Source organism: Leucoraja erinacea, chromosome 4, assembly GCF_028641065.1.
Source record: "Leucoraja erinacea ecotype New England chromosome 4, Leri_hhj_1, whole genome shotgun sequence".
Taxonomy (NCBI): Eukaryota; Metazoa; Chordata; class Chondrichthyes; order Rajiformes; family Rajidae; genus Leucoraja; species Leucoraja erinaceus.
The window spans coordinates 79,383,756-79,505,651 of NC_073380.1; the positions used below are offsets into that span (position 1 = coordinate 79,383,756).

The following is a 121,896-nucleotide window of genomic DNA, read 5'->3' on the forward strand; positions in this document are numbered from 1 at the left end:
AACCTCTACCTCGCCTGGAAGGAGGGAAGGGTGGAAGTTAGTGGTGAAGTTAATAAAGTTGATGAGTTCTACACGGGTGCAGGAGGTAGCCCTGATGCAGTCGTCGATGTAGTAAAGAAAGAGTTGGGGGATAGGGCCGGTGTACACCTGGAACAATGATGTAACCAACAAAAAGGCAGGCATAGCTAGGACCCACGCATTGCAACACCTTTAACCCAGAGAAAGTGAGAGGAGTCCAAGAATGCAAATATAGCATTATAGTAGAACTATGTGTAGAAGATTTTCTTATTGAAAGCAATTACAAAGAATGATCTAAACTGAAAGCCTTTTATCTTTGAAACCTAGCACATGAAGGTAATATCTGCATGTACGATGGTGTCATCTATCGGAATGGAGAAACCTTCCAACCAAGCTGCAAGTATCAGTGTTCCTGCAGAGATGGTTTAATTGGTTGTGTACCCCGCTGTAATTTGGATATCCTCCTCCCTGGCCCTGACTGTCCATTTCCCAAACAAGTACAGATGCCAGGAGAGTGCTGTGAACAGTGGGTGTGTGACCATAAACAGGACAGTCCTCTTGAAGAACTTGCTCTGGAAGGTAAGAGTCAATGTTCGGTATTGAATCAGATCATCACAATAGATTGACTGATTGCTTGAAAGAAGCAGCATGGAAATGGGCTGATCATCAATTATCCGTTCACACTACTTCCATGTTATCCCATTTTCGCATCCAAATTCAACGCAGGCCAATTAACGAACAATCCGCATTACTTTGGGATGTGGGATGAAACCGGAATAGCCGGAGGAAACCCACACAGTCACAGGGAGAACGTGCAAACTCCACACAGCCAGCAACTGAAGTCAGGATGCAACCTGGGTGTCTATCTCTGTGAGGCAGCAGCTCTACCAGCTGCGCCCATGTGCCACCCATGCCAATAGTGATTGCCCATTCGCTGCACCAATCATTGTGGCTCCAACATCTTGGACCTCAGTCAGTTCCACCACTGTCCCACACGTGAAGTAGGTTAGCAATGGCAAACATCCTGAGACTTCACCTCCCTGAAGGCCAATGGCACTAAATTTGGAGATATTAACAAACAGATGGATATGTTTTTAATCTACCTATATTAAAAGCAAGCCCCACCAATGTGAGAGTTGGGGAAATATATTCAAGCACAAAATGTGTTAAAATCTTGTTAGATACAGTTAAGGCATTACCAAAGTACAAATTACACAGGGCGGTACAGTGGTGCAGCTTGAGGAAATGCTGCCTCGGAGCACCAGAGTCGAGGGTTCAATCCTGACTTCAGGTGCTGTCTTTGTGAAGTTTGCTCATTCTCCTGGTGACCGTGTGGGTTTCCTCTGGGTATAACGGTTTCCTCCCACATCCTGAAAACTGCAGGGCCGTAGGTTGATCGCACAAAAAGCTGGAGTAACTCAGCGGGTCAGGTAGCACATCGGAAGAAAAGGAATTGGTGACGTTTCAGGTCGAGACCCTTCTTCAGACTGGAGGTTAATTGGTCTCTGTAAATTGGCCCTAGCGTAGGGAGTGGGTGAGAAAGTGGGATAATATAAAACTAGTGGCGGCACGGTGGTGTAGTGGTAGAGTTTCTGCCTTACAGCGCCAGAGTCTCGGGTTCAATCCTGACTATAGGTGCTGTCTGTACGGAGTTTGTGCATTCTCCCCGTGACCTGTGTGGGTTTTCTCCGGGATCGCTGGTTTCCTCCCACACTCCAAAGACATACAGGTTTGTAGGTTAATTAACTTGGTATCATTATAAATAGGCCCTAGTGTGTGTAGAACTAGAACTAGTGTGCGGGGATCGCTGGTCGGCATGGACTCGGTGGGCAGAAGGGCCTGGTTTCCGCGCTGTATCTCTAAACTAAACTAGTGTGAACGGGTGATCGATGGTCAATGTGGACTCGGTGGGTTGAAGGGCCGGTTTCCATGCTGCATCTCTAACCCATGCCTAATGGAGGACACTTAATGAAATCATTTAGAATTATTAGTACAGTAAAGGGTGTAAGAGATGTATAGCTAGCGTACCATCCTCTGCCTGTGCAACACAAAATGGAAGTCAAGCCTGGTGTATATGATCACCTGTTCCATCATTGGACGCACCAATAAGCCCAAGGATGGAACAGGTGATATGTCGGAAACTGTTGCAGTCCTATTTATTTTGCACACTCACCCATTTATGTACAGTGGTGCTGATGTTGCATTTTTCTCTCTTCACACTTCTCTTTACACGAGTCTCCTGTAAATCTCTCTGTATCATGCTTATCTATCCAGACCTAGTGGAATCACCGAGGTGATTCCCTCAATGGCTTATTTGATGTGAGCAGCCCATAATCTCTGTTTTCCCCAAAGATATAGTATTCTTCCCCCCATTCTTAGGTGTCGCCGTCAGTCACCTAAAAATAGCCTGTGGGACAGGCCCTTAAAACTACAAACTCTACCTATATTTCATCCTCTACGATGCTCCTTATAATTTACATTTTTTACAAGATTTTTTATCACATTGCCTTATGGAGATTAGTATCAATATCCTAACACCATGTTCAGAATAATGCCTCGGGTGGATGATAAATTTCATAGAACCTGGCATAAGGAGAGGACCACGTAAAGGGACTAGTGGAATGAACATATAATAACAATAATAAAAAAATGTTACGTCTACACCTCTTGAAACATAAACATTCAACTAGAACACACTTATTGAAATGACTTGTCAGAGGTCCGGAAAATCTGGAACTGCCCCTTGATGCAAAATACTTTTAATATTGTAAATCGTGATCATTTCTGAAGTGTGATGATCTAACTCTAATGCCTCTTCAGTTCTTTGTCTTGTAGAGCGAAACAAAAAAAGTTCCAAGCTGAATTGCTAAGCAAGTAGGAATGTTTAATCTTAAAGGCACACCCGTACACAAATACCTCTTCTGATGACGATTAAAAAAAGATACGAGAAGAAAAGCTGTATATTTTCCAATGCACCTAAAAATGCAAATTTCTTGAATTAGTTAAATAGTAGATTAACTTGGGTTTTTTTTGTATTGTATTGTATTGTATTCAAATTTATTGTCATTGTCTCAATTTGAGACAACAAAATGAATTTCCCTTACAGTAACATAAAAAAAAAACAAAAAATAATAAAAATAATAATAAAAAAATAATAAAACATATTAAAAATAAAATTGAAATTGAATTTAAAAAATTGAAATGACAAACATCAGAAAGCCCCTTGACACAAAATAACATAAAATGGCACCAAGTGTGATGATGGCACCATAGTCCTCCAGTTCTTTGTCTTGTAGAGCCCAAAAAAAAGTCCGCTGTTGCATCCAAGTGGTGTTTAATCGGGGGCCTTCCGAGCACCCGCAGTGATGCCGATTTTAAAAAGGGTGGAAAAGCCGTATGTTTTCCAGGCCCTAAAAATGCAAATTTCTTGAATTAGTTAAATAGTAGATTAACTTGGGTTTTTAAAAACTAGGAGAGATTTATACAAATAACTGCCCTTCGAAGAGGAAATTCCTGCTACCACCGCCATGCTTCTGTATACTGCTTTGTCTAAGAGATTAGTGTTCTTCCTTCCAGTTTACAGACAGGATGTGGCCCATGAATTGGATCTGCATAATCCTGGTGTGAACTGCATACAACAGACAACACAGTGGAGTGCCTGCTCCAAAACCTGTGGCATGGGTATTTCCACCCGCGTTACCAATAAAAACCACCGTTGTGATATGGTTAAGGAGCTGCGGCTTTGTGAGGTTCGACCATGCGGTGATTATAAAGTCACAGCTAAAGTGAGTATAAATGACCAATGCTGGTGAGTTGTCATTCAATTTTGTTCTGTTTTGACCATCAGTGCAATGTTGGCGTAAAGAGGAAACTGTAATTTCCTCATGGATTTGGTAGCGAGAAATGGTGCAAAGTACTTTTAGTTTTAGTTTAGAGATACAGCGCGGAAACAGGCCCTTCGGCCCACCGGGTCCGCGCCGACCAGCCATCCCTCGCACATTAACACTATCCTCCCACTATGGATAATTTTTACATTTACCAAGCCAATTAACCTACAAACCTGTACGTCTATGGAGTGTGGGAGGAAACTGAAGATGTCGGAGAAAACCCACGCAGGTCACGGGACTCTGTACTGACAGCACCCGTAGTCGGGATCAAACCCGGGTGTCCGGTGCTGCATTCGTTGCAAGGCAGTAACTCTACCGCTGCGCCACCGTGACCGCCCTTCACTTCACAAAATCCAACTGGACCAAAATGGATGCTGAGTCAAAAGCACGGTGAAATATCTCAACGTCAAAGCAATATAAAGGCAGCTCTTAAAGGAACTGGTGTAGTGGATTTGGGGTGGAGACTCAAGGGAAAGCATGGGTGAGGAAAAGGTCAGGAGGAAAGCCCAAGAATTAAGGTTTACCAAGATGGATGGAAGGTAGGTTATAAAGGAGACTTCACTTTTTATTTATTGCAGATTTAACCTCTGCGATAAACTTTTAATATTTGAGAATCAACATTCTGCACTTGCTGGAAATTTGAAACAAAACAGAAAATGCTGGAAAAGTTGGCAGCATCTGTGTTAGTCTGACAAAGTGTGTAGGTTTCCCTTTCCCCTGACTCTCAGTCTGAAGAAAAGTCTCGACCCGAAACATCACCTGTTCCTTTTCTCCAGAGATGCTGTCTGACCCGCTGAGTTACTCCAGCTTTTTGTGTCTATCTTCAGTCAGGCAATCTGGATTAGCAATAATGAACATGTATGAGTGAGACTTGGTATAGGATAGCAAAATGAAGGCTAAGTTCAGTGAATGGAGTCTGGGAGAGTATTGCATTGGTTTGATCTTTGGCAATGTTGTAAAATGGACAACATTGATGCAGCTTTCATCCACATCACCCAAACCCCCTTCTTCACTTATGTGTGGAGAGACCAAAAGTTATAGATGAGTGTTTCATCCATAAATTAGGACTTGAACATATGCTGTAAAGGTTCTAGACCTTATTTAATAGAGAGGATGCAAGATGGAAGCACAGTATAGGATTAAATTGAGTGTATTTACCTACCGAATAACGAAGGCCCAGATACAAAGGATGTGGAGCGCATATATTTCCAGTAGTGGGAGAGTCGAGGACCAGAGGGCACAGCCTCGGAATAAAAGTATTTCATTTCATAATGGAGGCAAAAAGGAATTTCTTTAGCCAGAGGGTTGTGAATCTGTGGAATTCATTGCCATAGGTGGCAGGGTTGAGACGGAAAGATAGATCAGCCATGATTGAATGGCAGAGCAGATTGGTGACCTTAAATCATGCCTCATTCTGTTTTGTGTATGCGGATAGTGGAAGGCTTGGATGGAGTGGATGTGGAGAGAATGTTTCCACTAGTGGAAGAGTCTAGGACTAGAGGTCATAGCCTCAGAATTAAAGGACGTTCCTCTAGGAAGGAGATGAGGGGGAATTTCTTTAGTTAGAGGGTCGTGTGGAATTTGTTGCCATAGAAGGCTGTGGAGGCCAACTCAATGGATATTTTTAAGACAGAGGTAGATAGATTCTTGATTAGTATGGGTGTCAAGGGTAATGGGGAGAAGGCAGGGGAATGGGGTTAGGGGGGAGAGATAGATCAGCCATGATTGAATGGTGGAGTAGACTTGATTGGCCGAATGACCTAATTCGGCTCCTATCACTTATGAACGTGTGCATAAATGGATCTGCTAGTTTGAGGGAGAATGTGGAGAAGGTGAAATTCAGATTCAGCAGACATGTAAAATAGATGGTCATAATATACACCACACGATAAGAAGAAAAAAATCTATTAATAGTTGCAGTTCCAACATTGTTCCTCCTTATTTCCAGCTGTATATCTTGTTTTACTCTTTTTGTATTCTTAGAAAGGAAAGAAGTGCATCCGCACATCAAAAGCAACAAAACCAACTCGTTTTGTATACAATGACTGCTCTAGCATCCAGTACTTTAAACCTAAATATTGCGGAGTCTGCACTGACAGAAGATGCTGCACACCTCACAACACCAGAACGTCTCAGCTGGACTTCAAATGTGCAAGCGGACTAATTATTAAACAACAGATGATGATCATTAACACCTGTGTCTGCCATTATAACTGCGCCCAAGACGACACTGCTCTTCAAATGGAACAATTATCAAGGCCTTGAATATTTGCCTTGTACTTTCATAGCTGGTTATTGCAGCATTGGGGTTTTTTTTAACATATGTCTAAATAATCTTTAAACACATTGAGTTGGAGTTTGTTTGTGAAATACTTTTCGTTTCACATACTGTAAATAGTAAAACTGATCTAGCATTATTACATTGAGAATTATGTCTGTACAGTTCCTATTAATGCTATTAAAATATATTTTTATATAAACATTGCAAATGTCTTCATTTCCCGTGTTAGTAGATATTGATATTTTGCTAAGCAGTCTAAGTTGAGATGAAGCTACCATCTTTTACATATTTCGCTTGGGCAGCTTACAACCCAGCGGAATATTGACTTCTCTAACCAAGTAACCCTTGCTTTCCCTCTCCCTCCATCTAGTTCTCCGACTAGTTTAACTGTCCTCCTGATTCAATTTTACTGCCTGCAAGGCTATTTGTCACCTTCCCCATAGCTAACAATGATCTATTCTACATTTTCCTTGATTTTCATCACCTTAATCTCTCCTTTTCATACCTTACCCTTCCATGTCCCCCTTCTCCCCTGACTCTCAGGCTAAAGAAGGGTCTTGACCTGAAACGTCACCCAGCCCTTCTCTCCAGAGATGCTGCCTGTCCCTCTGAGTTACTCCAGCACTTTGTGTCTATCTTTTACCTATCCTGGCATGTTTCCTCCTGTGGACTCACAGTTCAGGGAGTTCTGAGATGACAAGTGTTATATTATACAAATTGAATATAACACAATTAATAAATTAGGGAACACAATTTGTAATACATGTACATGTGCCATATTGGTTATAACACATATTTATCAGGAGCAAAGAAACACTTAAAAGTTGCATTGAAAATTGATAAGCAGAAAAAAATGCTGTCTTAGAAAAGAACAAGTCTAGAGAAAAACAACTGTTTCCAGTCTGAAGAACGGCCTTGACCCGAAACTTCACAAATTCCTTTTCTCCAAGAGACAAACCCGCTGAGTTACTCCAACTTTCGTGTCTATCTTCGGTTTAAACCAGCATTTGTAGTTCCTTCCTTCACATCCATGAAACCTCCACATGGTGATCAGGCACTGTTGTTCATGAAGAACACAGTATGTCAGTTTCACTGCAAGTGGCCATTCAAATTGACAAGCATTGCATTGATATCTGTACAATACACTATTATACAATATAACTTGCAGCCTTTGCTATAGTTAGCCTGCAGTACCAAAATTAAATGCAGCTATTAAAACGACATTTATTTGAAATCCTGTGGGGTCAAAATGTTATTGCGGGTGAGGAACTATCGAGCCCCCACCACCTTCTCTTATTGACACAACTGTTTTTATAATGTAATTTTCTATAACGGAAAGTTCCGTAAAAAACTAAACTATCATGTTATAGCACAAACTATCTACCTGTATGAACATCCAGCCATTGCTTGCACTCGCTGATAAAGTAACAACTTCGCAATATGGAAACAGTAAAAAACAGGATCAGTGGCCAGGTACATGTTCCCGTCGCCACCTCCGATGGGATCCCACCATCAGCCACATCTTCCCATCTCTTCCGCTTTCTGCAGAGACCGTTCCCTCCACAACTCCCTTGGTCAACTCGTCCCTTCCCACCCAAACCACCCCTTCCCCTGGCACTTTCCCCTGCAACCGCAGGAAATGCAACACCTGCCCTTTTACCTCCTCCCCCTTGACTCCGTCCAAAGACCCTGACAGTCCTTTCAGGTGAGGCAGAGGTTCACTTGCACCTCCTCCAACCTCATCTACTGTATCCACTGCTCCAGGTGTAGACTATATATCAGCGAGACCAAGCGCAGGCTCGGCGATCGGTCATTGAACACCTCTTCTAAGTGTGCCTAAACTTACCTGATCTCCCAGTTGCTAAACACTTTAACTCCCCCTCCTATTCCCACACTGTCCTGGGCCTCCTCCATTGTCAGAGTGAGGCCTACCGCAAATTGGAGGAACAGCACCTCATATTTCGCTAGGGCAGCTTACACCTCAGTGTTATGAACATTGACTTCTCTAACTTCAAGTAACCCTTGCTTTCCCTCTCCCTCCATTCCTCCCCCTTCCCAGTTCTCTGACCAGTCTGTCTCTGACTACATTTTATCTGTTTGCTTTGTTGTCGCAGCTAACAAAGATCTATTCTACATTTTCCTTGATCTCAATTCCCTTTGTCCTGTTTTCACACCTTACACCTCCTTATCTCTGTCTCCCTCTCCCTTGACTCAGTCTGAAGAAAGGTCTCGACCCGAAACATCACCCATTCCTTCTCTCCAGAGAGGCTGCCTGACCCGCTGAGTTACTCCAGCATTTTGTGCCTACCACGTTATCATATCTCTCATAGAGTTAGGTTTCTCAATGTTTGGGAAGCAGATTGTGACTGGCATTTCAATGCCAAATGGGATGAAATGGGTTGGAGAGTTGTTATTTACAGGTAAATTTAAAGGTTGGTACCAGCACCAGTTATATTGTAGGCAGAATTATTGTTCAATTGTTGCAGATATAGTGACTCCGCATGGATATTAAAATACTTCCATTGACTGATAAAAATGCATATTTAATCAATAGTCAATAGTCAATAGTCAATTTAATTGTCATTTGGACCCCTGGAGGTCCAGACGAAATGCCGTTTCTGCAGCCATACATTACACAAAAATAGACCCCAGACACAACATAATTTACATTTTACATAAACATCCATCACATTGCTGTGATGGAAGGCCAAAAAAAACATCTCTCCACTGCACTCTTCCCCCCCCCCCCCCCCCAACCCCCCCCCCCCAACCCCCGATGTCAGAGTCAAAGTCAAAGCCCCAGGCTGGCGATGGCGATTGTCCCGCGGCCATTAAAGCCACGCCGGGTGGTGCGAGGTCACACACCGGGTCTTGGTGTTAGAGCCCCCGGCGTGCGCTCGCAGAGTCCCGCGGCCATTCCAAGCCGCGCGGGGCAGTGATGTAGGCCCCGCTCCAGGAGCTCTTCGACCCCGCAACTCGGGCGGGAGAAGTCGCCGTTGCGAGAGCCCTGACAAGCGGTCTCCCTCCAGGGACCCGCGGGCTCCCGGTGCCGCCGTCCGCAGACCCGCAGTAGCAGCCTCCGCATCAGCAGCAGCAGCGCTCCACCACCGCTCCACCCGCTCTGGGCTCGGCCAGCTCCGCGACGGTGAGGTGAGTCGGCACCAGAGTCCCCGGTCTTCTCCTGTTGGAGGCCGCTCCTCGTTGCGGCCCCAACGACAACTGAGACCCGACAAGAAAAGGTCGGGTCTCCAGTGCAGGGAGAGATTTAAAAGTTTCCCCCCCCCTCCCACCCCACCCCCACACACACACACACCGCAACAAAAAATAACAAAAACTACATATAAACATAGACAAAAAATAATAAAAACGCGGACAAGCTGCAGAGGCCGCTGCTGACCAGAGTCGCGCCGCCTACCGGATACGATTTACTATTTAAATACAAAGATATACACAGAGCTGTTCTTTTCATGACAAACGTCAGCCCCAAATATTATATGATGTGACGGAAAGAAGTGAGAACATAGAAATGTTTGAAGGATAATGATTCAAATTTTACAATATTAAAAGCAAAAAATACAGATGTTGAATATCTAAAATCTAAAATTGCTGGTAAAAGTACAGAAATATCATTAATCTGAAACAATAACTCTCTTTCTATTGATGCTACCTGATCTTTTAAGTATTCCTAGAATGTTCTGTATTGCAAGAATGGTGCAAATCAGAACCAGTGGCCCAGTGGCCACAGTCTAAGAATAAAGGGGAGGCCATTTAAAACTGAGACGAGAAAAATCCTTTTCATCCAGAGAGTCTTGAATATATTGCAGTGACGAATTTGTGGCAGAAGGCAGTGGAGGCCAATTTATTGGATGAATTTAAAAGAGAGTTAAATAGAGGTCTTGGGGCTAGGGGAATCAAGGGGTATGGGGAGAAGGCAGGCACGGGTTACTGACTGTGGATTATCAGCCATGATCACAAAGAATGGCGGGGCTGGCTCGAAGGGCCAAATGGCCTCCTCCTGCACCTATTTTCTATGTTCCTATGTTCCATTGAGCTATTTCAACATTGGGTACGCCTCAGATTTGTATCAATTGGATGTTCACACATGACCATGGGCACAAAATCTCTTCTTGTATGTCTAAGCAACCCATTACTTAGGTACCATAACCACAAACCATACTAAAGAAAGGCTTGGGTGAACATCCTCATCCAAACACTATCAACCTCCCTTACCCTATCAATGTCTGATCAGAGATCCTTTCAACACTGGGACTTGAGGGAGTCCAGAACCAGGGGCCACAGTTTATGAATAAGGGTAAGCCATTTATAACGGAGATGAGGAAACACTTTTTCACACAGAGAGTTGTGAGTGTGTGGAATTCTCTGCCTCAGAGGGCGTGGAGGCCGGTTCTCTGGATACTTTCAAGAGAGAGCTAGATAAGGCTCTTAAAGATAGCGGAGTCAGGCGATATGGGGAGAAGGCAGGAACGGGGTACTGATTGGGGATGATCAGCCATGATCACAGTGAATGGTGGTGCTGGCTTGAAGCGCCGAATGGCCTACTCCTGCACCTATTGTCTATTGTCTATTGAATTAACTGCAATCTCAGATCACCAGTCCACTGTGAAAAGCAAAATAAAAACCTGCAAATACCAGGAATCTGAAATGAGAGCAAAAAATGCTAGAAAGATCGCGCAGGTTAGCCCAGTAACTGTGAATAGGGAAACAGGGTCACTTTAGAAAATGGTGAATGGTGAGGCCTAAGTTCCCAGTACTGTTCAACAGAAACAAGGCTAAATTTGGTGCTTGCATAGTCCATGATAAGTCAACATCCCTATCCCTTGCAACCTTGACCTGCTGTGCTGTGCAGTCTCGTGAGAGTAAATAGAGTCCATGAGAGTAATCGCAGTAAAGCACCAAAATCGCACATTTTTCACTGCATTGTTCAGTTTAGTTTAGAGATACAGCACAGATACAGGCCCTTCGGCCCACCGAGTCCGCACCGACCAGCAATCCCCACACAATAACACTATCCTACACACACAAGGGACAATTTACATTTTTACCAAGCTAATTATCCTACAAACCTGTACGTCTTTACTGCGTCTTCGTCTGCGCAGAGTGCCCGGAGAAGACCGCAGCAGGAGAATGTTGCCTGGGTTTCAACAACTAAGTTACAGAGAAAGGTTGAATAAGTTAGGTCTTTATTCTCTGGAGCGCAGAAGGTTAAGGGGGGACTTGATAGAGGTCTTTAAAATGATGAGAGGGATAGACAGAGTTGATGTGGACAAGCTTTTCCCTTTGAGAATAGGGAAGATTCAAACAAGAGGACATGACTTCAGAATTAAGGGACAGAAGTTTAGGGGTAACATGAGGGGGAACTTCTTTACTCAGAGAGTGGTAGCGGTGTGGAATGAGCTTCCAGTGGAAGTGGGGGCGGCATATTCGTTGGTATCATTTAAAAATAAATTGGATAGGCATATGGATGAGAAATGCATATGGATGGCCTGTTTCCGTGCTGTAATTGTTATATGGTTATAAGGAAAGTGTGATGTTTTGGGTCGAGACCCTTCTTCAGACTGATGAGTCCTTCAGCAGGCACTATAAACCCTCAATACCAAATGCGAGGAGCTCCATGGCTGTGTTAGCTATCTATGCGGAATATCTAACAAATGGGCTCCATTATTTAATGAGAAGGATCTTGACCCGAAACGTCACCTATTCCTTTCCTCCAGAAATGTTGTCTGACCCACTCAGTTACTCCAGCTTTCTGTGTCTATCTTCGGTTTAAACCAGCATCTGCAGTTCCTCCGTTCCTCTGCGAAATCTTGTCCGCTCCACTGCAAAATCTCCTCAAGGTAAGAGTACTTTGAAGATGTAGTCCTCCTCTCTCCAACGAGAGTTTTGCAACATCTTCTCTTGCAAGGGAGCACCCCCTCTCTGATTCCTCCTGCTCTCCGATGATCCGAATAAGGGTCTCAACCCAAAACGTCAGCTGTTCAATTTCGCCAGAGACGATGTCTGACCCACTGAGTTACTCCAGCTTTTTGTGTCCATTCTCTGTTATTTAAATAATAATAATAATAATACATTTTATTTATGGGCGCCTTTCAAAAGTCTCAAGGACACCTTGCAGAATTTAACAAGAGTAAAAAACATATAATCGGAGTAAAATAAATAATAAAGACATCACCAATACACAAATTAAAGCCAGAATTCGATCCAAAGACAAAAAAATCAAAAACACAATGTGAAGAGAGAGCAGCGGCAGCTAAACCGCGCCAGCGTCCACTCTCCCTTCCGACAACCATCTTGGACACAAACTACAATAATCACTTACACACAAAAATCATCCCCCCACAATGGTTACCACTGTGGGGGAAGGCACAATGTCCAGTCGCCATCCCCAGTTCTCCCAAAGTCAGGCCTATTGAGGCCTCCGCTATTGCCTCTACGGAGACCGATGTTCCTGGCCGTTCTCGTCGGGTGCTGTTGTCCCGGCGTCGGGAGAGTCCTCTCAGCGGCTGGGCCACCTGGAACGGCCATTTCCTTACCGGAGACCGCGGCTTCCGAAGCCAACAAGGCCGCGCCGGTTTGGAGCTCCCTAGCTCCCGATGTTGAAGTCGGCGCCGCCCGCTCCGCTCCGCAGGCCCGTAGCCCAGAGGTGTTGATCTCGGCGGTCACAGCTCACCGGGGCTCCAGCGCGTCGATCCAGCGCGGTGACCCAGGGAAGGCATCGCCCGCACCACTCCGCGATAGCGCTCCAGCGCTGTGCCGCCACCGAAGCCGAGGTGCTGGGCAGTCCCCGCCAGGAAACGGCTCTCCACGCCACGAGGACTGGTCGACGGGGCAGCCCGGAGAAAAAGCTGCCTCACCCACCAGGTAGGGACCTAGAAATATAGTTACCCCCTACCCCCCACATTAGAAAGTCTATTTCTCCCACAAACAAAACACAGGACTCACTAGAACTACAAAAAAAAGTGAATTAAACGGACGGCTGCTGGTTAGCAGCCATTCCCCAAGATGGCTCCTCCTCCTATATTTTAGCAATGTGATTGGCGTTTGTACAGACAGGGATGCCATTGTCCCTCTTGCAGCTTGCACCTGCTGGCTACTCATAGAACAAATAACCTTCAGCCAGTTTTATCCTTAAACGTTTTCACAAGGAGGTACATCTTGCTATTACTGTACGAGGGGTGCAAATGGTGCTCAGAGTTTGGAGACACAAGAGACTGAAGATGCTGGAATCTTGAGTAAAAGAACAAACTACTGGAGGAACTCAATGGACAAGGAGGTAAATGTGGAAGAAAATGGATAGGCGACTGTCCATCTCCCCCCACAGATGTTGCCTGACCTACTTGGGGCAGCACAGTGGCATTGCGGTAAAGCCACTGTCAAACAGCGCCAGAAACCCCGGTTCAATCCTGACCACGGGTGCTTGTCAGTACGGTGTACGTTCGCCCCTTGACCTGCTTGGGTTTTCACCGAGATCTTCGGTTTCCTCCCACACTCCAAAGACGTACAGGTTTGTAGGCTGGAGAAACTCAGCGGGTGCAGCAGCATCTATGGAGCGAAGGAAATAGGCAACGTTTCGGGCCGAAACCCTTCTTCAGACGTTTCGGCCCGAAACGTTGCCTATTTCCTTCGCTCCATAGATGCTGCTGCACCCGCTGAGTTTCTCCAGCTTTTTTGTGTACCTTCGATTCTCCAGCATCTGCAGTTCCTTCTTAAACACAGGTTTGTAGGCTAATTGGCTTGGGTATAAATGTCAATTGTCCCTAAGGTAGTGTTAATGTGCGGGGGTCGCTGGTCGGTGCGGACTCAGTGGGCCGAAGGGCCTGTTTCCACGCTGTATCTCTAAACTAAACTAAACTAAACTAAAATCTGAAATGTTTATATAACATTGAACAGCAGCGCCCCAAAGTGGCGAAGTTTAGAATTGCTTCCAGCGCCATTATCTACTGGACACGTGCAAGACCTCTTCCCTCTCTCCTTTATGGTGTGAAATTAAAAATCAGGGGTTTGAAGAAGGGTCCCAACCAAAACATCACTTCTCCATCTTCTCCAGAGATGCCGCTTGGCCCGCTGAGTTACTCCAGCACTTTGTGTCTTTTATTGTAAACCAGCATCTGCAGTTCCTCATGCCTACAGTTTAAAACAATTTGCCCTGTCTAATAATTACTTATGTTGGAAGCTCCTCCAGAAAAATATTGTTCTGCTGTATGAATCCAAGTGCGAATGATTCTCTTTTCAGGTTTAGTTTAGAGATCAAGCCCATCGAGTGGGCACTGACCAGCGATCCCCGTACATTCACACTACACACACTAGGGATAATTTCACATTTATATCAAGCCACTTAACATAAACCTATCAGGATGTGGGTCTACTGTTGTGCCACCGCGCTGCCCATAGGACACATTTCAATTGACAAGCAGAACGTGAAATTGATACAATTGTATAGGTACAGTCAGATACCTGTACTTGAATGCACAATTGTTGTTCTACGAATACATGCTTTAGTGATGTTCCCTCCCACTCTACCTCCTGATTGGAACCATGGACACTGAGGACTGAGGTCAGGAATTTCGTTGTGACCAGTTACCGATAGTAACTCGAGTGACCGAAAAAAAATCAATGCCATGAATTAACAAAAAAAGTTAGAACAAAGTCCCAAAGTCTGCAAAGTGGATGTAGTCATTGTATGTGGAGTCACTATGAGTGTGCGGTCACTATGAGTGTGCGGTCACTATGAGTGTGCGGTCTCGTGAGCACACTAATTGTGAGTGTGCATCATCGTTTGTGTGGAGTTGTCAGTGTGCAGTCATAGAGTGTGCACTCACTGTGAGTGTGTCGTCACTCTGAGCTATAAAGCCAGTCCTAATTCCCAGCTCTGGATCCATAGCCAGTACGATCCATGCATCCTGGTGCTTGTATACGTGGTGAAGGCTTCAAACTTCATCCTTTCCCCAGGCAATGTGATTTTTCCAGCATCTGCAGTTTTTTCTTCAGCGGCTAATTGTTCTGTTGGCAGATTTCCTCAAAGCACTAGTACCCACAGAATTTGCCCAGTGCTACTGAATGAAGCTGCTGGTAGGTAGGTAGGTAGGTAGGTTTGCACCCCCACTCACCCACAACCCCAAGCCTGCCCTCTCTCAGGCTCCTGGGGCTCTTGCTGTTCGATTGTTTCACCTGAAAAATGCCAATCCTGTAACTTGTGCGCATATCTACACTGTGCGGATGTCACTAGAGTGAGGGGGTGAGTACAGTCGCACCAACACCATGCTGACAGCTAGAGTGTCGAGGACAAGACGGCCCTCTCAGAATTAAGGGACATTCCCTTAGGAAGGAGATGAGGAGAAATTTCTTTAGCCAGAGGGTGGTGAATCTGTGGAATACTTTGCCACAGAAGGCTGTGGAGGCCAAGTCAGTGGATATTTTTACGACAGAGATAGATAGATCTTGATTAGTACGGGTGTCAGGGGTTTTGGGGAGAAGGCAGGAGAATGGGGTTGAGAAGGAGAGATAGATCAGCCATGATTGAATGGCGGAGTAGACGTGATGGGTCGAATGGCCTAATTCTGCTCCTGTCACGTGAACGTGAGTCAAGTGGGAAAAATGGTGCAATATCCAGAGTGGGAAGGTCAGTCCAAGAAAGGTGAGACTGGCCAAGCTGGCCATCCACGAGTCACGGCACCAGGTGGAAGAGGGCTTTGCCAGAGCCAGATGCTTGCCCCTTTACCGGGTTGTATAGTAGTTATTAGAATATCTGTAAAATAGTAGTTTGATGATTTTGTAACATGGTACGTTACCACGGTTTCGTTTTTTTGGGGTTTTTGTATCGTGTTGAAATTAAATAAATTATTTTTTGATACAAAAAAAACCAACGGTAAGACTAGTCGAGCGGTGAGACACGTCAGCCCATCAACAGGGAAGACAATGTTATAGTTGGAGAGGTCAGTCGTACAGTGGCAGAGGTCCCTTGGCAAGGGGCGAGGTCAGTCAGACAGAGAGGTCAGTCAGACAGAGGTCAGTCAGTCAGAGGTCAGTCAGACAGAGGTCAGTCAGACAGAGGAAAGAGCTGATCTGACGGGGAGAGACAACAGTTAGACACAGTGGGGTTAGAGAGAGAATACGCACTGTCCACGGGCACCCTGCGGGAGTTCCAGGACCGCTGGGCACCGTAGGGGGTTGAATGCATACTCAATAAGGTTTGTAACATAGCTGTATAGTGGTTTATTTGGGATATTTGTTTTTATTGTATTATGGCGGTGTGTTCTGGTTTGTTTTATTGTATTGTAAATATTATTTTTTAATAATTGAATACATATTTTGTTATTAAAAAAAGTCTGACAGTGGGAAAGGACAGTCAGACAGAGTGAGAAGAGGACAGTCAGACGCAATAGGAGAGAACAGCCGGACAGCGGGAGAGAGTCGGACAGAGGAGGAGAGACAGTCGGACAGTGGGAGTGACAGTCGGACAGCAGTAGACAGGGGCAGCGGGACAGGCAGCATCCCTGGAGAGAAGGAAAGGTGACATTTTGGGTCGAGACAAAGCAAGACACATGAAATGACACAAAGCGTGGTGGTGCGAGCTGAGAGGGTGGGTAAAACTGTTACACTGACGTGCCTGGAGGTGAAGGTAGACAAAAATGCTGGAGAAACACAGCGGGTGAGGCAGCATCCATGGAGAGAATGAATGGAGGTGATGGAATGTAAATAAAATTAAATGAATTTGAACAGAAAAAAAAAGTAGTGCAAAACGATGTGGAAAAATGAAATCAAAGTTGTTGGAATTACCCAGCAAGTCAGGCAGCATCTGTGGAGAAGTTGAAATGAGGTTAATGTTAAAAGACCTTGCACAGAAACTGACCAGTTCTGGCTAAAATGGAAAGGCTGATTATCTGAAATGATCAAAATCAATGTTGAATCTTGAGAGCAGTGACATGTTCAGTCAGAAGATGAGTTGGTGTTTCCTGAGCTTAGATTGGATCTTCATTGGAAAGGTGTGAGAGGATTCAGCTTCATTTATGTGGAAAGGGTTAATTGATGATCTGATCGTTAAGATGCATCTGGGGAATAGTGATCACATTATGGAAGAGCTTATATAAACATTTTAAGTAATTTATTTCAATTGTAAACCATCTGGCGTGGGCAGCATGGTGGCGCAGCAGTAGAGTTGCTGCCTTACAGCGCTTGCGGCGCCAGACCTGGGTTTGATTCTGACTACGGATGCCGTCTGTATGGAGTTTGTACGTTCTCCCCTTGACCGTGTGGGTTTTCTCCAAGATCTTCGGTTTCCTCCCACACTCCAAAGGCGCACAGGTCTGTAGGTTAATTGGCTTGGTATAAGTGTAAATTTCCCTAGTGTGTGTAGGACCGTGTTATTGTGTAGGGATTGCTCATCACTCTGTGCTGTATCTCTAAGAAAAAAATGGTCTTGCAGGAAGAACAATTCAGTTTATTTTCACACATGTGAGATGCTCAGTGGTGAATCTCTGGAAAGGTCTCTCTGCCACAGAGGGTAGTTGAGGCCAGTTCATTGGCTATATTTAAGAGGGAGTTAGATTTGGCCCTTGTGGCTAAGGGGATCAAAGGGTATAGTGAGAAGGCAGGTACAGGATACTGAGTTGGATGATCAGCCATGATCATATTGAATGGCGGTGCATTCTCGAAGGGCCGAATGGCCTACTCCTGCACCTAATTTGCTATGTTTTGATATGTTTCTATTATCAGACATGTGAGATAAAGTGCTCAAAAGGAGATGCGCAGTTGGAAAGGTCAGTCCGAGCATCCCAGCCACTCAAGGGAACGAGAATCAAAGACAATATCTGCAAAGACAATATCTTCTTCAGCAGATGGACCACACCACACTTTTGTCCCAACTCGGCTATTTTCTATAGTTTCTATCTTTTTTTCACCAGAGGGGTCAAGAAGCTAATGAGAATCACAGCTAGGAGTGGACAAGTGATTGCTCTGGGTGATCCATTCTTGATTCATGCAATTTTGGCTCAAACCACCAGGTGGCAATGTGGATCAGCTATTTTCTGCTCAACTCATTTGATCATTTTAAATATTCACTTAGGTTTATAATGAAATGCAGGCATTAAATGTTACTGAGTTTAGCAAATGAATTCATTTGGTATCACTTTGTGAATTTGAATTATTGCTCACCAAGTTCTCCATTCTTGGCATCAACAGTAATAGATGTTCACCATTAAATTTGAGATTAATTTAGCTTGTGTTTACAAAAGCAAAGAGATCAATTTGGATAATGCTTGAAGATGGTCATTGGGCTCTTGAAACAGGAATACCTTGTACCCTGGAGTCTGGTGCAGGCAGCTCACCAGCCTCATTTCCACAGCTAGGAAGTGCAGATGTTGAAATCTTGAGCAAAACATCAAGTGCTGGAGACTTCATTCGCCTGCTGGCTGCTGGCAGGTATTGCAGCATGGACTGGATCAGGGCGGTGTTCATGAAGGGAACAGTATGCAGGAGAGTGGGTTCCAGGGGACCTAGATGTTACAGTGCAGATCTTTGTTCCAGGGAAGGAGAGATGTCCTGCTTTCATAGAACCCAGGAAGTTCTCCAAACAATGGGAGATCACTTAAAGGACACCTGGATTGGTGCATGTATAGGCAAGATTTGGTGGAATATGGGCCAGGTGTAGGCTAGCGGGACTAGCTTGGTTAGGCAACTTGGTTGGCATGGACATGTTGGGCCAATGGACCTGTTTATGTGATGCGGAGAGACACAAAACGCTGGAGTAACTCAGTAGGTCGGAGAGAATCTCTGAACTTGAGTTCTCCATCTTTTTGTGGTTCCTGGTGGCCACATCTGCAGCAAGTGGTGGTTGCCCGAGGACAACTCAGGCTCAAAGTTTCCCTGGAATCGGAGCTTCAATCGCTACAACACATCAGGGGCGGGGAGAATTACCGGGACTCTCCGTTTCAGGAGGCAGTCACACCCTTTTGGCCCGTGGTCAGGAGAAAGAGGGAGTGACTGCAAGTGAGGTAGGTAGCGGGATCCCAGAGGCAGTGTTGGAGGAGCCTCAGCCCATAAGTTTGTCTAACAGGGCTGAGATTCTTGCTCCCCGTGTGCATGTGAATGAGCTGTAGAAAAGATATGCAACATAAACATGGCACAGTGGACCAGGGAACCATTCAAGATGTGTGTTGGGGAGAAGGAGGGTAGGGGGGAGAAGAGAATCGGAGCTTCAAGTCGTTGTAATTGTATAGTGACGGAGAATAAACACAACTCTGTAACAAGGATCAAGAGTCCCAAAGGCGGTGTTGCCTGTCTGGTGCCTAGGATTGGGATATCTCATCTGATCGGCAGAGGAATTTGGAATGGGAGGGGAAACATCCGGTCTTCGTGGTCCATATGGGTACCAACAATGTCGGTAAAACAAGGAAAGTAGTTCTGATGACCAAATTTGAGCATTAAGGACTAAATTAAAAAAGCAGAACCAAAAAGGTAATAAACTCTGGTTTGCTACCTGAGCCATAAGCAAGACACCAGAAATTCAAGAGAAGTAAATGCAGTCATAGAAACATAGAAAATAGGTGCAGGAGGCCATTCAGCCCTTTGAGCCAGCACCGCCATTCAATGTCATCATGGCTGATCGTTCCCAATCAATAACCCGTGCCCGCCTTCTCCCTATATCCCTTGATTCCACTAGCCCCTAGAGCTCTATCTAACTCTCTCTTAAATCCATCCAGTGATTTGGCCTCCACTGCCCTCCGTGGCAGGGAATTCCACAAATTCACAACTCTCTGGGTGAAAACGTTTTTTCTCACCTCAGTCTTAAATGGCCTCCCCTTTATTCTAAGACTGTGGCCCCTGGTTCTGGACTCACCCAACATTGGAAAATATTTCCAGCATCTAGCTTGTCCCAGTCCTTTTAGTTTCCCCCTCATCCTTCAAAACGGAGAAAGAGTATTTCTAAGGAGAAGATGAAAGGTCTGAAGGTGGATGTCACCTAGACCAGTTGGACTATGGGGTTCTGAAAGAGGTGGCTGTAGAGATTGTTGGAGCAAGAGAAGTGATTTTTCAAGAAGCACAAGAGCCAGGAATGGTTCCAGAGAACTGAAACATTGCCAATGTAACTCCACAGCTTAAGAAAGGGTGAGGCAAAATAAAGGAAATGATGTGCTGGTTAGCCCGACGTCAGTGGTTGGTAAGATAGAGTTAGAGTCCATAATTAAAGATAAGGTTTTGGGATACTTGGAAGCGCATGATAAAATAGGTGAAAGTCAGCATGATCTTTCGTGACAAATCTGTAGGAATTCTTTGAGGAAGTAACTAGTAGAATAGACAAAGGAGAGTCAGTGAACGTAGCTCGCCATGGATAGAAGATTGGCTGAATGGCAGGAAGCAAAGAGTGGGAGTAAATGAGGCCTTTTCCGGTTGGCTGCCAGTGACTAGTGGTGTTCCTCCGGGGGTCAGTGTTGGGCCCGCTGCTCTTCATGTTATATGTGAGTGATATGGAGGCTAGAATTGATAGCTTTTGTGTAGTCCATTGTGGAGGCGGAACCATTGAATATTGTCATGACGGAGAAAGATTTTTTTGTTTTCTCGTGGGGGGTGGGTATCAGTGGTTGTGGAGAGCAGCAGAGAAATGAAGCCAAGGTCATGGTGAGGTGACTTGTTATGTTGTTGAATGACGGACAAGAATGATGGACATCCAAGTGCCTCCTCCCGAGCCAGCTTCCCATGTGCTAAAACGTTCACCAATATGTTGCCTAGCATAATGTACGTGCACACATCAACCACCATCTCAGAACAGATTTTCAACCACAGCTCACCCTGGTCCGGAGATAAAGTTGCTGCCTTACAGTGCCTGAGACCCGGGTTTGATCCTGACTATGGGTGCTTGTCTGTACGGAGTTCATGCATTCTCCCAGTGACCTGCGTGGGTTTTCTCTGGTTTCCTCCCACACTCCAAAGACGAACAGATTTGTAGGTTAATTGGCTTGGTATGATTGTAAATTGTTCCTAGTGTGTGTGTGCACGGATAATTGGTCGACGCAGACTCGGTGGGCTGAAGGGCCTATTTCCGCGCTGTATCTCTAAACTAAACTAAAACTCCCAGAAAATGGGCACTGGCAGTGGAGGGGGAAAATAAAACAGGAACATGACAAAATATAAGTTTATTTTTATAAATGGTAGCTGGCAATAAGGTAGTCATTGACAGACTGTCGACTCTGAAGACTGATGTCTGTACATTTGAATCTGGCAGCACAAAGCCAAAGACTAAAACATGGGTTTTGAGTGCAATTCAAATGTGTCCTTTGTATAACAACTTCAAAATGGCACATGTTGGCCCTTCCCTGCAGTATTTCTCACAAGAGAGGAGGAAAGGATTTCCGTTCAGAGAACCTTTCTTCATTGTTCACGGGACACCTCCTGCCTGCCTGCCTCTCAGTCACTCCCACACTTGCAGATGCACTCTGCTTTAAGCCTCAAGCTGATCAGCAATTGATTATCCTGTCCTATCCTTATGCTGCTATATAGTACAATATTATTCTGCAACATGATCTGGAACTGCCAATCTTCCCTTTCCCATCATAAACCAGCTTCTCCACAAAAAAATACTTCTTGCACAAATGTTTTATTTGCCCAGGTTTGCCAGATAAAGATTTTTTTTAATTGTACTCAGGAAACCAGTAAAAAAAAGTGTTATATTCTCTGAAACAGGTCTTTCATAAATCTGCTTTAATAACCTTCCCCCATTAGGTTTCACTCCAGACCCTCCGATGCAAAGTGTAAGCACCGACACAGGAGCAACCATATAGAATTGCTGTTCATTTATCAACAACAACAAAGACTTCTTTCAAATGCCAGGAAGTTGCCCATTTCCTTCCCACAACATTTGCTGTGTGACCAGATGCACTGACATGTTAGGTCACACTTTGATCGTCCTGTTGATGAATGAACTTTACTTGGCTTGCTCTCTGGCTTAGCATATCACAGAAAAGCATGTTTAATTCCAAATGAATGCACATTTAATTCAAAACTCCTCCACCATCAACACTCTTCTCTATGAGGGAAAGGCAAGCAACAGGCCCACAAATCTTTTTTCACAGTCACCGTCAACCATGCTTAGCTTATTTTCGTATACGGTATGATATTCGCGTGCCACATATTGTTAGTTGACGGGCGAAAGATCAAAAGCGCCGTTATTTTAACTCGGTGTCAGGGTTATTGCAATGCTGGTTCTCTTGGCACTTCACTCATTAAGTACATCACTGACCCTTAGCCCGAAAAGTGAGGAAGAGATGAGCCTGCCAGAATCTCTCAAACAACTTTGTATTTAGTGGGCATAAAATAACTATGGCCTCAGGTTGAATGAAAAAAATCCTTCTGCTGCAGTAATGAAAATGTGACTGACGGGAACAGTTTTGTTCACATGCCAGCTCCTCGTTGACGTAACTGGGGAAAGTTCAGCATCAGCGTGAACCCTGGTGGAACGAGTGAGTGGGTGTTCGTGCCTTGCAAAGCAAACAGTCCCAGTGACAGGATGAATGAAGGGGCAGATTTCAAAGATTACCAATCTTGCTTCTTTCAGTGTTCTAACCTGGTTTCTCAATTACAGGGATGAATCTCCCTCACAAGTCAACAAGCAGAATGATGGGTTATTGAAAGTGAAGAAGGACGCCAAAACATCACAAATCAGGAGGAGAGCAATAGTAATCCTCAATCCTTTGAAGGGCAGTGCTTGCATAAATTAAATGCTAGGTCAATCGCCCACTGTGCAAGGTTTGAGATCGAGTCCGGGGGTTGCACAGATCTGATCATCTGATTGTGCTCAGCCAGAGTATCAGAAGGTTCACAGAATCAGCAGCACTGGTTCTCTGGTCAAAGGAGATGGGGGGGGGGGGGGGGGGGGGGGGGGGGGGGGTGGAGAAATAATGTGAAATTATCTCATCACTCATCCACAGGTCACAACATAAAGAGAAAAAAACATGAATTGGGGTCATCTGCGTCAGTACAACCCAATGAGGTACTTTAACTGCACTTTGAGTTCTGAATACTATCACAATACAATGATCAAGAGTTTTTTTCCCATAATATGTATTTGTTTCCATTGTATTATTGACCCAGTACATGGAAATTACCTAATAGTGTCAGGACAATTCAAGTGCATGTACAATTTGTACCAACACTACTGCTGGGTCACCATAAAATACTTCAATGAATGATGAGGAGGAAGCAATACAAAATTACAAAACACTTTTGTCAGCTTATTGCGAATGAATAGTCTACATTTCTCACAGAGAGTGGTGAGTCTGTGGAATTCTCTGCCTCAGAGGGCAGTGGAGGCAGGTTCTCTGGATGCTTTCAAGAGAGCGCTAGATAGGGCTCTTGAAAATAGCGGAGTCAGGGGATATGGGGAGAAGGCAGGAACGGGGTACTGATTTGGGATGATCAGCCATGATCACATTGAATGGCGGTGCTGGCTCGAAGGGCCAAATGGCCTACTCCTGCACCTATTGTCTATTGTCTATTATCCAGCAAGATTTATTTTAATGATAATCCCTCCTCTGGAATTCATGCAGATTTAACTGGAACAGAATTAGACCCGAGAGGGCAAGGAAACCCACGGCAAGCTATCAGGAAACGGAAACAGACTTTTCACATCCAGGATACTTCACTTCACACATCTTCCCAGATTTTGGGCAATTCTTTATCCTCGGAAACATTCCTCAGGACTACAAAGATGGACAACACTACAACACATGTAGGAAAGAACCGCAGATGCAGGTTTAAATCGAATGTAGACACGAAATGCTGGAGTAACTCAGCGGGACAGGCAGCATCTCTGGTGAGAAGGAATAGGTGACGCTTCGGGTCGAGACCCTTCTTGATCCGAAGCATCACCCATTCCTTCTCTCCAGAGATGCTTCCTGTCCCACTAAGTTACTCCAGCATTTTGTGTCTACCAACACTTCAACACATTCATTTAGTTAACATTTTCATATTCTGCACCTGACTTTTTTGCTAAAGTAGTGTCATTGTAGGTTCAATTTCAAAACCAAATGTATCGGGGTGAAATCACGAGAGGCTCCTCACCTCCCGGCTCAATTTGAGCAGAAGAATTGGGATTCGGAACAATCAGCTGATGTCGCTGCAGTTACATTACCTCTGCGTTGCACGGCACAACTTTCAGGAGGACCCTTAGCAAACCTACTTATCTGTATCTGAGGAAAACGTTGATGCCTTATCAAGGCCTCACCTCTGAACTGCAGAATGAAAATGGAGTATCTTGACTAAAACTTTTTTTCATTGATCAAACCATCTCTCGGCTCCTAAAGGCAAGGTACTTTGAGATGCATGAAAACATTGTGCTTTGCACTTGATTCGTCCGTTTTGGACTACAGAAACAAGACTGATATTACATTTTCAAAATTAACAAGCGTTATTTAATTATGTGTACAAAATTAACAAGCAAATATTTGCCACTTGTTCAAAAACCAAGACAGATATTTGTTACAATTTTAATGGCGACATACAGTGAATATTGTAACTACATTTATTTTTGGCCTATTTTTCCTCTCTTTCTATACCATTTCTGTAACTAGTAAGTGAATTTAGATTGTGGTGAACTTGGATAGTTTATACTAAACTGGCCACTGCTTCAGGCCTGATCCATTTAAAGTGGATTAACACATAAACTGCAAAAAAAAACTCATGATTTACTGCAATGCCAAGAAGATTCTTTGGAAAATGAACATTTCAAATATATTGTATTGATCACAGATTATGTGGTGGACCAACTTCCCTCTGGGGATGAATAAAGTTCTATCGTATCATACCTTAGAACAATAGAACACAGAAAGGTACAGCACAGGAACAGGCCCTTAAGCCCACAATTTCTCTGCCAAATGTGATACCTACTTAAACTAATCCCTTTTGCCAACACATGCGCCATATCTACCCATTCCATGCACACATAATATTTCCAATAACAGGTTATCAAATATCAAAGGAAATAGACAGCCATCCACGTCCCCCCGCCCCCCACCCCGCCCCCCATCCCCAAAAATTAAAGCAGCCACAACACTATTTTCTTCCATCTCTTTTGCCCTCAGATCATTTTGTACATCATTTCAGCCGAGAACGTCAATGAAAGTGTAAGTAGAAGCTTGTCTACATTACATTTAGTATATTTTACAGCAGGCAAATCAATTTTGCACAAATCAAAGCAACAGCTCATCATATTATCTTGTCTGTGACCATGACCCCACCAACAAACACCAGGCCACTAACTCTCAAACGATCACAGATCTTATCATTACTCCCCCACCATAAACTGCGACCAGATAGTTGCACAACTTCACACTGCTTGCTTCTACCTCCTACCCAACACTCACAAACATTACTGCACTGGAGGCCCAATGTCTCTTTTTACTGAACCCATTTATTACATCTTCACTATCTTGTCCCCCTTGTCCAGTCTCTTCCACCTATATCCGGACGCATCGCATGCCCTCCACCAGTTGAACAACTTCCAATTCCTTGGCCCAACTGCCTCATCTTTGCCATGAATGTCCAATTCCTTACATTCCCCATCGGGAAGACCCCAGGTTCCCCTGCTACTTCCTAGAAGACAATCCCAGCCAGTTTCCCTCAACTAACTCTTTTCCTCCTGGCAGAACGTGTCCTCACTCTCAACCATTTTTCTTTCCAATCCTCTCATTTTTTCCCCCCAAAGCAAAAGTACAGCCTAGTGGGCCTTCACACAGGCCCCAGCTAGGCCTGTCTTTCTCGTTGGCTGCTTGAACACTTTGTTCAGACACTGGCACTCCTCAACTCTTGCTCTACAACATCGAGCTGCCCCTGCACTCATTCAGAACTTGTACATTTCACCAACTTCACCTCAAAATTCCACTGTGCCCTCAAATTAACATGGACCATCACTGACACCACTCTCCCCTTTCTCAATGTCTTTACCTCCATCACAGAGGACAGACTCTCTACAGACATTGACCACAAATTCACAAACTCCCACAGCTACCTAGACCGCACCCCCTCTCTCCCCATTGCTTGTGAAGACACTGTCCGTTTCCTGTGGTTACCTACAACGTGTCTCACTCCCACGGATGTTGATGGAGCCCTCATCCTGCCTCTTCGGTGTCCTGCAGATCTGCCCTCACTGCCCTGCTCCCAAACCGATCAGGGATGGAGTCCTCTGGTTCTTAACTTTCAGACCACCAGCCTCTGCATTCTACACATCATTCCCCAACACTTCCGCCAGCTCCAAATCAATCCCATCACCAGAATTTTTTTCCCAACTCCACCTCTTCCGTCTTTTATTGGAGATTGGTCTTTCCATGACACCTTGGTTGACTCATCCCTCCCACCCACACTTCTCCCTCCCCAAACACTTTTCCCTCCAATGGCAAGGTTTTACCCAGATGCTCCCAATGTGATCTCCTCTACATCGGTGAGACCAAGCTTGGACTAGATGACTGTTTCGCCAAATATCCACTGGAGACAGGTGAAGCTCGCGATTGCTAGCCACTTCAATGCAACCCTTCCCATCCCCATACCCAGGAGGATGTCCTTGACCTCCTCCATAGACAGACTGAGACCACATACAAACTGGAGGAATAGCACCTCATATTCCACACATGTGTAGCTTACTAGCAAATGGCATGAACATTGGATTCTCTAATTTAACGCAAGTTTCCTCCTCAATTCTCCAGATCACCCCGTGCACATCTTTCTTTCCCCGTCGCATTACCCAGCTCCTTCCCCCTCCTCTACCCAAACAGCATCCACACCCACATGACCCTCAATCACCCATTTTACTTCCCCTCCCCCTTTGTCCCTTCTACTCATCATCCCTCTCAATATCTCAGTTCAATATCTCAGTCCCACCATCCTATCTTATCAAACTCCACCATTTCCATCCTTTATCCCCTCAGCCTCTACCTTGGTTACCATCACTACCCTTCTCTCTGCCATCTACTCGTCTGTCATTGAACCCCTCATTGCACCTATCACTCGACAGCACTTGCCTCACCCTTACCTCTCACCTGTTTTGATCAAACATTTCTTCTCTACTCCATCAATCTAAAGGGTCCCGACCCAAAGCATAATTTATCCATCCGCCTCCACAGATGCTGCCTGACTAGCTGAGTCCCGTCAACAATTTCTTTTTACACTCACATTTGTTGCAATTTATAATATTTCTGGCACACTGAGTAAATTATAAATACAAGTCTACATCACGGCAATAGTGAAGTATATATATACATATCGCACCTTTGATATATGTAAGATAGAAATTAGAGAACAATGTACTGAGTAATCTTGGATTTTTCTCAACGTAAGTTTATCAATTCTCGCAACCTAGTCCTAGTATTAGGCAAAGATAAAAGTTGCAAAAGTACAACACAAATGACAAATATCTAAATAATGACAAAAGAAGAGGGAAAAGAGGCACATGCTTATTATTTTAAAAGCTTTAAAGAATCAGTTTTAAAATATTCTGGTTTTGAATTAATAAATACAAAAAACAAACAGTATCAAAAATATACACCTGTAAATAAAAGATGTATTGCAAGACAAATAAAGAGATTTAGATTTCACTTTCAAATGTCTGTAAGAATGTCTTTAAAGAAAGGATTTCAGGGTAGGCTCTGCTGGTCTTGCGGTAGAAATTTAAACCAGTCAGTTGTTCAATATCACGCACACGTCCTGTGTGTAGTTTCATGAGGTCCTCAATCCATTTTGGATCTTCATCGTTACTCTGGAACAAAAAAAGGATATTTCATGTTTGCTATACTTGCTTTCATTCTGAATATATTTTCTGTTCATGGTAAAGTCAACAGCTCCAGGTTCCTGGGAGGCAGCGTTCATCACTCATGTCCTGTCCTGGGCCCAACACATGAATGCAATCACAAGGAAAGGTCACAGATGGCTTGACGTCCTCAAAAGGTTAGATGAGATTTGGCATGTTGCCAAATAGTCTATCGAACTTCTACAAGTTTAGCGTGGAGAGAAGACTGGTTGCATCAAAGATTGGTTTGGATAATTTGAATGCCCAAGAAGGAGGCTGCAGAAAGTGGTAGATGATACGATATGATACAATAGAACTTTATTTATCCCAGGAGGGAAGTTAATTTCCCAACAGTCATAAAAAATACATGAAACATAAAATAAAGTGACTGGTGGTAAGGCTTTGGGGATGTGGAAAGATTGAGGAGGTGGGGATATATACCTGGTGCATTATGGTATTGACCTTCCCACCATTGAAGGGATCTATTGGAATTGCTGCCTCAAGGCAGGTAATATCAAAAATCCAGACCACCCAGGCCTTGCTCTCATGTCACTGCTACCTCAGCATCGAACTACTGCGGACATTGCATTAGGTTGCACTGCAGGCTTAAGCTTGCAATATTACGATCTGATTTACCTAGTACAACTGACAATTTGTTGTATACATATTTGTTATGGAGTTACATATAATGTGCCTGTAAATCTGCAGCAAGTACGACTTCCATAGTTCCATGACAATGAATCACCCTTGAGCATCGTTGAATCAGCACTACAGGTGATTGTGGACAGTGGTATTCCACACAGATGATACAGTGAGCATGGTCAAACCTCAGCCACGTTTTGCCATTTCCCATGTCTCTCGCGGGCAGGAGGTGAAAAAAAAATTTCAACCTGCATTTAATGTTAGCTCGAAGGGTAAAAAGTCACTCGTCTTGCTACTATCTATGTTTATGTTTTGCCATTTTTTCTAACCTTATTGATTTGCTCATTTGCATTTAGTTCAAACTGCTTGAAGGTTCAAAATCAAAACATTGGCTGCGTCGTCTTGTTACTGGCACTGATCGTCCTTCTGTATTTTTCCAGTCTCTTTGAGGGCAGTTTTCCCCTTTTTATTGCATTATTTTAATTATTGCTACTTCTCTATCTGCTGTGCCAGCTCTTAAAGATCTCTGCCAAGCTTCACTATGGTTGCTCTTCCATCGTGATCCGCTCATATTTCTCACGGCAATTTGCTAATCCAGATATACAGCCACAGCCCCTTTCTTACCAAAACACAAAGTGTTGAAGGAACTCAGTGGGTCAGGCAGTATCTGGTGAAAGAATGGATAAGTGACAATTCGAATAGGGGATCTTCTTCATTTGAAGAAGGGCTCAAACACAAAACGTTGGGACTGGTCCATTCCCTCTCCAAATGCTGTTTAACCCATTGAGTTCTTCTAGCATTGTGAGTTTTGCACAAGACTACAGGATCTGCAATGAAATCCCGTTTCCCCCTCTCACCGTCTACTTAGAGTTCCAGCCAATGGATCTGTGATTTCTGGGTGAACTGGTTGTATAATGGATGGGATTTATATAGCGCCTTTCTAGATACTCAAGGCGTGGCGGTAGAGCTACTGTCTTACAGCGCCAAAGACCCGGGTTCAATCCTGACTACGGGTGCTTGTCTGTACGCTCTCCCCATGACCTGCATGGGGTTTCTCCAAGATCTTCGGTTTCCTTCCACACTCCAAAGATGTACAGCTTTTGTAAGCTAATTGGCTTGGTATGAATGTAAAATTGTCCCCAGTGTGTGTAGGATAGTGTTAGTGTGCGGGGATCGCTGGTCAGTTCGGACTCGGTGGGCTGAAGAGCCTGTTTCCTCGCAGTATCTCTAAACTAAACTAAAACTAAACTATATGGCCGCAGGGGGTCCCACAGCAGCTGCATGACTGAGTGGATCGGATGCAGTCTGTGGCAGCAGAAGGAGTCAACAGCATCGAACTGAGCAAGGCCAAGACATTGCTCCTTAAGGTGAGAAGAAAATAATTTGCAAATAACTTTGAGCAAGATCAGACTTTTGAGAGATTTGGAAGCTGCAAGGTGTCAGAACATGGACCTCTGTGTGCTGGTCCAGAATAGGATCTATTGTATTCATGTATAGAATGATTTAACTGGATAGCATGGAGAGCAAGCATTTCATTGTAGCTCTTTACACTTGTTCATAAATAAACTAAACATGTTGCCTCGGATGAAGACCTGACAGAGCAGCAAGTGATGTTGTTTATTGTGAAAGGCTTGGATAGAGTGGATGTGGAGAGAATGCTTCCACTAGTAGAAGAACCTCAAAAATAACAGACGTTACTTTAGGAAGTAGATGAGGAGGGTGGTGAATCTGTGGAACTCATTGCCAAAGAAGGCTGTGGAGACAAGGCGACAGGCCGTTGGCACGCAAAGATTTCGTTCGCTACAAAACTTTCGGAGCCCCACGTGATATCGCTCCCACAACTACATACCCCTCTCCCGCTTCTCAGTGGGACCGGCCCCGATGCCCATGCGCCTCAACGCGACCACGAGGTTGTGTAATTTGCGTGCCAAGGACACGTAAGTGGGACAGGCCATTTACATTCAGCAGAAGAATATACAGTGGCTGCACATGGACAGCATACAACACTCATTACTCACTCCCAGAAATAACTACAGGGTGCAATGGACCATCAATAGGGCTGTATCAGGGCCAAGGAAAGAGCTTTCACGTCGCGGCCCTGTTTCCACCAATCTTTCCACCACCACGCACAAGAAAGACATCATTGTATGCAGATGCTGAGAAGTGCGTTCAGCTTTGGCTGAACAACTTCTAATCTTGTGTGTGGACTCGGTAAGAAGAAGGGCTGTATCAGCGGATAGGCTGGTTCGGGTTTAGTCCTTTAGGCAGTGATGGCTCCTGGGATATTAAGGCAAAGTGAAACGAGGAAAGCATTTCAGCGACCTGTTTAGAGAGACGTAAGAATGCCATCCTCTTACAGGCAGAGCCACACTGAAACACTGCCATCTACACAATACTTACGTTACAACTCTCATCGTTATCAGGTCTATGGGGCAGAATGAATGATGTAGCAGTGAGTGGCCCATCACACTTGTCCACAGGCTGGGTGCTATCCAGGCAGCTGGTAATAATGCTGTAGTAATGGGTTGGTACTGGGATCGATGCATCAACGAGTCTAAAAGAAAAACCAAAACCAAAACAGAAATACATCATTGTTTTTTCCCATACCAATGTGCATTCTTTAAGAGGAGCTACAAATACCTTTAGGCATTTCAGATTGAATTTTGTGAAGACAGCAACAGTTCCCCTTATATTCCTACAATATACAGTCGCTGGTCAATTTAGCTGTATTATTCTTTTAGGTAATGCAGTTATATTTGTTATGTAATCCTTGAAACCAAGGCTGATGAACCTGAACTTTCTCTGGCTGGTACCCAAATAACACCTGACCATGCCTGAAACATACAGTGTTACTTCTGAAATTCAGCCCTGTGAATAACAATGGCCTTTTTAGATTGCTTTCTGGACTTGTGCACCAGCTTTTAGATTAGTTTAGTTTAGTTTAGAGATACACCCACTGGGGACAATTTGTACATTTACCAAGCCAATTAACCTACAACCTGTACGCCTTTGGAGTGTGGGAGGAAACCAAAGATCTCGGAGAAAACCCACGCAGGTCACGGGGAGAACGTACAAACAGAAAGTACCCATAGTCGGGATCGAACCCGGGTCTCCGGCGCTGCATTCACTGTAAGGCAGCAACTATACCGCTGCGCCACCGTGACCGCCCAAATTTTAGTGGTTTGCTTACATCAATCCTTTTGGGAGGATTTTTTAAAACCCGGTCATAGGTTTTTTTAAGGAAAAAAAAAATATGGATTTGCCTTTCTCATACTCACTATGGATGCTGCTGTATTTATCCCACCCTAAACATCATCTGCTGCTTTTTCTTTGTAATGTTGCTTGTGACCCTGCTGAATCAGTCGGGCCACTGCTCTCTGCCAAGGGTGTAGAGGATAATTCTGCTCTCTTGGGGTACACAGTGCATCAGCAAGCACTCTCTAAAATAATTAGATGATTCCTGCCATTGGCTCCTCGGTCCATCAAAATGTTTCAGAATTTAATAAATCACGATGAAATTGCTCCATTATGCTTTATCAATTGTTATGTAATCTTTCAAACCAAGGCTGGTGAACCTATACTTTCCCTGGCTGGTGCCCAGGTTGAAAAGTGATGGGTACTGCCAAATGCACTAAAATCAATGTGGTGATATTGGCTCCAGGAGCCGTCACTGGTTAGAGTTTAGGGGTCTGTCCCAGTTAGGCGATTTTGTAGGCGACTGCTGGCGACTGGATCTCCTTACGACAATGTCCATGACAATGTCTACAACAACCTTCTTCCTAGTCGACGTCAAGCTACCGACAACCAGTGACCCATTAGGACGTCCACCTACGACCACACCTACGACAACCCGCGACAAGATACGACCCTGTCAGCGACAACTGAAGACAATTGAAGACAATTCAGTCGCCGGTACCTGTCGCTGGTTGACGTAGGTTGACGTAGGTAGTCGCCAATGGGATTCACCAAAGTCAGCACTGGCGACAACCTACGACAGCATCTACGTCAGGAGAAGTCAAGCTACGCTCATTGGCGTGAAGCCCACTGTCGCCAAATATTATTCAACATGAAAATCCAGCGGTGACCAGAAAGACGCTACGACTCTTTGGGCGAATGAGGAGACTACTCACGACCATACAGGGCAACACCCCGGCGACCATGTGGCGACAGCCTAGCCTAAAAAATAGCTTAAGTGGGGCAGGCCCTTTACTGCAGACCAACTCCAGATCAGTGTTGTATCATGTTGCTCAAGCCCCCACGGTGGACTTGGATTCTCTTCAGTGTTGGCATAGTTTGAATGCAATGCCCCCTTTGAATTCTTGGTGGAAATGGATTCTCTCATCAAGGATACAATGAGTTCAACATTATGTACGCAGGGCTGCTAATATGCTCACTAAAATGTACTGACAAATACTAAGGTTGAGTTATTGGCTTTACTGACTATTTGTCTGTAAATATTTGACAGTGCACCCCAGCGTTCATAAGCATCAGGTTCCAGATAACTGCAAGCGAGTAGCCAGTTCATATTTGCTTTCATTCATTTTGCTGAATGGAATTTTCCAAAAGAACAGAAGAACTCAAAATGACAAAGAAGGTCGTGAAAATGCAAGTCCTACACAATAGTGAACAATAGCCTTTCCTCTTTTTTTCCCCCTGAATGCTGGAACATTTAAATCGTAGTTTAAATATGTAAATATTTCAAGTGGCTGTGACACGCCATTAAATTTTATGAATGTTTGTGCAGCGAAGTACCCGTCAATTAATGGTAAACATGCAGATATAAATTATATAATTGAATCTTAGGTTTTCAGCAGATCCAGGAATATAACTGCTGAGGCTTGCAGCAACATATAAATATTGATTTCAGCACACTTGCTGCTTGGGTTGCCAACTTTCTCACTCCCAAATAAGGAACAAAAGGTCAAAATAAGGGACAAATTCCCAATGGCAATTCATTGACTGACTCGGCCGTGGTTGGGTGAATGATGAGTTGGCCCGGGTGCTGGACTGCACACAAAGCCCAGCCAGCGGCCAGCTGAGGAGTTTTGGCCCGGGCCGCGCGACGTTGCGCGCAAAGTCCGGCACCCCATCCAACTCATGAACTGATGATCGGCCATGAGAAGGAGGGGTGGTGGTGTCAGCAGTAAGCAAAGGTCCGAAGGTCGAACAGCTGGCCGGGCTACTGACCGACGGGGTCATGGGCGAAGCACTGTTGCTGCACTCCATGGGCTGCACTACGTCGGGATGGGTGAGGCGGGACCGGACGCGGCGCTCTGATCTGACAGTCCCCTCGACCCGAGTAGTGGCAGCCAAATACGGGACAAGGGCGGTCCCGTACGGGACAAACCAATTTAGCCCAATATACAGGATGTCCCGGCTAATACGGGACAGTTGGCAACACTACTTGCTACAATCCCAAAAGCTTGAATAATGTTACATTAATAAAGCTCTTTGATTATCAAGTTACTTAATATTCACAAGATTGGTTTTAAAAACACTTGGAGATCCTCTCCAGGTTTTCTCTTTTTTTAAAGTCTTGACATAATTAGCATTTACATTTCGGTTTGTTTCCTCGGCCCAGAATTGATTTTTTGAGATGGAAAACTTCAAATGTTGTTTTTCCACTCAGTCATGACCTATAATTTCAAATATTAACCAGGCACATTTATAGGTACAACATGTTCCATTTCCTTAGTGAAAGGGTGGTGTCAAAAAATATGCTTAAAAGGGCTTGCAGTTGTCGGTCCATGGCGGAGAGCGTAGCACCAAAGTTCTCCAGAAATGCTGCCTTTCCAGTTGAGTTACTCTGGCACATTGTGTATTTTAACCATGCAATAAAGATCTGTTTATCAAACTTAAAATGAAAAGTAGTAATTCTACTTTAACTTTTCCCTCTTAATTTGACTGTAAAAAAGTACAGGGCAGGGACAGGCCCTTCGGTCCACAATGTGTGTGCCGAACATGCTGCCAAGTTAAACCAAACTTAAAGCCATGCCTTCTAGTCTTTGACATTCCCACCATGACAAAAGGTTCTGACTGTCTACCCTACTTATGCCTCTCATCATTGTACAGACTTCTATCAGGTATCCCCCTCAATCCCCGACTTTCCAGAGAAAACAAGGCAAGTTGGTCTAACCTCGCCTGAAAGCGAATATTCTCTAATCCAGGTAGCATTTGTGGGTAAAACTCATCTGCACTGTCCCCAACATCTCCACACTCTTCCTGTAATGAGGTGACCAGAACTCTACACAATACTCCAAATCCAGCCAAACAAAAGTCCGATGAAGCTGCAATATGACTCTTACACTCAATGCCCAACTGATAAAGGCAAACATTCCATATGCTTTCGTTACACCCTACTTGTGTGGCCATTTTTAGTGAGCTGTAGCCTTGGATAGATACCTCTATACGTCAATACTGTTAAAAGGGTCTCGCCATTTACTTTATACTTGCCCCCTACATTCAACCTCCCAAAGTGCAACACCTCACACTTGCTCAGATTAAATTTCATCTGCTTTTTCTCCAGCTGCTTCATGTACTTTGACAATCTTCCGCACTTTCTGCAACTCCACCAATTTTGGTGTCATCTGCAATTTTACTAACCAACCCACCCAGATTCACGTCCACATCCAAATATTTAGCTTCCCTAACTTAGAATTAACTCAGAATTAAAGGCCGCTCTTTTAGAAAGGAGGTGAGGAGGAACATCTTTAGTAGGAGGGCAGTTAATCTGTGGAACTCATTTCCACGGACGCTGTCGAGGCCAAATCAGTGGATATTTTTAAGTCAGGAATAGACACATTCTTGATTAGAATGGGTGTCAAGGGTTATGGGGAGAAGGCAGGAAAATGGGATTAGGAGGCAGAGATCAGCCATGATTGAATGGCGGAGTAGACTCGATGGGCCGAATGGCCTAATTCTACTACTATAACTTGTGAACTTGTAACTTAAGCATCTTAATGAGTAAAAATAGACTCACTGCCTATCTGAAGAAGGGTCTTGACAAAAAATGTCACCCATTCTTTCCTGCTGCCTGGCCAGCCGAGTTATTACAGCATTTTGTGTCCATCTAATGTGATTAGATGGGCACAAATTACGGTATGCAAATTACAGACAGCCTCACCTGGTCCGGGAACACCACTGGGACCGTCAAACGGGCCCATCAGCGACTGCACTTCCTGAGGAAACTAAAACAGGCCTCACTCCCCACCAACATCCTCAGGACTTTCTACAGGGGCACGGTGGAGTCTGTACTCACGTTCTGCATAAATACGTGGTACTGCACCTACAACTGCTCGGACAGGAAGGCTCTGCAGAGGGTAGTGAGGGGAGCAGAGAGGATCATTGGCGTCTCCCTACCCTCGGTACAAGAACTGTTCCAGAGCCGCTGTCTGCAAAAAGCTCAGAGAATTGCTAAGGACAAACTGCACCCCCTCCACATACACCTGGATCTCCTGCCATCAGGCAAGAGATATCGAAGCATCAAAGCCCGGACTACAAGACTGCTAAACAGCTTCCTACCACAGGCTGTGAGGCTGCTAAACAGTCACTCTGCACACACAGTCACTTGATTCTGCGGCTGGCACGGACACTTTAATAACTGGCACTGGCCACTCAAATCAGCTGCCCCGGACATTTTTTATGATTGGTTTACTGTATTTTAACATTGTGCTTTTACCTGCTTTTAACTATTTATACTGTTCCATCAGGGACTGGATTGTTTTTTAGTGTTATTATGTGTGAAATGTTTTAAATTTCATGTGCGATGCTCCGCTATTCACTGGGAAACGTCTTTTCATTTTGCACTGTACTTGTTGCTTGCAAGATGACAATAAAGGTTGATTGATTGATTGATTGATTGATTGATTATGTCATTAGATCTGAAGTTTTTGAAAAGTACTTTAGGTATTTGTTTTTGCTCCGCTACTAAATGAAAAGTTACATGAAGGGCTGAACAATGTAGGAATATTTATATTCATATGGCACTGTTGTAATTTATTTTGGGGTTCCAAAACAGTTTATAGCCAATTGGTTCTTTCTGAAGTATCACCGCCATACAAAACTGGAAAGACAACAGCTAATCTACAAACACCCGCTTCACACAAATACAACTATGGTCGGCTTTTGTAACATTGAGTAATAAATGCTAGCTAGACACCACACACTTTTCCTCCTAGAAATAATACCACAGGTTCAATACCTGGCCAATCTCAAGAAATAAACTATCAAAATGTTAAGAAAATGTAGAGAAAATTGCCTTATATTTAACCAGAAGAAAGAAAAATCTAGGCTTACCGTTTAACTTTATCAAGCGTGTCATAAAGGCCATCGTAGTCATAATCAAACACAGGTCCACTTATCACATTGATTCCATTCCGCTCTGTAGCCAGTCGTTTGACCATTACCTTGTGAAAATGGTTCCACACTTCTACTCAGCAACAACCAGAACAGGAAGAAAAAAAACAACTAATGAAGGCAACACAATGGTTAACAAACACAAGATTACAATGTAACTGCTATTACTTGGAACTACCTGCGACCCGCCTTCAACAGATGCCTCACCAACCATTCTTGGACGTTATCAGGACGGCAACGCAAAAAGATGGATTATCGTATGCGTCATCATAGTGCTGCCAAATCTATTGTAGCATTGTAACAGCAGCCAGTTAAGCAGTGGGGTGATGGTTTCACACGTCGACTGAAATTTACCGGTTATCATTAATATTGATAAAGCTGTAGAATACTTGGCCCTTGATATTGTGATACATGCTCAAGATTCACATCCCTGGCAGTTCAGCTGCACTTATAAAACATTGTAATCTAGAGGAAAATTTATAAACATGCACAATCTCAAGTTGTTAACCTGGAGAGCACTGATGCGCATTTCAAAATACTTTCCTTTCTTCCATAAATAAATTATTGCTCCAGGAAAATTAATGGACTGGGACTGTGAAAAAGAATCCAAAAAGTGTTGTACGGTCACTTATGACAATATGTTGCAACCTAAACCTTCCAAACAGATGGAAGGACTTGGGTTGGTGATTGTCATGTAAAATTCATGCCTTTGTTAAAGAAGCGTGGAGCCATTTCCCTTTTCATTCAATTACATAGGTATGTTGCAAAGCCTACCTGAAGATCGCTGAAAATCTGTCCAAGCCCGTGTGCGCGATTTTGGTGCCGTTTAGAGGGGGGCGGGTTTAAAACACGATTTTCCCTAGGCTGTTCAAATCGAGGTTTTTCAACCTAGTTAATTATTAACGAAAAATCGCAGGAAGATTCCGTAGCTGGAGCTATTTTTAGTTTTAAGTGCTTTCTTTACTTGTTATAGTAGGTTAAAAATTAACCTCTAAACCCACGACCGCCGACAATGGGCCAGATCTCATACAGGGGAAAACGGAAGGTAGGCTGTTTTTTTATACGTTAAAAAGGGCTTCTTAAGATCCCTTTATACAAAGTTTTATGTTGCGAGTAACTAATTTGGGCCCCATTATATCCGCAGTATTTTTCTGGGCATTTGAGGGCACAAATCTACCGCAATGTGAACGTTCTAAACCAGCGCATTCACAGGATCCCATTAGAAAGCTGATTTAAATGGACATTACTTTACAGCAATTGAACACTAAATTCCTTCCATTTGGCCTATAAATTAATGTAAATGATTTAAAAATCATGTTTTATTGTGAATTATTTGTGAATATTATTTGGACACTTAGGCTATTTAAAAATGTTAATCGTTTATTAAGAAATGGATAGATGTTTAGATCTAGTAATTGAAGTTTGAAATTAGCTACAATTGGGTAACTAACTAATTATATGCTTTAATTTCAGGTCATCCAAGTAAGATTATTTTATATTTGTTTCCGAATGCTTCAATCTATGATAACTGAAAATTTCATTCAGTTCTCTTAATTTTTAAGAAAGTTATGGGCTTTTGACTGTCCACGATCACAGCTTTTTTGTTATGTTCATAGAAAATCAATAGGGAACAAGATGCTAATTTCCGAGTATGAAAATGGCCATAACTGTTTAAATACTTGAGATATGAAAGTGAATTGGGTGTCAAATTAAACTTCTTTTTATGCTTTATCTGATGGGATAAATTGCAGACTTGATTTTTAAAATCTCAAAATTTTGGAACATTGCTAAATTACACTGCCACTTTGGATTGTTTAGCCCAGGAGCTAGATAATTTAGAAGGATTGAAAGGGAGATAGATACATTTTAGAAAGATGGATGCATTGGGCACGATGGTAAGCAGGCGCAGAAGAAAATAGGCCTGGGGCAGATCAGCCATTCTGTTCAATGGTGAGGCAGGATTGAGGGGCTAAGTGAACTCTTCCACCCCCTTATTTTGTTTTCTTGTGACTCCTTCTACATCAATATCCTCAGGAATCACAACTGCAAAAAAAATGCTTAAAATCTCAGTACAATGAGGAAATCAAATTCTACTATTTGCCTATTTTTCCTTTCTGATTTTCCAAGTACTCACTTTTAAAAGCAGGATACATTGGAACTATGTTTGATGTTAGTAGAGCATCATATTTAGCGTCAAGGGAGGATCCAAGGGCTATAGAATAAGGAAAACACAAATTGAGCAGATGGGAATTACAATAAAATGTATAATTTTCAAAATAAAACAAATTCTGCACATCTGATTTATAATTTAAAATGCCAATGATAATTACCACACAAATGCTACACAATAACTGGAGATCTAATTGCCATCCTTTGTGATATAGTTATAATTACTGTTGTCAGATTATAGGCAGAGGCCAGGTTCGACTCACTACTTGATTCCTCAAACCCATTCTCACTCTCTGCAAGAGCACAATTCAGGAGAGTGTAAACTTACTAAAGAAGTAATACAAACCTACTTTCATCTGAATTTCAATTCTGGTCTAATATTCATCTAATCCCGAACTGGAAATACTTGAAAGCCCGGGTTGGATTACCTGCATAAGAAATTATTTTTTCCTTGCAGCATTGCCAGAAGCCTTGGTTATGTGGAACAACTGTAGAAACCTAGAATCCTTGGCCCAAAAAGAGATAACTAAGAGAGGGTTTTTAAGCATGTAAGCTAGTGAGCTGTTTGGAAAAGTCAATCCAGCATCAGTGAAACTAAGATGACACGGCATATGTTCAGATGGCATTTTGAAACCACCTTGGTTTTTCTACACAGAAGAGAACAAGAGAAGGCAAAGGACAAACACACATTGACACATTTTGAGGAACAGTTGGAGGTAGTAATGGAGCGCGGCAAGTCTTGCTTTTTTTCATGTCAAAATGACAATGCTGGATCAAGTGATTTCTCCTGCTGGTGACATTTCATCAGAACTTTTATCTGTTCTCATGAAAGGCCATTACCCTGCAATGCCGACTCTGCTTCTCCTTCATCGGATGTTGTCAGATCTGCTGGGTAGTTGCAGCATTTTCTGTCATTTCATATTTCCAAATTGCGTTTGGAAAATCAATTTTTAACTTTACAAATTAAATACAGCATGAAACATTATTTACATACATTAGCAATGGCCCAACTGAATGATGCATCAAATTAAAATCATGACTAAAATTGTCAAGGGTTTTGTTTCAAAATAATCGGATAACATTTTCATATCTTCTATCTCACAAACAACCCTCCATCTGTAAAGAGAATGCTTTCTTTAATATTTAAGAAAGAACTGCAGATGCTAGAAAAATCGAAGGTAGACAAAAATGCTGGAGAAACTCAGCGGGTGAGGCAGCATCTATTGAGCGAAGGAATATGTGACGTTTCGGATCGAGACCCTGACTGAAGAAGGGTCTCAACAAAACGTCACATATTCCTTCGTTCCATAGATGCTGCCTCGCCCGCTAAGTGTCTGTGGAATTTTTGTCTGCTTTCTATAATTTGGTGCCTTGCATTTTGCTGACTGGAATGGACAATGCTTATGAGTTGCAAAGATCATCTTTAAAAACATAAAGGAGTTGCAGGGATTGTAACATAATTATTTAGATTCAGTTTTATTGAATTTTTATGTTGATATTTAGCGTAAAGTATCCATTCATTTTGGACATCGTTACTCAAGTCAGTCAAAGGCAAATGTTTAAAAATGTGTTCATGTCAACTTCATAAGAAATGGTCGCAGAACAAACGAGTTATAATAAAACCACTTGCCTCAAATTTTCATTCAAGACACAGGAAGGCTCTAAAGTGATTAACACTTTAAACTTTAGAAAGATAGAAACATAGAAAATAGGTGCAGGAGGAGGCCATTCGGCCCATCAAGCCAGCACCGCCATTCATTGTGATCATGGCTGATCGTCCCCAATCAATAACCCGTGCCTGCCTTCTCCCCATATCCCTTGATTCCACTAGCCCCTAGAGCTCTATCTAACTCTCTCAAATCCATCCAGTGACTTGGTCTCCACTGCCCTTTGTGGCAGGGAATTCCACAAATTCACAACTCTCTGGGTGAAAACGTTTTTTCTCACCTCAGTCTTAAATGGTCCCCCCTTTATTCTAAGACTGTGGCCCCTGGTTCTAGACTCGCACAACATTGGGAGCATTTTTCCTGCATCTAGCTTGTCCAGTCCTTTAATAATTGTATATGTTTCTATAAGATCCCCCCTCATCCTTCTAAACTCCAGTGAATACAAGCCTAGTCTTTTCAATCTTTCCTCATATGACAGTCCCGCCATCCCAGGGATCAATCTTGTGAACCTACACTGCACTGCCTCAATCACAAGGATGTCCTTCCTCAAATTAGGATACCAAAACTGTACGCAATACTCCAGATGTGGTTTCACCAAATAGATAGTCCAAAGTGTTTTACAGAATGGAAAGTGAATTTGAAACACTAACACTGGTTTGATAAACAGACCTGCAGCCTTCTTCTCTAAAGAACCATTGCTATCCCGAATTGAATTAAAAACTGTTAATATTTTAATCATTAGATAAAACTTTATTTCTGTCAAAATGAATATGGTTCCCTTCAGTTGGAAACGGATCTGAACTGTGAATGAAAATATTCAACCTCTCAACTTAAATGAAGTAAATTGTTTTTGATAATATTGTTCAAATCTATCAATTCAGTTTTACAAAAGTTATTCAAAATAAATTAACTTACTTGGAGGATAAAGAAATCCATATGAAATTTGTCGGTCTGCTCTATATGCCGAACAACTTTGGGTGTGGCTTGCAGAGATGCGAATGTCAGGTCTCACACAATTATTCAGAAAGTCCGGAAGATTAAAAAGCTCCACCTACATATCATGTAAAAGACTCTGTTATAATAGGTCAATGAACCTTCAAAGATGCAAAGTAATCTCAAGTATTATTAACCTGGTAAAAATAAGCATTTAAGAATAAAAAACTTATCCCATGTTAATATGATTATCTGGCATGAGTAACAGATCATTGGGATTATATGATATCAAGACTATATACACAACTGTACTTTTTTAATGGTTTATTATATTGTTTACAGTGTACTATGTTTACATATTCTGTTGTGCAGCTGCAAGGAAGAGTTTTATTGGTCTATCTGGGACATATGACAATTAGACACTCTTGACTGCCGAAATTAGGCACACTCTGAATGTTAAATTTCCTCACAATTCTGTTTAGCAATGAATCAGTCCGACTTGAACACTGCCTGCACAGGGTGATCAGAGGAAGAGGGTCCCCGATCGTGGTGCTACCCACAGCTGGCTTGGTAGATGTACAGAGTAAAACCAGCCTTCAGTTTGTGGAATAAATGCTTTCCTGTTCTGTGCAGTAGATTCTGTAAGGTGACTCTCTTGATCACATTGAATGGCGGTGCTGACTGGAAGGGCCGAATGGCCTACTCCTGCACCTATTGTCCATTGTCTTCACGTAACCACACTCATCACAGATCAGGCACCTCACACACCAGAACCGAGCCTTCTCAATCAGGCCGATATCTAATGCAAGTCCCTGGAGGGAAGGTGACCTGTCCACCCATCTTCCCAGAACCACATTTAAACTAGAAATCTCTGATCATCTACACTATAAATAAGCAAGGGCACAACCAAAGATACTCAGGCAATAGATTTATAGCCTCCTGAACTAAACTATTTAAAGCTTTTTATTATATAATTGCAATACTGGCTGTCTTGCAAAAACATTGCAATACTCACGCATTTCAACCTCTGGAAGCGAAATCTGCTCAGAATATGTTTCTACCAATAATATGCAGCACTTCGATTTTCCAACCCCTAACATTTGTATCTATGAAGGCAAACAAAGCGCTTTTCTACCTTAGACCTGCAGTGTCAACACCAAGAGCAGCCAAACTACCTACAATTTGTTGAATTTACCAAGCACTTTCTAAACCGTTGAGCACAAACCTGTTTGGGCACGGTGTATGATGTCCACAGTGGCATTGAAAAGGTTTCACTGTAACCACTTATATAACCTTGGTGATGCAAAATATGGTACTTGGTACGATAAAGGACGCCTGGTCGACCATAAAGTAGATGCTTGTTATCTGAAGGGGGGAAACCAAGTGTTTTTTTGTTAGATGACATAAATTCAGAAGTAATCAATTAAACATTCAAGATTGATGTTTATACAGAATACAGCATTCTTCAGTTTCAGCTGGGCTGAGGTTGAGGGGAGATTCTTGGAGATAAAATTGGTGGCATGAAATGGTCATTTGCATTGCACACCCTAGATGACCTCATGTAGCAAGGCTATGTTTTGAGACGACATACCTGCAGAATCACCCAGAGGGCCTGTAGGTGTTGAGCTGAGAAATACAATGGGGGTGATCATCTTATTGTACAATAGGTCATCGTGTAGCCGACTGGAGCTATTGGAACAAATATGCCAGGAGATTGCAGGCATTTGCAAGTCTTATAGGGTTGTCACACGAGGGGATTTTAACTTTCCCAATACAGACTGGAACTGCCATGGTGTCAAGGGCTTAGATGGGGTGCAATTTCTCAAACGTGTTCAGGAACGTTTGCTCAGGCAATATGTAGATGGCCCCACAAGGGAGAAGGCAAAGCTTCAGCTTCTCTTAGGAAAGTGGGCAGGTCAATGTGGCAGTGGGTGAGCCTGATATGACCAGCCACCATGGGTCTATCAGCTTTAAAATTGTTCTATATAGATAGCCTTTTATTGTCATTCAGACCGAAGTCTGAACGAAATTGCAGCAGTCATACATATAATACAATACAATAAAACAACTATAAACACATATTAACATCCACCACAGTGAGTCCACCCAGCATCTCCTCACTGTGATGGAGGCAAAAGTCTTAGGTCTGCAGTCTCTTCCCTCCTCTTCTCCCTCTGCGCTGGGGCGATACCCCCCCCGGGCGATGTTAAAAACAGTCCCGCGGCTCAAACACCGCGGCCCGGGGTGGTTGAAGCTGCCGCCCACCAGTTCTGCAGACGCAGCCGCTGGCCCGCGGCCGAACCCCGGACTCAGGCCACCACCGCCAGAACACCGTCCCAGCCACCCTCACGTGAGTACTGCGCGAGGGGCTATATTGGGGCAAGGCCAACTTTGATGGTATTAGACAGGTACTTGGAAGAGTTATTCGGAGTAAGTTGTTTGGAGGTGAAGGGACGTCCGTAAAGTAGGGGCATTTGAAGTGTGATTGTGAAAGTGCATGGTATGCATGTTTCTTTCAGAATAAAGGGCAAGGCAGGTGGGAGGAAGGGACTCTGGATGACAAGATAAATTGAGGCTCTGGTCAGGTACATCAGATATACGCAGCTGAGATCAAGTGTATCCCTGGAGCAATATAGGGGATTGAGGAGCATATTGAAGAAGGGGCAGGCAGGTGAGATTAAGGAGAATCCAAAGAGATTTTAAGTATATACTTTGTTCTTTTTCCCTTTTGCACACAATCTAAAGGGCCTGTCCCACTGTACGAGGTAATTCAAGAGCTCTCCCGATTAAAAACAAAATCAAACTCGTGGTAAGTACGTAGAATGTACGTAGCGGCTACGTCGGAGCTCGTGGATGTCTCGTAGCGCCTCGAAATGCTAACGGCAGGTACTCGGGAAACGCGATAACTCATTAAGTTTTTTCTGCACTGCTAAAAATGTCCACGAGAACCCCGAGTACCTACGAACGGCTATTGCCATAATTCTCCGAGTTCTAATCAGGGGAAACTCGGGAGAACTCTTGAATTACCTCATACAGTGGGACAGGCCTTTAAGTGAAGCAGTCTCTCAGGACTTTTTTGGTTATTTTTGGATGCCAATCAACAATGCTAGAGAAAATGAACAATGGAGCTCTCTCGAAGAATATATTAAAGATTTGTAATATTTGCAGATGAGCAGATTTAATCAAGTTACACCTTCATGACATTTTCAGCAGGCTAGATAACCAAAATGGCTAAAATGTCTCCAACAACATTGGGAATGTCAAAGAAAGTAAAAGAATCCAGAAACAGTTGGGCCATGGGCTGAATTCTCACTGGGATGTTGAAGGCCAAGTTTTGTCCATATGATTCTGTTCCTGGTGAATGGGATATCAGGCAGGCTTTGCGTTGGTTGGGCAAACTGCACTGCCACTAGAAAAGAAAACAAAAGTTTACTTCTAAGTGCTCAATAGACCTTATATGCACACAAAATGCTGGAGTAACTCAGTGGGACAGCAGCATCTCCGGATAGAAGGAATGGGTGACGGTTTGGGTTGAGAAGAAGGGTCTCGACCCGAAATGTCACCCATTCCTTCTATCTAGAGATGCTGCCTGTCCCTCTGAGTTACTTCAGCACTTTGTGTCTATCTTCAGTGTAAGTGCATCTGCAGTTCCTTCCTACATAGATCTTAAGGACATCTGTAATCATTTCTATAGCCTTAAATCTTCATTGTGACAGCTAAATAGCATTAAACTTATTTTCTTATTCAAAGAAAAAGGGAACGATAAGCAAATGCGATGAAATTATACACATTGGAGAGATGAAGACAACTGATCCAGTTCTGTGCTGAGGAATAAAGACATTGACACTTCCAGTGAAGGAAGAATTTGCCATCACGGTTTTTGCAACCACATGCAATAAAAACCAAGATCTCAAAACAAAAATTAAAATATTAAAGCAGAAACGTGTAATCACTTGCACAAATAATGATGAGCTAGCCTCATAAACACGCTCTTATTATCAGTATCATTTTAAAATAGAATTGAAATAGCATGTGCCTACAGCCTGAAAGGACTTACCTTCTGTTCCCCTATGCTGCAAGCGTTTATTCAGTTCTTCTCCTCTGTTCTAAAATAATTAACAAAAGTGTAAAAAGTCAATTAAACCATTGATCAGCAAATCTGCTTATAAGATACTTTCAATTCAGAAAGTTAAGATGAACGTAAAGCTGGGGTGGAAGATTGCAAACTTCACGTGGTCCGTGCTGTTTCGACGAATGCAATCAACCCGGCGTGCTCAATCAAATACATTAAATAGAACATTGTCCTAGGCTGTGCACACCATACGCAAGAAGAAGAAGAAGAAGAACATAAAGCTGTAATTAGTTAAATTGCATCAGGAATCAAAGATTAAGGTGGCACGGTGGTGCAGCGGTAGAGTTGCTGCCTTAACAGTGCAGGAGACTCGGGCTCTAGCCTGACTACGGATGCTGTCTTTACGGAGTTTGTACCTTCTCTCCGTGACCTCAGTGGGTTTTCTCTGGGATCCCTGGTTTCCTGCCACACTTCAAAAATGTACAGGTTTGTAGGATAATTGTTTTGGTATAATTGTAAATTGTCCCCAGAGTATATAAGATAGTGTTGGTGTGTGGGGATCGCTGGTCCATGTGGACTCGGTGGGCCGAAGGGCCTGTTTCCGCGCTGTATCTCTCAAACTAAAACACTAAATCTACATTGATGCAGCCTTAGATAGACACAAAATGCTGGAGCAACTCAGTGGGACAGGCAGCATCTCCAGAGAGAAGGAATGGGTGAAGTTTCAGGTCAACACCCTTCTTCAGACTGAGTCAGGGGAGAGGGAAAGGGAGAGACACTATCTCAAGGGCTTTCTCCCTCTCGCCCAATCCCCTCCCCGGTTCGCCCACCAGTCTTACTGTCTCCGACTACATTTTATCTCTGAACCTCCCACTCCCCAGTCTGAAGAAGAGTCTCGAGCCGAAACGTCACCCATTCCGTCTCTCCAGAGATGCTGCCTGTCCCGCTGAGTTACTCCAGCATCTTTTGTCTATGTTCGATTTAAACCAGCATCTGCAGTTCTTTCCAACACATTGATGCAGCCTTGATACGTTGATTTGTGGTGTGCAAGTCCAGGGGAGTAGCCATGATGATACCAGCATAAACTCCAGAAACATGAGAATGAAGACGACAACATATCTGGTGGGTGGATAGGAGGCTGGTGAAATGGGGTGGAGGTGTGGATGGAACAAGACTGCAATGGCGATCGAAGGCTGCATTTCCCAAGCACACGGTCAATGTTTGGTGGGTGGGTCTGAAGATAGCTGAGGACAGGGCTTCTGATATAATTATAACCATCAGGGAGCTGAAGCAACTTGGAACTCTGGTTTCGGAGGCAAGCACTCCATCACCTTGTGTGCCACAAGGAAAATATTAAAACCACATTTTTTGGCCAACCTTCCTGAATTTAGTCTGGTCATAGTTCCATTATTGATTGTCACAGCTCCAATTCAAAACTAAAAACATGCCAGATTCAGGCTATAACTTTTGTTATAGGGACCGCACAACATCAGTAATAAGGCTAAGGGACATAGCTTTTCGGTCTTTACAAGGCTGATGCCTACTCAGTACCAATTATAATGACTGGAGCAGCTGCACAGCACCAACAATGCAGTGAATAGCCCATTCCTCTACTTTGCCCATACAGTCAACATTCTGCCAGGCACAGTGGCGCAGAGTTAGAACTGCTGCCTTACAGCGCCAGAGACCTGGGTTCAATCCTGACCACGAGGTGCTGTCTGTACTGAGTTTGCACGTTCTCTCCGTTGATTTTCTCCAGGGAGCTCCGGTTTCTTCACACATTCCAAAGACATGCAGGTTTAGAGGTTAATTGGCTTGGTAAAATTGTAAATTGTCCCTAGCGTGTGTGGGATAGTGTTAGTGTGAGGGGATCGCTGGTTGGCGCAGACTCAGTGGGCCAAAAGGCCTGTTTCCACGCCATATCTCTAAACTAATAAACTAAAGAGAAGGTTTCCTTTCTGCATAATGTAAAATAAAGTAAGTTAGGAATAAATAAAGTTAAGAATAAATAAACAAATGGAGATTTTGCCTGTTAGTCCGGTCAAAGGCAAAGCTTCGTAAAGACATTTTTACATCCAGATAGCTGACCAAACAACATATTATTTCAGCAACTGATAGGAAAATGTAATTATTCTCTGACCCTCTCATCACACGTGCAACCCAAGTCATCTAGAACTGCTGAAGCAGCTACCACAGGAGCCGGTTTAGCCACTTCATCTGGTATGGACGGCCTGAATGGGGGATTCCGCAAAAGATGGTTCATACTGCCATGTGTGCCATTGTTCGGAGCTGGTTTCAGTCCAAGAAGATCTATGGGTGAAAAACATTGACTGCTTTAATGTTTTAACAAAGGGACCGCACAACATCAGTAATAAGCGTTGCTCACCATTGCACACAATTCACCCAGACATCCTGAGAGAGGCAAGCTCTCATAGAAACATAGAAACATAGAAAATAGGTGCAGGAGTAGGCCATTCGGCCCTTCGAGCCTGCACCGCCATTCAATATGATCATGGCAGATCATCCAACTCAGTATCCTGTACCTGCCTTCTCTCCATCCCCCCTGATCCATTTAGCCACAAGGGCCACATCTAACTCCCTCTTAAATATAGCCAATGAACTCTCCTGCCAAGTTGAAAGCATCCTTCTGATCCCAAAATCAAGTCTTCATACTTATGCATAATATATTACAGCAAGATATTAAACCTCTGCTCTGGGATCACATTCTACTTCCAAAGTACATCAAATTAAAACTCAGCTTAAATTCAATCATGCAAACAATAATGTCGTCAGTAAATAATGATCAGACAGAGAAAAAATGAAGTTAAGTAGGGTGACCTCAAAACTAAATACAATTGTTATTAAAATAATTAAGTTGTGTTTTATGGTAGAAAATAGGTTGACTATGGGGTTATATATTACTAAAATATATAAGGCAGGAGAAAGGGATTGAGAGGGAAAGATAGACCAACCATGATTGAATGGCAGTGTAGACTTGATATGCCGAATCGTCTGATTCTGCTCCTAGAACTTATGAACATGGTGTCATAGTGGTGCAGCAGTAGAGTCGCTGCCTTGCAGCACTTGCAGCGCCAGAGACCCTGGTTCAATCCCAGCTACAGGTGCTGTCTGTACGGAGTTTGTATGTGCTCCCTGTGATCACATGGATTTTCTCCGAAATCTTCGGTTTCCTCCCACAATCCAAAGGCGTACGGGTTTGTAGGTTAATTGGCTTGGTATAAGTGTAAATTTTCCCAAGCGTGTGTAGGACAGTGTTAATGTGCGGGGATCTCTGGTCGGCATGGACTCGGTGGGCCAAAGGCCTGTTTCCGCGCTGCATCTCTAAACTAAACTCAACCAAAAGGGGCCATAATGGAGCAGTAAATATTCTGAGATGCAAGATATTCAGAAAAGACAAGGGTAAAAAATATCAGAGGCTGGGTAGCAGTGCCAATGAAGGAATGCACTGTAGAGCTGAAGACAGGAGATTTGCTTGAAAAATTAAGTTTCAACTGAAAAGCAAGAAGGGAGCCATCGGCTCACTTGAGGTAGTCTGCTGGCTACAAAAGAGGGAGATAGAAGAGCAAATCTGCAAGGGAATGAGTGAAATGTGCAAGAGGTGCAGATTGGTAATATTGATTACTCCAATATTGGTTGGAAAAAATTTTAGTTAAAGGGCAAACAAGGGGGAAAAATTTCTTAAATATGATCATGAGGACTTAGCCTCATTTTAGCCTTAGCTGATTATAAGGAGCCGCCATGATTGAATGGCGTTGATGGGCCGAATGGCCCAATTCTGCTCCTATCACTTACGACCTTATGACTTAGTTGATCATTGTGTTCCAAACCAAATGAGCATTGCTGGATCTGGTTCTGGGGAATTAGGTGGAGAAAGTAGGAACATGCCATTGGAGAACATCGGTGAGCAGTATTATTGGATCATAAGGTTTAGATTAATGATGAGAGACAAAGAGAAATGCAAAAGCAGAACTTTCAAATTACAACTAACCTTAGTGGAATTAGAAGGGATCTGGTTAAAATAAATTGGAACCCAATATTAGTTAGTAAAACGATAATGGAATGATGTATGATGTACAGGATAGGTTATTTTCCCCATGGGGAACAGATATATTTTGCAACAGATTCCAGCATCTGCATTCCTTAATATTTCAAACCCAATCTGTTCAATCTCAACTCTAGAGAGTTTTTTTCAAGGAAAGTATTGATAGGTACTTGTATGATTTGTTAAGGGCCAAGCCAAAGTTTTTACTTGAGAAAACAGACTGAACTTATTTGATGAGGAAACGGAAAGCATTGATGATGGGGATTTTATGAATGCTTTTGATAAGATAATAGTAGGCAAAAGTTGAGGCAGATGGAATTACGCTGTGATGAGCAACAGGGCTAGGAAATTAACTATCAGGGGAAGGCTGATTGTGATAGTAAATGGAAGATAGACGCAACAATCTGGAGTAACTCAGCGGGTCAGACAGCATCTCTGGATAAAAGGAATAGGTGACCTTTTGGGTCAAGACCTTCTTCAGAGTGAGAGTCAGGGGAAAGGGAAACAAGAGATGTAGACAGCGATGCAGAGAGATATAGAACAAATGATTGAAAGATATGCAAAAAAGTAACCATGATAAAGGAAACAGGCCATTGTTATCTGTGGGCTTGGTGAAAACGAGTTACAATGTGAATCAACAAGCTGACTTTGAAGCTAGTCCAACGACTTGGGTGGGGGTGGGGCGAAGAGAGAGGGGATGTAAAGGTTACTTGAAGTTAGGGAAATCAATAGTTAAGCTGTCCAAGCGATATATGAGGTGCTGTTCCTCCAATGCTGTTCCTCCTTCATTGCATTTGGCCTCACTCTGGCGATGAAGGAGGCCCAGGACAGAAAGATCAGTGTGGGAATGGGAGGGGAATTAAAAGTGTTTGGCAACCGGGTAGTAAATGGTAGTGCCGGAGATTGGTGGATGTTAGACAATGGTGTTCCCAAGAGGAAAGTGCTGGGACCTCCGTTGCTTTTGATTTACATCGATGACTAAGACCTGGGAGTAAAACAGCCAAATATATAGATGATACAATGCTTGGAGGTGTGGCAAACAGAGAGAAGGATAGTAACAGATCGCAAGATAGGAAACTGGCTGATAGGATGGGAAGATGAGAGATAGATTCAATTTAAATTATGACGAGTGAAGTAAAGCAACGTGGAAGAATGAATAAGAGACATTAGTCCCAGTTCTAAAGGGTGTACAATAATGGAGGGAGCTGGAAGTACATGTACATGTACGTTGAGCATCCAGGAGCGGGAAAGGATGCAGATAGTTGTGACCACTGCCCAGTCCATCATTGGCTCTGACCTCCCCACCATCGAAGGGATCTATTGTAGTCGCTGCCTCAAAAAGGCAGCCAACATCATCAAGGACCCACACCATCCTGGCCACACACTCATCTCACCACTACCATCCGGTAGAAGGTACAGGAGCCTGAAATCTGGTACATCCAGATTCAGGAACAGCTACTTCCCCACAGCCATCAGGCTATTAATCTCGCCAACAAACAGACGCGGACCTGTAACAGCCTATTGCACTTTATCTGCTTATTTATGTGCATATTGAACTGAACTGTTCTGTATTTGTGATTACAATACTCTGTTGTGCTGCAGCAAGCAAAAATTCCATTGTCCTATCTGGGACACATGAAAATAAACTCTCTTGATTTGACTTGATCTTTGAAAGCAGAAGTAATATTAAAAATGGTTGTTCGTAAACTATTGGGGATCTTGGAATGCATAAACAGAAGCACATTCGATTCTAGTCACTGCATTTTAGGAAAATATGAAGGGCATGGTAAGGGTGTAAAAACATTTTCTAGAATGGATTGAGGGATGTGGGATCACAGCTCTAAGGTTAAAATGATGAAAGTGAACTACTCCTGAGAAGTTGACAGGAGATTTAATAGAGGTATAGAAGATCACGACTAAAGTAAATAAGACATATTGAAAGGAATTGTACTCATGAGCTAATAGTTCATGGACTAGTGGACACGGCTTTGGTCAAAAGATTCAAGAGAGACGTGAGAAAATGCTTTTCTGTAACTAGGAGAAGTTTTAGATGTAAGAATCGGGATGTCAGTTTGCACCTTTGCGGGACTTTGCTTAAGCCACATTGAGTTGTGTATGGCGTTCTGGCCGTCCCCTTACAGAAAGGATAACAAATTCAAATGTCACATTACGTGACTTTCAACAACTGAACCCCAGAGCAGGAAATGGCATAGACATTTAGGCCAAATATTAAAATCATTAACCTCCATTTAGTGAAGAAGCACTTAAACAAGTCATATTTTCTCATCTTTATATGCATTTCTTTTGTAAAGACTACATAGAGGGAAAAAAACCAATCAATGCTTCAGTGAAGATGGTTATGAAAGATTGCAGCAGGATCTGGATCGATTGGCCAGGTTGGCGGAGGAATGGTTGATGGAATTTAATACAGAGAAGTGTGAGGTGTTGCATTTTGGGACATTGAACAAGGGCAGGACCTACACAGTGAATGGTCAGCCTCTGGGTAGTGTTGTAGAGCAGAGGGATCTAGGCGTACAGGTGCATGGTTCCTTGAAGGTCGAGTTGCAGGTAGATAAGGTTTTTGGCACTTAGGCCATCATCAGTCAGAGTATTGAGTATAGAAGTTGGGAGCTCATGCTGCAGTTGTATAAGACTTTGGTGAGACCACATTTAGAATACTGTGTTCAGTTCTGGGCACCATGATATAGGAAAGATACTGTCAAGCTTGAAAGGGTTCAGAAAAAAATTACGAGGATGTTGTCAGGACTAGAGGGCGTGATCTACAGGGAGAGGTTGAGCGCAGGAAGATGAGGGGAGATCTTATAGAGGTATACAAAATCATGAGAGGAATAGATCGGGTAGACGCACAGAGTCTTTTTCAGAGTAGGGGAATCGAGGACCAGAGGACATAGGTTTAAGGCGAAGGCGAAAAGATTTAATAGGAATCCGAGGGGTAACTTTTTCACGCAAAGGGTGATGGGTGTCTGGAACAAGCTGTCAGAGGAGGTAGTTGAGGCTGGGACTATCCCAACGTTTAAGAATCAATTAGACAGGTACATGGATAGGACAGGTTTGGAAGGATATGGACCAAGCACAGGCAAGTGGGACTAGGTGAGCTGGGACATGTTGTCCGAGTTGGGTTGAAGGGCCTGTTTCCACACTGTATCACTCTATGACTATGACTTGTGCTGACTTGTTGATTGACAAAGAAGTCATTCTGATGAAATGTATCTTGTTTCATTCCAAGTTCTGATGAAGGGTCTACGATTTGAAACATCAGCTCTGTTTCTGCTCCCACAGATGCAGTCTGATTTGCTGAGTGTTTCCAGCATTTTTTGTTTTTACATTCAGAGACATATATATTTTTGCCATTGATAGAAGTAGCAGTCTTCATGCCAGGCAGAGCAAGGATTTTAAATTGTCTACGAGAAAGATGAGAAGAAAGCCAGTTTACAGAACGTGACACAGGATCGGCAGATGCTGGAATCTTGATTAAAACACAAAGTTCTGGAGTAACTCAGCAGTCGGGCAGCATCTCTGAAGGGAGTAGGGAGGTGACGTTTTGGGTCGGGATCCTTCTGCAGACCCAAAACGCTGTCTATCGATTCAATCCACAGATGCTGCCTGAACAGCAGAGTGACTGAAGTACTTTGTGTTTTAAAGATGTTCATGAGGCTGGTTCATTTGGAACCAATAATCTAAAACAGATGAATAACCATCATAGAGAAGGAAGTAGATTGACCCTTCCCTGCTTTTCATGGCATTGTTTTTATATATCAGTAAATATATAAACACAATTTATATATATTATATATATAATATATATAAATTCCATTCCACGCATAAAACTGAGCCTATTTGGCAGGCTGAATATTGAAAACTCTTATTTTGTTATCTAAGAAAGTCTAAGATTCTAGATATCTAAATTTCCAAGAGAAAATCTCATTAATGTGAACATCCATTCCAAATGCTGGTCATTTTGATTCCAAATTTTCTATATTACTTTGAACGTGTTCTGCGGTCAATATTTAGTGTACAGTCGTGTTCTTAATCTACCCTCACTACAGGTTTCAGTATGTCACATATATATTTCAAGGCAGCCAGCAAGAAAGTCGATATTTCTGTCCTTTATCCTCAACAACCCTCCAATATCAAGGATCGAGCAGTGTGGCTCAACCCTGGATTATCTCACTAACTTGAATGTCCTTGTCTCTGTTTGAACAGAAACTCTCTGTTAGCTGCTTTGATACAATTAGGTTATCTTTTTGTTTTCTTTCTACACAGCATTTCTTATACTTGCTTATCAAACGCAATTTGCCCTTGTTCCATCCATTACATAATGATCAAATCAATTTTTAGTTCAAGCTGTCTTATCAGATTCAAGTTCTCGACCTTTCTTGGCATGAGTTTACATTGAGCCTTATTAATGCAAATTAGTAATGATAAGGATCAAAACCACTCATCTGATATCACAAACTCTTCAACTTTTAGCCTGAAATTTGGATTTAATTTATGTTTAAGTTTAAGATTAAGCAATCTGCCAAATGTTGTTTAGTAGCCAAAAAGCGTTAATGTGGTTTTTTTTGGGAAACCGGCTCATACAAAAAAAAAAAAAAACATTTTTCTATATAATTAAGTTGAAGCAAATGTCTGCAACTGAAACCTATGCAGAGAACTGACACCCTCAACTATTCATGAAGTTCAGACTGCTTGAAGAAGGAATGCTGTTTTTTGGTGTAACCTTGGATTTTCTGTGAATAAAATTACAAAGAACTGTAGCGTCACAAAAAATAAAAAAACTCCAGAAATGATCAGTTGACCAGGTATCAATCCTTGGGTGACTCAGGCGCTGGTAGGAAGATTATCTAGTGCTGCCGATTCTCTGGCGACAACAGAATGGATAAGAAGGGAGCCAGGCAACTGTGTTCCCATTCAGTTGAACATGGTGGAGAAATAGTGAAGAGGGCAGGCCGTTCAGCTGTATCAAACCCGGAGCTCTGGGCCAGATGTGCATGAATCAGGTGGAGAAGAATGTTGAGAGGAATGCAAGGCTGAGGATGGAGCAATTTTGGATGAGTCTGTCGGATGGTAACTGTGGTGCTTTCTCCACAGATGCTGCCTGTCCTGCACAGTATTTTCTGTTTATATTTCACAATCCTAGTATCTATAGCAGCATTTCCTTTTGTAAAGTGAAACACACATGGAATTAGATTTATATGACTCCACAGACTCACATCCTATTGTGCAGACATTGGAGACAACAGTCAAAACCATGAAGTTATATGCGTGGGTGTATACTGTTAGAACACTTGTTTGTTTGTCTATATGCAAAATAATTTGTCTGATGGTAAAAGCTGACCAGACTAACACTGCTAATTACACTCCCTCATATATTATAGTGCACACACTGTGGTTGATTCATGCAGCTTAAAGCCGATTCCTGGAGTGATCAATTTTGTGAACTTTAAGAAAATCTACTCTCAGAAAAAAGAGAGAATTTGGCACGATTCCCTTTCCATTAATATTAATGATCAGAGAAGATTTAACATAAGGAACAGTTTCTCTGAATATTTATCTCAAAGAGACCAAAGTATCAGAAAGTGTTTACATCACAGAAATGGGTCCTTTGGCTGAATGCGTGTCTTTATGCTCTTGACAAGTCTGCTATTATCGTACTTCTTATTCACACTATTAACATTACATTCTATTCATTTCACTCTCATTGCTTATCTTTCCCTTGGCATATGTTATTTGTTGCAATCTATATGAGAGTGAACTCCAGATCGTAACTATCCTCTCAGTAAAGAGCTTTTTCCCCAAATTCCTTATTGGATTTGTCAGTAACTTTGTGGCTGGCGTTTGGGATTTCGAAGACTTCTACACTATCAAAGACTTCTTTAGGCCCTTCCCACCCAAACCACCCCCTCTCCTGGCACTTTCCCTTGCAACCGCAGGAAATGGTACATTTGTCGCTTTACCTCCCCCCTTGACTCCATCCAAGGACCCAAGCAGTCTTTCCAGGTGCGGCAGAGGTTCACCTGCATCTCCTCCTACCTCATCTATTGCATCTGCTGCTCTAGATGTCAGATGCTCTACATCGGTGAGACCAAGCGTAGGCTTGGCGATCGCTTCGCCCAACACCTCCACTCGGTTCGCATTAACCTACTTGACCTCCCAGTGGCTCAGCACTTCAACTCCCCCTCCCATTCCGAATCCGACCTTTCTGTCCTGGGCCTCCTCCATGGCCAGAGTGAGGACCACCGTAAATTGGAGGAGCAGCACCTCATATTTCACTTGGGCAGTTTTCACCCCAGCAGTATGAACATTGACTTCTCTAATTTCAGGTAGTCCCTGCTTTCTCCCCCCCTTCTCAGCTCTCCCTCAGCCCACTGTTTCCACCTCTTCCTTTCTTCGTCCCCCCCCCCCCCCCACCCCCCCCCCCCCCCCCCCACACCTTCACATCAATCTGAAGAAGGGTCTTGAGCCAAAACTGCACCAATTTCCTTCGCTCCATAGATGCTGCCTCACCCGCTGAGTTTCTCCAGCATTTTTGTCTACCTTCTTTAGTTCTGAAGTTGGCTTCAAAAGAAAATAACCTCTGCATTTTTTATTTCCTGAGAAGATCTCCACGTTGTTACAATCTTTCAGTCCAGCTTTCTTCCTACCAAACCACCAATTTATTTGTTCCTAAGTACAAGCAATATACCATTTATTTGTTCCTAAGTATAAGTTATAACAAAATTAAAAATGTCATAAGTAACAATCCAGTATAAAGGAGCACATAATGTACTTTCTAACAGAATAACAGCTCTGAAACTTTCCCACAAACCATAAAACACAAGGGAACAGTGAAAGCATTTCCTAGTGGTATTCAGTTGCCTTTTCGTAGTGCGGAATTATTTATATTAATCACGGTATATTAATGAACATATGTTCAACACTTTAAGATCTTTAGAAATGTCTTTCACCTTAAAACTCCCCAATTTCTTTTTGAAAAGTTTAGTCCCTAAATGTTTGATGTCCTTTGAATAATTAAAGTAATTTGGTCTTATGTTTTTGTGGCAGAATGCATTTGAAATGCCTTGTTGTAAGCTATATTTTCCAACAATACATGCATTTGGATATAAATCTAAAAATAAACTTACCGCACATAACATTATATAATTCAATATTTTCAAAAGGTGGCACTTTTGACTTGAACTTGAAACTTGGACCGTACCCAATAAAAACAGTCTAGAGATGAAAACAAAAGAGATTTGTAGCCATTAACTCGTCAAACGATTCCACGAACACTATTCAAACAAAACAAAAAGTGAACTTGATTACGGATTTTATTTTTATCGAAGGTGAAAGATTCTCAAAATTAATTTAGTAAACTATCATTCAGGCAATTGAAGGTATTACCATATAATCCTACCTGCATACTATTGATTTTATTGTCATAACCATGGTCACCTTGAAAGTTACATTTTCCAGATGGTTTTCTAGTTCCCTCCATTGGTTTTCTAAAAGTAGAAAGAAAAGTTAATTTGTACCTTCTTAAATAGTACTTACAATTTTTTTATATAAACATAATGTACAAACATTGCGTGTTTGCTTTTGCTTATATATAGAGCACATCGGAATGGAAAGAATTGCAATTACCTTGTCTAGCCTGGCACGTTTCTCCAAAAGGTCTATTATATAAATGTCATTGTTTAACGGAGTCACGATTGCTTACTCTACGAGTTTATTTGCCGTATTGCACATATAGATGCATTGCTTTTGCTCATTAATACTCGCTATTGTACTTTAACCCCATTCATGTGTCTATTTGAAAGCATTTTATTCTAAACAATTAAACATTCACATTGTGTTTACATGTTCAAGGAAGTAAATTGGAAATATTTAATTAACAGACAGTAGACAATAGGTGCAGGAGTAAGCCATTCGGCCCTTCGAGCCAGCACCGCCATTCAATGTGATCATGGCTGATCATCCCCAATTAGTACCCCGTTCCTGCCTTCTCCCCATATCCCCTGACTCCGCTATCTTTAAGAGCCCCCTCTAACTCTCTCTTGAAAGTATCCAGAGAACCGGCTCACAATTCTCTATGAGAAAAAGTGTTTCCTCGTCTCCATTCTAAATGGCTTACCCCTTATTCTTAAACTCTAGCCCGTTTCTGGACTCCCCCAACATCGTGAACATGTTTCCTGCCTCTAGCATGTCCAAACCCTTAATAATCTTATATGTTTCAATAAGATCTCCTCTCATGCTTCTAAACTCCAGTATACAAGCCCAGCTGCTCCATTCTCTCAGCATACGACAGTCCCGCAATCCTGGGAATTAACCTTGTAAACCTACGTTGCACTCCCTAAATAGCAAGAATGTCCTTTCTCAAATTAGGGGACCAAAACTGCACACAATACTCCAGTTGTGGTCACACTAGGGCCCCTGGTTCTGGACTCCCCCAACTTCGGGAACATGTTTTTTACCTCTGGCGTGTCCAAACCCTTAATAAGCTTATATGTTTCAATAAGTTATCCTCTCATCCTTCTAAACTCCATGTTTCCTTATATACCAGGAACCAGGGGCCACATTATTTAATGCCCAGATTTAAATTAGTTCTGATTTTAGAAATAGCTAGGAATTGGTTCACAGTGAGGATGCATTACCTATTATTGTTGACTGAAACAGAACTCAGTTCCATAGGGTTGGCATAAGAAGCCGCAAAGAAACCAAGGTGTCTTCACTAAGGAACCGTGAAATCTGACACGTCTGATATCTAAAGAAGTATTGGTGACATCTAATACAAACTTATTGATTCCATATTAAACTTAAAAACACTTTCATGTGTTTTGAATGAATACCATCCATTAAAAAAATATATTTCTGAAGAAGGGTCTCAATCCAATCACCTATTCCTTTTCTCCAGAGATACTGTCTGACCCGCTGAGTTACTCCAGCTTTTTGTGTCATACTTTTATATTATTCGAAATATGGGTTTGGAAATTCAGGACAATGATGGAAAGTCTTGATACTTATAGGCATGTTCTAGCTGGTCGGTGAAACAAGATTCCCTGTATTTATATCTGTTAGTAAATAAATAGTGTGATGTTAGCGAAATAGGTTTACCTCATCATTTTGATCCAAAGATTTACATGGATGCATTAAAAATGAATATAGGTTTGCCCAGTCATGTGAGCAAAACATATCTAAATGTGAGACACCAAACATGACCCTGGCCCTGCTCAGATCTCACATCATGTAATCCACAAATTTCAGGCAATAACAAATCATTAGAGTCAGCCTCATGTTATTCACACATTTTATGAACGGACTATAAATTGAGATATAGTCTCAAAGTGAAAACATTACTGATGCACAGAATCTCTTGCCCAGGGTTGGGGGAATCGAGGACCCGAGAACATACGTTCAAGGTGAAGGGAAAAAGATTTAATAGTAATCTGTGGGGTGACTTTTTCACATAAAGGGGTGTATGGAACAAGCTGCCAGAGGAGGTAGTTGAGGCTGGGACTATCCCAACGTTTAAGAAACAGTTAGACAGGTACATGGTTAGGACAGGTTTGGAGGGACTAGTGTAGCTGGGACATTGTTAGTTGGTGTGGGCGAGTTGGGCCAAAGGGCCTGTTTCCACACTGTATCAGTCTATGACTATGACTTAAAGTTTACAGAAAGGTTATTATATAGAGGCCTAATGCCACTAATGTACAATTGAGAGACACTGTCACAATTTACAAGAGTATGAAGTAGAAACTACAATATTTAATAATTCAAAAAAACCCACATAATGCAGCTGCACATAACACAGAAATAAACGACTAATTAATATAGGTTTGCACTCATGTCTTGTTTATTGCAGATATTTCCTTTCACTGAATTTGTGCAATGTATAATTTACATACAATTTTATTTTGTGTGCAGGTTGAGTCAATGTGCCTGTGATGCAGCTGTTAGCAAGATTTTCATTGTACCTGTACCTCAATGTGCTTGTGCATATGACAATAAACTCAACTTGACTTGACTCGACAGCACTGAAAGCCATCTCAAAATAAGAACAAGCAACCTGTGCTTTGAATTTAACTGAGCATAAATACCTTGCGACTAGCCACTTCCTCTCAACCATTAAATGGATATCTTCAATTCTTCTATTGTTAGCATAATGCAAACGCTTTGGTAGGTTCATCTTCATGTATGGCTTAAAGTGCTGGTCAGGTCTTCTGCACTGTTTGCAAAGGAAATGGAACCAATGTTATAATACAACCAACACTTGATAGAAAGTAGGCAGCACAGTGGTAGAGTTGCTACTTCACAGTGTCAGAGGCTGGGGTTCGATCCTGACTACAGGTGCCATGTGGAGTACACACATTCTCCCCCTTGCAAGTGTGGGTTACCTCCAGGTGCTCCAGTTTCCTCCCACACAACAAAGAAGTGCAGGTTTATAGGTTAATTGGCTCCTGTAAATTGTCCTCGTGTGTAGGGTAAAACTTGTGCATGCACGATTGCTGGTTGGCGCAGACTCAGGGGGCTGAAGGGCCTGGTTCCATGCAGTATCTCTATAACTATACAAATAAACTATTAAACCAAAGTAAATTATGCAAGGGTATAGTACAGGTGTGGGGAACCTTTTCATGTTGGAATGCCCGCATTAAGTTAGCTGTAATCTAATAAGGCCGCATCCAAGAAACTTCAATTAAATATACTTCAAAATGAACAATATTTTGTTAACATAGCCCTCATGACTTACTAATATGCATCATAATGTAATGGTCTACTTATATCCGCTATACTGCACATCTTCTACCGTCGCCTCCGCCTCACAGCTTTCTTCCATGGGAAGGAGTCCTCGCCCCCCACTGATGACCCCTTTTCCCGTCTCCAACGCACCCCCTCCTCGTGGAACCCCCCTCGTGGCCAATTTCCGGCTTTAGAACTTTTTATCAATAACTGCCGTCGCGACATCAACCGCCTCAACTTCTCCACTCCCCTGTCTCACTCCAATCTCTCACCACAGGAACGCTCTGCCATCGACTCACTCCGCAACAACCCAGATTTGGTTATCAAACCCGCTGACAAGGGAGGTGCCGTGGTAGTCTGGCGCGCCGACCTCTACAAAGCTGAGGCCACGCGCCAACTATCGGACACCTCCTCCTACTTACCCCTGGACCATGACCCCACTGACGAGCACCAGGCCACCATCTCCAGCACCATCACCAACTTCATCCACTCCAATGCCCTACCCGACCGAGCCTCCAACCTCATCGTTCCCCAGCCCCGCACAGCCCGATTTTACCTTCTCCCTAAAATCCACAAACCAGATTGTCCCGGAAGACCCATTGTCTCCGCCTGTTCGTGCCCCACCGAACTCATTTCCAAATACCTTGACTCCATCCTATCACCCTTGGTTAAATCCCTCCCTACCTATGTCCAAGACACCTCAGACACTCTCCGTCGTCTCCGCGCATTCAATTCTCTAGGCCCTCACCCCCTCATCTTCACCATGGACGTCCAATCACTATACACCTCCATCCCCCACCACGATGGTCTCACAGCCCTCCGGTTCTTCCTCGACCAGAGAAGCAACCCATACCCAGCCACTGACACTCTCCTCCGCCTAGCGGAGCTGGTCCTTACCCTCAATAACTTCGAGTTCGACTCCTCCCACTTCCTCCAAATACAAGGCGTAGCTATGGGCACACGCATGGGCCCCAGCTATGCCTGCCTATTTGTAGGTTACGTCGAACAAATCCTTGTTCAATACATACCAGGGCCCCATCCCCAACCTCTACCTCCGCTACATCGACGACTGCTTTGGTGCCACCTCCTGCACCCGCACACAACTGACTGACTTCATCCACTTCACCACTAATTTCCACCCGGCACTGAAATACACCTGGACCATCTCCGACACTTCCCTACCATTCCTTGACCTCACTATCTCCATTGCAGGTGATAGACTTCTAACCGACATACACTATAAACCCACTGACTCCCATGGCTATCTGGACTACACTTCTTCCCACCCTGCTTCCTGTAAGGACTCCATCCCCTACTCTCAATTCCTCCGTCTACGCGGTATCTGCTCCACGGATGAGGCGTTCCACACCAGGACATCTGAAATGTCCTCACTATTCAGGGAACGGGGGTTCCCCTCCTCCACCATAAATGAGGCTCGCACCAGGGTCTCTTCCATACCCCGCAACACTGCTCTCTCTCCCCATCCCCGCACTCGCAACAAGGGCCGAGTCCCCCTAGTCCTCACCTTTCACCCCACCAGCCATCACATACAAAAAATAATCCTCCGTCAGTTTCGACCTCCAAAACACCCCACTACTGGCCACATCTTCCCATCTCCCCCCATATCTGCCTTCCGCAAAGACCGCTCCCTCCATAACTCCCTTGTCAATTCTTCCCTTCCCTCTCGGTCCACCCCCTCCCCGGGCACTTTCCCTTGCGGCCGCAGCAGATGCAACACTTGTCCCTTTACCTCCCCCCTCAACTCCTTTCAGGGACCCAAGCAATCGTTCCAGGTGCGACAGAGGTTTACCTGCATCTCTTCCAACCTCATCTATTGCGTCCGCTGCTCTAGATGTCAGCAGATCTATATCGGTGAGACCAAGCGGAGGTTGGGCGATCGTTTCGCCGAACACCTCCGCTCGGTCCGCAATAACCAAGCTGACCTCCCGGTGGCTCAGCACTTCAACCCCCCCTCCCACTCCGTCTCCGACCTCTCTGTCCTGGGTCTCCTCCATGGCCACAGCGAGCAGCACCGGAAATTGGAGGAACAGCACCTCATATTCCGTTTGGGGAGTCTGCATCCCGGGGGCATGAACATCGACTTCTCCCAATTCTGTTAGTCCTTGCTGTCTCCTCCCCTTCCTCAGCTCCCCTGCTGTCTCCTCCCACCCTCCAGCCTTCCGGCTACTCCTCCTTTTCCCTTTCTTGTCCCCACCCACCCCCACCCCTGATCAGTCTGAAGAAGGGTTTCGGCCCGAAACGTTGCCTATTTCCTTCGCTCCATAGATGCTGCTGCACCCGCTGAGTTTCTCCAGCTTTTCTGTGTAACCTTCGATTCTCCAGCATCTGCAGTTCCCTCTTTAATACTGCACATCTTAGTTGTGTTGAGGAATGGAAAGCCTGAGAGGCGTCTACTAAATTGCCTTTTGCATAGACAAATTTCCACTGGGTGCATTTTATTGCCATAGCTATTGTTGCAATTTGGCCATCAGTCGGGGAGGATTATTTAGTTGAATCTTCTTTTACTCTTTGGTATTTTAAATACGTTCATTTTAAGATAAAAATAAAAATAACAAAAGACGAACAAAAACATATTAATAAAAATAAAAGGATTTGTTCTACAAAATTTGGATTCATTCAAAAGGCCGCATGTGGCCTTAAGGCCGCAGGTTCCCCACCCCTGGTTTAGTACTAAGCAACAATTGCTATTAGCTATGGCAATAAAATGCACCCAGTGGAAATTCGTCTACGCAAAAGGCAATTTAGTGGACGCCTCTCAGGCTTTCCATTCCTCAACACAACTAAGATGTGCAGTATACCGGATATAAGTAGACCATTACATTATGATGCATTTTACTTTCTAGAGCAACTTTCACAAAACACACAGGATGAAACTGAGCTCTGCACGACCTGGGCAACATTTGGAACCAGAATCAATTGTTCACATACTTCTGCCACTATCAAGTCTACTCTGCCATTCAATCATGTCTGATCTATCTCTCCCTCCTAACCCCATTCTCCTGCCTTCTCCCCATAACCCCTGACACCCGTCAGTATCATTGATGCCGACATCAATTAGCCTGCATTGTTACATGTTGACAGTATCCCATTTGCTCTCTGAACACATTAAGGAAAATATCTTAAATGGCAAGATTAAACACTACCCATGCTTTTCAGATTCAGATTCAATTTTAATTGTCATTGTCAGTGTACAGTACAGAGACAACAAAATGCATTTAGACAACGAAATGCATTTAGACAACGAAATGCAAGGGATCCTTAGCTATTCAGAGTACAAACATGATGATTTATTTGGAAAGTGTTACGTGTCTACAAGTAATTGATGCTTTTCGAGCTTCAGATGTCTAGAGGCAGGGGAGTGCTAGCTGCTTATGCTGACCTCATCAGTTATACAAATCAGCTGCTTCCAAATATTATCACGCATATCCAATAAAACATAACTTGACTGAATGAAAAGTCGGCCAACCATATGCATGAGGAGTGAAGGGGGGGGGATAGGACTGCTTTAATCAGAAAGCTATATCGGGCCAAAGTGTCAAGCTATTCTTCTACTCGCTACTGGGTACAAATTTTACTTTAAAATGTTGACACTGTAATCCAAAATCATGATCGCAGCTATCTGACATTGAATGGCAAACAACCAACCTGCAGGATGCAATCAGGCATTGAGTAGCTGCTGCTTTATTGCATTGGAGCGTTCCATCACATTGTGTCCACATGCATGAATGGAGCTCGCAGCAATTTGCTGTCTTGGATTCATACAAAGTGAATTCATACGGAAAAATAATTTGGATGTATCTCAAGCACGGTGCAAAAAATAGTAATATTAGTAATACGGGTTGCAATACTTTATGATCTCTGAATTTTTGGTTGCGTGTATTAAGAGTGTAATTATGCCGCATTTGAAAGTATTTATGTTCTACATTTGATGAACATTCTTTGATTGTTTTCTGGAGATCCCAGTACCACTATGCCCAATATTATATTCCCAGGTCTACCTCAATCTCAGTTTACTCATGAGAAGAACTACTTTAGACTTTAGAGATACGGTTGGGAAACAGTCCGTTTGACCTACTGAATCCGCGCCTACCAGCGATCACCCCGTGTACAAGCACTAGCGACAATTTGCAATTTTACCAAAGCTAATTAACATACAAACCTGTACGTCTTTGGAGTGTGGGATAAAACCAGAGCACCTGAGGAAACTCACGCAGTCAGGGGGAGAACGTACAAACTCCATACAGACATAGTCAGGAACGAACCCTAGTCTCTGTTGTTGTGAGGCAGCAGCTCCAACGCTGCACCATGGTGTCGCCCTACTTGTTTATTTTGCTGTTTATCATGCCACGATTTCTTTAAATATCAGAAACATCTTTCTTATTTACCACGAACATTTTCAAAAATAAAAGGATCCATTCTCTCTTTTGCTTGTTTCGATCTACTATGCTGCTGCAATACAATTGAACGTCTGTGTTATCGTGGGAGCAAAGACCACATGACTCCAGGTCGCACTGGTCCAAACCTGGACCTAATTTCCAGAGGTGACATGAGAGAGCAACAGTTTCAAGGCAGCATTAGACTGAGTGCGGTATCCATGTGAAGTTATTGGGCATTGAGGGGAAACCCACTGTCGGTTAGAATTGGACCATGCACAAAGAAAATAAGTTGTGGTTATCAGATGTCCCAGCCCCAGAACATCATGCAGGATTCCTCAGAGCAGTGCTCTAGACTCATCTACTTTCAGCTGCTTGGCCATTGACCCTCCTTCCATTAAATAAGTGGGATAGTTGAATGGTGATTGCACAAAGTGCAATTCCATCCATGACTCCTTAACTAATTGAGCAGTATATACTTGCATGGGTGGAAATCCCCGTGGGGGGGGTGGAGAGACGCGTGTCCCCCATGTTTTAATAGCGATTTCCACCCCTGTATACTTCCATGGAGTAAGACCTTGACAATATTCAAGCATAGCCTGATCAGTGACACTAATATCCGGGCCAGAAAAGTGCCAAGCTAAGACCGGATCCAATAAGAGAGTGTCCAACCACCTTTCTTTGACATGCAGTGGTGTTACCGAATCTCCCACCATCAACATGATGGAACAAAATCTTAAATGGACCAACGACATAAATGACTTCAACCAAACTTCCATATTACCCCCATGATACAAAATGAGGCCATTCAGCCCACTAATTCTATGCCAGCTGGCAAAGCAATCCCATTCCGCCACTTATTTTCCCAATAACCAATTCTCCCAAAGTTCCATTCAATGGTATCACTCACATTACCCTTGGGAATATTTGCAGGGGACAATTAACCCACCAATGTGCATATCTTTGGGATGGAGGAGGAGGAGGAGGAGAGTTGAGTAGAATAAGCAGATTCTGCACAAACCGCACTAGAGGTCATGATTATTTTGGGTTGCTAGACCCGAGAGGCGGCAGATCCACTTACTACGCCAATATACATCCCTGTGGATACAAGAGGCTGGGTCTCCTTTCCTGAGGGATGAACTTTCTCACATCCCAAGGCCTTTCTACTACTTAAAGGAATTAGATAGAGACGGATAGATCTGGGCTGTCTCAACAACTCACAAAAAGCTCAACGTCTTCCAGGAAAAAAACAGCTCACATAATTTATCCATCATCCTAAAATGTCCATTACCTGCACTAGCTATATCGTATGACGACAGAGTATTATCTACCAAATGCGTTACAGTAAATTACCTCAGCTATTCTTACAACACTCCCAAGTACTGAGCACTCTACCACCAAGAAAGCCATGGGTAGCAGGCAGATGCAAACATCTGTTCCCTTTCCACACATGTACCATCCTGACCTAAAATATACCATCAATTCTTCACAGTGAATGGGGCTAAATTCTAAATGATGAGAGGTAGTGACAGTGACAGAAGACAGTGCCATGGCGTTATGGATCATAATTGTTGCTCGTTCCTGCAACAACCATATCCCACGAATGAGTGCAGAAACAAACTTCAATATTTAATAACATTTAACCATCCCTCTATTTAAATATTAATCTTCTTACTATATACTCACAGTAAGGTTGGCTACCAATGCCTTGGGATCGTCTGTGAAGAAAGGCAATTGCATTTTTAAGCAATGGACAGAACAATGAAAGTGCAGCAAAAGGTTTAGGTAATAAATAATATTTTTTAAACTTTGTTATATTCTGAGTTGATAAACCAAGAGGTTGTTTCAACAACAATATCATATTCCAACCAGATTGCATCAACTATTGCAGTATGTAAGCAATGATGATAGCCTTCAGAGGTACAGGCTTTAGTTTAGTTTAGAGATACAGTGCGGAAACAGGCCCTTCAACGTACCGAGTCTACACCGACCTGCACATTAACACTATCCTACACACTAGGGACAATTTACAATTATAGCAAGCCAATTAACCTATAAACCTGTACGCCTTTGGAGTGTGAGAGGAAATATCAGATCCCAGAGAAACCCCACCCAGGTCACGGGAAGAACGTACAAACTCCGTACAGACAAACACCCTTAGTCAGGATCGAACCCTGGTCTCTGGCGCTGTGAGTCAGCAACGCTACCATTGCGTCACCAGGCAACAGAGGGATTCTGATTAAGATCAGGTGTAACTACCTGCCAAAGAGTGGAAATGAGCCCGCATGGTTCCCAAAATCCTAAAGAGAAAGGCATTTGATAAATAACTATAATTTTAAAATTGCCCTTTTAGAAATGACACTGTGGGGATACACAGAAAGGCGGCAAAGTACAGGAGAACTTCATGCACATTTGCATAGCTAGGCATCTAGATCCACCTTAACTGCCACAGGCATTTTGCATCAGTGTGTAAGACTGGCACCCCACTGATAGCAAGAAGCAAGATAGGCAATGACAACATTCCCAGTCACAAGCACCCATGGGGTGTTTCAGTACATATTCAAAAAAATTCCTTCCAGGTGCAAGGCATTACTTCCAGAATGGAACTTTTCCAATGGCAACCATAACTTGCGCTCAGCACAAACCAGGGTCTGCTCCAGATACAATAACTTTAAAAATTACTCATTAACACATTGCCGTAAATGAAGCTGGTGAAACTGTTTAATTTGGTACTATATCATGTATGTCAGAATTTACACATCTCATGTGCATACATCATAAAAAACAAACTAGGCGACCACGGTGGCGCAGCAGCAGTTGCTCCCGTACAGCGCTTGCAGCGCCAGACCGCGTGGGTTTTCTCAGAGATCTTCAGTTTCCTCCCACAGTCCAAAGACGTAGAGGTTTGTAGGTTAATTGGCTTGGTGTACAGTGTGCGTATAAATTGTCCCTAGTGCGTGTTGGATAGAGTTAGTGTGCGGGGATCGCTGGTCGGTACGGACTCGGTGGGCCGAAGAGCCAGTTTCCGCGCTGTATCTCTAAACTAAACTAGCCAAAATTAGTCACAAAATTGCGTTGAAATAACCTCTGTCAATTAGTTTAATCCAGATGGGATTCGTCGCTTGTTTCTGATGTAAGGATGTCAACTCAAAATGTTGACACTGCTCCAATCCCACTGATGCTGCCCGACAAGCTGTGTATTTCCAGTGTTCCATGATTTCTTGCATTTGCAATGCTATTATAATATGCCATTATATATTATAACTCTAGCAGAAATAGGATATCCAAAGTCCAGCCAACAACGGCATAGAAACATAGAAACATAGAAATTAGGTGCAGGAGTAGGCCATTCGGCCCTTCGAGCCTGCACTGCCATTCAATATGATCATGGCTGATCATCCAACTCAGTATCCCGTACCTGCCTTCTCTCCATACCCCCTGATCCCCTTAGCCACAAGGGCCACATCGAACTCCCTCTTAAATATAGCCAATGAACTGGCCTCAACTACCCTCTGTGGCAGAGAGTTCCAGAGATTCACCACTCTCTGCGTGAAAAAAGTTCTTCTCATCTCGGTTTTAAAGGATTTCCCCTTTATCATTAAGCTGTGACCCCTTGTCCTGGACTTCCCTAACATCGGGAACAATCTTCCTGCATCTAGCCTGTCCAACCCCTTAAGAATTTTGTAAGTTTCTATAAGATCCCCCTAGGCATACAATATTTAACAATATTAAACAATATTTAAACATTTTCAAATCACCCCTTCCCTTTTGTTGTGCAAAGTTTCAGAACTATATCTTGCATCTTTTAGTATATTTAATAAACAGTGAGGCTCTGCAATGACAAACTTTGCATCTTGTCATTTTTCAGATTCATTGAAAGATATTTAATTTTAATCCCATCCATCACCAGAGCATTCAGTCCACAAATGGAGGCAGAGAACAATTGCTGATCAAATGAGCTATCCATCAGAATGTTAGTGAGTCATTTTAAAAACAGTCTGGAAATCTAGAATTGCTGTACCCAAGGTTAAAAATTAAAAATAAATATTAACATCTAAAATGTACTTACATCTGGGATTGTTAGTATATCTGGATCGAATACGCCCCAGAGAACCAGGGAACAAAATTATGTCATCAATGTTGGACAAGTAGTTGATCAAATATTCAGTTTTATCACAGGAGGCATCTTCCATTCCTTTAAGACAAATCAGAAGGGGTATTACTTTTCTATTTTTCTTAAGTTTAACATGTAATTGAACATTGGGTCCGTGCAGTTGATGCTGCATTCTAGCAGTACTTCATGTGTTTTATTACAGATGTGTTTCACGAGAATAACTAAATTTGCAGATGTTTTAATGATATGGTCTAGCTGTTGGCTAGTACACTGTAGAGCCGATGATCAAAGTATATCCTGGAGCAAATCACACATTAAAATGAGGTAGGGGAGCAGGTTTCTGCTTTAGTCTTGCCACCCTGGTCCATTTAATTGTACAATCAGTTTTACTATGAATAACGGACAGGTTTGCCAAGTAGCTGTCCAAAATTAGAGCCAGGTTGTCTGGTAAAAGTCCTACAACATGTGCGCAATTATTTTGAAATAGAATTGGCAAGAAGCATTTGATGCTAGTTTCAGGAACAGCAATGCCCAGCTGGAGATTCATTCTGATTCAACTAGAGAACATAAAGATGGATGAAGATTATTTCCCATTCAACTTAAATCAACAATTATTCTATTGTTCTGCGCATTCTCCAATTTTTGGAGCCATAAGCTATAAATTTTCAACATGATTTGAAAGCAGTTTGAACTCTCTTGACAATTCCATGTTCTATATTTGTGTTTTGCTTTATTTACCAGTACATTATATCCGTTATGAACACTAATAAAAACTGTGTTATATCCTTTCCTTTTGGCCAGATGACATTTCGTTAGGGTATGGGCTTGGCAAAACTGAGTCATTACTTGCAGGTTTTTACAGTGTTACAAGGAAGTGCAGACCATCACAGATGTAGGACCATCCATTCAACAAACCTTGAAGTGGAATACTTTGCCCTTCTTGCCCTTTGATCTGAGCACAACTCTGGATGTTAGGATGTTGCAGGGTGACCTGGACAGTGGGTGGGTGGGTAGGTGCATAGTAATGCAATATAATATAGATAAATGGAGGTTATCCACTGGTGGCAAAAACAAGGGGGCAGATTATTATCTCAATGAGGTTAGGTTAGGTAAGGGGGAGGTACAGTGAGACCTGGGTGTCCTTGTACACCGGTCACTGAAAGTTGGCGTGCAGGTACAGCAGGCAGTGAAGAAATCTAATGGAATGTTGGCCTTCATAACAAGACGATTTCAGTATAGGAGTAGAGAGGTTCTTCTGCAGTTGTATAGGGCTCTGGTAAGACCGCATCTGGAGTATTGTGTACAGTTTTGGTCTCCTAATTTGAGGAAGGACATCCTTGTGATTGAGGCAGTGCAGTGTAGGTTCACAAGATTGATCCCTGGGATGGCGGGACTGTCATATGAGGAAAGATTGAAAAGACTAGGCTTGTATTCACTGGAGTTTAGAAGGATGAGGGGAGATCTCATAAAAACATATAAAATTATAAAAGGACTGTACAAGCTAGATGCGGGAAAAATGTTCCCAATGGTGGGCGAGTCCAGAACCAGGGACCACGGTCTTAGAATAAAGGGGAGGCCATTTAAGACTGAGGTGAGAAAATACTTTTTCACCCAGAGAGTTGTGAATTTGTGGAATTCCCTGCCACAGAGGGCAGTGGATGCCAAATCCCTGGATGGATTTAAGAGTTAGATAGAGCTCTAGGGGCTAGTGGAATCAAGGGATATGGGGAGAAGGCAGGCACGGGTTATTGATTGGGGACGATCAGCCATGATCACAATGAATGGCGGTGCTGGCTTGAAGGGCCGAATGGCCTCCAGGGATAACTTTATGTTCTTCTCTATGGCAGCGTCATGGTACCTGAACAATCAACTCGGAGGACAGGCAAGGCTTCAGTTAAACATCTACTCTCAAATACTGACTAGTGAAAGGCTTGGATAGAGTGGATGTGGAGAGGATGTTTCCACTAGTGGGAGAATCTAGGACCAGAGGTCATAGCCTCAGAATCAAAGGACGTTCTTTCAGGAAGAAGATAAGGAAGAATTTCTTTAGTCAGAGGGTGATAAATCTGTTGAATTATTTGACACAGAAGACTGTGGGGGACGTCAAAGGATATTTTTAAGGCAAAGATAGATAGATTCTTGATTAGTACGGGTTTTGGAGATTATGGGGAGAAGGCATGAGATTGGGGTTAGGGGGGGAGAAATAGATCAGCCATGATTGAATGGTGGAGTAGACATGATGGGCCAAATGGCCTAATTCTGCTCGTATCACATATGATCTTATGGATGACATATCAGAAAAGGCAACTTGACTCTGCTGCTGCACAGGCGTGTCAGCCCCCAGATATATGTGCTGAAAACTCTGGAGCAGAATAGGATCCCATAATCTCGCGTCTCACACCTCTCCACTGCCTCACACCTGCCATGGTCACTCTAATTTGATTAGCTGTAATGGCAACAAATCAAGCAGCCACCGCCAGTTAGGATATCACACCTGGATATTGTGTGCAGTTTTGGTCCCCTAATTTGAGGAAGGACATTCTTGCTATTGAGGGAGTGCAGCGTAGGTTTACAAGGTTAATTCTCGGGATAGCAGGACCCTCATATGCTGAGAGAATGGAGCGGCTGGGCTTGTACACTCTGGAATTTAGAAGAATGAGAGGGAATCTTATTGAAACATGTAAGATTGTTAAGGGTTTGGACACGCTAGAGGCAGGAAACATGTTCCCGATGTTGGGGGAGACCAGAACCACAGGGGGCCACAGTTTAAGAATAAGGGGTAGACCATTTAGAACGGAGAGGAGAAAACACTTTTTCTCACAGAGAGTTGTGAGTCTGTGGAATTCTCTGCCTCAGAAGGCGGTGGAGGCCGGTTCTCTGGATACTTTCAAGAGAGAGCTAGATAGGGCTCTTAAAAATAGTGGAATCAGGGGATATGGGGAGAAGGCAGGAACGGGGTACTGATTGGGGATGATCAGCCATGATCACATTGAATGGTGGGCTGGCTCAAAGGGCCGAATGGCCTACTCCTGCACCTATAGGTAGGGGGCGCTGCAGTGGCAGCAGCCTGTCAGCAGCACGTTAGTTATTTTTTTTAGTATGTTTTAAAGTGTGTTTTTGATGTTTCTCTGTGTGTTTTGTGTGGGGGGTGGTGTGGCGGGGGGTAAGGGGGAAACTGTTTCGGCCTAACCGAGAGGCCTAACAGCAAGGATCGGCGCGGCCTTTCCCGGAGACGCGCCCGGGGAAAGGCGGCAAGCGCAGCGTGGACTCTCGTTGTGGAGCGGGTGAGCCCTCGCTGGGGCTCGCTGGAGGGAAGCGCTCCGTTTCACTGGCCTGGGGCAGCCGGCAGCCTGAAGCCGCGGTCTGCAGAGTTCCAGCTGGTGCGGCGTCTACAGCCCGGGATCACTCGTGGGGAACCCGGGGAAGAAGAAGCCATCACTGCCGGCCCGCGGCCAACTTCTACCGCGGGTCCGGCATGGACTTACCAACACCCCTGGAGGGGAGCTTCGACCACCGACCCTGCAGTCTGCGGTGCTTTTGGCTGCGGCGCGGAGGGGACTTTAAATCTTCGACCGCCGGCCTACACTAGCCTGAAGCCGCAGTCTCCAGTGGGGAAGAGCCAATCCTGGACTTACCTTGCCTTTGACTTTGTCCCTTACCATCTGGACGCCCGCAGCAACGGCTGCGGAGGGTGGAGGTCCCGACCACGGGGGAAAATGGAGGAGGACTGGCCAAGTTCTGTGCCTTCCACCACAGTGATGAATGCTGTGGTGGATGTTTGTGTTACATTTTTATTGTGGTTGTGTGTTCTTTATTATTGTACTGCTGCTGACAACCCAAAATTCCACCGACCCTGGTTGTGTGGCAATAAATTCTATCAATATCAATTCTATCAATCAATTGTCTATTGAAAGTAAACTAAAAAATTTAGTACCCAAGAGTTGTGCCATTGAAATACATTACCATGGTCACCAAGGAAGATGATGTTGACACAACGGTGGAGGTTCATTTGTTTAAGTCCGTCCATCAGCTGTCCGACAATTCTGTCAATTTGTCGAAGGTTTTCAGTCACCTAAACGTTAAAACATAAAACGATTTACTTGCAATTAAAGGGACGTATCAGCCACTTCACTACTTAATATAATTGTTTTTACCTCTATATTATCTTCATTTACTATCTATGTCAGGGGTTCTCTACCTTTTTCATCCCGTTTACCCCAGGCAACTTTAATAGCACATAACAATGTTATTTCATTTATTTATGAACAACTAATGATGAACAGATACCAGAACCAAACACAATCAGTCAATGAGAAAAAATATGTACAAATCCAGAATCAACAAATTTACCTCCTGGGTAGGCGAAATCTACCCCCTGGGAACCCTCGATCTATGTGTTAATGCTTCCCCTTGTACGACAAACACTTTAACCTAACAGATTTCTGAGCAGGACAAATAGAATTGCAAGCTGCAAGACCCCATTGTGGTAGAAATCAATCATGTTTCCTTGTGTGTCTAATAGCTTAGCATTAAATTCAGTTTAGACTCGAACCAAAAGAGTTATGTATAAGACAAGGGTTTTATATATATTGTAACTTCACATATCCTGCAGATTTTAAAGATATCACTCTAATTTGAGAACATTGTTGAGGGGATTATTAATGTTACAATCATACATGGTAAATATAAGAGGGGGTGTTATTTTGTTCCCAATTCAAATATATATATTATAAAGGCCAGTTCACCTCTGCATTCTCCAATTACTAAAAAATAAACACAGAATGTACAATATCTTGCAAATCATGAATAAAGAATACTTACAATATCAAAATAATTCTAGAGAGAATACAACAATGTCAGTTGAAGAAAAGCAGATAACTGCTGAGGACAACACATTGTCACTCAGTTTCATCAATCTGGTTATTCATTATTAATTGCCATGAGGGATAGGCCGGGAAAGTTTTAGGCGTTTTATCTATTAAGCAGATTATCGGCATCATAGTTCATTTCAAAAGCCATGATCAGTGCAATCTCTTTTAAGATGACTTTGCAAGATGAAATTTGTAAACGGGAAAATTTGACTTCTTGGGTAACTTTCATCTTGGGGTCAGGTCAAGCTGACTTTGTTCTAACGTTCAGCCTCTCATGGTCTCCACTCTGTCACAAATATGCCTTTTGTTCTCCGCACTTTTCCTTGTTCTCTGAATTTAGAATGAGCCTGGTTTTAAATTTCACACAACCCAAGAAAAAGTTCGTCAATCTGAAGCATTGCTTTTCTCCCCACTGATGCTATCTCTAACCTGTGGAATATCCCCAGCAGTTTGTATTTATTTTGAATTTTCAGTGGTGCCAAGCATTTCCTTTTCAATTATCTTCTAGCATTCCGTTCTCAAGGCAGCAGCATGCAGTACTAAATAACTCAACTTCAGTTAAACAATCAATGTTAAAACTTGTTGCAAACTAATTATGCAGCAAACAAATTCTATTTGAGAAAAGCAACAAAAAAGAAATCAGAGAATGAAAGTGATCTTTGACAGTGGCAGAAAACAGCTGTAATGTGAACTGGCACATCACTTTTCACTCAATTTTTCTTTTCCATTACATTATTTTCTCTGACTAATCTCTGTAACTACTTCTGGCTAAGATTAATTTCACCCCCTGGTATACAACACAGCACCCCTCATGATTCACGACCTCTCAAAGAACCTTGCAGCCAATAAATTAGTCATTGTTTTTATTGGGAAATGCAGCTGCTGTTTTGTTTAGAACAAGACCCTACCAATGGCAGTATGATAAAAGGCCAATTATGGCTTTTAATAATGCAGAACAAACGCATGTCTCATGGAACACGGTAGAATTATTTTAGTTTTTTTCCATTGATACTAGGGCATTCATTACATCAATTTCAGGAAGCATTTGATAAGAGCACCATCAACAGTGCAGTATCCCCACAGTATTGTGTCTTGTTCAAATAGGTAGAAAATGTTCTTTTCTACATTCAAAGAAAGAAAACGCACTTGCAGTGATTGTAGCTGATTTATTCCTTAAACAACATAAACTTCTGCTTGTTTAAGAAGGAACGGCAAATGCTTGAAAATTGAAGGTAGACAAAAGTACTGGAGAAACTCAGCGGGTGCAGCAGCATCTATGGAGTGAAGGAAATAGGTAACGTTTCGGGCCGAAACCCTTCTTCAGTCTGGAAAAGGGTCTCAACCCGAAACATTGCCTATTTCCTATGCTCCATAGATGCTGCCTCCCCCGCTGAGTTTCTCCAGCATTTTTGTCTACCTATAAACTTCCGCTTTAAGGGTTTTAGCTGTTTGGCACCTTGCTTACACCACAATAGTTTATTCACTGCTGTAACTCGATGGGTTTCTGAAGTTACTTCTGATGACCTTAGAGCAGGCTTTGAATACCAGCTACGACTTAACTGTATCAGTTATCATGTATCTGTACACCCAAAATGGCTCGATTGTAGTCATATATTGTCTTTCTGCTGACTTGATAGCATGCAATAAAAGCTTTTCACTGTCTCTATAGGCGACAATAAACTAAACTGAATTTTACCTTAAAAAATGAAGGACGACTAATTTGAACAGGGGCTTAATTATTTTTTTGTAAAAAAGTTCAGGAAAAATTTGCATGAAGTACCTTTGAATTTAGTGGGCAGATTGGGAGGACTCTGCCAGCCATGGACTGCTGATTTGAAAGAAAAACTGGCAGTCCAAATTGAAAACCCAGAAAAGAGGAATATTAGCAGTTTTGGTCAAGGAAGCAAATAGGTACAATGATAAATAATGGAATGCTCGCCATCATTGGTTGGGGCATAGAGCTTAAAGGTCAGGAAGTCACGTTGCAGTTTTAAAGAACTTTGATCATTCTGATCGCCCCATTACAGTGAGGATGCAGAAGCTTTGGAGAGGGTTGAGAAAAGGTCTACCTGAATGCAACCTGGATTTAAGGGTATTAGCTAGAGGGGGGGGTGGACAAAGTTGGATTGTTTTCTCTGAAATGTAGATGGTAGGGAGGGGGAGACCTGATAGAAATATATAATTAATTATGAGAGGCAGAGATCGAGTTGACAATCAGAATAATGTCCCCAAGGTGGTAATGTCAAAGACAAGATGGAATAGCTTTAAGGTGAGAGGGGAAGAGTTCAGAGATGTGTGGGGCAAGTTTTTTGGGGGGTTTATTTAAACACACAGTAGTGGGCGCCTGAGACACATTACGAAGGCTTGGAGTTGGAGGCAGATGCGATAGTGACATTTAAGGATCTTTCAGATTGTCACGTGGATAGCACAGAGAATCGAGGGATAAGAATGATGTGCAGACAGAGGAGATCAGTTTAAGTCGGCATCATGTTTGGCACCGTGGGTTGAAGGGCTTGTTCCCATCCTTACTGTTCTTTTTCATGAGCAACAAATGATAGAAAAATCCTGAAATATGTTGAGAGGATGCAGCTCAATGTTGAAATGAGTAGTACATTGCAAAGTGCTGGAGATTTCTTTAAATCAAAGCAGGAGATATTTTCACACATTCAGCACCGCGGGTACTTTACAATGATCTCATATTCAAGCTGGCATTTGCGTTCTCCAATCTTCAGAACTTTCTTTATTTATTCCTGCTTACTTCATCTCCCCTCCCCAGTCTGCACACATGGAAATGCACCAGAGAACAAGAACAAAAAGCCTTTTTTCAACATAAAAAGCAACAACATCTGGTTAACATTAGCCATTAACTTCTAACAGCAGCAGCAGCAGCAGCAGCAGAGACAGGTGTTTCACAGATGGAAAGGTTAGATTTCATTTGTGCCCCAGCTAGATGCCAACATGCTTTACTAACCTCGGTGCTGAATGGTCCGTATTTGTGGCCGTAGGCATCTGGCTGCTCCGAATAGAAGGCATAAACATAGGGCCTGAAATTGAAGTAATTGTTGAAATTGAGTCTGGCCATTTGTTGAATTCAGAAAATCTGGCTCCACTTTCTTTTGTAGAAGCGTTTCTGTTCAACATTTAGCAGACACAGTTGTCAGTTGAACATTATAGTCTTTCGTTCACCTCAGTTAACTAGCCATTGATCCCCCCATCCTGTATTCTATGAGATCACTGGCTCACTTCATAGAAGAATGACATGAGCACACACATTTCATTGAGAACTGTGATAAATGCCTCAGACTTTAGCCCTTTAAAAACACAAGCCACTTATCTTCACTACATAAACAATGTTAATACCACATGTTCAGAGTGTATATTTATTTATCCACAAACTACTTCCCTTAAACTGGCAATGGTAATCGCTGGCCATTTGGAGGTTGCTAGCACAGACAAGCTTCCAGGCTGAGGAGAGTTGAGCCGTCAAAGAAAGACAGGGAAGAGAGCAGTTTCCATGATGTCCACGGGAGGTGATGATGGAGATGGTGAGATCGAAGCAATCGGGCAGGAGGTGCTGGCAGTCCCCCATTAAAGACAGCACTCTCTGAGCCGGCCAGGGTAATGGTCTGATGCTCACATCTCAGCTCACATCTCACACCACTCACCTCAACCCTCATAGGTAACCTCTGCCCCCTGAACCACTGTGGTTCATTGCCGCGAGGTCAGGATTTGGCTCAGCATTGCAGGGAGGAGGACAGAGATTCACACTAGATTCTCACCAAGCATCTCTGTAAATGCAGAATGCTGCAATTTAGTTTAGTTTATCATCACTTGCACTAGGTCCAGGGAAATCTTTTCTTTGTGTGCTATCCAGTCAAAGGCTAGACATGAATATAATCAAGCCATCCACTGTGCAAAGATAAAGGACAACGTGTATGATATTTAATGTAAGATATAACATTGAAGTCCAATAAAAGATAGTTCAAAGGTCTCCAATCAGGTGGATGGGAGGTCAGGACTGCACTCCAGGTGATTTGAAAACCGTTCAGTTGCCTGAAAACAGCTGGGAAGAAACTTTTTCTATATCTGGAGGTGTGCATTTTCAACCTTGCCTGATGTACATCTTGCCTGATTGGGGGGGGGGGAGAAGAGTGAGTGATCGGGGAGAGACTGGTTCTTGATTATGCTGGTGGCCTTGCTGAGGCAGCGTGAATTGTAATTGTAGTCAATGGGAGTGAGTGAGGCTGGTTTGTGTGATGGTCTGGGTGACGTCCACAACTTTGCGCAAATGTTTTGCGGTCTCGGATGGTGCTGTTCCCAAACCAGGCTGTCATGCATCCCGATAAGATGCTTTCCACGCTGCATCCATAGAAGTCGGACAAGGGTTGTTGAGGACATGCCCAAGCTGAATCCATGGATGGTCTCTTTCCTGGGAATGCATCCGGAGCACTGAGTGATTGGCCAGTTGGTGCAATGGCTTAATATGAACTTCACATGATGTACCATGAGGGACCTCTCATTGCTGAAGTGTAAACTCGAAAAGGTTAGCCCTTGATGCATCTCCCTAGCCATTGCATGCCACTTTCATCTTTGTAATGCAAAGCTGGAGGGCCTGCTTCCACGCTGCACCTCTAAACTAAACTAATTTCCTGCAGGACACCATTGACTATTGGGGGTAAAGGAGTCTCATCGTGAGAAAACCAAAGCCTTCCACTGCTTTGTGGTAACCATGGTTAGTGTCCAAAATGATGTGAGCTGCCATGGATATCAGCTGCTCACATCAGACCATTTCAAAAACAGGAGTGGACTCCTGTTTATCAAATAGACTAGATTGCTAATTTGAGATATTATGGGTAATATGGGTGTAGTCAAATGCTTGGGCAGCCACCAATGTTCTGCCCTCACTAAAGTAAAAAAGGATGAGGTAACTGCTCCATGAGTTAAATGTTTGGAAAGTTCTTTGATCTACTGTCAGCAATAAATTGAGGTACATGTTAGCGGTTCTGCAGTTGCCATCTGGTAAAGACCGATGCGAGGAAACTGAGAATTGCTATGCAGCTGGAGAACTCAGTGGGTTAGGCAGCTCCTCTAACAGCTTGCCTTGTTTGCCACGGATTTCAGCATATCGTTGCCTTGAGATCATGGATAGAAGTTATATTCTAAAGTTTCATAATACCATACGTGAGGAGCAGAATAAGGCCATTCGGCCCATCAAGTTTACTCTGCCATTCCATCATGGCTGATCCATCTCTCTCTCCTAACCCCATTCTCCTGCCTTCTCCCATAACCCCCGACGCCTGTATTAATCAAGAATCTATCAATCTCTGCCTTAAAAATATCCATTGACGTGGCCTCCACAGCCTTCTGAATTGAAGGCTGTGAAACAATGAATTGCACAGATTCACCACAGTTTCACGACTTTCCTGCCTATGAATACATCACATTTCAGGCAAGTCCACATGGGACACCATCGACATAACAATGATACCTCATTGAACACATGGCTCAGGCAATGAAGCATTGAAGAGAGCACATCCGCTTAGATTTAGCACATTCTATGATATTTGAAGGCAATTGAGGAGCAAGCAATCAGTGCTGAAATTGCCCAGTTAAAACTTTCAATTCCAATAGAGTTCTTCCTTAGAGAGGGGAAATTAGAATGTTTCTGCTTCTACTCAGACTGTTCTAAGATGGTTATTGTGCGATCATACGATCATAAGAGATAGGAGTAGAATTAGGCCATTCGGCCCATCAAGTCTACTCTGCCATTCAAGCGTAGCTGATCTACCTCTCCCTCCTAACACTATTCTCCTGCCTTCTTCCCATAACCTCTGACACCCGTACTAATCAAGAATCTATCTATCTCTGCCTTAAACATATCCACTGACCTTGCCGCCATCGCCTTCTGTGGCAAAGAATTCCACAGATTCACCACCCTCTGACAATAAATTAATTCTCATCTTCTTCCAAAAAGAACATGCTTTCATTCTGGGGCTATGGCCTCTAGTCCTAGACTCTCCCACTAGTGGCAACATCATCTCAACATCCACTCTATCCATGCCTTTCACTCTTCTCTACGTTTCAATGCGATCCCCCCTCGTTCTTCTAAATTCCAGCAGATATAAGTTCAATGCCATTAAACGCTTATCATATGTTAACCGACTAATTCTCAGGATCATTTTTATAAACCTCCTCTGGACCCTCTCCAGAAGAGGCGTATCCTTCCTCACAATATTCCAAATGCGGGCTTACCAGCGCCTTAAAGAGCCTCAGCATTACATCCCTGTTTTTTTATATAAGCCCTCTCAAAATAAACGCGAGCATTGCGTTCGCTTTCTTTACTACCAATTCGACTTGCAGATTAACTTTTGGGAATCCTGCACCAACATTCCCAAGTCCCTTTGCGCCTCCGATTTCTGGATTTTCTCCCCATTTAGAAAATAGTCTATATCTCTATTCCTACAACCAAAATACATGACACCACACTTTGCTACGCTATATTCCATCTGCCACTTCTCTGCCCACTCTCCCAACTTGTCCAAGTCCTTCTACAGAGTCCCTGCTTTCTCTACACTACCTGCCCCTCCACCTATTACCGTAGCATCGGCAAAGTTGGCCACAAAGCCTTCAATCCCCTCATTAATATACAACGTGAAAAGCAGCAGCCCCAGCACCGAGCCCTACAGAACTCCAACCAACCTGCTATCCATGCCCTTTGATACTTAACAGCCTCCCAATGGGGTACCTGATCAAAGGCTTTCTGAAAATCTAGGCATACAACATCTACTGACTCTTTGTTTGCCCTGTTATTTATTTCTTCAAAGAATTCCAGCAAATTTGTCCCCTTCATAAAGCCATGCTGACATTTTGGCCGATTTTATCATGATATTGTGCTTGAGCTCTGAGAGATGTGGACATGGGTGGAATTGTGCCAGGCATAACCAGTGGGAAAAGTGCACTGATGTGGATTGTGACCAGGCTGTCCAGTTTAATTTAATGATTTATTCCAGGTTAAATCAACTTCGGATCATGCAAAACATCAAAGTGTATCTTAATTAAGAATGCAAATCATTTTCTAAATTAAGATATATTATTTCAAATGTGGATGCATTTAAATAATTCACCAAAGACCCTCAATGTGTTATATAGAGAACATAGAGGAACATTCAAACAAAGTCACATACTGGATCTCCCCTGATATCTGATCCCAATCTATATGTGAAGTATACTATGGAAGCTGTACTAGTCCCTGTGGCTGTTAAAGAAATAAACTCTTGAAACCTTTCAACTTATGGAGTATTTAGAAAGTGTGTTCACAAATTATATTTTGGTGCCATAGAAGTCATAGAATTGAATAAAAGGTTGGATTCTGGTAAGGGGCAAAATAACATAATATACTTGTACTGGTTGTGGGATGTGGCATTATCTTTCGCCATAATGTACCTTCCTGTGTGGCTTGAACAAGCCTGGGCAGTCAGGACAGCGCAGAATTACACTTTGAGTATTTTTACAGCTAACCTGCATTGCCGAGCCTGCTGCATTCATGAGACCAACATCACCTTCAATGTCCAGTCTCCATTACGCTAACACTGGCATTGTTTATTAAACCAACATTGGTGACGGAGACCATAACACCAATATTCCCACTTTATGAGAACAAGAGGTTGACCATTAGGATGATCACAAAACGAACGGTAACTTCAAAAGTTGGTTATGGAGAGCTCAAGGTACAACAACAAAACCAAAATGATTTTGCAGGTCAAAAAGCGGTAATTATCTAATGCATCCATGCAAACTCTTTGAAGTGCAAATTAATCTGACTGTTATGACCTCTCATATATACCAGTATTTTTAACTTAAAAGATGCAATGTTGTCAACCTCAAATACTCCACAACAAAGCATTCTGAAATACTGCCATTAAATAAATTTCTCTTCAAATCATTCTTCTCTCTGACTAATTATTTAAAATCATCTAAACGTATTTTGTAATACTTTTAGTCGCTCTTTTTACCTGCAACCATTGGATATTGTAATCATTGTTTTCAGTCTGCATTATGAATGTGAAAGAAGGTGCGGCCATATAAAGGAAACATATTATTTTAAATTTGCTCACTTTGGATGATAAAATCAGCCCTGACTTTTTGTTGATCTGTGGACCCCTGGATTAAAAATAAGTGTTAAGCGGCTGTCCCACTTGGGCGACCTAATTGGTGAGATTAGAAGAGTTTAAAAAAATGACATGTTGAAGACCTCCTTCAACTATGTAGAAGACCTCCTTCGACCTCCTTCGACTATGCTGAAGACTAGCTTCGACTAGCTACTACTAACTTTGGGAAAATTGGACACCGAATAGTGGAGAGTGAAGACGACCACCTTCGATCTCCATCGACCTCCCTTCAACTGTGATGAAGACTATCTACGGCTACCCTCGACTACCCTCGATTACGTACGACTAACATGCCGACCTGCTACGACCTACTACGACTAAGCCTACGAGTAAAAAGTATTGATTTTTTTTGCATGACGACCTTTTTTTATATGCAGGCATTTTTTAACATATTGAAAAAAATGCCGCGACCTAGCTGAGGCCTTGAGTAGGCAGAGACCACTCTCGAGCATGAAGGACAGTTACAAAGACCTCCTACGACCTTGTGGCGACCATGCTGCGAGTATGAGTCGAGGGCAAACTCACCAGTACTTGCGGATTAGGTCGCCCAAGTGGGACAGGCCCTTTAGTTTTATATAAATTCTTCAGAGATTACTTTTACAACCCCATTAAAAACACCGCAATGGCACTGTCCATGTTATATGGCAGACCGCGTGTATGGAGTATGGGTGTACAGAAGCCTGATTTATTGCTCTCTCATTTCATTTTCATTTTCAAAACTAGAAAATGTAACACTAAAAAAACAATCCCAGTTGAATCAAACAAATCTGTTCAGCAGGAGGAAAGGTCATTAAAATAATTGCTTTGCAAAGTCTCACATTTGCAGCAGCTGTCTTTCCTTTCCTCAGCACAAGAACTTCAGGTGGTCAGTCTGCTGCAACAGTACAAGGCCCCCTCTAACTCACATGCAACATTAAAAAAAACACTTCTTCCTTCTTCACGTTTCGATTCCTCCATACACAAAAGAGTTTTGCTTCTGTCCTCGCCCTCACACTCCCTTTTCCCTTTATTCCAGAATATAATTGTTGCATTCAGTGTTACGTGCACCCATCCTCAAAGCCTCACCTCTGGTAAAGATGGCATTCTTGGATGTTGTGCATTTTCGGTGTCTCCATTCCCACTGCACAATAATGTTCAAACATAAAACAAACTTAGCACTTTGCTCGCAGGAGAGATACTCCTGCACATGCTTGGATCATTTTTTTCATTTTCTTATGACATTTTCCAATCATTCCCTAAGCCAGGAAGACTTCACTTCCCTTTTCTGTTTTAAATCTCTTTTGTGTTTGTTTCTGCAACACTCCCCTTCCCTCAGTATCACCCGGCTACCCAGCTTCTTAGAAACATAGAAACATAGAAATTAGGTGCAGGAGTAGGCCATTCGGCCCTTCGAGCCTGCACCGCCATTCAATATGATCATGGCTGATCATCCAACTCAGTATCCCGTACCTGCCTTCTCTCCATACTCCCTGATCCCCTTAGCCACAAAGGACCACATCTAACTCCCTCTTAAATATAGCCAATGAACTGGCCTCAACTACCCTCTGTGGCAGAGAGTTCCAGAGATTCACCACTCTCTGTGTGAAAAACGTTCTTCTCATCTCGGTTTTAAAGGATTTTTCCCTTATCCTTAAGCTGTGACCCCTTGTCCTGGACTTCCCTAACATCGGGAACAATCTTCCTGCATCTAGCCTGTCCAACCCCCTTAAGAATTTTGTAAGTTTCTATAAGATCCCCTCTCAATCTTCTAAATTCTAGAGAGTATAAACCAAGTCTATCCATCTTTCTTCATAAGACAGTCCTGACATCCCAGGAATCAGTCTGGTGAACCTTCTCTGCACTCACCCTATGGCAATAATGTCCTTCCTCAAATTTGGAGACCAAAACTGTACGTCATAATTCAAGTGTGGTCTCACCAAGACCCTGTACAACAACTGCAGTAGAACCCTTCTGCTCCTATACTCAAATCCTTTTGCAATGAAAGCTAACATAACCATTCGCTTGCTTTACTGCCTGCTGCACCTGCATGCCTACCTTCAATGACTGGTGTACCATGACACCCAGGTCTCGCTGCATCTCCCCCTTTCCCAATCGGCCACCATTTAGATAATAGTCTGCTTTCCTGTTTTTGCCACCAAAATGGATAACCTCACATTTATCCACAATTCTTGCAATGTTCTCACGTCACGACATGAACATGCAGGGGAGAAGGCAGCACACCACAGAAACCACAGCGTGAAATCACTAGCCAGTGAACATGGTAACCTCATTGAAGAATGCAATATTTAAAATGGTACAGTGTTGTGCATTGGAAGGGAAATAAAAATAAAGATCAAAAGCTGAGAAAACTTGACAATATGTTTCTAAATAAATTTGGTGGAAATATTCTTCTGTTATCAATCCCTCTCACAATGTTAACAGCTTCAATGAACACGGACCTGAATGAACTCAGAACTCACATTCTTCTACACTTCCAGAAAGTCCATGTTGCACAAAGTTATGCGGTCATAAGTGATAGGAGCAGAATTTGGCCATTTGGCCCATCAAGTCAGCTCCGCCATTCAATCAAGTGCGTAAGAGGTGTCAACCATACGTAATTTATGTTGCACTCTCTCCAAGTTACTTCAATCATTTGACATACAGCCCAAATCTGTACATTGTTTCAATCTCATCACAGTCTTGTACATTTGCAGCACCATTTATTTCCTCTTTCACACCACGATTGTTGCATTCAGTGTTACATTACGTCAAGTTCAACATGACATTTGCCTTCCTACTTGGTGATTATAACTGCATGCATTGTGTACACAGGCACACTCAGATCTTTCCCCCTGCCAAGAATTACTGTTTCTTCCCATTTGTAAACTATTTGTTTGTTTTTTTCTTTGGACTGTGTGAGCCACATCCATATTTCCCAGATTATAATCCTTGAAATAAAGCCACAGATCTACCTAAGTTTTTACTATTAATTGTAGAAAGCACATCAAATATTGTAAACACTATATCATGGTTGGCATTTGTGGGGTCAGTGCTCACAGGCATTTTCCTATGGTTGGAGAATCAAGCCCTAGAATGTATAGGTATAAGGTGAGAGAGGATTGATTTAACAGAAACCCAAGGGGCAGCTTTATTTGCACAGAGGCTGGTACCTCTGGAAATATGGAATGAGCTGCCAGAGGAAATGGTTGTGGCAGATACCATTTAAAAGACATTTGGCTAGGTACATGAATAGGAATGGCAGAGAATGATATGTTAGATACCGTGTGCAGACGTGGTGTCGAAGGACAAGAAGCCGAAGCAAAGAAGTCGAAGCCAAAAAGCCGAATGGAAACCAGGCCGAAACGGCAAATAACAGAAAGCATACGAAGCCGAAACACTAATGGACCGAAAGGACAGGACGCCGAAAAGCCAACTGACCGAAAGGCTGCGTTGTCTAAAAGCACTCGCCGAATGGCCGCTCTGCCGAAACGCCACCTAACCGAAAGGTTGCGTCGCCTACAACTAACTGAATGCTGCTTTGCCGAAAAGTAAAATAATGGCTTGTGTGGGAAAAGACCCCCACCCTCCCGTCTCCACCGGCCAATGATGCGATGGACGCGGAGATCTGGAACAATCGCTGACAATTACCGCCCCCCGGCGACATCACGTCTGTTGTTTGACTTTTCATCAAAGCGGCATTCGGTTAGTTGGCTTGTAGGTGAAGCAGCCTTTCGGTTAGGTAGCGTTTAGACAGAGCGGCCATTCGGTGAGTTTGCTTTTAGGTGACGCAGCCTTTTGGTTAGTTGGCTTTTAGGCGTCCTGCTCTTTCGGTTCGTTGGCGTTTCGGCTTTGTATACTTTTGGTTATTTGGCGTTTTGACTGCGTTTCCATTCGGCTTCTTTGCTTCGGTTTCTCGTCCTTCCACGCCCCGTCCGGGTACCGTTAGATACAGAGGCTGGTAGGGTGAAAATTAAGGATCAGGGAAACTCTATCCTTGTTCCATCTGGGGAGAGAGGAAGAGAAACCAGAACTACGGGACACATAGCAGACATGGGTGAATGGGTGAGGAATCCATCTACGACTGCATGAGGGAATCCACCTTTACTGAAGAAAGAGGACATCTCAGATGTCCAAGAGTGTAAAGCCTCATGCTGGGAGCAGATATGGCAGAAATGGAGAAATTGAGAATAGGGGATTGCATCTTTGCAAGAGGCAGGGTGGGAGGAGGTGTAGGTCAGTTAACTAGGCGAGGCAGTGGGTTTGTAGTAGACGTCAGTTGAAAGTCTGGCCTGTGATGGAGGCAGAGAGATCAAGAAAGGGAAGAGAGATGTCAGAGATGGTCCAAGTGAATTTGAGGGCAGGGTGGAAGTTAGTGGTGGTGATAATGAAATCAATGAGTTCTGCAGAGATGCAGGACACAGCCCCGATGGACTTGTTGATGTAGTGGAGAAAGAGTTGGGAGATGACGCCAATGTATATTTGGAACAAGGACCGTCCAATGTAGCCAACATAAAGGCAGGCATAGCTGGGGCCTACGCAAGTTCCCATGGCTACATCTTCAATGCTATGTCCTCTTGCATTGGCCATTTACAACCCCTCAATCTCTACACTCCAGAGAAAAGAATCCAAATTTGTCCGCTTGCAGCTAATACTATAATCCACAACTCCACAAATGTTTGTGTCATACACAAGCTGACTAATCAGGCCAGCTACATTTGTATCCAAATCATTTGTATAAATCACAGAGGTCCCAGCACTGATTTGTGCAGAACATCACTGGTCACAGACCTGCAGTCAGAATAACATTCCTCCACTAGTTTCCTGTCACCCCTAGCTAAACCAGTATCAAATCTTCATGGATCCAATGTACATCAATCGTCTGGATCAGCCTACCAAAAAGGACCTTGTTGCAAGCTTTACTAAAGTACATGTTTAAACATCCACTGCTTTACCTTCATTAGCACCTTCCTCACCTCCTCAAAAAACTCAATGCAAGTAGTTCCTATCCTTAAGAATCTTCTCCAATAATTTATCTACATGTGACCTGACACATCAACTTCCGAGTCGCTACTGCCCTTCTTTAACAGAGAAACAACATTGACTAATCCTCAGTCCTCTGGGACCCCACCTTTGGATAAAGGGGTTACAAAGATCTCCGTCAAGGCCCCAGTATTTTCATATCTTGCCTCTTAATAATCTGGGATAGAATCCCTTAATTAATAATTACGGAATTGATTATTGATATTGAAAGTATTAATTATTAAATTCTTAACTCCAATTGGACCCATGGTTTCAAATAAATTTCAGCAAATGTCTTTGTGTTTTCAACTATGAAGACAGACAAAATATTTGTTGAATGTCTCTGCCGTTTCCTTATTCCCCATTATAATCTTTGTCACACCCTCCAAGGAAGATGCAAGGTGAATGCAAATCTCTCCTCTGGCCCTTGTAATCCAAGTTTATAGTTTTTGCTCGTAGATCACATATTCACCACCCCACATGCAGCAAATATTGGAATGTTAACACCATAACTTCAAACAGTGGAAATTAGAACAAGAACTAATTACAAAGATTATAGTCAAAATGTGTAAAGTGAATTCACTTATTGCATGTACACCCTTACAATAGTGACTGGGACATTGTTCAGGAACAGAGGCAAGGAATACAATAGCATTTTAATCAAGAGCTTCAACTTGCAGGAAAACTCTGGAAAGGCAGCTCATGGATCATAATGAAAATCCAGGCCACATTTCTCTGGGAAAATAAGAATTGTTCTAGAGGCTGAAACACAAATGAAAATAAGTGACACCTTGAAACAAACAGGTGCAGAAAAGACCCAGTTCATGATTTAGAATGGTCCTTATCTTGGATTGTTGCATAAATGCATCCTCAACAAGTTTGTGTCCAATACAAATATAAAACATAATTGGATAATAATCTATTACCTATACTGGCAGGAGGTCATATTTGAAGATTGTCTGTTGGCAATTATTTCACTAATGGGATGAATCAATTAGAATTATGGTTGACAGGGCCCACTCAGCTATCTCTTTTGAATATGATAGATAGGTTGGTGCACAATGGGCAAGTGTGGACAGACAACTTAGAGCTGTCCTTTGCTTATCCCAACTCGAGAAGATAGCCATAAGAACCAGCATTACCATGAACTGCCAGGACCGAGATGCCCTGCTGCTATTTAGCCACTTTGCTCCATCCGTCAATCTATTATGGCATCCAGCAGCCACCATTATCACTATCTAGGTATTGTGTCAGTTCAGAAGAGTTAAAATACTACAAGAGATGTGAACCATCATTAGCGCTCTTGGCCACAACCTGAAACTAGCCAGATGTCCAAGCTTGGACTGTTAGCCTGAACCTAGAAATGGAGCCGAATCTACAGATAAATAATCATCAACTGGAGAAATCTGGCCCATGTCAAAGAGCAGGAGGCAGATGACCTCTATATCTGATCCTCATCTTTCCCTTGCAAAAGAAACAAGGAACTGCAGATGCTGGTTTACACAAAATGACACAAAGTGCTGGAGTAACTCAGTGGGTCAGGCAGCATCAAAACCCAAGCAAACTTTACAAAAGATTGCATAGTGTATGCAACACAGAAAAAGGCTATTCTGCCCAACAAGCCCATGCTGGCATTGGTGCTTCATTTGCACCTTCTGCAATCTTTCCTCATTGATTCCTGCATTGTCTGTGCAGCCAATCCCAAAATAGACAACACCTCAAATTTCTGCTGGGTGGGTTGTGGGGGCAGGGCAGCGAGCATTGTGGAGCCAGAAGGGGGAGGGGTGTGTGGGTGGGTGGGAGGAGGGGGTGTGCGGGGGATATGTGGGAGGAAGGGGTCTGTGGGCGGGGGGGGGGGGGGTTGGGGGGGGGGGGGGGGGGGGGGGGGTGTGGGGGGCGTGAGGGAGGGATGTGGGGGCCGGGGGAGGGGTGGATGGGTTGTGGGGGTGGGGCTGCGAGCATTGTGGAGCCGGAGAGGTGGGGGTGGAGGGTTGCGGGTTGTGGTGTAGGGGAGGGGGGGGAATGTTTGTGGCGGGTGGGGGGTGTGTGGGGTGGGTTGGGGGGAGAGAGCTCGGAGAAAAGATGGCAAAGGGGGGGGCAGGAGCCAGCGAGGGGGACCAGAGTGGAAGGGGCTGTAGCTGACAGTGTGCTGAGGACTCACAGAGGGCGCTGGTTGCTGGACGGTCTCCTCCACCGGGATCAGAGTCTCCATTTTCCGTCTGGCGACATCTCTGTCTCCACGCCGGGCTGGACTGGGCTGGGCTAGATTGGATTGGGCTGGGCTGCTTCCAGTCCCTCCGAAAATTGTGGCTGGTTGGAGACAAGGCCATCAAGAGCCGGCCATCCAGAGCCTCCCTCAGCTCCAGTAAAGATGCGATGGCACAGGAAGGGGCGGACCATCGCGCAGAGTGACAGGAGAAAAGGCCAATCCAGGCGCCACCGATTGGCAGGAGAGGAGATCGATCTGCGCACGCGCGATTTTTAAACCTCGCTCACTTTTACATTAGCCCCCCGATCGTAACGAAACTTGGTGCACTCCAGGCAGAGGAGAACAGTGAGTGCGCTGGCAAAAAAACGTAGCGTTATCACATACTGTTTTACCGCAAATATAAAGACTGTGCAAACCGGAAGATGACAAGATCAGAGCTTTAGTTATGTATAGATACTTTGCTTTGCTATCCTGTGGAACAATATCCAGTGATTGGCATATATACTCCATCCCACAGTCATATCATAATTACGTATTGATCCTGATTTCATTTTTCATCTTCTGATTCTATGTGCAAATAACCAAGTGGCCCACTCCTAATTCATGTCTTCATATCTTCCCAGTAAATACCAAAATGTTTTAATATTTCAGTCATAATCTATAGTTTCCCCTAAAGACCCTATTCCTAACATAACCTTCTTTTTTTAAGGATGGGTCTGCAACCCCTTTTACGATTTTTAACAATTTAATTTCATAGTTCCTCCAAAGTGTTCCTAATCTTTTTTTTTTAAACTTTTCTCTTCATCCCCTCTTTCTTATCATGGCCCCTTCTGCTGCATATAAACATCTTCCTCTATTCATGCATCAAATGTTCCAGCATGGCTTTTTCATCCATGGGCTCTCATGTTTAATTTGCCCTTTAACTTTAGTGAAGGATTAGATTTCCCACTTTGTTGAGCACTGTCCGAATAGTTTCCCCATTATTGCTGTCAATACTGCTGCCTATTTTATCTCTCAGCCTTTCCAAATTAGCTTTACGTAAGTCTATTGACTCAGTCATTATTGCACTTATGTCTTTTGTTATTATCATCAGAAGCCTTATTTCATTATGATCACTATTGCTCGGAAACTAAGAACCTTAAGCATTCAATAGGAATTCTACTATCTTATTCCCTTTGCCCATCTCTTCAGTCCAATCATTTTGGAGCAGCCAACATTACACATAATTATTATTTTATATTTTTCACCCAATTAGCCTTTTCACCCAATAAGATTGAGAAATTTATCTTCCAGGGGTAAGTCTATATATTTGCTTCCAGTTGAAGAAAAAACAATTTACCCTCTTTTCTGTTTCTGAACTCATTTTGTTTATTTTTTGCTATTATAAATTTTGAAAATTACAGATTTTGAAAATCTATAATTTGTCTGTCCACCCTGCTACAACCTGTCTGGGTAATATCATCAATGAATTCAACCAAGATAAGAGGGCATGAAGCATCCCCATAATAATATGTGCTGGTTCTTCAACATTAATCCAACTGACTATTAATTTTCCCCAGGTTATCAGGTCTATAAACTTCCCCAAGACTGATGTTAAACTGTAATTTCCAGATTACTATCATGGTGCTTAAAAGTACAAACTTATCAAATACACATCTTATTAACTTTTGAGAAAGAGACATGAAGGCAAATAAGGAAGTGTGTGAAAAATGCAAAGCTATAACCATGTAGACCATTGGCCACCCCTAAACGATTGGACTGAAAAGATTGGAAAAAGGGATTAAATAATAAAATTCCTACAGCATTTTTTTAAGGCTCATTTTTTTTATATACCAAAATATAAACAAATCCTGGCCACAGATGATTTGCAGCAATATTTTTTTTTAATGTTCGAAGAGATTGTTATCTATCTACGATCTATGAAAATAAAAGTACCTTTCATTGTCTGGCAAGTTCAGCCACTGAAGTATTGTAAAGACTCGCTGTTCATGAGGAATGACACTGTAATCAGAAAATAAACACTTATCCAAGACCAATCAATACACATAAATCCATTAAAATATCAAGTTGTTAGGTTTTGATTTGTAAAACAGGCATAAAACTTGTTACTGAATAGCCTTCTTTATGCACTCACATAAGCAATCACAAATGAGAAAGTGATGTGAAATCAGGGCAAATAGCTAATGCAGGAAAATGCGTAGCACACAAGTTAGAGAGGGTTAAAGAACCAGTAACAGGCTAGCACCAATTACAAAAATTCCACGAAATGGACCAAATTACACGTGCAAAGAGATTTCAAACTGTACATATATTTTTGCTGATGCTGTTTAAAGCCACATCTTGGCACATCAATAAAGAGAATGTCAAAGGAAAATAAATAAAATGTTTTACTTACACAGGCCAGAAAAACGTGCCCGCTTTTACTGCTTGGTTGACAGTTGTTACCCAGATCTAACAAGACACAGGAAAGGAAATCAGTTGTCACGGTACAAGTACAATGTAAAATGGTGTACAGGTAAATACCAGGGGAAGTGAAAAGTTGGCTTTCCCTTGCATTGCAGAAGCTATATTTAACCATATAACCATATAACAATTACAGCACGGAAACAGGCCATCTCGGCCCTACAAGTCCGTGCCGAACAACTTTTTTTTTCCCCCTTAGTCCCACCTGCCTGCACTCATACCATAACCCTCCATTCCCTTCTCATCCATATGCCTATCCAATTTATTTTTAAATGATACCAATGAACCTGCCTCCACCACTTCCACTGGAAGCTCATTCCACACCGCTACCACTCTCTGAGTAAAGAAGTTCCCCCTCATATTACCCCTAAACTTCTGTCCCTTAATTCTGAAGTCATGTCCTCTTGTTTGAATCTTCCCTATTCTCAAAGGGAAAAGCTTGTCCACATCAACTCTGTCTATCCCTCTCATCATTTTAAAGACCTCTATCAAGTCCCCCCCTTAACCTTCTGCGCTCCAGAGAATGAATATTATTCATTCTTGGCAGCTGGGGAAATCAGCGGATGTCATCCATGGTGGTGGGTCCCCTATGTGTGCTGGTTACATGGTCCACATGGCAAAGGTAGGATGTTCTAGCTTTATGATGAAGCAATTTCTTTACATGTCTGTGCCTCCGATACACAACTTCAGAGAAACTTTAGAGGCCCCTTCTGTCTACTGCTCCTGTCCTTTTAAGGAAGCCTCGAAAGGCAACCACCTGCCCCAAAAGGCTGACCAAAATGGCATCTGATCACATATCTTTTCAGTCAACCTAATTCTTCATTACAAGCCCCGGTTATCAATTGAAGATTATGTAATAATTTGCATCACACACTCAGAACAGACATGGTGCAACATTGTTCTGCCCAGAGTACACGCCCAGTGCCATTAAATGCTCATTATATGTTAACATCAATGTGATGTTAAACTGGCTTCCCTTTATTTTTCTCATCAAAGTGTGATCATTTTGGAGTAAAATTTCATGAGAGAGATTTGTCTCTTAACTCTCTACCAGTAACCATGTAATGGCAATCACCAGGCATTTTAGGATGTGCTGGAATTTTATTCCATTCAATTCCCTTGCAATGCCAGTGTGCATCCTGGTGGAAAGTAAATATGCCTTTGACGGAGTCAATGTACAGGAGTCTGCTGATGGGGGTGAATACTGTACGTGAACACTTTCCATCCTATATTTAAGATTGAAATCTAGTTATTTTACTAAATCGATGGGAGGGACATCTATTCTGCGAGGGAACGTGCTAATATAGTTTCCACCTAGCCTGCAGCTAATAAGGGGCTGTTTCCTTTATCATCGTTACTTTTCTGCATATCTTTCATTAACTTGAAAAAGTGCAAAAAATTTAATGTCCCCTATATCTCTCTATATCAGTCAATATCTCTCGTTTCGCTTTTCCCCGACTCTCAGTCTGTAGAAGGATCTCAACCTGAAACGCTACCTATTCCTGGTCTGCTGATAGAGCTACGTAGTTTTTCTATACTTCTGACTTGGTAGCGATCAGCCGGGAGGTGGCAGTCGCTGTCAGAGATGGCAACAGGAGGTAACCACCCTGCCTCCAGGCTGGCTCTGCCTCTCAGTGAAATCGTTACCATCATGTTCTCAGTTTTGACATTTTCCTGCCCAATACCCATCACCCAAGATAGTTTTACACTCTAAACGTTAATCACACTTTTCCATTTCTATTGATTTTCCTTTTCTCTTTTTCTCTTTTTCTGCAACTCACCCTTCATCTCACACTCAACTATTTTCCCTTGAGTAATCCGGTCCCTTCTGACCACGGCCTGCCCCTCTCAACCACCTGTTCCCATTCTGAATGCCCCTTGCTCCTCCCAAACAACCTCTCTCTCCGATTTCGACAGTTATTTTTCTTGATTCTTCTTCCTTTGCCTTGCGACTCTCACTCCTAACTCACTAGAACATAAGATTTGATTAAGATCCACACTTAATGACCAACCTTGTGTGGGACCTTATTAACAGACTTCTAAATGCAATACGTTTTCATTATATATGCTCCTGCATTCCAAAGATCATTGTATCCATGAGCATGTAGTAAGCATGGATAGTCAACTGTGCTGCTGGGAATGTGGGTTAAAGGGCCTGTCCCACTTAGGCGATTTTTTTCAGTGACTGTCGGCGACTCTCACAGTCGTAGCAGGTTGCGGAAAAACCAGCGACTGGACCCTCCCATGACAATGTCTATGACAAGCTACAACAGCCTACCACCTTGTCGACGTCAAGCTACGGCAAGCTACTGTCAACCGGAGACCCATTAGGACATCCACCTATGTCCACACCTACGACAACCTACGGCCACAGGGCTACAACCAGTCAACCTGCGTCCACCCGCGACAAGCTATGATAAGCAACGACCCTGTTGGCGACAACTGAAGACAACTCAGTGGCCGGAACCTGTCGCCGGTTGTCGTAGGTAGTCGCCAGTGGAATTCACCAAAGTCAGCACCCAGCGACAATCACATCACCTGGCGACAACCAGCATCATCCTGGCGACAACCTACGACAGGAGCTATGTCAAGCCCACAGTCGGCGAAAAATTTTGAACATTTCAAAATCCAGCGGCGACCGGAAAAACATTACGACTTTTTAGGTGACTTGAGACGACAACTCACAACCATACAGTCATCTCCCCGCAACCATGTGCTCACAGCCTTGTTGCCTGTAGTTGCCGAAAATAGCGTCTAAGTGGGACAGGGGCTTAAGTCACTGTCCAGAGATGGGCTCAGGAATACTAGGAAGTGGGTAGAGTGGCAGCTTTTCCCCAAGATCCTGGAGTGCTTGCAGATTTCACCTAGTTCTGATAAGCAGAAACACACATCATGCATGTGATATCGATGGATGGATTCCCACAGTGTGCCTTGGTAACTAGTATCATTATCAAAAGCCATTTTTGTTATCTATGGGAACCCCTGACTCCTATCCCTCACTAGTGACCATAACCTAGAGCACACAACATCCACTGGTTCCTCTGTATCTGCTCTATGAGTCAGATCAAATAGTTCCAATAGATTAGTCGGACATCATTTCCCCTTTCATAAACCTGTGCCGACTCTGCTCAGTTTTATGATGCTTTTGTGGTGCTCTGCAAATTTATCTTTTATTACTGATCTCAACATTTCCGCTGCTACTGACATTAATCCATCAGGTCAGTAGCTCTCAGTTTTCTCTCTCTCGCGTTTTTGTAAATGGTCGGGGTACATTTATTCCACAAGAATAATTCCATGAAATGTATGGCCAACTCTTTCAAAACTCCAGTATGGACATCAGTGTGTCCTTGGGATGCTAACATCCATCTCTGAATGCTGTCCTAAACGTCATTAGGATCAAAGCCACTCTACAAAATCATGCAGCTTATGCATTTGCGGGCTCGCTCTGGAAAGAAAGGACTGCTGAGAAAGGACCTACTGCTGAGGACAATTAAATTCCTGCGGATGGAAGATACATTTCTGCCTGTAGCAAAGGGCGATTCCACCAGCATCAATCTTGCCAATTAAATGTCTTCTTACATGTTGGTTCAAGATTGAGCATGACTTGGCATTGTAAGTACTGTGGTGGATGATGAATACAATTTGGGGACAACAGACTCTTCCAAAGATGGGCCAACAGGGCAGATAGTTTGAGAGATGGTTCCGCTCCTTCCACTGTTTAACACAGACCTTCTACCTCCAGGTCCCTCAGGTCGGATGACTTGGGGCTACTGACTATCCTGCGGTCTAGATTTAAGCTCAGGGGCGACGGCACTTTTGCGGCTGCAACACCTAGACTGTGGAATAGCATCCCGCTCCTCATCAGAACTGCCCCCTCCATCGACTCCTTTAAGTCACGACTCAAAACCTATTTCTTCTCCCTAGCATTTTTGAGCCCCTCTGAGGGGGCGCTGTAAGCAGTTTATGTATGTAGTGTTAGGTCCCCGTGTTAATCTCTTGTCATGTCACAACTTGGAAAGATTGGACTTTGCTGGTTTAACTTGCACTAAACATTATTCCCTAATTATGATAGACACAAAAAGCTGGAGTGACTCAGCGGGCCAGGCAGCATCTCTGGAGACAAGGAATGGGTGATGTTTCAGACGTCTGAAGAAGGGTCTCGACCCAAAACGTCACCTATTCCTTCTCTCCAGAGATGCTGCCTGTCCCGCTGAGTTACTCCAGGTTTTTGTGTGTATCTTCGGTCTAAACCAGCATCTGCAGCTCATTCCTGCACATTTCCTCATCATGTATCTGTACCCTGCGAATAGCTTGATTGTAATTGTGTATTGTTGTCTTTCCGCTGGCTGGTTAGCGCGCAGCAAAAGCTTTTCACTGTACCTTGGCACACGTGACAATAAACTAAACTAATAGACCATCTGTCTCAGGAGTCTTGGATCAGGCATGTCAACGATCTGGCCTGGTCAACAGAGTTGACAGAGCGGGAACAGACTACTGTGAAGGTGATGGTGGCCTGGAAGTATGCACTGACATCACTTCTCTTATCCTTCCAGTGGATTTAGAGGATTTTGTGAAGACAGCATTGGTTGAATATTTCCAGTGCCCCGAGATGACTGCTGCAAGTATTCCTGGTCAAAGAAACTCACGGGATCACGGTTCAATAAAAACTGCCTGGAACTGAGGAATCAATTCCTGAATTGCAAATCTCATCTCATCGTGATTATTTCCGAAATTACATACGGAAATTACCTGTTCTAAACCATGTTTGCTCAACTGCAATATGGGTGAAAGTTATGTTTGTCATACATCAGATGAGATGTAAAATGATCATGAATCATTTTTGAGAAAAAAAAATGCTGGTTTCCACCCGCATTCCAAAGACGTGCAGGTTTGTAAGTAAAGCCCCTGTCCCACTTTCCCGAGTTACTCACAAATTCTCCCGAGTTTTCCCCTTGATTCAAACTCGGAGAATGTCCGTAGCGAGTCCGTAGGAATCCGTAGATATTTCGTAGCGGCTCGTTACGCCGGCCATAAGTACTCGGGGCATCAGGTAAGTCGGGGTTTTTTCAGCAGGTTGAAAAATGTCCATGAGTGAAACAAAAAAATAGCCCCGAATACCTACGAATGGCTACTACCGAAATTCTCCGAGTTTGAATCCTTAAATTGGCTTCTGTAAATTGGCCCTAGCGTGTTGGATAATAATAATAATAATAATAATAATTTATTTATTTATGGGCACCTTTCAAGAGTCTCAAGGACACCTAGAGCTAGTGTATGGGTTATCACAGGACGGTGTCAACTTGGTGGGCCGAAGGGCCTGTTTTCATGCTGTCTCTCTAAAACTAATTAATTAAAAACAAATGAAAGCGCCTCTTCATCTTCTTGCGTAAGGCGTGCACAGCCTAAAGTTGTAGATCAAGGGTAGACATCCAGGCCAGTGCAGCATCAGTTACTGGGTGGATGGCTTTGATGCCCCCAGGAAAAAGCCTCAGTGAGCTGTGCGAGATGGTCTGGTCTGGATGTCCGTAGTCGCAAACAGGGCTGTCCCCCCCCCACCCCCCACTTATGCAGGTGATGGTCTGTTCTTGCATGGAGGGTGCTGGATGCCGCAAAGCACCTCAGAAAGCCCAGCACTGATATGTCAGCTGAGATTACACACTGAAACCCTTGGATAACAGTGAAAACTAATGCCTACTGGTTCAGATTAAGTGCTACCACTGTGATATTATTATTGCCTCCCGTGTTATTAAAAGTGTCATTTGTTCATCCACTTAAACCCAGGAATTCATTATTTCAGAATAAATCAATGCAAAAAAAACATTCACTTTATGTTATTTATCAGTTAACGTATTTGAAGTTTTTCATTTCCTTTCCTTAATTATGTTGTGAAACATTAATAAAAACATTGGATGATAAATGGACTCCAAATAGGAGACATACTGTGCTACTTTCTTCGGCCAAGGTTTCAACTGAAAAGGACTTAGAACTTACTGGTTGTCCTCCCCACCATCGAGGATTGAATTTTTCTCTATTTCGAAGGCTGAAGTTGGCATCGAACACAGGGTCATGCATTAAGTTTCCAACAATTCCATGTGATTCAGGATAAAGTCCCTTTGTATAAAAAAAACCCAAAGAAAATTGATCAGGCACGGTCTTTAATACTCGGGATCTACACAACCTTTGCCACAATAAATCATTTAACAAATAACCATACATAGCAACTTAAAATTGGATGCCTATTTGAGCCAGGTACTGAAAAGGGTAGGAAAACTAGCAGTTGTGCTTGCTTGGTAAAACATGTTTTCTTTTTCCTTTTATTTCAGCTTTAAATGGTTTGCTCATTCAATTATTTCAAAACCTGGAGTTATACTACAGAATGTTCTGTAAAAGTGAGAAATGGGGTGAGAGTGCAGTGAGGTATTGACATAGCATTAACCAAAACACTATTTCCATTAATGAATCACATACATTTCCGATGCACACAGGGTCCCCACTATTGCAGCACATTAAGGCTTGTTTATCCTTAAAATTAGTTTAAATCAGGCTTGTGAGAGCAGTACTCAACAAACAGCTGGAAACAAGGATAAAGCTTGTCATCCAATTATTAGAAAGGATTTATTTTAACTTTGTTGGCTTATTTCCAAGCCTTTATGCATAACTTGTTAGTCAATGTCATTTATAAGAAATATGCCAAACCAGTATTCTAAAAAAAATGTGTTGCTATTTGTTTTCTTGCAACAATATTCCTCCTTACGACATTGATTGCAGCAAAATCCCTTTAATGCCAGCAATCTGCAGTATTTTCAGAAATGATATTACAAAAGTCGACACAACCAATTCCAATCCATCTTCACCAATAATTCATACACAATTTTTCAGGAGTGGCGAATAATAGCAATTAACGCAAAAAGATTTTTTAAAAAGCATAAAATGCTGGAAGTACACAACAGATCTACTCGTAATCAAATGGAAGGCAAGTTAATTTGTCACCAGCATTTTTTTTTTAAATTTAGGACAGTTCACTTTCCTTTCACGGTTTGCTGCCTTGAGATTTACTGCCTTGCTAAATCCTGCCTAAATTGCCACACATTAAGAAATATACATATGTTCCTATTTTTGTTGACCAAGTTTCATTATATGAAGTATGCACAAATGCACGGCCATCACAAATAATTACTTCTTCATGAGCAGTGAAAAGAAAGTTTGTATTACAAAATAGTGCAGAAATTAAAAGTAATTTGGTTTAAATGCAAGCCAAGTGTTCATAAATCAGTTTATTTGCTAAGAGATAAAGAAATTGGCATTGTATCAAATTGAAAGAAGCAAAAGCAGCTAGTTATATAAAATGTAACACTTACTGTAGCAAGAGTATACATATTGGGGAAGGTTTTTGTTGGATAAACTGGTCTCATGTAGGGAGCGTGAGTCCCACAAGATCCTAATTAAGAGGAAACATTTGTCATCAAATACAATACTGATTTGTGGGTAAGAAATACCCAGGAGGAGTTCTAAAAGCTACAAAATATACAACTGAGATTGTGATGCAATTCTTCAGAAACATCAACTTTCATAAAATTGTTACATCTGTAAATATTGTGTATCTGGATTCATTTTCTTTAACAACTCAAGTTCTTGCAGAATTTGTCATCCTTGGATCACATCAAATATGCATCTGGAAGTCATTACATTTCACGGCAACATTTCCATGTAAAGCCTGAACATTTCAATAGTTGAAATCACATATAATAGCAGAGTAGACAAAACGGTCCCAAAACTGAATGAATTTAAGCAACAAACTGCATGTTAATAGGTTTATCAGTGTCGTTCTTGACTGTATGCACAAATCTGATCGCCTCTTTCCCGTATTACCTTGTATTTCATTGTTTGAGGTCAAGAGATATCAAAATTGGGACATGTCAAACTGTGCCGATTCAATTTCAACCATTTACATCATCACCTAGTCAGGTTCTAACCCATTGTGCTGAAAACCTATTTCAATTCTGCTGTTTATAGGTCTCCTAAAATAGGCACAGTTAAGGAATATGTTATACAGCAATTAAAAAAAACTACAAGTTTTCATGCTATCACTGTTGAGACAGAGGGTTCTACTATCTTCAATAGCTACTTATGTTCTTTTAGGGTTTCGGAGAACAGGGCCCCGATTCAAACCAAAGATTTGTTTAACATTACTTGTGAATGTAGTTTAATTAATGTAAATGCAGCAGAACGAAAAATAAGGACAGAAAACATTTACATACAGCTTTAACGCCTTCCTACTCAAACTTTCTTCGACTTTCATGGGAAACAAATGGACTCTTTGGTAAACTGAATAGGAATCTGTAAAGATGAAACAACACTTTCCCTCGAATATTTAAAAAAAGAGAGGCCTGAAATGAAAGCAGTGATAGGATTCCTCTCAAATAAGGTGAAAGTTGACTGAAGTATTCATGAAGGAGAAGTAGAGACACCAGAGGCTGCAGATACCGGAATCTGGAGCAACCTGCGGGACTCAGTTTATTAACATTTAGCATCGATAAGATCATAAGTTCTAGGGGCAGAATTAGGCCATTCTGGCCTCCATTCTCACTTGGCCTCCACAGCCGCCTGTGGCAATGAATTCCACAGATTCACCACCCTCTGACTAAAGAAATTCCTCCTCATCTCCTTCCGACAGGAACGTCCTTTAATTCTGAGGCTATGACCTCTGGTCCTGGACATGGGGCATTCACGAAGGCGTGGAGTTATGTAATGTAACAACAGCAGGGAAGAAGCTGTTCCTGAACCTGTTGGTCCGGCAACGGAGAGACCTGTAGCGCCTCCCAGATGGGAGGAGGGTCAACAGTCTGTAGTTGGGGTGAGAGCAGTCCTTGACGATGCTGCGCGCCCTTCGCAGACATCGCTTGCTCTGAACAGACCCAATGGAGGGGAGTGAGGAACCGGTGATGAATTGGGCATTTTTCACCACCCTCTGCAGTGCTTTCCGGTCGGAGACAGAGCAGTTGCATACCATACTGTGATACAGTTGGTAAGGATGCTCTCGATGGTGCAGCGGTAGAGGTTCACCAGGATCTGAGGAGACAGATGGACCTTCTTTAGTCTCCTCAGGAAGAAGAGATGCTGGTGAGCCTTCTTGACCAGTGTTGAGGTATTGTGGGTCCAAGAGAGGTCATCGGAGATGTTGACCCCCAGAAACCTGAAGCTAGAAACACGTTCCACCTCCGTCCCGTTAATGTGGATGGGGGTGTGCGTGCCGCCTCTGGACTTCCTGAAGTCTACAATGAGCTCCTTGGTCTTCTTGGAGTTAAGGGCCAGGTTGTTGTCAGCGCACCATGCTGCTAGGAACTGGACCTCCTCCCTATAGGCCGACCCATCTTTGTCGCTGATGAGGCCAATCACCGTTGTATCATCTGCATACTTGATGATGGTGTTAGTACCATGTACAGGTGTGCAGACGTAGGTGAAGAGGGAGTAGAGGAGGGGGCTCAGCACACATCCCTGTGGAACGCCGGTGTTCAGGGTGAGTTTTGAGGAGGTCACATTGCCTAACCTTACAGACTGGGGTCTGTTGGTTAGAAAGTCCAATATCCAGTTGCAGAGGGAGGGTTCGATACCCAGGTTGTTGAGTTTGGTGATCAGTTTAGAGGGGATAATGGTGTTGAATGCTGAGCTAAAGTCGATGAACAGCATTCTCACGTAGGTGTCTCTGTTGTCGAAGGGGGAGAGGGCGGAGTGAAGTGCCGTGGAGATGGCATCCTCTGTACTCCTGTTCTTGCGGTAGGCAAACTGATAGGGATCCAGTGTGGGGGGTAGGCAGCTTTTGAGGTGTGCCAGGACCAGCCTCTCGAAGCACTTGGTGATGATGGGGGTAAGCGCAACTGGGCGGAAGTCGTTGAGGCTCGCCACAATGGAGTGTTTTGACACCGGCATGATGGAGGTGGTTTTAAGGCACGTGGGGACAACTGCTTGGGCAAGTGACAGGTTGAAGATGTCAGTCCAGACGTCTGTCAGCTGCGCAGCACAGGCCCTGAGCACGCGCCCGGGGATGCCGTCAGGGCCAGCAGCCTTTTGTGCATTAATCCTGCTCAGTGCTGCATGCACATCGATGGGGGTGAGTGTGAGCGGTTGGTGATCAGCAGGGAGCACAGCCTTGATGGCCGTCTCTTGATTGTCCCTGTCAAAGCGGCCATAAAAATGGTTAAGCTCCTCAATGAAGGAGGCGTCACTGGATGTGGGGGTGGTGTTGGTGGGTCTGTAGTCCGTGATGGCCTGGATGCCTTGCCACAAGCGCCGGGGGTCGGAGTTGTTGTTGAAGTGCTCCTCAATCCTGAGCTTGTAGCTGTGCTTGGTCTTCTTGATGCCCCTCTTCAGGTTAGCCCTGGATGAACTGTTCATCCATGGCTTCTGATTCAGGAAGGTGGTAATCCGTTTCGCGGAGGTGACACTGTTAATGGTGGAGTTGATAAAGTCCAAAACGGAGGAGGTATAAGAGTCAATGTCTGTGTGGGAGTCAAGGATGGCCTGAGCTGCAAACACATTCCAGTCAAAGCGCTGCTGAAGTGTGGAGTCCACTCACTCTGACCAAACTTTAAAGGGCCTGTCCCACTTACGTGTCCTTGGCTCGCAAATTACGCGACCTCGTGGTCACGTTGAGGTGCACGGTCATCGTATGACCACGTGGGGCAGGTCCCACTGAGAAGCGCGGAGGGGTATGTAGTTGTGTGCGACATTGCGCAGGGCTCAGAAATATTTGTAGCGAATGAAATCTTCACGCGCCAACGGCCTGTTGCGTAATTAATGGCAAAAGTGGGATAGGCCCAAGACCCTGGCGTGACGCAACGTCTCACCTCCAACAGCAGCATTAGCAGTCAAACGATCGAAGATGGACACAAAATGCAGGAGTAACTTAGCGGGACTGGCAGCATCTCTGGAGAGAAGCAATGGGTGACGTTTCAGGTCAAGACCCTTCTTTTCAGACTGAAGAAGAGTCTCGACACAAAACATCACCCATTGCTTCCCTCCAGAGATGCTGCCGGCCCCGCTGAGTTACTCCAGCTTTGTGTCCATCTTCAAATGACGTCACGCACTCCAGACGGCTGTGCGTACGCATTAAATCGCGCGCGACCTTCACGGGACCATCACGGCTCATCGCGACCAATAGGTCGCGTGATTTGCGTGCCAAGGACACGTAAGTGGGATATGCCTTTAACTGTCCTCGCTGTGGGTTTAACACGTCTGATGAGTGGAGAGTATTTTGGGAGCAGGAACAATGAGAGTTGATCAGACTGTCCAAGGTGGGGAAGGGGGACGGCTTTGTTGGCTTCAGCCATGTTTGTGTAAACTTTGTCCAGTATCTTTTTTTCTCTAGTGACGAAGGAAACATGTTGGTGGAATTTGGGGAGCACAGTCTTCAAGTTGGAGTGATTGAAGTCACCCGCAACAATGAAGGCTGCCTCGGGGTTGTGTTGCTAATGGCAGTATGCAGTTCTTTCATTGCAAGCTTAGCTTTAGCATCCGGAGGAATATAGGCTGCAGTCACAACAGTGGAAGTAAACTTTCTGGGCAGATAGAATGGCCTGCATTTAACCCTGAGAAACTCTAGGTTAGCTGAGCAGTGACTCTCGATGATGGTGGTGTCCGTGCACCATGCTTTATTTACATAAATGCACAGACCCCCACCTCTGGTCTTACCGGAGTCTGTTGTCCTGTCCGCTCGGAGTAAATGACGCCCTGTTAGCTCAATGGCGCTGTCAGGAACGTCAATGTTAAGCCATGTTTCTGTGAAGATCAAGATGCTGCAGTCCTTGATCCAGTTGTAGGAGGTAATCCGTAGCCGGAGTTCTTCCGTTTTGTTTGCCAGTGAGCGTACGTTGGCGAGAAGAAGGCTAGGAATCGCTAGCCTGTGTGGCATTAACTCTAACCTGGCCTTTAACCCACCTCGGCATTCACGGCGGTGTTTGCGTTTGCGTCGCCGTCTATGATCCGCTGCTCCACTCTTCTGGCTAGTTCAGGCGCGGGACGGAGTTTGCGCAAAAGGTTGTTGCAGCTGCAGGAACCGATGTTCAGAAGTTCCTGTCGGCTGTATGATAGGAACGCAAGACTGCAAGACGTTTCAATAAGATCCCTCTCATCCTTCTATACTCCAGCAAACAGACGCCCAGTGCCGTCAAATACTCATCATATGTTAACCCACTCCTGGATCAGGAAAGGAATTGTCCTAAAACTGTGCATTGACCTGAAATGTCAACAGTTCCTTCCCCCCCACAAATGCCGCTTGATCCATAGAGTTCCTCAAACAGATTGTTTGTTGCTCCTGATTAATCTTGTAAAACAAAATGCAATCAAGTGGATGTGCTTAGTAAAGATCTTTGAATTGAATACTAGCATAGAGAGTTCATTCAAGATCCCTCAAAGTGTTCTCAGCTCATTATGTCATCTTTGCAACTGCAAATTATGTTTCAATCTAGGGATGGAAGGCAAGTGCAAGATGTACTTTGAATGTTAGAGTAGATTGCCATACATAGATATGTTATTATTTGAAGCTGGTTTGGAGTAACAGAGTGCTATAGACTAAACCAGACCAAATTTACCAAGTTTGGAGTGGATCCCAATTTTAAAAATGCGCCATTCATGGTGCTAGAGTCAGTCTGTATCAACTCTAAAATGCATTCATGTTTTTTTAGGGAAATTTGAATGCCCCTAAGCATTATTAGAATTTTCAAATGTTATCTCTTACTTGGTGAACATTCTCTTAAGTATTAGCCCATGGTAACAGATTCAGCACCGTCAGTTTTACAGAGACTAAGATATCAAATGAACACCTCTGCAGAAATAAAACTCTAATCACGTATTAAGACATCGTTTTCATATGACATATTAACAGCTACTTTACTAATACTGCTCCATGTGTAATGCGCCATTTTGCCTCAGCAGTTCAGAACATTATATGATAGCCATGCATATAAGCAGCATCACGGTGGGCGGGCAGGGTGGCGCAGCTCCAGAGACCCGGGTTCGATCCCGACTACGGGTGCTGTCTGGACAGAGTTTGTATGTTCTCCCCGTGACCGCGTGCGTTTTCTCCGAGATCTTTGGTTTACTCCCACATTCCAAAGACGTCCAGGTAGTTGGTTAATTGGCTCAGTATAAATGTAAATTGTCCCTACAGTGTGTAGGATAGCGTTAATGTGCGGGGATCGCTAGTTGGTGCGGATGCAGTGGGCCGAAGGGCCCGTTTCCGGGCTGTATCTCTAAACTAAACTAGTGTACATGGAAAGAACTGCCAGAGGAAGTTGGAGAAGAAGGCACGTTTACAACATTTAAAAGACACTTGGACAGGTACATGGATAGAAAAAGTTTGGAGGATGACAATCCAGGTGCAGGCAATCGGGAACAGCTGGGTTAGGCAACTTGGTGGGCTCAGATGAGTCGGGCAGTATTGTCCCTTTCCACACTGTGTAGCTCTGACTGAATCATTTCACCAGTGTCCACTGCCAATCATTTCCAAATATTAGTTTACGACCGAGCATAATTCAGGTTCATAATCCAGCTTCTAAAAGAAAACAGCACGACTTACGGCTTCCCCCCAAACAAGCTGCTTAAAGCACAAATTCATTCGCTACTTCTAAATCGAAATTTGGTGCAGCTTATTCTGATCGGCATTATAGAAACTTTCCATCTTTTAGTAAGCACAAATCTTAGCTGATCCTCAATAAAATCAAAGCATTTCTAAAGACAATCTTACTTAGTTTCTCAATGTTGGGCATGACCTTGCCTCCTTTCTTCATATATGAAGCACGAAAACCATCCACAGAGAAAATGATCAATGGTGGCCGAACAAAGCTGCAATGTGCAAAGCAGAAATGTTAACGGAAGGGATCAATGCAATTGCTATTCTGATAATGTATCTATTAGACTTCGGGATATTAACAATGACTAAATCACAGCTATTCTCCCATTTAGGAAAAGGATAGGATCCTGGAAGCAAAAATTAATCGAGCGTTACTTTGCAAGTCAGAAACGCTGTGCAAAGTGCAATCCCGGTATTTCAGTGTCATGTCATCCTATGGACAAAGTCTGTTGCTTTGTTAGATATCAAATAAAAACTAAATCGAAGATGTGGTCTCAAATAATCAATGGCATTAAGCTAAAATATTTGTAAACTAAATGTATGCATGTCTAGGCATACGAAGGAAATGTACATTTCTTCTGCACTATTCAAAAGGTAGTTACCAAAACATAAAACTTAGTTGAATGCAATTTAAGTGATCATCACCACTAATTACCATTCAGTTGCAACATTTCATCTGTTTACTCAGAAATATAAAATGCATATTCATGCAGAAATGTATATTCACACAATTTTAAAGCCATTTCAAAACACCTTCTTGTGGTGCTGGTTCATGTGAGATTCATGTGAAATTTACTCAGAGAGTGTGGAATGAGCTTCCAGTGAAGGTGGTGGAGGCAGGTTCGTTTTTATCATTTAAAAATAAATTGGATAGTTATAAGGATGGGAAGGGAATGGAGGGTTATGGTCTGAGCGCAGGTATATGGGACTAGGGGAGATTATGTGTTCGGCAAGGACTAGAAGGGTCGATATGGCCTGTTTCCTTGGTGTAATTGTTATATGTTTATATGGAGATTTGGTATTTCCTGATATCCAAATAAGGAATGGGGTCAAAAAGGCTTTTGGCACATTGGCCTTAATCAGTCAGAGTATTGAGTATAGAAGTTGGGAGGTCATGTTGCAGTTGTATAAGACATTGGTGAGGCCGCATTTGGAATATTGTGTTCAGTTCTGGTCACCAGGTTATAGGAAATATGCTGTCAAGCTGGAAGGGGTTCAGGGAAGATTTACAAAGGTGTTGCCAGGGCTCAAGGCGCTGAGCTATAGGGAGAGGTTGAGGAGGCTGGGACTCAGTTCCTTGCAGTACAGGAGGATGAGGGTGATCTTATAGAGGTGTATAAAATCATGAAAGGAATAGTTCAGGTAGATGTACAGAGTCTCTTGCCCAGAATAGGTGAATCGAGGACCAGAGGACATGGGTTTAATGTGAAGGGGAAAAGATTTAAGAAGAATCCAAGGGATAACTTTTCCACACAAATGATGGTGGGTGTATGGAACAAGCTGCCAGAGGACATAGTTGAGGCTGGGGCTATCCCAACATTTAAGACACAGTTAGACAGGTACATGGATTGGACAAGTTTGGAGGGATAGGGACCAAACACAGGCAGGTCAGATTAGTGTAGCTAGAACATGTTGGCCAGTGTGGGCAAGTTTGGCTGAAGGGCCTGTTTCCACACTGTATCACTCAATGTCTATGACTAAGTCTGAACAGCAAAAAAAGCACTATAAAAAACAAATTTTTTTTGGACTCAATTTGTACTCAAATCACTGCATCCAAAAGTGAAATTCCAATATATTATTGGTAAAATGCAAGACGATGCATACTGTACATATTAACAGGTCTTGTGTTATATTAACAATTCTAACTTCAAAGGGAAGGTGATTAAAGTAAAGTACATGTGATTAAAGGGCCTGTCCCACTTACGTGACCTTGGCACGCAAATTACGCGACCTCGTCATCGCGTTGAGGCGCACGGGCATAGTATGGCCGCGCGGGGCAGGTCCCACTGAGAAGCGTGGAGGGGTATGTAGTTGTGCGCGGTATCGCGCCAGGCTCCGAAATGTTTGCAGCGAACAAAATCTTCACGCGCCAACGGCCTGTCGCGTAACTGACGGCCAAAGTGGGACAGGCCCAAGACCCTGGCGCGACGCAACATCTCACCTCCAACAGTAGCAGAAGCAGGCAAACGATCGCCGAACTCGGCCTGGGGCTCACAGCCGTTGCGGTCCGGATCCGCCCCCACTTCTACTCCCAGAGCAGGGCCAAGAAAATTGAAGATAACACAAAATGCAGGAGTAACTCAGCGGGACCGGCAGCATCTCTGGAGAGAAGGAATAAATGACGTTTCGGGACAAGACCCTTCTTTCAGACTGAAGAAGAGTCTCGACCGGAAACATCATTCATTTCTTCTCTCCAGTGATACTGCCGGTCCCGCTGAGTTACACCTGCATTTTGTGTCCATCTTCAAATGACGTCACGCACTCCAGACGTCTGTGCGAGCACATGATGACGCGAGCGACCTTCGCGGGAACGTCGCGGCTCAACAAGACGATGAGGTCGCGTAATTAGCGTGCCAAGGACACGTAGTGGGATAGAGGCTTAACTCTGCAGTAATCAAATGGCAGCTCAATCATGCTAATCAAATGTAGATTTCCCCAACTAATTAACTTGATCACTGTCTAGTTTTGCATGTTGGATTATACATACCCTGCTGGACAATCCATTGTTCTCAAATCTTCGCAATCTTCATTGACCCAGCGAATCTCACCTGGTGGGAAAGTTCATCATATGACTGACAAAATATTGGATTATAGCATTAATATACACAACAGAAACTCATGTTTTAAAAAGTAAATTAATGATTGGTTTTGACTAGTTCCAGAGATTAAATGTCTACGTATTAATCAGATCTGCTAATTACTTTCCCAGACACAAAACAATGGTATATAATCTGCAAATATGTGCTTATGTAAGAACTTTCCTGAATTTGGTCAGAGCATTTTAAATGCTATTGATTTTTTAAATATTAAAAACAAAATGTGCATTTTGAAACATTTTTATTCTGTTGGGAAAAAAACTGCAAAGGAGCAATCATAGTCAAAGCAAATACCAGGCACACCCAAATGCTCTGAAAGAACTTCCTTTCTATAGTAGGCCAGTAATATTCTGGCCACTACCACTTAGTTTTATAAGAATTATCAAACCCAGTTATTGAAGATTCTCGTTCATATTCAAAGGAATCCATTTACTTCCAAAGGATTCTGCTCTCATGAATAAAATCATCTATCGGCAGTAGTTTCCCTATTGCACACATTCAAAAACTAAATAACCCTACAAATGCAATAATGAATGAACACAGGAGGAAAAGCTTGCATTAAAATAGTGGACTTTATCAGTTGGCAACCCACGGTTCAATCTTCTTGACTTTCTCAACTGCCAAAAGAAAGCAATTGGCAGGTAGAATTTACTGAAACTCAGAAATGAATTAGAGAGCTTTTATTTTCGAAGATAGACACAAAATGTTGGAGTAACTCAGCCGGACAGGCAGCATCTCTGGAGAGAAGGAACGGGTGATGATTCGGGTCAAGACCTTTCTTTCCCTCCATTAAAATTTGGAACAGGAAATCGGGAGGTACTGACCTTGACAATCTATGCTCACAAAAAACAGGGCTCATACCACATTTAGCTTCTTGCGAGGATAGTAAAAATCTTGAGATTACCTTTGCAAGTGACTTTATAGTTAGTGCAGCAATCTCCCCTGCTCATGCAATCTTCAGAACACTGGCAAACAAAATCTTCATTCCGGGCTTCCCCGCACCGTTCTTTGCTACATTCCCATCCACGACCTGAAACACGTGGCAATCGCTGCATCATTAAAATATTCACCAGCCACCCAAATATTCAGAGATGTTCCTAATTACAATCATCACTTCTCCCATCTTTGAATTGTTTTTTTCATATTTTTGATTAATATATTGCACAAATCAACACAGAATTCATTTTGATAATCATTATTACTGCATTTCCACCTGTTACGCACAACACAAGTTTTATAAGATGTCTAGTCACACATTGGTGCCAAGATAGCCACCCTTAGTCAGCATTGTTAAATACAAAATAAGATAAGCTGCATTGTTGCATCCTACTTTTAAAATGTGATTCTATTGCAATCGATAGATCCAAACTTTAGAACACCAGATTAAAGAAAGATGATAAGTAATTGCAATCTTTCATGTATATTGTTGTTATTCTTAAGCACAAAAGGTAAATACACACTTTCAGGATGTGTAGTGATCGCTATGATTTCGGAAACTCAACAATCAAATTAAACACAACACCCACAAGCTGCAATGAATTAACAGCTGTGCAAGAAGGAACTGCAGATGCTGTTTTACACTAAAGATACACTACATGCTGGAGGAACTCAGAGGGTCAGGCAGCATCTCTGGAGAAAAGTCTGATGAAGGGTCTCGACCCAAAACGTCACCCATTCCTTTTCTCCAGAGATGCTTCCTGACCCGATGAATTAACAGCTGTTTTACTGATGGCAATTAAATTGTCTGATGGGATCTCTTCCATCAAACAAACACCTCTGAAAGGCAAACTCTTCTGATGAAATCACACATTGTCCATTTGCATTGGAATGTTAGCCTTGTTTTTTGGGGCGCAGGGAACGCCTCTGTGCCCCATCTAAGCCCTTGCACGATTTGTTAATGTGACCAGGAAAGTCTTCTCAATCTATATGCAGATGGCCCTAATGGAGAAGGGAATCTGTGGAATTCTCTGCCTCAGAAGGCAATGGAGGCCTATTCTCTGGATGCTTTCAAGAGAGAGTTAAATAGAGCTCTTAAAGATAGCAGAGTCAATAGATATGGGGAGAAGGCAGGAACGGGGTACTGATTGGGGATGGTCAGCCATGATCACAGTGAATGGCGATGCTGGCTCGAAGGGCCGAATGGCCTACTCCTGCACATTTTGTCTATTGACTCCCTCTTGGGAAATGAGTTTGGGCAAGTGACTTAAGTGGGGAGCACTTTGGAAAAAGTGACCATAATTCTATCAGCATTAATAGTTATGGAAAAAGAAATGACTGGACCGCTAATTTCAGTCCTAAATTGGGACAAGGCTAATTCTGATGGCATTAGACTAAAACTTGCAAAGGTTGAATGGGGAAGGCCTTTGGCGGATAAAGAGATGTCTGCCAACTGGGAGGTTTTTAAAAGTGAGATTGGGAGAGTTCATGGCCAGTACATCCCTAACAGAGTGAGGGGTAAGGTTGGCAGGATTAGGAAACCTTGGCTGTTGACGGATATTGAGGCTGAAGTCAGAAAAAAGAGGCATATGGAATGGTATAGCAGCTGGCATCAAGTGAAGCCCTTGAGGAGCATAAAGGATGTAGGAGCATTCTTTAAGAGAATCAAAAAGGGGACACGAGAAGATGACATCAAGGAGCAGAGAATAGGGGTACATGTAGATAGAAAGTGGCAACAGAAGGGGTAGATCAATGGTGAAATGTTTAAGAAGGAACTGCAGATGCTGGAAAATCGAAGGTAGACAAAAATGCTGGAGAATCTCAGCGGGTGCAGCAGCAATGGTGAAGATGGATTATGGTATGCTTGCCTTCATTGGATTTGGCATTGTGTGCTGGAGTTGGGATATCATCTTACATGTGTATAAAACATTGTTGAGACTGCATATGGAATATTGCGTGTAGTACTCATCATCATGACAGAGGAGGGCTGAAATTAAATTTGAGAGAGTGCAGAAAAGATTCACAAGCAAGTTGCCAGGACAGGAGGACATAGAGCTGAGGAGAGACCGGATAGGAACATAGATAGAAACATAGAAAATAGGTGCAGGAGTAGGCTATTTGGCCCTTCAAGCCAGCACTGCCATTCAATGTGATCATGGCCGATCAACCACAATCATTATCCCATTCCTGCCTTCTCCCCATATCCCGTGCTTCCTCTAGTCCTAAGAGCTCTCTTTTGAATGCATCCAGTGAATCGGTCTCCACTGCCTTCTGAGTCAGCAGGGCATTCCACAAATTCACAACTCTCTGGGTGAAAACCTTTTTCCTCATCTCAGTTCTAAATGGCCTACCCCTTATTCTTAAACTGTGGCCCCTGGTTCTGGACTCAACCAACATCGAGAACGTTTCCTGCTCCTAGCTTGTTCAATCCCCTAAAAATCTTATATGTTTCTATAAGATTCCCTCTCATCCTTCTAAATTCCAGTGAGTACAAACCCAGTCATCCATTCTGTTATCATATGACAGTCCCGCCATCCCGGGAATTAACCTGGTGAACCTACGTTGCACTCCCTCAATAGCAAGAATGTCCTTCATCAGATTAGGAGACCAAAACTGCACACATTACTCCAGGTGTGATCTCACCATGGCCCTGTACAACTGCAGAAGGATCTCTTTGCTCCAATACTCAAATCCTCTCGTTATGAAGGCCAACATGCCATTCACTTTCTTCACTGCCTGCTGTAACTGCATGCTTACTTTCAGTGACTGGTGTACAAAGACACCCAGTCTTGTTGCACTTCCCCTTTTCCTCATCTGACACCATTCAGATAATAATCTGCCTTTGTGTTCTTGCCACCAAAATGGATAACCTCACATTTATCTACATTAAACTGCATCTGCCATGCATCTGCCCACTCACCCAACCTATCCAAGTCACCCTGCATCCCCATAGCATCCTTTTCACGGTTCACACTGCCACCCAGCTTTGTGTCATCTGCAAATTTGCTCATGTTACTTTTAATTCCTTCATCTAAATCATTAATATATATTGTAAATGACTGGGGTCCAAGCACCGAGCCTTGCGGTACCCCACTAGTCACAGTCTGCCATTCTGAAACGGACCCGTTAATTCCTACTCATTGTTTCCTGTCTGCCAACCAATTTTCTATCCATGTCATTACCCGACCCCCAATACCATGTGCTCTAATTTTGCCCACTATTCTCCTGTGTGGGACCTTACCAAAGGCTTTCTGAAAGTCCAGATACACCACATCCACTGGCTCTCCCTTATCCATTTTACTTGTTACATCCTCAAAAAATTCCAGAAGATTAGTCAGGCTAATCTGGCTGGGGTTCCCCCCTCTGAGTGTAGGATGCTGAGGGATGACCTGATTGAGGTATATAAAATCATGAGGGGCATCGATGAGATGCATGGTCAGTCTTTTTCCCCCAAGAGTGAGGAGACGGAAACTAGAGAGTATATGTTTAAGGTTAGAGAAGAAATACTTTAAAAGTGGACCTGAAAAGCATGTTTTTTTACACAGAAGGCAGTACAGTAGATAGGATTAGCTGGCAGAGGAAATAAAAAGGTTTGGAAGAATTGCAATGTTTACAAGACATCTGTACATGTTCATAAGTAGGAAAGATTTAAAGATACATGGGCCAAATATGCAGGCTAAAGGGACTAGCTCAGAAAAGCACCTTGGTCAGTAGGAATGACTCGAGACAAACGGCCTGTTTCTGTGCTGTATAAATCTAAGACACAACGACAGGTCATTGGATTGCAAATTGTAATTACAACCTGCTAACTCAAAGGCTGGAATTCTACCAAATGGACCAACTTATATTGAAGTGTTTCAGCTACTGGCCAAGAAGGGTAATCTTATCAAGAAGTATTTAAGTGTTCATAATGGGGAAGTGAGAACAACAAGTTACCCAATTTTCAAACAATGGCACAAAAAAAAAAAGTTTTTTTAAATTGACAGTGTGAATACAGAAAAGTCCTTGTTCTTTGCTGGCCTTGGATTTTTATCTCACGGAGATGAGAATATGGTCCATTTATACAACAAGCGCATGTGATTGGGAACTCAGTTTCCCTGGACCAGGTCCACCATTTTATCCCAGCAGAGGGATTTGCATTCCACATCAGTTCATTTCATACCATTACATCCTATTGGGGGTAGACACAAAATGCTGGAGTACCTCAGCGCGACAGGCAGGATCTCTGGAGACAAAGAATGGGTGATGTTTCGGATCCAGACCATTCGTCAGTCTGACTCGAAACGTCACCCATTCCTTCTCTCCAGAGATGCTGCCTGTCCCGCTGAGTTACTCCAGCATTTTGTGTCTATCTTCGGTTTAAACCAGCATCTGCAGTTCCTTCCTATACATCCAATTGGGGAATCATTACAGGGAGATTTGTTTCTATCTTGTCATGTACGACCATGACTGAGCTGCCCATTTCAACCCCACTTCACAACTGACTGTACAGGACTAAGATTTCAGCATTTCAAGCACACACCCAGATACTTTCTGTCCCCTCTATCCTTTGGGCGAAAATCACTTCAACTTCCCTCTCAATGTTTCACCAATTACTTTAACCCACTAGTCTGGACCTTCTGTCTGCTCAATATGCCTCAAACTGTTATATGTCTCAACGTCTTCCCTTCCAAAGTAAACAACTGCTAATCTTTCCACAATTAGAGGAAACTTACACCTAGTATATGAAATAAATCACCCCATACTCGGAGTATTGAGTAAAGAATGTTACAATTGTATAAGACATTGGTGAGGTGTAGTGTGGATGGGACATGTTGGTAGACCTGGGTAAGTTGGGCCAAAGGGCCCATTTCCACACTGTCTAACTAAGCACATATGCATCCTCATGAAATAAAGCAAACAGCCAACTTTCTCCGAAGCTTCTGGACATGAACAAATAAAACTGGTCAGAACTGTGTAACTTTGTCGAATGCAGTAGCAACTGGGATGCATGTAGCAGCATTATAGAGCATCACACATCGATTGTACTCTGTGAAAAAGCATCATATAGGCAACACCATACTTTTTCAGTGTAGCCAACCTATGTCTGGACTCATGACTTACCAATTTGTTAAAGCACCAACCTATGAACAGCATGCTTTGAGAACTGTTGCCAACTGACAATTACGTTGATAAATGGTTGCAAAGATTTTTTTTTTTCTTTCCATACAACATTTACCAACTTGTCTGGATACAATGCTCTGGCTGTAGATTTTCCGATGTCATGATCAGAGGCATAAAATTGTCCTTCAAGAACCAACAATTTGCAAGACCGAATCTACTGGAAGACAAGCTTAAGAGGCTTATCACTTGCTTATTGGAAGACAGGTGACCCACTGCTTCACTAATTGAAACTTGTGCATTAGCTGATGACAGAAAGTCAGGATTTGGTCCAAGCTAACACCTCTCTGAGAGGAAAGTGATTTCCATAGGTAGCTGAACGTGGGTTGTGTGTGAGTATTTGTTAAAGTCACCTGAAGAGGGCAGGCAAGTATAAATAGGCATGGTTGCATTTGGATCTTATTGACTATTACCTTATTGGAGGACCATAATATTCTTGCTAAAACACTGGCCACTTAAATGGGCCCATTATTATACAAGCGTTTATTCAAAAATAGATTTACAATATAATACATCACGACATGCTCACACTATATCAAGATTAAATATTTTGAATCCAGCTAACTCACCTGCCTGCCCTCTGGATCGAGGGTTGAGACGAGATGGAAAAGAGTGACCTAAAGAGGGGAGAAAATGGGGAGATAACAAAAATACATCGGACTATTTTATTCGGGTATCAGAACCATATATTTAGATGGGATCTCATTTCAACTTGCATTCCAATGTTTTGATTTTGAAGAAGGTGAAAAGTGCACAATTAGTTGAGGAGAAATATTGCATTACTATGCCGCACAGTGTACAGCATGCCCGTCTTAGTTACATTGTCATGCAGTATAGCAGGAGCTTACAAGAATCACTGCAGAGAGACTGCAATGATGAAGTGCTAGGTTGAAGCAAGAGACAGGAAAAGCCAATTCCAACCTCAAAGTTCCTTCTCAACCACAAGTGAACCATGACACAAGGATGCCGAGGGGAAACTAGTGAGAGGGTAACAAGCCCTCGAATATAAAATTGTTTGAACATACAACTAAAAGCATGTTCATCTCTGAATTAGTACCTGTCTTCAAACAAAGTTGATCAAAATCTAAACAGCAGCTGTTATAACTTTTGCACAAATTGTCACAGCGACAGTTGGGTGGGGTTGCCTCTTGCAGTTCAAAACATCTGCTGCTGCATGACCCTGCAGCAGTAGCTCGGGCTGCATCTGAAAGAACTGTGTGAAACAAAACATAAACATCAGTTAGGGATAGCACTCTTTAGTTAGCCAAATAATCCAGAAAATCGTTTGAATTTATTTCCCTATAAAATAATATTGCATGTAGACAACCACAAAATGTGTTCAGAAATGTGTTCTACCTGCTTCAATACATGCGTCGTCATTTAATTAAGAGAGATGAGAATTATGATTGAAATAGCTAAAGGTGCACTAATTATGCTACAAACCCTCCACTTGAAATTTACAAGTGACTAATGTGTGGCAAATCAAGACTGTGAGCTTTTTTGGATGCACGAACTCATTTTACACGTTAAGAAAGTAAATTACTTATGAATTGTAGGATAAGATCAAACAAAAAAATGATTTAGATTAAAACAAGTGTGCAAACACCAAAAACATTTGGTCAAGGTGTGGGCTCATTCAAACTGCGTCCAATGTGCTTGAAACATTAAGATAACTATTTTTAAGATTCCATCCTTTTGGTACCAACAGGTTTCACCCACTCACCCTCCACAGAAACAAAACAAATTCTTGCAGAAAACATACATAGTTGCTTCCAGTTTGTCCTCTCAAGACACGGTTAATCTCAGAAGGCCACAGAGTGAAAAGGCAAAACATATGGTCTGCGAAGGAAAACTTTAATCTATTCAGCCACAAATGCTCAACAGCTATTCAAAATGTAATATTGATGAAAAGTTGAAGTATCTATAGAACATAAGTAGAATGTGAAAACTATGCAGAGCCCTACAATTGTGTGTCCTTTGAATCAGTGATGTGGTTGACACTGCAAGATAACTGTAATGTAAAACGGCACTAGTGTTTTTGATATGGGGGCTTTTGAACTTCACTATTTTTTTGAGTTATTCTAGTATATATAACCATATAACAATTACAGGATGGAAACAGGCCATCTCGGCCCCATTAGTCCATGCCGAACAATTATTTTCCCTTAGCCCCACTCATACCATAACCCTCCATTCCCTTCTCATCCATATGCCTATCTAATTTATTTTTAAATGATACCAACGAACCTGCCTCCACCACTTCCACTGGAAGCTCATTCCACACCGCTACCACTCTCTGAGTAAAGAAGTTCCCCCTCATGTTACCCCTAAACTTCTGTCCCTTAATTCTGAAGTCATGTCCTCTTGTTTGAATCTTCCCTAAAGCTTGTCCACATCAACTCTGTCTATCCCTCTCATCATTTTAAAGACTTCTATGAAATCCCCCCTTAACCTTCTGCACTCCAAAGAATAAAGACCTAACTTATTCAACCTTTCTCTGTAACTTAGTTGTTGAAACCCAGGCAACATTCTAGTAAATCTCCTCTGTACTCTCTCTATTTTGTTGACATCCTTCCTATAATTGGGCAACCAAAATTGTACACCATACTCCAGATTTGGTCTCACCAATGCCTTGTACAATTTTAACATTACATCCCAGTTTCTATACTCAATGCTCTGATTTATAAAGGCTAGCATACCAAAAGCTTTCTTTACCACCCTGTCTATATGAGATTCCACCTTCAAGGAACTATGCACGGTTATTCCCAGATCCCTCTGTTCAACTGCATTCTTCAATTCCCTACCATTTACCATGTACGTCCTATTTTGATTTGTCCTGCCAAGGTGTAGCACCTCACATTTATCAGCATTAAACTCAACCTGCCATCTTTCAGCCCATTCTTCCAAATGGCCTAAATCACTCTGTAGACTTTGGAAATCCTCTTCATTATCCACAATACCCCCTATCTTGGTATCATCTGCATACTTACTAATCCAATTTACCACACCTTCATCCAGATCATTGATGTACATGACAAACAACAAAGGACCCAACCCAGATCCCTGAGGCACCCCACTAGTCACCTGCCTACAACCCGACAAACAGCCATCCACCATTACTCTCTGGCATCTCCCATTCAGCCACTGTTGAATCCATCTTGCTACTCCTGCATTTATACCCAACAGTTGAACCTTCTTAACCAACCTTCCATGAGGAACCTTACTAAAGTCCATATAGACAACATCCACTGCTTTACCCTCGTCAATTTCCCTAGTAACCTCTTCAAAAAATTCAAGAAGATTAGTCAAACATGACCTTCCAGGCACAAATCCATGTTGACTGTTCCTAATCAGACCCTGTTTATCCAGATGCTTATATATATTATTTCTAAGTATCTTTTCCATTAATTTGCCCACCACTGAAGTCAAACTAACAGGTCTATAATTGCTAGGTTTCCTCTTAGAACCCTTTTTAAACAATGGAACAACATGCGCAGTACGCCAATCCTCGGGGACTATTCCCGTTTCTAATGACACTTGAAATATTTCTGTCATAGCCCCGGCTATTTCTACACTAACTTCCCTCAATGTCCTAGGGAATATCCTGTCAGGACCTGAAGACTTATCCACTTTTATATTTTTCAAAAGTGTCAGTACTTCTTTTACTTTGAAACTCATAGTATCCATAGCTACTCTACTAGTTTCCCTTACCTCACATAATTCAATATCCTTCTCCTTGGTGAATACCGAAGAAAAAAAATTGTTCAATATCTCCCCCATCTCTTTTGGCTCTCCAGATAGCTGTCCACTCTGTCTCTCCAATGGACCAATTTTATCCCTCATTATCCTTTTGCTATTAATATAGCTGTAGAAACCTTTTGGATTTACTTTCACCTTACTTGCCAAAGCAACCTCATATCTTCTTTTAGCTTTTCTAATTTCTTTCTTAAGATTCCAAAATATATTATAGGACGCTATTTAATCTTAATTTAGTTCAATTTGGATAGCAATTAAGAACATTTGTTTTTGTGAGATTACTAATTAACTAAGAATTATCTCACCAGGAGTCCCACATAACAACATAAACTGCAAAAGTTGACCAGTTACTTTACATCTGGTGGTGAAATGGCATTGCTCTCTTAAAATAACAAAAAGGCTTTTTTTTTTTAACTGTCATGCCTCCAAATTAACAGAGGAACCTGGTTCCATGTTTCTATGTCAGATATCAAGGTCCAGGAAGATTTAAGAAGTCAATGCTCTAATGAATGATTAACAAGAGTAATGCAATCCCCGAGAGTAGACAGAGTAACAATGTAAATCTACTTGTCATAAAAACACCTATGTAGGTTAAAGTAATTACTTGGTGGTTGTCACTCCTGGATTAAGCTGTCTGTATATTATTCTTCACAAATATATTGTTAATATAGCATTTATATTGAATTTTAACATTTTTGAATTTTAAAACTCTCATTTTCAAAAATGTATTAAATGCTACCATATTAAATATATTAAATGCTATCCCATTTTAATGCAAATAAAATTTTAATTCCGGTTAGCACCTATAGAGTTGTTTCCCATCTGAAAATGTGATCTCTTTCAACGTTCAATTTGTTTCAACTGCAATTTCCTTTCTAGTTAGCTACATCTATTTGAATAATCACTGGATTTTTTAATCAGATTATTAACAATTTTAACAATCAATTCTAAAGTATAATTTTAATATGCAAATATTCCACAAAATATACCAAATTTTAGATAAGAATAAGCAATTTCAGTTCAAAATTGCAGTGGTAAAATCTCACATGGTATAAATTGTGATATAAATAATGCAATGACACTGTGGACATTTTCAAAAGCTGATGCTGTCAGATTTGACAGTTACAAATGGAAGTAAAACCTCGGACGACTGCTCACCTGCCCAAACTGTTGACATTGTCTATTGTCTAAAACAAAAGTAATAATTGTTCCGGAGATAAGACACAAAATGCTGGAGTAACTCAGCGGGACAGGCGGCATCTCTGGAAAGAAGGAATGGGTGACGTTTCGGGTCAAGACCCTTCTTCAGACTCGACCCGAAACATCACCCATTCCTTCTCTCCAGAGATGCTGCCTGTCCCGCTGAGCTACTCAAGCATTTTGTGTCTTATCTCCGGAACAGATCTATCTTCGGTTTAAACCAGCATCCGCAGTTCCTTCCTCCACAGGAATGATTGTTCCATTAGAAATATAAGATGCATAATACTGAGGATTTCTGGAAATTGTAATAACAAAAAAACCTTGCTTTTGACTTTAATGTATTACTATTACAATTTGATAATTCATCACCAGGTGGAGGTTCACTAAATGAATTTTCTGAACAACTAAAATCTATATTTTCTACAGTTGAAAGAATAGCTCCCAATGTTAAATCTAAAACATGTTAAATCAGGCTTTGGCTCCAAATGCCCTTTGTGCAGGAAGGAAGTGAAATGCTGGTTTAAACCGAAGATAGACAAAAAGCTGGAGTAACTCAGCGGGTCACGCAGCATCTCTGGAGAGAAGGAAGAGGTGACATTCCGGGTCGAGCCCCTTTCACCGGCTTCCCTCTCACAATCTTATTTACAATCATTGGTAAGGTTTGGAATGAACATTTCAATCTCTTTTAGTTTCATTCTAATATGCTCAATGTGTGACGTTACTCCACTGCGAGAAACGGAAAAATAACGTAGAGAACGAATGTAACTTTAACGTCCCAGGCTTCTTAGTGAGACGAGCAGGTTGGTCCCTCGTTGTAAACAGGCACCATTCTGCACTCTGAGCGACGACGAGACAAGCGCATGATATAATCCGATTAAACTCGCATTTATTAAACGCAATTTAAGACGCTCTCATGTCATTTGAATGATTACAATCTCTACTGAAGAAAAGGTAAAAAAAAAGTTAAACCTCTAATTCGTTTATATATTTCAAAGCTTCGTAAACACCCTAATAGATTGTGGTGCTTCTTGGTCCGTTTATTGAAGCGTTTTCCACCGATTAGAACAGCCGGTTCTGCAATATAATCATCATTATCATTGTTACTGTGTTGAACTGGACAATAATTAACAGCACTAGACGACTTTGCGGCACGCAGCGCTAAAACCAGTTGCTGCGTTCACAAGAGTAAAGGTATCCCTGTAAGTTTCCGAATCTTGCTGTCAACCTGTGCGTGGGTAACTGACACGCACTACTCGCCACGCTGCTGAAATAAACAGACGTTATCAGAATACTGCTCATTCATTATATATATATATATATATATATGTGTGTGTGTATATATATAGAATGCAAGATTTAAAAGCGCAGTTAACATTTGTGTCATGTCAAATGATTGGAAATGCAAGTCAACGAGTAGTAGACCTCAAAACAGAGGTTTTCATAGCTGGTCACGGTGATGACTTATGTACTACTGGCATTTTCTCGCTTAAACAACTCGAACCCATGCGAATGGGAATAAACAAGAGTTAAAAGTACCTTCACGATTGTTCGTGTCTCCTGATCTCTGCAAGCGGCGCAACCCATATCCATGGCAAACATTTACCCCGGCTACCAACGTTAACAGCGAGAGGATCTGCAAACAGGGCAGGCTTTAATAATGTGCAATTGAAGACAAATACGAATTGTCTGAGACTTTGCGACTATTTTTTTTAACGCTCTATGCGGCTAAACTTGTGCGTTCCCCGCGGTAGCCGGGCACAAAGGTGCCCATCCCCGGTTCCAACACTCACTCACCTGGGACAGTTTCAGCTCACTGCTGATCCACATGGTTGCCTCGGAGGAACCCCCTGCTCCAACCTCGCCTCGGACGGCTGCCCACCTGCCCAAGCTGTTGATAATCTCTTCCCTTCTGCTCTCCTCAATCTGACGTTAACATCTTTCAACTCTAGATCTACTTTTTTTTTGTTTTAAACAGTTACACCTGAACTTCAACGAAAATAACCTTTTTTGCCACGTCGTGCAAACTTTCCCTTGCAATCATCAGAAAAAGCCTGCACGTGTTATCTTTTGTGCCTTGACTTTGCGCTGACGGGTCTCTGCTACTGGCAGAGCTAGAGCCGCTAAGCACTGTTGTGTTTCAAAGGCATGTTGTTCAACCCCAAAGAGTGAGCTCTTTGTCTGCTGCAAGCCGTGCGATGTCCAGCTGCCCCCGTTGGCAGGCAGGGTCTCTTTTAAAACGCCGTTTGTTTGGGAGCAGTGCGTTTGTGCGGGCTTCCTGTCTGGCAGCTTTCTCCATTCCCCCCGCCCACCGACACAGCACAAGCAGCAGGCAAAATAGAGGCTGTCGCAATCTCATGGCTTGAGGGTAGCCGGCCACACACACACACTGGTCAGTAAACATCAACCACTTCAGCCCAGGGCACGGTCCCAAGGTGAAAAGATCGTTTCCTTTCCCTGACACGCACTGCCGAAACAAACCGTGACCTCTGTGGAGGGAGGAACTGCAGATGCTGGTTTACCTTGAAGATAAGACACAACATGCTGGAGTAACTCAGCGGCACAGGCAGCATCTCTGG

The 121,896-nt window shown here is 42.9% G+C and overlaps 2 protein-coding genes across 4 annotated transcripts in view; one reads left to right on the forward strand and one right to left on the reverse strand.

Moving 5' to 3' along the window:
- Positions 1-7,114, forward strand: part of LOC129696573 (CCN family member 3-like) — a 12,432-nt gene extending 5,318 nt beyond the window's left edge. Inside the window, exons 3-5 of the mRNA XM_055634608.1 lie at positions 346-597; positions 3,595-3,803; positions 5,889-7,114. Of these exons, the coding sequence (XP_055490583.1) occupies positions 346-597; positions 3,595-3,803; positions 5,889-6,170 (743 nt within the window). The 3' untranslated portion in view covers positions 6,171-7,114. The remainder of the gene's footprint in view (positions 1-345; positions 598-3,594; positions 3,804-5,888) is intronic.
- A 17,468-nt stretch (positions 7,115-24,582) lies between these two features.
- On the reverse strand, positions 24,583-121,636 carry enpp2 (ectonucleotide pyrophosphatase/phosphodiesterase 2). Of its 3 annotated transcripts, XM_055634609.1 has the most exons (27): positions 121,115-121,636; positions 120,857-120,953; positions 115,422-115,577; positions 114,934-114,981; positions 109,173-109,298; positions 108,160-108,220; positions 105,567-105,664; positions 99,184-99,263; positions 97,817-97,936; positions 91,758-91,813; positions 91,298-91,363; positions 76,959-77,031; positions 73,080-73,188; positions 69,072-69,197; positions 66,689-66,720; positions 59,969-60,096; positions 57,289-57,376; positions 57,017-57,104; positions 47,949-48,118; positions 45,794-45,842; positions 45,050-45,145; positions 42,962-43,101; positions 41,719-41,854; positions 39,102-39,179; positions 36,908-37,040; positions 31,013-31,166; positions 24,583-27,940 (listed from the first exon to the last, which is right to left on the reverse strand). In XM_055634609.1, exons 1-27 carry the CDS (start codon positions 121,145-121,147, stop codon positions 27,770-27,772), a joined length of 2,712 nt encoding a protein of 903 aa, XP_055490584.1. In that variant the 5' UTR covers positions 121,148-121,636; the 3' UTR covers positions 24,583-27,769. The 3 variants fall into 3 exon arrangements, with proteins under 3 accessions (XP_055490584.1, XP_055490586.1, XP_055490585.1); XM_055634611.1 differs by lacking the exon at positions 115,422-115,577; XM_055634610.1 differs by lacking the exon at positions 45,050-45,145 and having other exon boundaries at positions 121,115-121,635.
- Positions 121,637-121,896: the final 260 nt, after the last annotated feature.

Excerpts from the sequence above, each read along its gene's own strand:
- enpp2 (XM_055634609.1), bottom strand. The coding sequence starts at position 121,147 with ATGTGGATCAGCAGTGAGCTGAAACTGTCCCAG. Across the intron at positions 115,578-120,856 it reads AGACACGAACAATCGTGAAG|TTCTTTCAGATGCAGCCCGA; the intron begins GTACTTTTAACT and ends TGTTTCACACAG. Across the intron at positions 77,032-91,297 it reads AACTTGCCAGACAATGAAAG|GCCCTATGTTTATGCCTTCT; the intron begins GTACTTTTATTT and ends CTTCAATTTCAG.